Source organism: Astatotilapia calliptera, chromosome 13 (genome assembly GCF_900246225.1).
Source record: "Astatotilapia calliptera chromosome 13, fAstCal1.2, whole genome shotgun sequence".
Lineage (NCBI taxonomy): Eukaryota > Metazoa > Chordata > Actinopteri > Cichliformes > Cichlidae > Astatotilapia > Astatotilapia calliptera.
In genome coordinates, this window is record NC_039314.1 from 23,288,651 (window position 1) to 23,422,670 (window position 134,020).

Genomic DNA, 134,020 nt, shown 5'->3' on the forward strand with positions numbered 1-134,020 from the left:
CTCTGAATTCTGCCCATCAAACGTAAAGTGATTTTTAGGGGATCACACATCACTTTTTATATTACACACTACAGGGTTAGGCTGTGTGTGTGTGTGTGTGTGTGTGTGTGTGTGTGTGTGTGTGTGTGTGTGTGTGTGTGTGTGTGTGTGTGTGTGTGTGTGTGTGTGTGTGTGTGTACTGCTTGACATTTTAATTTTCCAGATTTTTGGGGAACACTTCGTCATCTGTTTTGAGTTGAAAGAGAACATAAGATTGCAATCTACGTAGCATTCAGTCGCTAAGTAATTGCTGCGTTGTAGTTTGCGGGAATAATTAGCCCTCATGCAGTAACAAATTCAATTTACTGCGCAAAAAATCCTTCAGATGATGGTGGATAAAGTTTCAGCCACACAAAACTCAGCTGTATTTTTTTTATTATGTTCCAAAAATTATCTAAACTTCCCGGTATTTGTTGCAAGTGTTGAACTCCATCCATCTGGTTTTGCAAGCTGAGTAAAACAAACATTATTTGGAAATTCTACTCAGACTGTTGGGCTGCAACAGAATCACCTGGAGCTACTGAAAAAGGCAACGAGTTTAAACACGCTGTTAAGCCGTGGCTCAAACGATGCGATGTGGGCTAAAATCAAGAGTAAAATTTCATACATGGACGTACACGTTACTTGTGCAATCATCTCTGCTGCTGCAGACTTACTCTCAGGTCTTCAGGGATACAACCACACTAGAGGTCACTGTTGTAATTCCAAAGGAAAAGAGGATCAATAGCAAAAAATCAAAAGAGAAAAAAAAGAAATGGAATAAAAATGACATTATTCCTAATGAGGTTTTAATTCTTAAGTTGCTTACTTATTTAAATTAGTTGAATGTTACTGAATACACTATATGAGACTATATGAGTCACACTACATGTGACCGCTACTTTTCTTTTGATTTTATGACTATTACTCCCACAAAGAGAATTTTACTGTTGAGTAAACCTGTTAGCAGAACTTGTTTTGTGTGTTCATATTTTTTTAATCTGTTTGAAAAAAATAATATAAATTATTATTAAATTCATTTAAAATAGGTGCCATCTTCACTCTAAAAAACTTGTGCTCTTGTTTTGAGTCATTTGAGTTAGTTTAAGTCCGTCAGAGAGGGGAGAGAAAGCTCTTCAATATTTTAATGAATGTGGGCTAAATGTGATGCCACATGGCCTCATAAATATACAATGCACTTCTAATACACCCTTTTTCATCACACTGTGTGCTGATATGAGAGTGTGCCCATATGTCTGTGTCTGTGGATGTTTTGTGTTTTTATTCAACAGTACTGTTCCACTTTGTTTGGATAGCCATGCTGGCAAAAAAATGACAAGAAGATTTTATATTGTATCTGGATTTGTTTTCTTTAGTGATGCCCTAATTTTGCTTCCAATTTTTTTTACACTTTAAGAAACCACTGACAAGAAGTATTACACATCTTGAAATTGCAATTGGTTGTCTTTGAACTTTGAACACATCAACTGTGACTATTTAAGCACTCATTTAACAGCATATCTAAGACTCATTATAAAATGGAAAACAAGCACTTTGTCTTAAATCCCATATTTCTATACTTAAAGGGGATCATCACTTCACATTGCACAACACTTTGTAGACAGCAGACGTTGTAGACTCCAGTTGTTAATAGTTCGCCAGTAGTGGCCCCCCCACACCCTCTAGCAGATCATTACATGAAGGAACCTTTTAAAAAAACAAGCGCGTCCATGCTCACAGGTGTACACACGGGTGATCACACCCACAAACTACACCCTTTTTGGCTTCTACCTCAAAGCACACTGTGTTCTGTTGATCTTATGTGCTGCACAATAATGTTTAATATTTAGTATTTACTGTCATATTCCCATATATCATTGTGATGTTGTTTATTCTATTACTCTTGTTCTCTTCTGCTTGTTTTCTTTTTTCTTTCTCAGCAGGTGATCCAGGTGATTGATATATGCATTTTTTTTTCTGCTCATTCTGTTGGTTTTTGTCTTTTGCCCTTCTCCCCCGTCACTCTTCTCAGCTGTTTCTCTTTCCCTCTTTCTTTCTCCCCTTCTTTCCCCCAGTCAAGTCTGTCCCGTATTCAGTAAATGAAAATAAAATAAACAATAAAAGGTGAATCAAATGGACCATTACGGCAAGGCTGGGATGGTCAATTTGGTAAAGCAAATCCGTTGGGCATCTTTCTTTGCCTTTAGACAACAATTCTGATGGCAAAAGAGCCAAACGGGACAGGCAAAAAAAAAAAAAAAAAGTTCGCCAGTAGGAATGTCACCAGAATAATAGGTATGGTACGTATGGATTATAAAATTCTGAAAACACTACATTACTCATTCTTCTCAGTACTGTAAGTATTGTAGGCAGTGTATATACCAAGTATGATTGTCAAAAAATGTATACGTGATTACTGATACTAAAAATCACTATAAGACTGGAAACTTATTTGCAATAGTATTGATGCCAACAGTGCCAACCTGGCCTCATCCAGTTCACACAGCAGCACTGCAAACAGGCAAGGACACGTCCCCTCCCCTCACTAGCAGCCGAACACGCAGCAGCCCAACAAACTTAACGAAGAATCTCAAAGACTGACACCCAGGAGGAATTTCGTGAAGTCAGTAAAGCTCCCATTTCAACAACATTTAAGTAGTAGTAACTACTCCCTTGCCACAGAGTTTCCCCACGGGGTAGCATTGCATAATTGATTTGGCTATTATGCTATTTTTTTGCTTCCTGGCACAACCACAAATGGGATTTGTGTCTTCAGCTGGAACTGAACCAGCGATCTTTCCCACTTTGCATCACTACTGGTTCTTTTGTCTGTCGTCACTTGAAGTCACTGAGTGTCATTTGGGGCTGTCTTTTCACCAAGTGTGGATGCCCCTGTACCCTCTATTATGTTAATGACTGTGGGACAGTGTATACTTAATGCCTTATAATCATACCAACGCTATCTAACTACTTAAACCTTATTTTTTAAGCATTTTAGGTAAATCCACACATTTTTTTTTGTTAATATATATGCTAAATTTGGCATGGCTAGTTGAAAATGTCCAGAAAAGACAGAAGCTAGCATGACAACACAGCCAAACACTGAGAAACATCATAAGTGCACAATTCACCATGTGCAAGTTGTGCAGATTGAGACACCACTACACTGTCAAAATTTATGTACTACACAAGTAAGTATGTAGTGTAGGAGTCTACTGCATGAAAGCATACTTAGCCAAGCATCTGAACCAAGGCATGCTGAGGGGCTTAAGTAAGCACAGTATCTTACAGGATGAAATTAGTGCATTTTAGTGGCAAATAAAAAAACAGAAAATGGCACAATTGTGATTCAGTTAATAATCTCACTAAGTGCACCTGATCTTCCCAACTTGCTCTACAGTTGAGCAGCATCCCTTCATACTGAATGCACTACATAAACTTTAAAATATTTTTGAATGTAGAGTGTACTAATGTAGCACAGAGTGATACATTGTGGGTTAACATCACATTAGCAAATGCTATGAGCCCAGTTTTTGAGAAACACAACAGGATGAGGGAAAATGTCCTATTCGCAAGTATATTGTTTAGCTGTGGAACATATGTATGAGGTTGGACTTGTAAAAGCTAAATATTAGACACTTTCTTTCTTCAGTGTTATTTCATTGTCATCAGTACCTGCTGCCATTACTTAAGTTTGTTTGACTGGCAAAGTTCACACAGGGGGCATCTCCAAGTAAACAGTGTCAGGTTACGTTACTGTTACGTCTCGACAGAACTGTCTGCTACCTCTAGCTAGTACTAGGTGTAGTTTGAGCGATGATCTGTTATATTTATGTGTGGTAAAACAGTAATGTGGTAACATGTAGTTAGCCTCGATTAGGGTAAAATATGTTCCATCTACTTTCATTGCAAGAATCTCGGCACATGCATATTGCTATATATTGCTGACCACACTCAGGGTATACACCTTATGAGTGAAAATAAGCAAAGCATTCTCTGAAACACTTTTAAAAATGACTGAAAATTGTGGAATAATGTTAAATGGAAAAGGTGAGGATTTTGTCATGCATTTATCCACAACTACAGGTATAAAAAATATACAGTACAACTACAGCAAAGCGGCTTTCTACTTCCAGTAGGGAGGCCTTTGCGCCAAATGAGTTGCTGCTTCTAGATAAACGACAATTCAGTTATTGTGAAAAAAGAAACGTCAATGGGATCTAATACTTTAGTTTATTGCACTTGATTGGATGTAATGGTTAAGGCGATTTATGTTAATGCTACAAAATTACTCTGTTCTGTTTTTTATACTGTTCAGTACACGTACATTTAAGGCAGACTGTTGTATCTTGTGTCTTTACAGCTTTGGTTTCCTGAGGACAATCCCTCAGTATTGGACCACCAATGCTTCCTAGATATTTTTCATAACAACCATGGTCAGGATTGGTTTTGCTCTTAGTATCATATGCCTCTTATTGTTGTGGTCTGATTTTGGTTTAAGAGGAAATGTTGGCAAACAGCTAAAGAAGAAAAAATGATGTGGTGGTATCCCCGAGGATCATTTTGAAACTTAATAGATAAGAGTAATAATTTTAAGCAATGGAAATCTGTCATTATGTTTTAGCAAAAAAAAGAAAAAAAATCTATTGCTTTTGGCTGCTATGTTCAATTATTTCTTTAACAATGGTGACAATTTCCTTGCTGACCCAAAAATGTTGAATGAAAGAATATGAGAAAAATCAGAGTGCAGATCTCATGGAAACACACATGCCTTCATGCACACATAAAAGTGCACAAAGAAGCATGCACGGGCAAGCTTGCACACATTCAAATGTAGCTGTTGCGTGTGGATGAACACACACACACACACACATGTGCACGCGCACATACACACTGAGCTCAAGTTCTGTGCTTGATTGTCTTACCATCAGTCATTCTACCAAGTGGTAATTGAAAACATCTCCCCCAGCCCCTGGCACCCATTACAAATAAGACACACTGGGGCTTTCTCCACACAACACAAAGCATAATAACAAATAGAGGGAGAGCGACTAACAGAGAAAGAGAAGCATGCTGTAGTTTTTGGCACAACATGAAGAGAACACACTCCCAGTGATTGGTGGAGGGCCAAATCCATTTTTCCAAAAAGGGAAAAGAAGAAATATATGTTTCCCTGACAAACAGACGAAGCACTTGTCCCTGGCCGATTCATAAATCGTTATATTCTGAGCTCAAGTCTTTGGAAAGTCTATTAGTTCCGGGTGTCTTCTTATCCTCCGGTTTCTCTGAAATTTGAACATGAAGCACACAGAAAAGTCAACCAACACAGAGATGGACAAATGAAAAGAAACAGCCATAAAGCAAATAACTGATCTATAAATGCCTTCATAATCAGGCTCCTCGTATGCCCAGTGACCTTGTTGTTATAGTCAGAATTTGGTTTTTTTTAACACATGTAGGATCCAAAAGGAAATTAAGGTGTCCTTACATTATTCTTCATTTGGACCAACAGCTTTTTTGTTTGTTTAGTTTTAGGTTTCAACATGCGGAATTCCTGACCTGCAAAATTCACATTGAATAATAGCTAGGATCATTTTATCCTCAAAAATAAAAGAGCTTTAAATTAACAATTTATATTTTGTACCGTCTTTTGGTAATTTTTTATTCAGGTTTATGTTTTTATAAGCCCGTGAATGCTGTGGTGTCTTCATGCAACATATTTGTTCCTCTACAAATAAACTAAAAAAAAACATATTGTACAGTTCTTATATATGCTTCTATACAAGGCCATTCCAAGCACAGAAAAAAAGCATAGTTTTCTGTCATTTACCTTTAAATATCTTTTTAATCAAGCTCAGTCAGGGCTTTTTTTCATAATGTATCTTGTGAAAAGAGATGATAAGTCAGAGACCCATGATTGACAGTTTTAGATTAAAATCAGTGCAGTAGAACAGACATATCTGATTCTACGGCTTACATCAGCTGTCCTTATTGTGCTGCACACTGCTCTTTCTTGTCAAAACCTGCATCTCGACCGTTTGCAGCACAGTCAGAGAAGAAAAGGAAAAAATAAATTACGGTATTCTTCCATATAAAATAATATCAAATCAAGAATGCATGGTTTACAACATGCATAAATTACGGTATTCTTCCATATAAAATAATATCAAATCAAGAATGCATGGTTTACAACAAATGGCATGTGTATGTGGAAATGTACCTCCTGGAAAGATGTAATAAACACAGAATTATTAAATCACCCCCACGCTAGGAATAAAATTCCTCTTAGGGAATTTAAAGACTGTATCACTCATGTGATTTACAAGTTATCATGTCCCTGTGGCCTACTCTACATTGGGCAAAGCAAGCAGCAAATTAAACAGCAGATATGTGAGTATAAAATAAAATCTGCAAAGACATACCCTCTTCATTATATTTCTGTGGGATTGAAAGCTGGTGGCGTTTGTTAAGTTACAGCAAAGAGAGAAACGCTTTGGATGCACACACTTCACACCACATGGAGACAGTGATGATTTCAGTGGGAAATTCTTTTGGAATTCTTCAATGGATGAATGTGTCTGGAGATCATGTCTGTGATCACTGTACAGTACAGTACAGCTGAGTGCAATCTTAATGGTGCATTGATGGGAACCATTAAAAAAAGTCAAATGTGATTAAGTTTGTAATATGCTACCTTTTTGCAATTTGTTAAAATTAAAATAAAATTGCTTCTGAAGACCAGTTTTCATAACAGACCTCTAATGACTTTCATATTTGCTTGAAATTCTTGCGTTCACAAACACAGTGCAAATGAACTCAACACAGAGGAACAGAAATGCATAGATGCGCGACTCCTACGCATACACGTAAACTTTAATGGACCCACAATGCTAATGTCTATCACATGTCAGACTTATTAAAATGCATGGTGTTTGTCATGACCTGGAGGTACAAAAGTAGACGACACAAGATTTAATTGGCATCTGAGAATAATAACACCTGGAAGCTGCCCACGTCTTGTCCGTGTGGCCAGACTGCATTCCCCACATACACACCAGCACCACCATTCAAAACAAAGGCTGATCAGTGAAGCAGAAAAAAAGTGAGAGGAGGTGGGGGCAGAGCGGGGTGAAGAAAAAAGGCGAGGCTGACAAGCAATGATTGATGTTCGCCCATCACGCGAGGCCTGACACTCATCCCTCTCCCTCCCTCCATCTTGCAACAAAGTCACCAGTATGTGTGTACGTGGATGGATGGATGTTTTCCAGTGTGTGTGTTCCAAACTAAAACCCATTCAATCAATAAAGCAAGGCTCTCTGAGTCGCAGGGCAATAGCCAGATTGCTGACTAGACAGAAGAAGAGGCGTAGGAGAGCACATTTCACATGTAGATTAAAATCCCAGCATGGTAACCTTTAGCGTGGGTTGCATGTGGGCGGTTGAGTGGCTGTGTAGTGGGGGGGTTTGCAGCATGTAAACAGGCCTTATATGTCAAGGTGGCATGTGTGACACAGAACAGGCTTGTTTTGATAGTATTGATGGAGAAAACCACGGTTGAGGTGATTCGTTGGGGGTACTCTGCTTGGTGTAGATGCAAGAAAACTGGCACGTATAACCAAATAAAAACTACACTTAATTTAACTCGAAGAATGAAAAACTACAAATCAGTTATGGCTGCACGAGTGATTCTTATATTTCAGATGATGCAAGCTGTTCTGAGATTTCCCACATCCACCAAAGCAAGTCTTTGTTTGCTTTGACTGCATTTGTTTTCTGCAAACAGAAGCTGAAAATGTGAATCAAAGAGCTGGTTTTGTTATCCATGCACAGCTACAGCACACACAGCACAGAAGATCCAGGTCATGAAAGCCTTTGCGTGTGTTTCACCAAACATTCAGTTTGAGGTCTGTTGTGGAAAAATGTCCCGGGCACACATGGAACGTGGCCTCCTGTAGCGGGAATAGCAGTTTGTTTGGGGTAAACAAAGGTGGAAGGTTGGTATTCACAACAGTTCTCAGTGTTGAATCAGCATTTAATACGCCAGCCAAATGTCCTGGGCAGAAACATCATAGGTCTGATGATTACCAGCAGGGATGCAGCCAAAATAAAAATACACAAAAACCTGATGGATCATTTTGAAAACACACAAAAAAGTGGCATTTCTTTTATGTTTGTAGTCTTTTAGGGCCTCATAATTTTTTTTCTGCACACTTTTTCCATAAATATGACCAAACCATGACTTTTGTTTTTCCAAACGTAACCTACTAATTTTAGTGTCTAAATCTAACAAAGAAATATAAGACTAGTCTAGTGTGGGATTCAAACTCTAGTCTCTCATGTGAACCTCCTGTGATTGCACCTGCATTATCTCTTTCTTCCCAATGGGTATTTTCCAGTTTGTGTCCATGAGCACAAATCAAAAATGTCATGACTATTTCACAGACTGCCATCAGGCTGTAGTGCAGCTGTTTTCTGTGTCCATATTGACTAAAAATGTGGAATTTGTGTCATTGAACAAGATTTAATAGATTATGTTTTGTATTTCAGCAAGTGTAGTGAAACTGAACCTTTACGTAGCCCATCAGAAATGTGAGAACAGACCAAACCTCGAGATCTGTGCCTAATCTATCTTTTATGCATCTCTCTTTGGAAGTGTACAAGACAAGAACACACACAAATACAAATCCCAGTATAGAGCAGAAAGTTGTCCAAATCCAGAGCCTACTGCTTTCTGTTTTCTCTCTCTGATAAAGTATAACACATAGAAGAGGCTCATATGTATCGCAGATCGAGGCTCTCGCCCAGTTATAAGACTTAGGTTATGTTCAGTAATGTACTCACTTTTTCTAGCTCACACTCCCAAACACACTAAAAACCAAACAGCAAGGAAAAGAAAGGAATGCCAACACGCAGCAATGTTTGTAGAACAGACTTCTCCTCAAAGGCAAATTGGGGGTCCCCAGTCAAATTACTCGAGCTGTTTCCAAATGCAAATATGTGTTACCAAATCAACAAAGCAACTAAAGATGCAAATCGAGAGAGTGCTGTGCTGCTCGTTTAGCATCTGTTGGGAGGCAAAAGAAATGAAACATTTCCATCAAGACTTTGCCCTGTGTTTTCTCCGTTGAGAGCAAGACGCAGATTTGTATGTTTTTGTTTGAGGATTCAGTTTTGCATGTCTTCACAAGGAGTCGGGGCCTTGCTTGGCAGCGTGGGAGTACACCAATCGGGTAGTAACTGAAACTACCTTGTTTTTGTAGGGCTAGTTAGCTGCCAAGTCTGCAGTATGTAAAGAGGGTTGGGAAACAGGGGAGACATCTGAGCCGAGATGAGGAGTACACCCCTGCAGCTAATATGCTCTACCCCAGAAGGGAGGTTGGAGTTAAATGTCCAGGGCGAGTAAGCCTGAGACTTGGTGTTTGGCATTTGTTCAAGGAATTTATCATTCCATGTTCTGTGTGTGTGAACTGTTTACTTTTCTACATACAAAAAGAGGTTATCTATTTTGCTATTTTTAATTTGTTTAATTCAAATGAGAAACAAGGGTAAATACAAATGATCAATGTGAGTGATAGTGTTATGTTGGAAGGGTTGAGATTAGAGTTAGTCTCGGGACTGGAGTTGAGTAAAGGCTACTGTTGCAGTACAGACAGCAGCAGTACTTCAGTTTAAAAGTAGTTTTTTAAGGCAAAGAATAAGAAAAATACAGTGAAGACTGCATGTAGGAAGAACAGAATGTTTTTGAATCATTTACATTTGTTTTGGCTTTTTTACAATACAAGAAACACATCCATACTCTGCGTACACTATAATGAACTTCCTTCCCTCCTCTGAAGCAAGTCTTAAATGAGAGCCAGATGATATAGCAGTGCAGAGACGAATATCATTAGCTAGTCACCATCAGCTTGCAGGCACAGGCAGGGCCCAGCATGACCCTGAAAAGGTCACAACAACAGCTCGTGTGCGTGCGTGTGTGCAGTGGGTGGGAGGCTCTGGAGCAGTGGGGAAGCCTGGGACCTCTATCCCACAGGAGAGGTCAGCTGGCAGGTGCTTGTGCACTCCTGTGTGTGTGTGTGTGTGTGTGTGTGTGTGTGTGTGTGTGTGTGTGTGTGTGTGTGTGTGTGTGTGTGTGTGTGTGGTTGATCTGCTTTGCACATTGCATAGGGAACCCCTTGGCCCCAGCAGTCTTGCTTTCCGTTGCATTTTCCATGGTGTGTTTCTGCATTGCATTTGTGTGCGTGTGTGTATTAGTTTGGCAGCTGGAGTTCCACTCAGCTGGCCTCTCTTTATGCAGTCCTGCTTCAAATAATGAACTGTGTCTCTGCACAGTGGGGGCCATTTTTACTCAGGAGCACACAACTCACAGAAGCTAGCGCCACTTAACATTTTAGCACCCAGCTTATATATTGGGTCACTTACTGAACAACAAAGCAAAAACTAAGCCTCCAATTACCTCCAGATCCTTAAGGCCCCAATGTAGAAAGGATCTGCTGCCTCATTCTCTCCAGACTTTTTAATATCAATCTGCTTATAACTAAGTGGTCGAAAGCTAATAGCTAGCTTCAATGCTTCTGCTGCTCTTTTTTTCCTCAGGGGAAGATTTGGCACCTCACTGTAAAGCCCAGCAACAAAATTACCTCAGCCTAAACCTGTCAACAGACCATTACAGCCCACGTTGACTATTATGGGCTGGGGAGAAAAGGGCCAAAGCCATTGTAGCGCAAAGGTGTTGGCAGATATAGGCTTGAGGAATGTGGCAGCGGAGATATTTGTTGGCTGTGTGCAAGAAAGTCTCGCTTCTCAAAACAAAGTAAAGTCTGCAGCCCCTTATCAGCATGCTTAATAGAGCATGAGATCTATTTGGATGAAGATTAAAAAACAAAAAACAAAACAAACAACAACAACAACAACAACAAAAAACCCAGTGATAATCCAGCTTGAAAAGTGTACAAGTTTAGGAATCTAAGAAAGTTGAGTTGACTGCAGAGCTTTCAGTGAGATAATAAATCCTTCACAAATAGTGTTTTTTCTATTCCTCTGTTCCATTCCAAAGCAATGATTTAGATTATAATAACAAGACAGTTCGGTAGACAGCTTCATCCTCCTTATCGCTCTTAAGTCTGAGTGCCATTGACCTTTACATGACTTTTTAGCCAACAAAATATATCATAGTGATTAACTACTTGCAAATTAGTCAGACAGCAGAGTTAAATAAACAACATACTGTATAAGTTCTGCCCGAGGAGGTCAAAAAGTGGTGAACAGTAATATCACTGCAAGGGATGTATGTTTGTCTTCACACCAAAGCTTCCAATATCTTAACAAGACGCAAATACACTGTTAAAATCCTTTTACGCAAATGTGACTCCATCTTTAATGCCGTACAATCCATCTTCTTTCAGTGAATTTCCAAAGAAATCCAGTTACAAGGTAAAATACCGAGCAATGATTAAAATAAGTGTCCCAGCAAAACGGCACAAATAAGTCTAAACAAGTTTTGAAAAACATGACACCTCTTTCTCAAAGCATGTTCGACACTTAAATACTGCCCGATGATGCTCACTGGTTTTCCATCACTGTCCGGTGTGGATGGAGTACTGGAATTTGGCAACTACCCTTTGAATCCCCCTGTGGGGAGGGCAGTCATACCTGGGGGCCCATGAATGGAGCCTTCAGGTAAAGCACTGTTGAAACAAATCTTAAGCTGCCTAATGACACGCACCGTGAAACTCTTCACAGGTCATTTACGCTGCTGACAGGCTGCTGCCAGAGTACTGCACTACACCTCCTCCTCCATCTGTGTGTGTGTGTGTGTGTGTGTGTGATAGAAACAGACATGACACAGATATACAGACTGATAAGAGAGAAACAGCCAGAGATAGAGTGTAAGAAAAGGTGAAAAAAACTGATGTATGTGTGATATGTATTAGTCATACTCTGGGAGGTAATCTGGGAGCTATGAAAACACTGTTTAGCCTTTCTGCAGCATGGCCTCACAGCATGGGAAAACGATTAGAGATGCTATCTCCACTGGCCGCTCAGCACTTGGTTGAGGGAGGCAATAGCTACCTCAGGTCATATTTCTAAAGATGTTTAATTTATGTTTGCTGTTCTTGGAGTCTGTTTTGCGGCACAGTGAATGCACTTAGAAAACCTGGCTTCATATTAATCTGCTGCAAGTGTATTGGTAATCCAGCACACTAGTATGCCCCCAGGTCTCATTACTCACTTCCGCAATATGAACCCCATGCTGGGAGAAGAGCAGCAATAAGAAGAAAAGAAAGGAAGGGATGAAGCTAGTGTTCGAGCTTGAGTTTCCTTAAGCAGTAATAGCAAACCAACTATTTAGACAGAGTCTTCTGTACAAGCCATAAGTGAGAAGAGTGTGTTGCATCAGTCGGTAGTGGAAAACCACCAGTTATCCCAGCTGTGGGTGGGTTTTCTGGGTCATTTTTGCTTGGTTCTAATTAGATAGTCATTAAAATTAATCTAATAACAATAGAATGTTTCTGTTTTGCATTGGGGTCAGCCCACATCAATGCAGTATGAGTCATGTGAGCTAACGCGAGAAGGGCTTTAACAAGGTTAACTAAATAAAATAATAATAATAATGATAAAATAAAAATAATAAAAAAATGCCTTACTAGAAATGTTAAAATGTGAAAGTTACCATAAAAGTTAAAAGTCGTGCTGACAAGAATGATGAAACAAACAGATCAACAAGAACATCTGTGGTCTGAAACATCAGCCTGTCAACTAGTGTCTAAACTTGCAAACATCCCTTAGACAAGTAAAAAGAGAGGAGTGGTCATTCAGATCAAATGGGGCAAAACCCCACCTGTTGAAACATAGTGTGGTTTTGCTTCATGTGAGTGTAGATCTACATTCAAAGTGCTGGAAAACAATAGTACAAATATAGAATATAGAAAATTCAGATAATCAGAGAGAAGCAGAGACACACACACACAAAAACCCTAAGGAAAGACACTTTTGATAATTAGGGTGTACACACAGCAATTGTTGTAGTCTAAATAATTTAAACTGTGGGGTCAACAGAAGACATCTGTATAAGGAAGTGACATCAAACCGAAAAGCTGCAATACTTTCTGTTGCCGACATCATTTATTTTCAAATAAAATGCCTGCAAAGATAAGGAATCTCTGTTTCACAGATCAAAAAGCCAGCACAGACACACAAACACACACAAAAGCTCCTTCACGGCAGTTTTTGAGGGCACAATCGTTGACTTTACCAGCACAGAGGAAATCCGAGAAGATTCCTTTTTTCATATCTTTCATCGGTGCAGAGCTCAGGAGTACTGTGATGAATGACAGTTTTGATCTACTTTATATAAATGCTCACACATCAGTGGCGTATGGTTGGATTGAGCCAAGAATAGCAGCCTTTCAGCTGTCATGCCATGAGCATTGTATTCCTAGTTATCGTTGCTGATTTTTTTATCTTAAGAGTAAAGTAAAAGTATCAAAGCTTAAAGTAGTCCTTTACATTTTGTCTACCACTGTTTTTAGAGTGCTTAAACATGCAGCTGTGAATATCCAAATGATCTCAACTTGCCTTTTCAGTCGTTTTTAAAGTACAGTATATTTATTCTACTTGCTGAATAGACTTCTTTCTTCTTGCTTGTTTAAGAAATGACTGTTTTCCTAATAGATCAGATGACACAACACAAATCTGTCCGTCATGCACTCTCCCTTTCTCCTAAATTGCTACCACACCATCCTGCACCCTTCTCCATCTTCAATTAGCGTCTTCACACATCACTTTCAAGCTGCAAACTCTCCTCTTCCAAAAATGAAAACATTCACATAAGAATAGACAGTTTAAACAGGTGCTATGGTAACATAATCGTCACTGGGGCAATTACTGCCTTATGCCTGACTAACAGCCATAAATCATTCTCCCTCTACAAAGAGAACGTTGTGGCTCTCCACTCCCATCCAATAATCAGAAATTGCTCCATGTATGGCATGACGAGCGGGTGCTGAAACAGCCCATTCTTCTGCTTGGTGGACAATATTTTGCTCTCTATGGCGACATTACTGGGATCCTTCAGCGAGCTTGATATTGTACCTGCTCTACACCTGTTAGCTTTAGCCAAGGGTTTCATCAGATAGTTGAAATAAATACTAGTCATCATCATAACCATAATCATAGTCATAAAAACCAGAGGCCTTTATGCTGTTGCCAAATTGCCCTGCCATCTGATTTACAGTCAAACTGGGCGGGGAGGGGAAAGAGATAGGGCAGGGAGGTGGATGGCGCCTCTGAATGGAATAAATACTCAAATACACACACCTGCAGACCACCCGTCTCTCTCACACACATATAACACACACACACCTGGGAACTCTCACAGGCATGTAATGGGTGGGAATGGTCGTGAAGGAGGAACTCTGAGGAATTCTCTCGGGATTACAAAGGCGAACATTGTACTACCCTCACGCACAATATAGCAGCTGTGTAGAATGATAAGGAGTCAGAAGACGAATTAGCTTTCATATTAAAATAATCCCTCATGTCTAATAACAACAATATTCTTCATAGCGAGGCTACTGCATGCTCACAATGGTTCTTCTTTCTGGGCAGCAACTTGTTGAAAACAAATTTGAGTATTTGTGAAATGGGCCCATCATATCTGCTTGACCTGTCAACAGCCCTGAAATACATAGAGGTTACAGTAATGGACGCCAATAACTCCAGTGAGGAGGCCGTCTGTGTAAACTCAAAATCCTGAGCAGCTGTTCAATACTACAGGGGTGTCGTTGATGTTGCAAAAAAAAAAAAAAAAAAAGCCTGAAAATGTGAACGAAATTAAATGAAACTGCTACAGACCAATAGCAGCCAACTGTATTCTGATTTATCACAAGACATGAACATAATGAAATTACTGGGGGAATGAATACAGCTACGTTTATCATGCTGTTTTTAAGCAACAGGTACTGGAGTCAAAAGTATTAGGATATATTGAAGCAATTAAGTAGAAACAAAGAAGTCTATTTGAAAGTTTTATTTGAATTTGTCACCTGTATGTCCCAGGTCTGCCCTTTACAGCACAAATGATTAAAATATGATAGGAAAATGTAGTGTGAGTTTCTCATCTTTCTCATTTTCATCCTGTCCAGATATAAAAACAATTTCAAGCCTTGTTTTTCTTTTTTTACTCGTTAAACTTTTTTGAAAGGTGCATAGCATAGCTATTACAGTACAGTTTGCCAGCGGAGGCCACAACGCTGTCTTTACAGTACAACTGTTGATGCTGACCTGTGCAAAACTGAAAGGAGAAACACTGACGTGAGCAAAGAAAGCACAGAGGAAACACAAATAAGAATCATCTATTAAATGTTCAGCTTGGCCTCAAAGCAAAGATTTTGTGTTAGGTTGTGTTGATATCCTTTTATTTCTATTTCTAATAAAGTAAGGCTTTTTTCATTACAAAGTTATGAAGACGAATGAATATTTCAAGTATGCTTTAAAAGAACTGTCAGGCACTTAAGCAGTCTTAGCAGACCCATAAAGCAGAGAACACAGCAGTTAATGCTAATGTTCGCTTTAAAGCGAAGGCATCCATTTCTTATGGATAGCTTCAAAAATACACTGCTATGTGTCAGCCTTTGATGCTACAATTTGAAAAGTGACACAGAGATTAAGCTATTTACTTTTTAACAAAAGCAAAAAGCACCAGATAAAAATGTTCTATCCAAAATTGGCTTAAATATCAGAAAGCAACAAACGGAGCATTTGGATTTTTTTTCCATGCTCAGTGGATGTAAACTATATTTCAAAGTAGTGAAGAAGTTTTTCTTTACATTGTCACACATATGAGATTCTGTAACAAACTGTTCCTAAAAAATGCTTACCATGAAACACATTACATTAGCAGCAAAAACAGCCAGTAGTAGGTTCTATATGTGCGGAAAGCTAAGTACATATCCCGGGATCAGGTCATGCACTGAACTATCAACAGTCCTTCATCTTGGATACAATAATCAAAAAACAAGAAATTTCGAAAAAGGGCTGAACCACTTGTATGAAATGTAGAGTGCATTAAGTTGCAAAAAATACTGGCAGGACGAAGTCGCTCTATGGCTTTGTGGCGGTCTGCATTCGCAGTCGCCTCCTGGCCAAAGCTTCCTGTTTTTTCCTCTCAATCTCTGCAGCAGAGCACTTTCCTGTCATCTGGCTTGTGACAAAAACTGGAAAGAGGGAAGAAAAGTGAGAAAACTGAATGAAAAAGAGACAATGTCAGCTTGGTTGTTGCATGACCTCGAGCAAGTTTTCATTTCTAAACATTAAACGTCTGCTCATTTGGAAGAACAAAAGAACCCCAAAACATCCAAGTCCAAAGACAAATAAATAAATAAATAAAATCTGTCCACAAATTCATTGGCAATGATGCTTGCTGAGGTTTGGACCCTTGACAAGATCACAAATTAAAGCCACAGTGCGCAGTTTACTTGCTTGGGGGGAAATGGTTAATGTGCACATGCACCGAACTGTCAGTGATTATAAGAACAACATGTGACATCTGTTTTACTTGTGAATTGTCAGTTAAATATCCATTCTTAAAGCAAATTTGATGGAATAGCCATGGCAGACAAATGCATAGAATTAAACAAAACAACTAATGGGGGTGTATTCAGTTACTGGACATTTGACTGAGTCTATCAAAGCAAAGCCATTCTATCTAGTTTTAGATTTATTTGTGTTGTTTTTAAGAAAAAGTATCCGTACATAACACTCTTGGTGGCTTTTTCATTGACAAACATAAAATCCTGTCTTAAAATATTATTAAATTTTCAACCAATTCAAAATTTTTATTCCTATTATCTTTGAATATACAGTTTAGCACAAAGATTTTACACATTTTAGATGTTTAGATTATTCTCATGAGACAGTACTATCAGAGCCTGACTGGTGAAAAATTAATTCTTAAGCATAACAACAAGTCCAGCCATACAGCCAGAGTCATAAAGAACTGTCTTTTTGGCAGAAAGAAAACACATTTATTTAATATATTTTTCAAGGGAGACCTGGCCAGGACAAGGACTCCAGCAGCAGATGTTATGGCCCCCACACAGCACTGATCTCAGCAATAAAGAAGTCAATGTAGGATTGCTTGAAGAGACATGAGACACTGAGACAACTTAAATCCATAGAGGAATTGTGGCAAGCTCTCCAAGATCTTTGGAACAGCCGATCTGCCAACTACCTTGGAAAAACTGCATGCAAGTGTGAGAACTGGTGCTGTTTTGGTTCAGTTTAAAAAAATAATTATTATTTATGAATTATTTTGGAAAGCACGCCCACTATAAATACCCTAGCCTTTTATAAAGTCGCATACATAATATACTTTGATACAATTCGGTGGTAATTATCAAAACTTAGACATCATACCTTTGGTGCTTATGGCTGCTGAGTCAGATAGATTTCTTTTGAAAGCTGTGTGATGGCTCTTGGCGTTGTGTACCGCTCTGGCCATCACTGGATGTTGCTTCATATCCACATTAGCATTTCCAGCCTGGAAAGTTCCAGATGAATCCCCGCACTGACTTAATGTACCCAAATTTGTGTGGCTTCCTGGGAAGCTTTGAGACATCTGTGATTTTTTGTTGGCACCCTTCATGGGAACGTTCCATCCTTGGAAGTTCACAGTTTCATAACTAGCCCTTGGTAATGAGTTAGAACGAACAAAAGCACAAGGTGATTGTCTGTTAGTGCTGGCACCGACGTTCCCAGACCGAGTCATGTTGATGGGCTGCGGCCCTGTGGTTTTCCGTTGTCTGTCTACATCAATATCTTGTTTTTCTTGGCAGTTACCGGAGCTCACTTGGAGCGACTGACTGTTGGCGATCTTCTCCACACTGTCACATACCTGGTAGAGCAGTGCGTCATCATCCCTATCATCCCACAAGCTGTCTGAAATATCTTTAACAGAGTGTTTTCCTAAAGAAGCCCCTCTGTGATCATTAGTGACCTTGTCAGGTTGAGGTGTAGTGGATGTCTTTGCAGTTGCAGATTTCTGGTCAAACATCTGTGGCTTGGGTTGTATAATGGTGAAGTTGGACTTAGTGGAAACCTCTTTGGCCATCTGTGACCGCAAGTTGGGGTTTGGCTCTAATTTGAAAGTGTTTCGGTTGGTAGTCTTCAGTTTGGGACAGAGTTCCTGGAGTGTCAGTTTTGTTTCAGAACTTTTCACACTGCAGCTAGGCTTGCAGTTTAGGTTTGAAGGCTTGTGTGCAGGGATTGCATTTGCAATGGGTTTACGAACAGGGGTAGAGTGAGTAGTGTTTGTCTTAGTCTCAGACTGAAAGGTGGTGTTAGGATTGGTGTCATGTTGCTCATTGGGCTTATGGGTCATCGCCAGCAAAAAAGGGTCATTAAGTAATTCATCATTCTCCCAGTCATCATCAAAGTCATCACAGTTATTTGCACTACAGCTATTAGTTCCCTTTTCTTCAGCAGGATGTGCAGCTGTGCCAGACTTTTCAGCTGATTTGAGCTCTGATTGTTGGTCTTCGGATAAAGCTGCATTCACAGGTTGGCCTCTTATTTCCTGTGAACAGGTGGATACTGCAGAGCCACGGCTTAGCCATGCACTCTGAGTGGAGCAGTCAAACAGAGCATGCAGCTCTGCCTCTATCTGGTCTGGTGCCGATGGGTACTTTAGGTCCTTCAAGCTATCATGGAGTGACGATGGTTTCAGTTTTGTTTCAGAAGTGTTCAGACATTCATTAAGATTGATCACAAGGCTTTCTGAAGTTTCCTTATCTTGCTGCATGCTCTCATCAAACTGCCTGGCGAGTTTCATGAGGTCCTCCACACTGCTTTGCCTATGTAGACAAAAGGAAAAAGGAAGAAAGACGCTTATGAGCACCCATACAGGCTGCATATGGTGGTACATATTAACAATCTATAGGGACAGTATTTTGGTCAATATATTGATTATTCACCTAGAGGATTTCTTCCTGAGTCTTGGCTTTTGAATCTCTGGTGTGGCGGGCATGGCACTGTCACCGATCCACTGCAGCAAAGAGGAGTCAGTCCTTTCTGGTTTTACATCCTATAAAAGAAACAAGCACAAGGTTGAAGTGTGTTTACAGATATGTGCTAGAAAAGACTGAAAGTCTACCTATAATAAATAATAATTTAAAAAAATACTTTAATCTTAATAACTGTACAGTACTCTGTTTTTGTAACTATTGTCCATGATGTAAATATTTTTTTTCTGTAAAAATTGTGTGTGTTTCTGTTCTGTTTGTATATGTGCTTTTCTTCTGCTGCTGTTACAACCACATTTCCCCTTGTGGGACAATTAAAGGATTATTCTATTTTATTCTAAATGAAAATTATTATTATTTTTTATTTAGTTTGTGATTAATTATATTTACCATGGCATTTAGAAATAACCATTTTTGCCAAATATCAATATGAAAATAATAAAAAGCTGAAAAAACAACAGACCTTTGGAGCAATGCGGTTCACAATATCAGATATTTCCACAGCTCTAGTGTTCCTGAGTCCTGAACCCAAAAAACGTGACAATAACACACATGATAGAAATTAGCAAAGTGGTAGAGTCATGATGACTGAAATGAAAAGCACAAGCTTACAATTGAAATTAATCTACTATAAAAAAAAACCTATTCAGAAATCGTTTATGTTGCCATTCATTTAGAACCTGCTGATGAGATGTGCCAGCAAGTGTGAGCTGAGTGTCGGTGTTGTTTACCAGTATGAGTCTGAGTGGGAGATGTGGAATCCCAGATGATATCTTGTGAAGGTTCCACATCTCCTGGAGAATCTCCATTAGCCAAGCCGGTGTATCTGCTGCAACCTCGATGCTGGGGACTTTGAAAATCTGTGCACAGAGATATCAAGTGCCACATCAAATGAGCTAAAAATAAGTCATATTCAACTTGGTAACGTTAAATTTACTTGCATGTATTTATTTAGCACCGAGTCTTTAGTTACTTTAAACTTTATGTTAGACATATCAGTAAAGACAAACAGGAGAACAATAAAAGATGTATCGTGATGACAGTTCACACATGAACAGATTCTCTTAGTGTAGTCACAGTTAAAGCCATAATAATATTTATATGATAATTTCCTGAAAAAAATACTTGCTGAACACAATATAAAAACTGGGAAAATGTCTGGTCAAAAACTTGTGTTTTGAATCTTTCTATTTTAGCAGCTTGAGGAGGATACATAATGGTCATTTAAAGCCTTGTCTGATTTGAGTCACTGCAATATAGCATTACAAGAGGGCTGGCTGCATTAAAAGGACATATTCCAGAATGCACGCAACATGTGTTTGTCTAATTAAAACAATCCAGCTATGAGCAAACAATTATTTAGATGAGATCATGCATCATATCTTAAAAGATATTCGAACATGTGGCAACACTTTCTGTATATTCGGAATGCAGTTTATCCTTCCTAGACAGTCTCAGTACTTTACAACTGGTTAGAGTGGAATTAGTGGTGTGTCTATGGTGAGATAACACAGCCAGCTGGCATGTTGTCACTGTCAGTCGCTCGTTTTGATCACCTCATGGCCGCCTTTACTCTTCTGTGTATACAAACACTTGTTATGGTCTTTAGTTAAGCTCGCGTTGAGCCGCAGATCGTCGCCTATATTAACAGACACACAGCCTCACCTTTAGAGACGGGCGTCGTTGTCGTGTCAGGCATCTGTTTTGCTGCTTTCGTGTCTTGTGTTTTTTTGTAGCTGAGTTTGGAGACAGTCCTCCACAGTTCAGTGAACTCAGCATGCGTCCTCGCCTCTGACATGGCTGCACAAAACAGCGGCGGCAGCAGCAGCAAAGCCAACTCTGCGTTACATCGTTTCTTCAGCACTTTCCTTTGTGGCTTTCAACATTGCGGCTAACAATTTGCCTTCGAGAGATTCAACGTTTCTTTGCAGTCTTGTTGTGTTCGCTCGCTCACTCAAAGCTAGCCGCCATGTTTGCTTGTGACGTCACCAAACCTACGGCTGCCGGGTAGTTTTTTCGCAGCTCGTTTGACTTCTGGCAAAGCTAAAGCCTGTGACAGGTATGTACGAAATGATTTCTCCGTGTCCTGAAATATTCTTAATAAGTTATATTTCAGCTCTGTAGATATATATTTAAAAATCTACTGTATAAATATGATTAGGTTTACTGGCTAAAGTTCACCACTTCATTCTCCAATTTTAAATTCAAAATCTAGGCGAAGGCCTTCTCTTAATTCCACTATATTTACGTGTCATATTTAGTTTACTATTCTAGCATATAAAATACAATTAAGACTACATTAAAAGAGTATAATTGTGTGTCGCAAAGCGCAGATGGGCAAAATTAGTTCATCTTCTCACAACGAAAAAGATTATTGAAATACACCGAGATACTACAACATTAGAACCGCCGTTGACAGAAAAAACTACCCCTGAAAGCACACTAAACAATTCACAGCAGCCATTTTTATATGAAATTCAAGGCAAACATGAGTGGTACTAATCACATTAATAATTACATTGAAAACGTTGCTGTCTTTTTCACAAAATCAAGTTTAGAAAAAACTTTTGCCCTGTAGCAAAACCTTCTAACCTTCTACCATCTCTACTGTAAAATAATTCATGCCATTTATGTCATAATGTCTCTGTCCAAACTCCCCAGATCATGTTCTACTGAACTCCCTCAGGATGCATGGGAACAAGCCAAATCCACAGAGGCTTCACTCTGCAACCTGCAGGATCGCCAGGATTTGCTTCTCATTTTTCTGGTGCCAGAAACCGCAGGGCACCATCAGAGGTCCATGCCCTGACAGGTCAAAGCTGTTTTGGTGGCAAACACGATACTGGGTAGGTAGGTGGATTAATGTAGTTATTGTTGTTAATTGGTGTATTCCTTGTGGTAATGCACCAGAAATAATAATTCAATACTTTTGCCTCCTTGGGATTTAGTTTTACAAAAATGTAATTTGTACTCTGTCTTCTATACTATAAAATGGTATGCCCCAATGAACAAACAAAAGGGGGAAAAAGTCATGTTTTACTTCCTGGCAACATTATTCAAGGCATTGTGTTCACTTTTAGAGAGTCTTGAATAATGTTGCTCAATGTTACCATTGGTCAAAAACAGATATTACAAACAACTTGTTTATTTCAAAGGTAGTGATAGCCCAGAAAGGGATCCTTAAATCTAAGTTTGGAAAGGCTGGTTTAAAGCAGTACAGTAAATAAATCAGACAGCTGATTAGTTGTATCCAAATGTTTTTTCCAGAAATGTAATTAACCTTTTTTGGCATTTTTGGACCACTTTTACACTTTACACCTGTCTTTAGTCAAAAAAGACCATATTACATGGAGTTTGAATTGAAAATAATACACATAGTTATATTTCTAGACCTTAAGATCGAGAGTCAGGGAAACTATTAAATACAGTTTTTATTCTGGGCACAGGGCCATGCTTCTTTTGAGCCAAGGTGGCTGGTGGGTCAGGGGCTTATCTTTTGTTTTAGTTTGTTAGGGAGTCAAAATCCGCGTCCAAGATTTTTTCTCAGATGAATTTGAACTTCTAATTAAAATACATCAGTCAAATGTGACATAAACACTTGCGCTATCCAAACACGGACACTGCCTTCACACAGCTTTTCTGACCTTTTAGCGTTGTCTCAGGCTGTTTTTAATTCAACTTTGTCTTGATTATCATGTTTTTGCTTTTTGTGAGGGCTTTCTGGACTTGGAGGACTTGTTAAATATTCAAGACTTTCATTCAGGGCTGTTCTACATAGTTTTTACAGTTATTGTTACCTATTACGGTATTCAGTCCGAATGAAATGAGTCAGGTCTTGGAATTTGTTTGGGACTCAGCTAGGCCTTAGTCATATCCTTTCTAACTATATTTGGCTTTTTACTGAGTGAACATCAGAAATGTTGGCTTTTTGCATGCATACGTCATGGTCGAATGAATAATTACTTCAGTGGTAGCAGGTTACTGACGTACAAGTTGATGACTCCTGATTATTCATTATGTTTCTGAAACTGCTCCATGTTTCCACCATCATCATCTTCTTATCTCTGAAAGCTGAGAAAAGGAACTACGTGATGAATGGTGCTGTGTTTATTTAACCATGTCATGCGTGACAGAGTTTCCACTGAAAATGCTGCATGACTCCATTGATGAAAAATTAAATGTGTGGTTTAAAACAAACACACACACAAAAACTGGAAACTCCCCTGTTCTTATTTCTGAAAGGAAATTAAACTTCTGACTATAGACTGGTGGAAATTTTATTTTTTAGTCAATCACAGTTGATGCTTCTTCTTGTGAAAAACATCTATTTCACCAAAGTTGTCAGAGGTTCTGCTAGTGAGGATATGAACTGTCATCAATCAGTTCTCGTGTGTTTAACTCTTTTCTATATACTTGCAGGTTTGCAGAATGTGATTAGTTCAATCTTGATTTGATCTTATTCCTATTCTGTAATCCAAAAGCTGTCTTTCTGCTCCTAATTTTAAAACGTTAATGCAACTGAACAAATATTTTACATAGAAAATAAATGTGGATTTTTTTTTTACACATTTTGTAAAATTCTGCATAGCAATTTCCAAAATAAAGCACTAGATGGTGCTTGTATACCTCCTTGGTATTTCGTGTGTGTGTGTGTGTGTGTGTGTGTGTGTGTGTGTGTGTGTGTGTGTGTGTGTGTGTGTGAGGAGTAGAGGGTTGGGAGGGGATACAGTAACTAAAGTCAATATAAACTGAATGCAGATTTTGTAGAAAATATACACTGAGTTGCTGTGGTGCTGGAATATTATTTAGTTAAAACACACACACGCTGCAGTGAATCACAATGCTTGATTATGCTTGATTCTGCTTTGATTGTTTTCATTTGGAAGCAGTTCATCAGCATAGGGAAGCCAATCAACTGTGTTTCTTTGATTTAAAGCCAGAAACTGTTATGAACAGACGACCTGTAGTCCTGTCTTCGACTTTCCCTGTTAAAACATAATTCTTGTTCCATCAAAACATCAGCAGATATTCAGCCACCACTAACGATAAGATGCATGTTAGATGAGAACAGCTACAGCATATGTCATCTTTGGGGCACGCTCATTTCATTTAGCGATTTTAAAGTGCCAAGTATTTGTTGTCAACAAATGTGAAAGTTTAAAACATTCTTGTGGCCCAGATTGGTCAGCTTTGTAAAAATGGTTGTTTACTCATTAAAAAGGCAAACCCTACAGTATGCTGCACAGGCAGTCAAAACGTGGATTGCAAGTGGATTTCTTCAATGCAGCTGCATTTAAAATATTACACATTGTTAAAGCTGTGTAATAAGTCTGATTTTGTGTGTGTGTGTTTGGTCAAAAAACACCTAAAAGAAATTTGAGAAAACCTTTGATTATAAATTTCTGTTGTGTAAATTGTGAAAAATAGTACTTTCTCAAATCTAGAGAGCAGAATGTAAGTAATATTTGCATTTCCTCAATGAATGTCTGAAATAACATTTTCGTCTGTTACCTAATCCATTTGAGCACCCTTATCTAAAAAGAAAAAAATTGTCTGTTGCGATGCCACACACTGCACACAGCATACAGCACATTTCTGCCTGTAGGCCATTGTCATGTTAGTGGCGTAGCTGCTGTCAGTGTTAAAGAGGTTAACTGGAACCGCCAGTATGGATGTAACAGTGATTTAATCAACAGTTAGCTACGTTTCATGCCTCTCTTTAATGCATTCAGCTAATCTTGGGGGTATCCCCATTGCTCTGTGAAGCGAGCTGTGTCATATCACGCTGCCACGAAAATCCACACCCGGGGGGCGCCGTCTCCTGCCCATCTAAAAGTCACTGTAACACCCTCTGTCACACTGAATACTAGCATTTCTCAGAAGTGATAGTTAGACTGGGGAATAAAGGGCATGGACGTGTCAGCTTGAATTTGAATATGAGGCATCAGCTTGCCTTGTGTTCTTTACCCATTCTGTCATCTCTCCTCCCCCTGCAAGCTTTTTCAAGTCGTGTAACAGCAAGAAAAAAATAATTGCCAAAGCCTGCTAAAGGAGACGAGAGGAAGAACATTTTAGTGTGGATTCTATAAGCCTTGTCTCATTCTTTCCCAGAAGTCTGTCTCCTCAGCTAACTACCTACCGCCTTCTATTTATTGGTTACGCCTGGGTTGTTTAGAAGCAATTAAGGAGCTAATTGTTGAGATTTCTGAGCACTGGGTATTATAGTAAAAAGTAAAGAGCTAATGGCTAATTGCCCAAGCAGCTGCTAGTGTTTATGAAGGAGGAGCAAACATGCCAGGGGATCTACCAGGCGTAGACAGCAATGAGGACAAGGAAGGGCTTGTGTGTGTGTGCGCGTGTGTGTGTGGGGAGGGGGTGATCATCATTGCTGTGGATCCCAGGGATGGCTCACACTGGGCAGCTGCCAGTTGAGTGAGAGACGGAGGAGAATAAAAAGCTCAACTCAGAAAAGTGTCTGCATAAATAATAATCACCTCTTATGGCCTCTGGTTCTGCATCTCCAAGGAGTCCATTGTGGCTTCTGTGTTTGTATGTGAAGGGTATATCACAATGTTTATGCCACCCCCTTCATCCACCCACACCCTCCAACTTTTCTGCCAGACCCCCCCCGTGGGCTAGCAGTGCCTCATGGATGACAGTTAGCATGTGGCAGGGCTCTCTGAAGTGGAAGGGATCCAGGATGCTGGCTTTCTGTGCCAGCTTCACCAAGCTGGGATTTCACCCATTTCACAGTGTCTGCCAATGGCAGGGACTGTGAATGAAAGCATTTGAAACAATGCCTGGTTCTGCAGCGTCAGATCAGTGGGCTTCAGCAATGGTTAGATGCAGCCTAAGGTGGCTTGGCTTCTATCTGAAAGAATCCCAGCAGCCCTTTTGGTCACATGAGGCGAAAAGGAAGTGCTAAAGGGCATCCAACTGCACTCTACTCCAGCGGTAGATTGTTGAGATGAAGAGGAGGAAGAGTCGAAATGATCATCAAAGCGAGGCAGGCATGGTTGCATTTTGATTTGGCTTTCTTGCTCTGTTTATTTCAGAGACTGGTATTATTTCAGGACTCAGAATAAGTTAAACATTTACTTAGCAGGCTTCCAGTTCCTGTCAGGAGCAGTAAAAGCAACAAGGTTAAAAAAAAAAAAGGCTTATTGCTAAAACTATAAAGTGAGGTCTTCAGGATGGCCTGCTCTTTGAAAAACATTTCAACAGTCAGTCCAATGACAAAGACATCATCAGTATCACCCAACTATCTGATTGACAGGCAATCTTTAGAGTGGCATGGAGAAGGCAGGGATTATCTCAGCAATACATTTATTTTAAAATTTATTATTTTTTTCTTCCTTTTTATTAGGCTAACCTCCAAAACTTAATATCTGTAATGAAATAACATAATTTTAGTATATCCAATTAACCTCTGTCTCGACCCCCTTAGGGCTTCACTTAACATAGATTCAGCTAAGGTTGTCTTGACTGCAGCTTTGCTCTAGGTGTTACAGTTTAGGTGCAAGACCTTTCTATCCTGATCTCTGTATTCACCATTTATAGGAAATATATTGCATTGTGGTAAACTTATCCATATGTGCTCGGTCATGTAACATATCAAGGCAACATCAAAGCGGGACCCATTAAGACAGAGCAGCAGTTGTGGAGGAAGGCTAAAGCAAGAGAGTACAGAGGGGCGGTGTGTCTGCGTACAGCACACTGTAGCCTACTTTGACTGCTCATTTATTCTGTTTATAATAGCAAAGGCGATGATAAATGTCCCACAGAGTGCACATGTGCTAAAATATTCATCAATTGGAGCCCCCCTAATTTGTGGAGGAGGAAAACCAATAAATTCAAATGTGAGCGGCAGTCATATTATATTTATATGAATATGCAAGACCACGGGTAGGACATTAAGATTGATCTGATATGTATGTGCTTTTTAACCAATTCTAATATAATGCCTTGTGTGAGATGGACATGTGTGAGAGGAAGGTGGGAAACAAAGTGGGCTATGCTTTCATGAACTGCTGTGATGGAAATTCAACCACATCCTTAATGATGTTTCTGAAATTTCAGGGTTAAATCTTGAACAATTGTCACTGATTAAAGGAAAAGTGGGAGACTGCTCTTTTCTCTTCATTTTTATTTTCAAACATATATAACAGCAGAAAAGCTGCCCCACTGGTTAAACTTAATTTGTCATTATTATGGCATCAGACATTAAACCACATGGCTTTGAAATGCTACTTGATTAGTCACTTTTCTCCAGAGCTGCACAGAATTTTTCTCACCATGCAGCCTGCGTAGGTTTTTGAATTTTCTGTTTCTCCTGCTGTATCTGCTGATATTTTTGTTCTTTGCCTTGTCCTTTGTCTTGTCTGCTCTCTTTTCTTCTCCCTCTGTTTTTCTCCCTGTGTGTGTGTTTTTTTCTCACCCTTTCTGCTCAGGTGTGTGTGGGCCTGGAGGAGGATGAGGGGGAGGAGGGAAGGGGGGGTTCTCTATGCTTGTACCCTGCAGAGCCACTCTCTCCTGGGGTAAGGATGACAGGAAGTCAGCCAGATGGCACGGAGCAGGTCTGCAGCATGTGACCTCCTCTCTGGAGAGGCAGGAAACGAGGAGGAGAATAGGGCGGAGTGAAGAGGAGGTGGAGGAGGCAGCATAAGATTAAGAAAAGGAGGTGAGGAGATGTAACAAAGATGCTGAGCCAAATCATCCTCTTATATATCAGTGTTAGCATTTGAGCATAGTAGCATCAGGAGCTTGTGAGTTGCACAATATATAATATTGTAATATAGAAATCAATAATATTTTAATAGATTTAGGCTGTTTTTTTATTACTGAATGATGCTGCAGTTTTGTTCAGCACAGAGCCAGTTCTCTTAAGCATAAAATAAACAAGTTCATACTAGTTGTAAATGCTTTGTAGCCAAAGCCTTGCATCACCTATTCTTCTGTACACTATGGCAAAATGTGTAAGTTACGTTTGATTCTCCAGAATTAACATTACAAAGTCATTTTTCATTTTGACTTTTATTATTGTTATAAGTATCTATGAGGACATTTTGACAAGTCAAAATTACCGTTAACAATTATATGTAATCCAGTTTTGACCAGTCACAAATATAGCTACAAATATCTCAATCTTCATTCATGAGTAACCAAAATTCTTGCAATGCTTCCCATTGGAAAACGGTGGCAGTTGCTGCTCCGGATAAGATAGCTGTTAATAAGATAGTTAGAAAATGCCATGAGTTAGACAAAGCCTTATCATCTAGGAATTTGTGGGAAGTGAGAACTTCATCCATTAGAGAGTTGTGGTAGAAGTTTGCAGCATAGTGCACATACTTTATCTCCAGAAACACTTGAGAACTTAATATGAAGTCTGGATGATTTCCAAACTGATCACTCATTCTGGAGTAAAAAAACGTGTCAACAGCAACAGAAATGCTCAAACTTGAAAATGTTGAATGTTTAAACAGATTCCCCTCAGTTTGTGTCTCCCATTTCTCATTTTCTGCAGCTTACAATGTTACAATGTTACCCTGAAATGGTCGTTACCATTTTTGAGTGATGTTGCATTGCTGTTGTACGCTTCACAGACCAAATTGTGTGCAAGTTACATAAAGGCTTAAGCTAATTAATTGTAACTAATATTATACCGAGTAGAGACCGTTTGTAAGGTCATGCTATTGTTACTACTAAATTTGTGGTATTTTGAAATCCCTAGTGGTCATTGTCATTTTAAACTGTCATTCTTATCTTCATACCCAAAATTAAAGATATTCAGTTTTAATATTTAACAGCACAGTTTGACTTATAGAACTCTATAAAGGTCCCAGAACTATTTTAAAACAGTTGTTGCAGTAGATTCTATATGTGCTAATAAGTCCCATGAAAATGGGCACTGTAATTATTTTAGTCAGTTGTTCGTCTTTCATCATTATCTTGGTACCATAAACAGTCATTAACGCAGTAAATATTTATTAATATACACAATCAAATGGTCCCAAAATGCACAAGTAAATAACTAAGAATTGATTAAAACTATAGATGTTTGCAGAAAGTATATAAAATATGTGAATCTCTGTGTATGTAAGCTGAAATAGTACTTTTATAAGTACTCTAAACTTTTCATTTGAAAACAGTGTATTGTTGTGATATTTTTTTAAGTGTTGCACAGGAATTTAGAATCTGTGAGCTCAAAATCTATGAATTTGATTGCAAATTATATATGTGACTGCACATACAGATAACAGAAACAATACTGGAACTTTTATTATTGCTTTTTAAAAAAAAACTTACACAGAAATGTAAAAATCCTTGGTGCTGTTCGCACAGGGGAAAAATTTAGGAAACAAATATACTATAACTCAAACATCAAAAGCTAATTTGCATCTGCTGTGCAGTTTTCTAAATTCAATCCTTTCCAGAGTCTGTACGGCAAAAACTGCCAGTTTGGTGACCTGAAAAAGACACAACTTAATTTCACCCAGCTGGAAGTCACATCACAAGTTAACAGCTCCAATTTGGTATTGATCTCCGGAGTGTAAAAGGAAAAATAAATTGACAAATTTCTCCACTTATTATTATTAACATTCCCATGCACTCACAGATTTGCTCATCACATTGCACAAACTTCCATTTCATGCACAACTCCCAGTCTGCCCCAAACCAACCCCGCCCCCCTCCCTGCGTTCCCCTCCTGCTTGGGGTTGCCTTTGATCTAAATTTGGCCTCAGCAGAAGATGTACACAGTCATTTTCATATGGAGGCTTTGAACACACTGATGGAGGGCCCGTTGCCGCTGCGTTCACTTTTATCCTCCGAGCCTTTTTCCCTTGGAACCCTGTGAGCATATGGCGAACATCCCTCACCGGAGTTTCTTACAACAGGAGGGGCCGCCCACTCTTAGCATCTCCTATTCCCCGGGTCCTTCCATCACCCTGGGTTTAGAGATGTTGGGAATTAGTTACACTAGTAGAGCTTTAGCAGACGACGCTTACGAGGCAAAGTTAACAGACACAAGAGGCTTTTAAAAATCCAAATGTCAGTGAACCTGAAAAATGAGCAACATAAAGATAAATGTGGTAAATTGATATCTTGATCTCACCCACCTGCTCCTCTTTCCTCTGAATGAGTTTCTGTGTAGGCGGCCATCCAAGCGAACCAACAGATGATGCATAAGTTACAATATTAAATATCTTCAATATAAGATTGGAAAACTAGATTTGCCTATCACATTTTTCATTTCTGTAAATGTGTTCTGGGACATGAAGATCACCTTTCTCACTCTGTTCTTTCACTTTGCTGAAACAGAAACCTACCCATTGTTTGCTGACACAGAGCTACAGTCTTTTGGTCTACTTGTCTCGAACCGAGTAGCCGTCATCTGCTGCCAAAATGTCCGTCAAGAGACAACGACCAAAGCAGATCTGCTGTATCACAGGCTTGTCGTCAAAAGCTCAGGCTGAATGAATAGCTTTTGAAAAACGATGTTCCCTTGATGCTCTCGGAGAGCTCAGTCAGAGATTTGTTTCTCCGGTGAGGGCATGTGTGGTAGGACAAAGATTTTATTGTCACCACAAAGCACTAATGAAAATTTGGGGTTTAATTGGGAGAAAGAAAGAGAGCAGCGCATTCCTACGAAAATAGTCAGAGAAATTAAATGATTACTTTATAGCTCTTTAAGGGTTTCTTGGTGAGATTTTTATCAGTGCTGCAGGCACTTTATGGTGTTTTTGGACTGAAATTCACAAATATTAACAGATTAAACAATAAAATAGCAATTGCATTTGTAATTACAATTAAAATGTAATTAGCACTGCCTAGACAGTCATTTTATATCCTTGGTTTCTGAGGACAATGATTTTCATCTTTCAATTGTTGCATCCAGTCCTTGTGAGAGCTGTTACACTCAAAGTCTGTGAACAAAAATACATGTGTTCTCCGGAAGGGATACTGCATTTATCTCATTACCATTTCTTAAATGTTTACAGCCATTGTCTTCCTTTACAGTGCAAACACCATGCTGTCGGGGTTGTTTTCCTGCTTTTATCTTAAATACATTCTTTCCAGATTGTTCAGCCCTAGAAACTGGTAATTACCATATATTATCACCTCCACAAGCTCCACCACTAGGGTTGCCATGTTTGAGGTAATTATATCACTCCCAAGTTGTCTGTATAATCACTTAACAGAAGAAGCAGCCCTGTATTTGTGAGAGCTTTGACACAAACATGGAAATGTTTAAAAAATGTTCCTTAAGCCTTAGGAGGTGCACAGAATATCTGAATATTTGAAATTCGTCTGGGCATTATTGCACTGATTCCTGTTCTCAGTTTGTCCTGAGGCATTAACAACGTGCTCAGTGGAGAAAAAAAAAGTCCTTGACCACAACAAAAGAATTATATTGAGGAGATATACAGACACGGGCAATAATATGAGCAACCGAGATTAGCTGGGAGGATAGGTTTATTTACTTTCAACACACGGTTCAATTTAGAACTTAGGCCTATGTTTAGTTACAAATTCTAAATAGAAAATTTTGCCTTATTACAAAATCTTTGGAGCTGTCAAATGTAATGACACTAGAATTGGAAGATAAATTGCTTAATCAACTAAAGAGCAGCTTGGGAGTTTAAAGGTTTAGTTCACCTACATGAATTATGTCTGTTCTTTTGAACAGTTTTTACCCACTGACACCACTGTTTCATTGAGGTGGAAGTAGAATTTTGGGAGGCAGATACTTCACAATGTGACCAAATAAAAAACAAAAGTCTTGTGGGTCAGGACATGTTTTATACTTAGATGGTTCCTAGTTTAAAAGAATGACTTTTAATTTGACCTGAAATTCTGATGCATTTCCTCAACAAGTTTTCTTGGTTATCTTTTTTCATTTGCATCACTGGAAGGCTTCTATACTTTTACAGGCAAGATGTGATGTTCAGCAGCAAATGTTTTTCAAACACAGTTTTGGACTGAAGCTCTAGCGTCTCTCTCTATATATCTATACTTATAACTTAACCTCACTCCTACCCGTGGCCCATTTGAGGGTTGGAGATTGTAAACAGCACACCCATGTTGAGACACATCAGACTTTTTCTGTGCACCACAGACATCATTATCATTCCGGCGCTTATTTCAGCTGACTGTGATATTGTGCTGCGTTTCCGTGTTTGGTGTTGTCTGTTTCCATCGCGCCAGCTGTTGGGTTATTTATAACTGTGGTTGCTGATCTAAATGAGATAGTAATTAGGTAGCAATGCTTTTGAGGAGACATCCATGCCTTCTCATCCATCCCTCCTTCCCTCCCTCCTTTCCTTCCACCCACCCTCCTCTCCATTCCTCTATTTTGCCCTCACTCTTACGCTCTCCCTGCTGTCCCCAAGCATACCAGGAGACAAGCGGGAGATAAAGGGGAGACTTGACTTCACTGAATAATTGAAGGGGTTTTTACAAGTGTAACAGCTCACTGTCTGACCCCATAAAGGCACCGCACAGGGCCTTATCAGAGCTTAACAGAAATGCTCACATGCACATCCACACAAATACACATTTGATGTCACAAGGCCACAGGCAGAGCCAAAAAAAAGAACTGTTTTTGACTGGCTGTAGCAAGCAGCATCATACTGTTAACATGCCACTGACATGCTAAACCATCACCTTATACCTCTCCAAAGAGGAGAATAGACATGAGCTACTCTTGTGATTTCAACAGACATCAGACCATCCCATCCCCCAATCTCCCTGTCATTACAAAAGAAGGCAGAAACATGCCTGTAAGCTGCATTCCCCCTACCCTTCCCAAGTGAGCGCCCCTTTACCTCATGCTAATTTACAACTTTCAAAGCTTGTAAACTTTATCTAATTATACACAAGTCGATAGACTCCCTCACCCAGCTTTTTGGCAGGTTGCAGTGTTAATTTATGAAAAACAAATCTGAAATATGCAGATGTCTTTTGTTTGAAGCAGCTGTTTGGTCCTGTTGCCAGGTTTCAATCAGGTCGTCTCTAGGGATCCCTGCGTGTGCGATCTGTGGCCAAGGCCCCCGTTTGATGTCTGACAGGGACGGAGAGATGAGGCATAAGTGCGTGTGCTCACCCGCATCTACAATAACTGTACATGGTGTCCACACACTTAAACAGCATGCCATAATAAAATATTATAGCATATTTCTGGTCTTTTATCAAATAAATAAAGTGTGGGACTAAATCAAAAATACATCTTTCTTGAAACAGTTTTGTGATGAAAGGAAACTGCTACAAACATCAAGTGGCTGCAATGAAACACGTCTTTGTAAGTGTTTTTTATAATTCACGTTCAAACTGCTATCATGCAAGTTGAGGTGTCTTTTTTGACCTTATCGACTCTTGCCTGTATCTCCAGCGGACCCAGCAAAGTAGAATGGTTTCATTTTTACTTCAAAGTATGAAAAGTCCCATTTGTTTTAAAAACTGAATTAGAGGATATGTTTCAAAGCTGAAGAAACGGAGAGATGCAAAAGATGCTAAATTTTAACCATCGGGATGCCATGGGACATTTACATCGACCGTGTTCTGACAAACGCTGTCAGCCGAATTCATTGCTAATTTATGGCGCTCATTAACACACACAAAAAAAATCGGCGCAATTATCATTTATCTTGATATATTATTTACTAGGGATCATTTTCCTGCTTGGTTGGGGACTGGGGTGAGAGAGATAGAGGGGAGGAGGAATGAGAGGAAGGGGGCGAGGGAGGGAGGACCACAGGGGTTTGGAGACAGCTGGCGTGAGACAGGCAGAGAGAAATATGGAAGACAAGAAAGACAGTGTGATGAGGGTGTTTGATGTGATTAAATGTTATTCAAGGTTTTTTATATAAAAATCTTATAAAAAAAACCTGAATTTGATGTGTGCCTCACTCTCTTACCACTGAGTCCATACGTGCAAATAAAATGCTTTGTTAGCACACAATCTGATGCCTAAATATGGGCTTGTGTTGCATATGATCATCATTCACTTGTTTTAGGTGCATTGTCCAATGCAGCTCATACAGCAGCGATCACACAATGCCACAAAATGTCCTGCTAGGAATATGAATTAGGCCGATATGATTGGTACTATGTTTAATAGTTTAATCTGAATTATTTATTACTGCATTCATTTTGACACAGTTTTAATTACTAGGTACAGCCAGTATTGGCAGCCTAATGGGAGTTTGATGTGGAAGCACATCAGCTGACTTGCTTTACAACTAGCCCTTTCTACTAAACAGAGCTAAAGGTTTTGGTGTCTCATTTAAGTATAATCTGCCAAACAGTTAGAACCACATTTTGGATATCATAGGTAATAACAACTGTGTGGCTTAATGTGTCCCAACATCTTTCTGTAGATGTAGATATTTTCATTTGTAAAGATGCATGCCACAAACAAGTAAAAATTGTGAACTGAGATAAAAACCTAGATTTTTTTTCCATGTCAGCACTCATTCGCAGCAATGCTTTCTGTTAAACTCTTGTCAATTCTTCTTTTACTTTTCCAAAAGACATGCAGATGTCTTTTTCCAAAGACATGCAGTTTGTGGGGATAGGTTAATTGGATAATCCAAATTGCCACTAGGTGTGAATGTGAGTATGAATGGTTGTCTGTCCTTGTGTGTTAGCCCTGCGACAGACTGGCGACCTGTCCATGGTGTACCCCGCCTCTCGCCCTATGACAGCTGGGATTGGCTCCAGCATGGATGGATGGTTTCTCTTAATTTCAGTGAAGATATTTTAAAGACAAAGATAATGTAAAAGATCCCTCACAAATGATAAATGGTCCGCACTCATGTGGCATTTTAAATTAAATTTTGCAGTACTATGAACTGCTTCATGCTGTTGCCATTTACTTATTCACCCAGATTTTAGTAATAGCATACAGTAAACAGTCACAGTAAATGGTAACATGTACATCAGTTAATTGCCTCTGAAAATTACCAGTGCAGATGAGAAAGTGGCTGTCTTTTAAAGTTTAAGTTGTGTTTCACAGGACTGTGAAAACCTAACTACACCCTGTGATTCAACAGGTTTTATAACCACTTGTAGCAGATTAACTGGATTATATGTATGACTATCAGTTTCTGACATTACTTCAGTCCTCTGAGGTTTACGGTTTATATTTTGTTGCTTAGTTGCTGGTGTGCTTGGGAACATTGACGTCTGGCATTACCCAATTTCAGCCACTTTAGCTGTTGGATGAACATCGTCACATTTGCCTGTTGAATATTTGTATACTGTGGAGTTCACGGTTGACTCCGTGACTGCAAGTTGTCCGGGACCCGTGGATGAAAAGCAAGCCCAAATCACCATTGTGCCACCATCGTTTTTCAAATTCAAATTCAAATTTTATTTGTCACGTACACAGTCATACACAGTACGATATGTAGTGAAATGCTTGGACAACTGCTCGTGACCTAAAGAAAACAAAAAAGGAAAAGGCTATGAATAAGATAGGAAATAAATATGAAAAATTAAAAAGGGTAAATTTAACTAAGAAGGAATAAAATATAAATTAAGGTTAAAAATGAAATAACTGTACAACACAAATTAGAATGAAGGGTAAATTTAACTGGGAAGGAATAAGATAAAATATATAAATTAAAGTTGAAAATAAAATAACTGTACAACAAAATACACAATATAGAACTATATGTGCTTGGTATGAGGTGTTTGTGTTAAGATGTGTTTGTTTTTCATGCTCTGCATTATGGCCAAATATCTCCATGTTTCTGGGAGATGTCCACTACTGGGAAGACTGGTATTTTGTTAACACACAACGTTATGCTCCAGACCAGCAAACTGCTAAAACGTATGCTTTTATATAGGTGGGCACCAATGACAGTCATTGGTGGCCACACCTGTTATTGATTAAGTAACCAAGTGAATTTGAGCAGTGTGTAATTTCTGCAGTGTGTAATAGCTGTAGATTGTGATGGGCATCACTGTCATATACTACAATTTAGTGTAATCTGCTATTGGAGTAGCATGTAGTTTCATACTTTAGTGCAAATGAGAATGATCAAATCTTCATACAACAGTTGAGAAATTGTCCCAATTTTTCTTTGATGCCCCGACGTCAGAGCTGGTTGTTAGTCATACAGGGAGTGCAGAATTCTTAGGCAAGTTGTATTTTTGAGGAATAATTTTATTATTGAAAGACAACCATGTTCTCAATGAACCCAAAAAACTCATTAATATCAAAGCTGAATGTTTTTGGAAGTAGTTTTTAGTTTGTTTTTAGTTTTAGCTATTTTAGGGGGATATCTGTGTGTGCAGGTGACTATTACTGTGCATAATTATTAGGCAACTTAACAAAAAACAAATATATACCCATTTCAATTATTTATTTTTACCAGTGACACCAATATAACATCTCCACATTCACAAATATACATTTCTGACATTCAAAAACAAAACAAAAACAAATCAGCGACCAATATAGCCACCTTTCTTTGCAAGGACACTCAAAAGCCTGCCATCCATGGATTCTGTCAGTGTTTTGATCTGTTCACCATCAACATTGCGTGCAGCAGCAACCACAGCCTCCCAGACACTGTTCAGAGAGGTGTACTGTTTTCCCTCCTTGTAAATCTCACATTTGATGATGGACCACAGGTTCTCAATGGGGTTCAGATCAGGTGAACAAGGTGGCCATGTCATTAGTTTTTCTTCTTTTATACCCTTTCTTGCCAGCCACGCTGTGGAGTACTTGGACGCGTGTGATGGAGCATTGTCCCGCATGAAAATCATGTTTTTCTTGAAGGATGCAGACTTCTTCCTGTACCACTGCTTGAAGAAGGTGTCTTCCAGAAACTGGCAGTAGGACTGGGAGTTGAGCTTGACTCAATCCTCAACCCGAAAAGGCCCCACAAGCTCATCTTTGATGATACCAGCCCAAACCAGTACTCCACCTCCACCTTGCTGGCGTCTGAGTCGGACTGGAGCTCTCTGCCCTTTACCAATCCAGCCACGGGCCCATCCATCTGGCCCATCAAGACTCACTCTCATTTCATCAGTCCATAAAACCTTAGAAAAACCAGTCTTGAGATATTTCTTGGCCCAGTCTTGACGTTTCAGCTTGTGTGTCTTGTTCAGTGGTGGTCGTCTTTCAGCCTTTCTTACCTTGGCCATGTCTCTGAGTATTGCACACCTTGTGCTTTTGGGCACTCCAGTGATGTTGCAGCTCTGAAATATGGCCAAACTGGTGGCAAGTGGCATCTTGGCAGCTGCACGCTTGACTTTTCTCAGTTCATGGGCAGTTATTTGGCGCCTTGGTTTTTCCACACGCTTCTTGCGACCCTGTTGACTATTTTGAATGAAACGCTTGATTGTTCGATGATCACGCTTCAGAAGCTTTGCAATTTTGAGACTGCTGCATCCCTCTGCAAGATATCTCACTATTTTTGACTTTTCTGAGCCTGTCAAGTCCTTCTTTTGACCCATTTTGCCAAAGGAAAGGAAGTTGCCTAATAATTATGCACACCTGATATAGGGTGTTGATGTCATTAGACCACACCCCTTCTCATTGCAGAGATGCACATCACCTAATATGCTTAATTGGTAGTAGGCTTTCGAGCCTATACAGCTTGGAGTTAGACAACATGCATGAAGAGGATGATGTGGACAAAATACTCACTTGCCTAATAATTCTGCACTCCCTGTATAAATGCCGCTCAATTCTCACTATAATTAAGTTAATGAATGTTGTGCATCCCCGCCTTGTTTTCTTTCTCTACCATTTTACATTCTTCACTTCCTCTCTAATGCCATGTTTTTTGCCATCTGTGTTTCTCCATATTATCCAGCTTGCCTCCTCTAAGTCAGTCTTGACTGTTGTTCTTTTCCATCCCTTTTTTCTGGAGGTCTGTTCAGTTATTGTCTGCAACTTTTTTCTATACTTCCTTTTGATTTCTGTTCCACCCTTTTCCTCTTTCTGCATCTCCCAAGTTTTTACCCCCTTTGTGTCTTGGTGACAGATGCCTAATTGAATGATGAATGTCCTTTTATTATGCTCTAATTGAACTGCTGTGATTTTTTTTTTTTTTTGTTGTTGTTGTTTTTGGATTGGCTAGTACTCATGCAGCTGGGCTTGTCTGATTGGACAAGCACATCGTTACGAGGGTTCGGGGGCATGATGTTGGTTGGGTTTCCACTACTGCCAGTGAGTGGTGGCTGGTGGGAGGGGCAGTGTTACTCTCCATCTGTCTCCTCACACACACTTACACAAACACACACTAATAATAGTGATGAGCAACCTACACACACCCTCACTTCATCCTGCATTCTCACCTCTCACACAAGGGAATGATGTGGGTGTGACAGACTGCACATGCTCCTTTGAATCTTAATAAATTATGCAAATGCCCACTGTTCAAGGGCCAAATATTAATTATGAGCATTTTTCTGTATTTTACTGTCTCCACTATGCCCTTGTGATCTTGTCTTTGTACTTTTGTTTAGGTTGATGTTACTCAGCACAACCCCCAATTCAAACAGCATCCCCTAATGCTTCACCTATTCTACCCAGGCAATGTCACACATGCACTCAAACACAGACATGTATCTGATGTCACACACCAGCAAGGACACATACGTAGATTTACGCACATGTGACCAATGTCCAAACACGCATAGACATGCATTAAAAAGCACAAACATGCATACACACTGGTGGGTGTCCTGGACTGGCCCTGACCTGACAAGCAGGCGATGAAGATTAATGCGTCCTCTCTGAGTGACAGGCTGGGGAATTGAAGGGCAGAGGGCCTCGTTAATCAAAAGCCTGTCAGGTGCCATTCAGACCCTCTGAACAACCGCAGCTCCTCTAACACACATGCACACACACACCTAAAAGCCCCCACAAACATAAAGCTTCACAGAAGCAAACCTACACACATTCCTTGCCATTACAAACTTAGCTCTCTTACCTCCTTTCCCTACCGCATCCACTTTTCCACTCGAACAAGCCTGCGTTAAGCACAAGCAGACTTAATCATGCATTGCCAGAATTAAAACTCATTCCTCAGAGCCAGGCTGCCAGCATGAAAATAAGAAAATCAATCGGGCGTTTGGCAGGCCTGCCATGCTCAAAGACTACAGGTCTTTTCCGTATTCATTTGCAGAGGCCTCCAAGCTTAAGGGACTTGAGCAAGGCCGGACTTTATGATCATTCATTATAAATTACCAATAACGCCAAGGACCAGAATCATTACTGACCAACCATTAATGATTAATATCCTAATTCTCCCAGAATTTCTTGTATTTAGAGCTGAGAAAAAATTATTGGGAGGGGAGGACGTATCTGTATTATCTTTGGTTAAATGAGCCGACTTAATACAGATATTGTTTAAGCAGAAAATGGGAAACGTTGCAATGGTTTTTCAGTGTGGTTAAAAGCTTACGTCTAAATACTATGGTTTCTCTTACATTTCACCTATTAAATCCAACTCAGTGAATAAGGATAAGCCTCGGGATGGAATTTCACAGTAAATACAAATAGGACAAAAACAATAGAAAATGAGCCTAAAGTTAGACATAGTAACCGATGCATCTCCCTGGGACCATGTTTGCATAGTGAGGATGCTAGCTTAAAAAGTATTCCTCACGAAATCCAGGAGTTCAGAGAGGAAACAGTAGACTGGATGAAGCGAAGGGGAAAATTTATGAAATGGAAGCTGTATTCCAGGTAACATCAGAGATAGTCAAGCGGCTAATGTCTGTGAAGGTTCTCAGTCATCCAGGTCATCGTAGTCCAAGGAGCTTGGACAGAAAAGCATCTGAACTTCTTTAAGTTGCTTGAAGACGTTTCACCTCTCATCCGACAAGCTTCTTCAGTTCTAAGGTCAAAAGGTGGAGAGTCCCAGATTTAAACCCAGTGGGAGTTTCCCCCCAAAGAGGGACAAAGGACCCCCTGATGATCCTCTACCTAATCACACGAGCAAAGGCGTGAAAACGGGTGTGGGTCACAATCAGCCAGGTTTCAGGTAAGCTCATTGTGAAACCTGGCCCCACCCAATCATGTGATTTCCTGAGGTCAGATGGCCCAGGATGTGAGTGGGCGTTAAGGCGTCTGGGAAGGGAACTCAAAACTGGATTATAGATGGCAGACAGTTGGTGTCGTAAACCACTGCCTCTGATCAAAGATGGTCGCTCACAGTGGACATAAATGGCTTCTTTCACTCCTCTTTCAAACCATCTGTCCTCTCTGTCCAAAATGTGAACATTGGCATCCTCGAAAGAGTGACCTTTGTCCTTTAGACCTTTGTCAAGCGGCTAATGCAGCATCAAGCTAATCTGGAGGTCATGCTGACTGATTAAGAAATTTGAGCATAAAGCGATAACTTGAGTCTATGGAATACCCAAATACAGACATTACTTTTACTTTTTTGGGGGTTGAGGGGACACAACTTGTTGAAAAACGCACTTGACCCTTCCCACGATAAAAAAAACCCTGGAATTAAGTGGGCACATTGAGCATTATTAGCCAAGCTTAACATAACACAAGCAAGGCACATTGTGTGAACTTGATGTAAACCTGACCACTTGATTGTGGTCAAGTTCAGGAGCTACCCTTTTCTCTGTTTGAAATCCTTCCATTGAACACTGAAGCTTTTGTGGTAACCAATTTAGGAATCTGTGAACAACAACTTAATACTGATCTACTCTTCCAATTTTCCATTTTATTCTAAGGAAATGATGAAGGCAATATACCTTGATGAATACATGTTTAGTGGCCTTGATATCTGCTTGTAATATCCCACTGATTGGACATGTTGCTTCCTGAACACCGCCACAATTTACGAGTGAATAGATGTAGTAAATAGTATCAATACTATGGAAAGGTTTTGTGGAGATGCGAAGTGAATGACAGTGGGATTTTATTTCTTTCTTTTTACTTTTCCCCTTTCTTCTCTTTTAACACCCACTCATGAACTTATTACCCTTTCTGTACATTTTATCTCTTCCAAAATGTACAAAGTTCCCATGTTTTGAACTGTCTATGGAGGACAGAGAATATGACATTATACTTGGTTCTGTTAATTTTCCTTGTAAACATAAACTGCCGTGTTAAAGTAAAGAACTAAGAAGAAAGTATAATGTGGCAGCAGTATGTAATTATGCTCCAACAAATGTACCTATGCAGTCCTTATGATAAAACATTATATTCCTCAGCATATTTATCTTTTTATAAAAACCAAGGATTAAATTTGTTCGTTCTTAGTCTTGACAAATGTTAAACAGTAATAAAGAAGAGGACTTTTCATAATTTTTCTCCCAGCAGTAAAACTAGGACCTTATACTGCATCTCTTTACCTATTTCTGAATCATTCAGTGAGACTGCATTCGTTTTTGTAGCCTGCTTTTATTAGCTAATGGAACTTAATATTTCATTAGCTATTAATGGAAATCCAGCTTGTAATTAGTACTGTGTCAACGATATATGGGCATTTATTTTCATTAGCCATCAGAGCAAGTCTTTTCATCTTCATTACAACCTCTTTGCATCGTTTTTCACTCTCTTATTATGCCTTTGTGTTTGTTATTCACTTGCTTGTTATGCAGTGTGATGGTGATCCACAGTTTTGGGGCAGACAAACAAGCGTGGCCACCTTCTACAGATCTTGAGTGGTCCTAGAATAACACATTGGATTTATTCTAATCTCTGAAAGCACAGTTTCTAAGGGGCTCCTCCTTTTCAGCTTGTTTGATTCAGGGAAGGCAGTTGGTGGCTTCTCAGATTATTAGTGTTTCATAAAGACTGATGAAACCTATTGCCTTTTCCATTCTCAGAGATGAGCGAGGCGTTAAGCAAATTGTGTTCTGATCCTTCAGCATATAAGCTCTCCATCTAAATGACAGTCGTTAACGACAGACCAAGATCATTGACCTTTGGACACTCTGCTTACTGTAATATTATTCCAAATGTCATGCCCCCTTGTAACATAGTAGTTATGCCTGTAGATGGTGTTTTGACAAGAAAAATTACTAGACTGAATATTGGAAGTTTGAAGGCTTTTATATATGTATTTAAACTGATACATGATAACTGTTCTAATCTTTGTCACAAATATTCCATCAATATAGTAGGTCTGTACAAGGTAAGCTTGTGCTATAACTTGCCCAGACAGTCTTCCATATTTTCAAAATGTCCTTTTTTACTTTCAAACTGTCGTGTGATTGTCAGGAGTTTATTGCCGCTCATATCTGGAGGAACAGCGATGACAGTTTCCAGCCAAAGGCCTCAAGAGCGGGCATCATTGTAAGGCAGCCATTGCTCTTTACCATGGCAATTCATGGGGCCGCTATTTCCAGTTGTATTATCTTAATTGTCCTGGCAAGTATGTTCAGTGGTTATATTATCAATTTATGGCCCCTCTTGCCACCCCATTAATCCAGCCGTTAAAACACTGTAACCAGTGGTTCAAACTCTGTGAGAGGAACATAAACCTGTCCCAGGATTGCCTGTGGCACTGGAGGCAAGATAGTGATCCGACAGGAGGGAGGGGTACGATTTTTCTTAAACATTTTTCTTTAGGTGTCTTGTCATAGCTGGAGAAATTGGTCGGCATTAAATGATTGTATGTTGAAGTAGTGGCAATATAGGGAAGAATAATTTCTACATTTCAGTGTTGTCGTTGCACTGGATAAGTTATCATTATTCATCATTCCTAATTAAGCAATGAGAATATATCTCTATGAGTTGTGAGACAAGGTTATGTAAGCACATTTTCTCTCTGAGCAAGTGATTTGCTCTAAAGCAAGTATGTCACAAACAGATTGTCTTACTTTTGAGTGGCTCAAACAACAAAGCATTTTACCAGACAAAACAAATTATCTCTTGACTTATAACTTTGTATTTTCAGGACAGTAGTTTATTTACTTGCTTTATCAAACATTTAACTGTATATAAAGGAAGTTATTCCCATAAAACACCAGCAGTCATCCATTGAAATAAATAAAGTGTACTGTCTCTTTAGATAGCCACCTGTCTTGTCATGGTGAAAGTAATAGCTAAAGGCAAGGTGCATATTAGGCAACAATTAGAAGCTCCTAAAAAGACTGGTAAATGGACTTTGAGAATTAAGGTTTAACCATTAAGATTTTACTGTTGTGATGGTAGAAGTAGATTCAGTTATATTACATTGACTGAATTTATATTATTTTATTTATTTTATATTCTTTACATATAGTACATCATTTTTTCCCCCATTTTCATACTTATCATATATGCAGGCAATTTTGGGGCTCTTACTAAGAAATTTGACATTCAGCAGCATTGAACCATCGATCATTGATTCGTGGACAACCCACTCTACCTTCTGACCCCAAGAGTCTTGTGTATATTGAGATCATTGCTGATAGAACTCATGGCTGCTGATGGTTAGAACTGTGAAAGAGACATACACTCTGCCTCTTGGTAATGTCATATGCCACGGGTTAAAGGTCCAATGCCTGATCCAATTATAGGCTTGTCATATACTGCACATGATCCAGACAGTTGTTCTCGCTCATACACTGCAAGTGAACTACAAGAAAAAAACGATGCTTTAAAAAACAGCAAGATAAGCGATTGCAGCACTCATTTTAGGCAGGGATATTAATGTTCATATGCATTTATCTATTAGCATACGGGGCACTGTTGTGTTTAAGGTTATTTTTATGCTCTATTTTTAATTTTTTGAAAACTGTCTACCATGTGGTTAAAGAGATTGTTTTAATAAACTTTGGAGATACAAAGTTTTAGTGAAATGCGCAAATTCGGGAACATGTAGCCTTTATGGGAGCTGTTTGTGTGAGGGTGGGGGTGTCTGCATGTACTATCTATTTTGCTTCCATCTCGCTCCAACCTCTTCGCGTCTCCAGGCTGAAAACTGCACCAGCAGTAATTGCCTGACCTTTACGGCAGTGAGATAGTCTCATTAAGCCTGATGGATAATGATGGCGCCTCTCCATGCTACGTGAACTTCTGTGATAATGAAACAACAGAACAGCCCTGCTGCTCCACCCAGGGGGTCACGGGAGAAGGCTGATAACCCAGAGAGAGCAGCCCGTTGCTGGCTAACGACAAGACCCAGAACTCCCTGTAGTGTCACCCTTCTCCCGTGCGTCCACATGGGAGATGGTGGTGTCATGGTAATGTGCTGTTACTGTCTCTATTTTCACATTCCTTCCCTTTGATTTGAGACCTTGATATTCCTTGGCTGGTAAATCTTCCCAATGAGGAAGATAAGTCAGGGGGCAGTTAGGAACTAGGAGTTTATATGCAAATTAAAGAAGAAAACTGACATCACTTTGAACTGTAACATTTACCTGTGTCTAAGTATAGATGCAGTTTTACCAAATGGTGAGGTTAGCTTGTTGCCCTGGCCAGTCAAAATAATCCAAATTAAAAATATAAACTTGTGAAAGTAAGGTTTAAAAGGCCATCAAGGTATTTAGATGGATTGAATAATTACATATAGGATTTAATTCATTGACAGGAAACAAAATATCACAGACATTACTGTGTGATCGCTATGTGATCAAGAAGTAAGTCAGTCAGATGTCAAACACGGTGTGACGGTGTATACAGTGGGACTCCTGAGAAGAGGTTTAGTATCAAGTGTAACTGAAAACATGGTGGTGTAAAAAGCTTTCGCTGTGATAGATGATTATCTGTATTTGAAGTGTGTGAGGCTTGTTTTTCAATATTGGGCCTGTTGTGCTCCACCGTCTGTACAAATCAGGGTTAAACTCTTGTTTGAGAATCATAATAATTTAGATGATAATTGTTTGTTCAAAAAATTATATGTAGTTTATTTTAATCAAGACTAATTTGAGTGATTTAAAGCAACATCGCAGAGTTTTTGACCTTTAGTAAAGGAAATGGAAAAGAAACAGAAAACATGATTTGAAGTGGTTACTGCTGACACTAAATAACTATATCCTAAATGCAACATTTCTCAAAAGCCATAAAGTATGCGTATGTCTTTTTTTTTTTTTTTTTGGTCAGATGTCAGCAGGTGTCTTAGTGGAGACTTGAGTGTATAGTTCACTTTGGGGAAGGTTGATAGACTTTTTCTTTTTTTAGTTTTTGGTTTTGCAGTTGTGTCTGAAATGCATTATTGAAATATCAGAGCAAAACTATAATTGGCTTAATACTGCACATCAATCCTAACATATTTTTATATAAACCCAGCCCGGGGTGGCTGATTTTCATCAAATTAAAAACCGAGTCACAAATAGATCTGAAATAATACAATAACAGTTGTTTAGTATTCCAGTTTCATTCATTACTCTAGGCATAATATTTTTCATAAATTCATTCCTAAACTAACATCTCATTTATGAGAAACTCTAAAATGAAAGCTAGGATATTACACTTTTAGCTTGATAATGGTGTATAAAAACTCCATATCACACCGACCGCTCATTTTTATACTCTTAATTACCTTCACTACATTCTGTCCACCAATACACCAATAGGCACCTCTGTAAATTTAATCTGAAGCTGTATTAATAGATAACTTATCTTAAGCATGACCTTAGCCAACTCATTAACTTGTTTTCTACTGCAAGGTCTAGCATTAGCACTTTTGTTATGGAAGCAGACACACAAGCACTTGTTAAATATAGAGAAGCATAAATATTTCGTAAACTACTGTGCCCTGGTATTGATAAATAAGATTTCGTCATCGAACAGGAGACCTTGGAAATGTAAAGTAAAATAAAATGGCAAAAAGGTGAAATTAAGAGAGAAACATGACTCTGTCATTCTGTTTGTACATAAATGGAGTCTAGTAAAAAGAATAGGCTTTTTTTGGACCACACTGAGTGTTTTCAACAATTAATTTTCCCGGGAAAGTCTTAAGTTGCAATAAGGTGCTGTTGTATCATAGGACAGGTCTTGAGAGATTTGGGTGACTGGGCTGGGGGTCGACCAGAGGGCAGAAGTCCCAGTCATGCAGCTAAAACCAGCAGGGGGTGCTGACACCCTGATAACCATGTGCTAACTCCTCTCCTTCTCTTCTCCTCTGAATGTGGTTGTTGTGCACAGTTTTTATCCAGAATGTGTGGATTTTGAAGCTTGGTGAACTTGGTGAACATAAACTGGCTGCACTGTGTTTAGAAAGGACATGGGGCTCATTAATAAGTAGTGGGGGGGTAACTCAAAACATCAAGATGTGGAAAATATTAAAACAACACTTTACTTTTTTACTTCTAATGATTTGGTTTCTACATGTCATAACTCAAATAGAAATATATTAGGAGGTGCTGAATTTGATCTGGCAGATTCTCATTTTATTAGCTCATTGTGATTTTGATTCTTATTGATTTTCTTTTTCATTTTGTCTTACTGTGCAACAGAAAAGATACGTTTATCTATATCTGCTAAATGTTATGTGATACCCATCTCTCAATAGTTGATTTATGAGATTAAAATAGAAATCAAGATATTCTGTACAAAATAATTATGTTAATAGGTTGAACAACCACATCGCATATCCACTTTTGAAATGTTTAATTACAAAATGATAATTATGAATCTGAAATGCCCTAATTATTAAAACGGTGTTGCCGTTCAACCAATAATCTTTTTAATTAATGTTGGAATTATTATACAGTTGAGGGTTCAGATAAGAAAACATGTCTGCAGTCTAAAGTATTTGAATCAAAGAGTTTTTATAAATTTTAATAATGTATATTTTAATGAGATATATATATATATATATATATATATATATATATATATATATATATATATATATATAATTCAGCTCATCAAATTTATTACAGAAATAACTTGTACTGCTACATTAAAACTCTTGGAAGTTTGTGTTTGCAAATAATAAAGCGAATTTATATTGTGCCATTATTCAAAATCAGACTTCCACGATAGTATAAATAAAAATGTCAAAATTACATTTTCAATCTCACTTTGTAATATTGAGCTTTGTCTAAACTCTTTTGAATTTGTAAAAAATAAATAAATGGTGCAATGTGGCAATATTCCATATGTAAGTAAACCCCTGAGTGAGGGCTCATTTAAACTGGAGATGATTTGTATTTATTATGCTAAATTCAATATTCTTAGTTAAATGTTAAGCTGTATGCATGTATGTAAACTCAACTGAGGCCTGTGAACCATGGCAGCTTCTGCATTAAGAGCTGTATTGAAAGACAAGTTGTGTTCATATTTAGCATAAAAAAACACATGTGCAATACAAATTAAGCTTACTAGCATTAAAATGAATAATAATCTATAGCAGATGAATAAAAAGATAGAGTTATCTTATATTTATTCTGCCAGTACTGCTTGCAAGAGATGCACTTGATTTCATTTTGGAGTTTTGGTCTCTACATTTTGTGATCGAATATATAAAACTATAAATCAAATTGATTGTGATAAACACCTCTGTGTTGAAAGCACTTTCTCTACAATATTATCTAAAAAAACATTGTAGAGTTTGACCTTTTTATTACATCAGATTTTTGTTTATACTACTATATTATATTTTACTTTATTTAATCTGAAAATGAACAAATAATCTCAGTGAGATCCTCTCATGCCATTCACCCTGTTCGGTTCAAAAATATACTTTAAAAAAAATCTTTCATGTACTTACTAATTTTGAGCATCATATTAAATTTTCAGACGGAGATTTTCACAGCGGTGCTTTAACGCTGCATCATAGCATGAGCTCATGTAGTGCTGCTGTGAGGCACTGGGCTGTACAGTGAGTGCTGTGTGTTATGTGCCAGCTGTGGGAGTGGGTGGGCAGGCGGTGCTCGAGCCAAGCCAGGCAGGCTGGAGTGGATCAGCTTTGTGATACTGCAACCCCCCGGGCCTCACGCCCAAGGGAGGGGTCACAAGTTCAACTCCCCCGTCTGCTAGGAACACAGGAACCCTAGCCTCCCATTCATGTGTGTATGTGTTGTTAGTGTGTGTGTGTGTGTGTGTGTGTGACTAGGTAGCAATAAAGCCAAAATTAGTCTGACATATACAGTACCTGTGTATGGTATATTTGAATTCCACAACATTTTTTAACACATGATAAAAGGCAAAGACCTGTGATATACACTACTTTAATTATTTATTAAATACATTTCTGGCCTCGAGTCTCCAAGTCACTCGTCCTGTTTGTGTTTCACATCATCTCCAATCTATTTCAACATGACCAGGGTGTGTACATCATCGCTCTGGTGAAATAGCTGTGTTACAAATGCCCCCTAGTTTCCCTCAGAGGACAGCATGTAAAACATTTCAGGACCTCTGTATATGTGTTCAGTCTCTCCTGAGGTGAAAGAAGTGGTGGAAATACTGTGAGACAGACTCTTTTCAAACTGTTGGATTTGACTCGCCGATGTGCGCTTATGGGTTCAAGGTTGTCATCTGTCACCATCTACGAAATGCCGCCATTTTGACTTTCACATGAGGTGCTAAAAGGAGATTTAGAGTGGGTAAGCCCTCTTTTGGACGCATCCATTTGGGTAATTGTGATATTGTAACTTGAGAGAAACTCAAAGGGGAGTTGCATTACATGAGATACTGTGACATTGGAACAATGAAAGAGGTTAGAAGCTAATCCATGTTGATCAACTGATAATGATTGCCTCCAACTTGTATGACTGCATCTTAGAATAATGGCAAGCCTGTGAAATTCACTGCTGGACAGAGTAGCTCAATGTGTCTCTCATGAAAAATTAGTTGGTTTTGTTTTTTGTTTTTTTTATCAGTGGTCTGGTTCATTTGTTCATCTGTTAGTTGAAGCAAGCTAATATTTGTGGTTTCTGGCTTCATGGTCTGCCTGAGACCCTTTTGATAAACTGCTCAGGTTCTGAACCCACAACCTTTAAGTGAATGTATTTATAAGAAAATCATTATTACGTGTTGCTGTCACATGTGATTGGTAACTTGGTGTGATAAAAATTTTTGTCAATTTAATCATAGTCTAAAAACTTTACTGTTTGACCCACATTCGCCTTATTATAGACATCTAGCATTAGTCAAAGGTTGTTTTTTTTACCCTTGTGTCAGAATATGGATCTGACAGCTTCAACTATCCATTGCACACAACTCCTCCTCCTTTCAAAGGAAGCACCACGCTTACCAGAGGCACCTCTGCAGTGATAGATATCCACAATACTTCACCAACCAGACCTTTGCAAATAGAATACCCTGCTGTGCTAAAGAAAACAATGTGTTTCTGAGGAGTAAAATACTATCCATCACCAAGTCCGTTAGGACTGCGAAAAGGGAGTGAAGGAGGAAAGACAGGAGGCTGGAGAGTGCTGTGGAGGGGTAAAGGGCTACCTGGTTTTCACATCAGAGGAGTTTAGGGGAAGGGGGATTGCGAGGCCTCAAAGGCTCACAAGCCATGAGTCTGGCATTGAAAGGACCTCACCATTCACACTGCTTCTCCTGTTGGTGAAACTCTAGCCTGGTTCAGGCACTGCCACAACAGAGCCAGCTTTAATCAATCATCAGCTGTGGCAGAGGTGACAGGAGGCATTCTAGGAGATTAATTGTAGTCTTTAATTCAAAGCCTGATGTAACCAAGGAATGGCTCTAGCGAGTGTGATTAGTATGTGGCACATGGGGGGTAATAGTTTAAGGGTTAGAGAGCAGATAAGCTAATGGCCTGGAAACTTCTAATAAAATACAATTGCTTATTCAAGGGCTACATCAGTGGGTGATTTTTAAACCACGGCGTGTTTGGAATTAACATCTAGGTGATATCGCTTTAACATCTCACCCTTCTTTATTCATTTGCAATTTATTAGATAAAAAGTTAATATATTAACTTGTTTCTGGATATGTATTCACATTGCAAATGATTGTTCATTTTGGTGCGCAGTGTGTCCAGGCTAAAGGCCAGCATTGGGGCAGAAGCATCTATCTCTAATTCAGCTTAAATTCAGTATTGCCACACTTTGGTAAGCAAAGGGCTAAAGACATAGTAGAATAATTGCCAACTGGTTTGAATATCATGTTTGCTACTATTTTATCATAGCAGGTATGAGGCTGGGCTATTTGTACACTTGGACAAAACTATTGACTGACTTTTTTTTCTTTTTATTAAACTTTCTTTAGCCTACTGTGCAGTCTTCTTCGTTCATTATTACCCACATCTAAAGACCCCTGTATGGATGACAGTACCTAGCCTTGTCTTCCTACGTTTGCCCTTAACGACCTCCCGTCTCATTTCCTGATGGACCGAACCACCCCCAAACCAAAAACATTACACTGAGGTGTTTTTTTACACCGACCTGTGGGGACGGGCAAAGACACCTCAGTCATTACCCATGATAACTAATCTATTAATGTTGAATGATAGCCTCATTAAAAGGTTCAAATATAAGTCTAAGCTTATGTGTTAATGACATGTTAATGCTTCTGTCAATTATAAGCTGGGGTAATGACACCTGCAATGAGAAGATATCAGTGGTTGAAGTCAAACTTGTAATTCTATCCCTCGAGAGGTTAAGTGGAGCGTTGATCCCTTGGTGGCAAATGGAAGATGAATGTTTCACTATGGTTAAGAGTATTACACTCATCTAATAGTTGGGCAAAGTTAGAAGAAAATGAGAGTGAAGTTTCATGTAGTTGTTGGAATAGTTTCAAGAAAGAGAGCAGATTGGAGGTTTATGGAAATTAGGAATATGTCCTGATTTCATTGTTAAAAGATACAAAAGAGGCACTACTGAATTTGTTAAATTAGTTTTATAATGGTTCCTGTGTCGAGGGGAGCTTTGACAAATCACGAACCAGAGATGCTGGTTTAAAAGTTGTGGGCATTTAGCCTTTAAAAAAGGGCGAAAGACTTTCTTGAGTTGCATTAAGGGAGGTGTGGTCTTAGGGTGCAGTTCTTTTAGAGACTGCATACATTTTGTACTTTTTGTAGATGCATATGCATGCCCTGTGTAAAACAGTTGCCTAATTGACTCAGTTAAAGTAGAATAAAAATAGGGTGGCGACCTCCTTGTGAGCAGGCGAAACTGCTGGTTGCTCGGTGATTGCATTGTGATGAGCGTCTAACACCCTGAGCCTCTGGGCAACCACTTTCAAACCTGCAAACCTGTCTCCAAACAATTGAGGGCCAACTTGGACTGACCTCAGTCATTTTCAGTCAGTTTGGTGAAAGTTTGACATCTAATTTAGACAGGCAGACAGACGGCCAACCTGTTTCAGTCAGTCCAGTCTCATGAAGCAACTTTTCTGTAACAAGTCCCTTTGATTCGATTTATCTTGTTGGCAGGTGGTGTATTTTTGTTAAATTCAACCAAATTCAGTTATATTATATTGAATTTCTGTATTTATTGTTGGTAACAAATTTGCAATTTTCACTAGAATATCACAGTTAATTTTCATACTATCATAAAGGGATTGATGCAGTTGCCAGCTGGACCCCTTTCAGCCTCCAAGTGATTCAGAGAGATTTTGTCTTATTGTAGTTTTATCACCATCCTAAGCACCAACTACTTTGAAGATGCCAGCTGACTGTGAGTGGTCGAAGACCTGATCCCGATCTTTGAGACGACCATTTTAAATGCATCAAATTCACTGCACGTGTTTGCAATAATTTTAGTCACACTGCAGTCTTTAACCACTGTTTCCCTAGTTTGACAAACCAGATAACCTTACACTTTTTCTGTGTTTGTGCAGGTACAAAGCCAGTTCTGCCTAGGTGGCTTTTGAGAACCACTTAACATTTTGGCAGGTTAAAGAACTGAATGTTATGTAGTGGTAGTTTACTTATTGCAAGGAAATTATTCCAAACAGAATCTGGAATATGCATCTTTGAAATCATATTTTGGAGACCACATATTTGGTCTCCAATTTTGTGCCTATTTTTCCGGCACAGTGCTGTGGCTAGCTTTTTGGCAACAACATCAGTCTTCTCTCAGTGGAAATTTATTGGACTCATTCTAGATTAAGCAACAGCAAGGTATCAGTAGAACAAAAAAAGATACACGATTCAGCTACAGGTAAACTAGACATCCTAAGGGCAAAGCAAGTGAGTAAAGAAAAACTTTAGTCCACTGAAGTTTAACTTTCTGGGTGATATGCAAATTTTAATCACAAGTAATTGGATTTGGATTCAGATTTATGTAGGATGTTTAATCCTATCTGTAAAGGTATGACACCATCCTGGGCCTCCCTGATGCAGGCCTGTCTCCATGTCATATGGCGTTCATATCATCAGCCTGTGCCAGCTGTGCGATCAGTGGGATTGATCTGCTGGCAGCAGGAGCATATTCATCAGTCTTCTCTCTTTCCTTCACTCTTTCTCTCTGACAGTCTTGCTCTTCTCTTATCCCTGTATCATTTAAGCCCCACCTCTCTGTCTCTATCCCTCTATCTTTCTCTCTACGTCTCTCATTGCTTTCTTTCTGGCCTGCAGACCATTTCAATGTGAAATCATGGTTAATGCTCCATGACAATCTGACACAACGCACAGTCCAGGCCCTACTCCATCTGGTTTCAATTTAATTTGGTCAGAGAAGTGGGGGTGTGTGGTGGTAGCGAAGGGATGGAGGGGTGAGATGAAGGGATGGAGTGCTGGGTACTGGTTGGAAGGGGGGGAGATGAAAGCTTGGCATGTTATTCTCCGCCGAATCGTCTCACCATCCTTCATTCTTCCCAAATTGCCCTCTCCCCTCCTCACATATAGTATTAACTCCCTCCCAAAAAGTTTAAAATGATAGCTGTTCGATCAAAGGTCTCCAAAAATATGTTAAAGATCTGTAAGGGGAAAGGGCCATGAGGTGGCTCATTAAAACCATTAGAAGAAGAGTGTATGTGTGTGTGTGTGAGATGGGGGTGTAGGGGTGGGTGGTGATGGATCAAACAGTGTTGAATGGACACAGAAGGGCTTTAGCCTTGGTGCAAAGAGTTAATGGGGACATCTTCTTGCAGTTTGGAAGATGGAAGAAATGAGACCATTACTAAACAGCGGACCTGTTAAGAGCAATTTTCCTAATTATAGGGAAGGATCCATGTGTCAGTTGCGACGGCAGACATGTCAACCCATCAGGTTGTGGAGACGGAAAGTGTTAACTCTTTAATGTGACTAACTAACAGCCTTTGCTTAGGCCAAGGCTTAATGACTTAATGGAAGTAATGATCTAAGGAAAGCCATATGCGTTAATGCTGAAGGGGCCACAGTAGTGGTGCCAGAGTTCAGTAGAACAGTGGATGATGGGTTCATTGTCTTTACAGAGCATGGCTGTGAAATCTAAATATTTTACCTTACTATAATTTGCTTAAACAGCTTATAGATCCCATGAAATCCTTCAACATAATTCCTGTTCAAGCAGGTTGTTGGCCTGCAACATTAACAATGAAGGATAATAAAGTTTATACCAGTGTCTCAGTTGCACTATAAGGCAGTTTGACTTCACAGGCAGAAAAGCAGAATTGGACCAAAATTGTAACAACTTTCACAGCTGGGGGTTTAAATTTGTACCTACAGAGGTAATGTTGCATAACCTTATGGTTTTCACAGATTTGTTCTGATACTGAATTATTTTACATTTACAATGTGTGTACAATTTGGAGGTTCCATCTGAAGTTATGCTCAATAGTTAGTTTAGGTGATGGGAAACTATTTATTTATGTTTTGATACAAAGGTGTGCTGTTGATTCATTTGTCATTTGGCAAACTCTTATTAATAATTCTCCAAAATAAATTGAATAAATATAAAGTACCTTTCTTTTGCACTTTCATTAATTCAAAGCAGCAGCAGTCGCCAGTATGGTCTAAGCTTAATATCAGAAACACTGCTAACCCCTATTTAATGAAATCTTGCAGTTAAAAACAGTGACAATATCATACAACATTATATAACTTTGCCACAGAGTAGTACATGTGATGATGTTGCATGTAGGCAAACTTCACACTAGACTTGATTTCTTTTTTCAAGATTTTTTGGCTTTTGACTTTCAAGTTGGTTTAAAAAAATCTCTGTTTACATTTTCTTAACTATGATTGTGTAACTGAAACAAGGCTGTTTCAGTATTTAAAAATCTGAAAGTCTTTTGGTCTGTATCCTGTCATCATGTTTGAGTGAACTTCAAACTCCTTTCTTTCTTTTCATTTTCTAATTTGAGTATTGCATGTGCTGAAATATGCCCTGTCCTTCAGTTCTTCATGTATACAGTCCATGAAAGGAAGCTGTTGCTCATTGGATTTGTTGGCCAAGGCACAAACTCCCTAAACCTGCTACAGAGCAATGGCTGCTTCTGAAAGGCAAGCATGCAGCTGTGGCAACAGCACCTTGTTTCCTTATAGAGGTCAAGAATGCATGCATGTCTCTCCTTATCCCAGTGGAAAGAGATGGAATAGACCTCAGAGATCGAGGGTAACAGAGAAAGAAAGGGCAGGATTCCCACCTCATCCATCACTCTTCATGCAGGGTCTGCCTCTTCACCTCAGCCCAGATTTACACACCACCTCTCATATATTGCTTTCTTTATGGACTGCTTTTCACAATAGTGAAGGGATCAGAGAACGCACCAGAAGAAATTAGTTCACGTCATCTCTCGTTTATGATGTGTTTAACTAGTAAGAGCTACTGAAAGGAGTCTAATTTGTGCAGCTCTATATTTCTGCCCTGCCCATTTCTTCCACTTCAAGTCAAATACTCTCTGCCATTTTAATCTTAGGTTATCAGGTCAATAAAACACGGTGACCTCGGCTAATCATAAAGGAGTCGATGCAGGAGAGTAAGGATTGATTAAGTTTATAACTCGATTTGAACTGCATAGAGTCTCGACGATAAAAATTGGAATGAACACAAATCTAAAGCAAGGACTTAATCCAAAGAAAATCAAAATGTAAAGTAGACATTTTTAATAGCATCTGTTTTCATCATGAGAATGTGGTCTTTTGACTGGATGACTATTGATGTCTTTGATCCACAGCCTTGCATTTTCATGAGTTGTATGGTTGAAAGCACAAGTTGAAACTGGTGTTCAGCATCCTGTTAGGGCACATGACATTACCTCATCTTCTCCCCAGTTCTTATCAGATCCTTTTGGTATTGCTCTCCACTACAGTTAAATTAAACAAAGTTATCAGCTAGCTGATGTTCAGATAGAGTCCACCAAATTGAAGCCATACCTTGGCAGTGGATCCCCACTGTTAAAAGTAGTATTGTGTTCCCTTTAAATTCAGAATTTCCAAGTTATCAGTAGTAATTTTCAACTGGAAAGCCGCTACAGGTCAGACATTCACCTCAGAAAGTTAGAGCACCACCATGAACCCTGACTTTACAATCCAAGATGGCGGCAGTGCATGCAAATAGTAGCAAAACTGTAACACTTGTAATCTGCGCAGCCACTGTTGTGTATTTGTGCAGTCTAAATAACCATACAGAGAACAAGCAGCAGTGTTGTTTTTAAGCATATGAAAGCAAGGATTGTGCTGTATTGCTGGTGACACATGAATAGCTCTGCCTTGCTGTTACGTTTCGGTGTGTCAGTGTTTTGTTTTTGCATGACTTATGTATTTCCTGCTTTACTTTGAAAGTCTGTGTTATCTTAGTGTGTTTAGTTTACATTTTCCCTGTCTCGTCAGTTCTAATTTGCCCCAGCTGTGTTTCCCTCTTGTTGTCCATTTTCCTGATTGCTCCTTCTATGTATTTAAGCCCTGTGTGTCAGTTGGTCATGGTCGCGATCTCCCCCGTTGTAAATAGTTTGGCGCCTTGTGTTTGGTGATGTAAATAAATGTCGTATCTTGCTTTAAATGTCGTTTTGGGATTACTTTTGTGGAAGCCCGTATTAGTTTTTTCTCGTGTGTTTTTGCCTTATTTTTATTTTTCCTGCGTTGCACACCGGTTGCCTAGGCCGGGGTGTAACATATGGGGGCTCGTCCGGGATTGCCTTCGCTGGGGGGTCCGGGGACCGCCCCAGCCTTTGTCGTCGCTGGAGGGTCCGTGGGACCGCTCCAGCCTTCATCCGCCTTCGCTGGAGGGTCCGAGGGACCGCTCCAGCCTTCGTCGTCTGCTGGAGGGTCAGTGGGACCGCTCCAGCCTTCATCATCTTCGTCTGCCTTCGCTTCAGCTGTCCGTCTCCGCTGGAGGGTCCGAGGGACCGCTCCAGCCTTCATCCGCCTTCGCTGAAGGGTCCGAGGGACCGCTCCAGCCTTCGTCGTCTGCTGGAGGGTCAGTGGGACCGCTCCAGCCTTCATCAGCTTCGTCCGTCTTCGCTGGAGGGTCCGTTGGAGGGACCGCTTCAGCCTTCGTTTGTCTTCGCTGGAGGGTCCGAGGCACCGCTCCAGCCTTCGTCTGCCTTCGCTGGAGGGTCCGAGGGACCGCTCCAGCCTTCATTCGCCTTCGCTGGAGGGTCCGAGGGACCGCTCCAGTCTTCATCTGCCTTCGCTGGAGGGTCCGAGGGACCGCTCCAGCCTTCGTCGTCTGCTGGAGGGTCAGTGGGACCGCTCCAGCCTTCATCAGCTTCGTCCGTCTTCGCTGGAGGGTCCGAGGCACCGCTCCAGCCTTCGTCTGCCTTCGCTGGAGGGTCCGTGGGACCGCTCCAGACTTCATCCGTCTTCGCTGGAGGGTCCGTGGGACCGCTCCAGCCTCCACCAGCCTTCATCCGGTTTTGATCAAACATTTCACTTGGGGTTACATGTTTGATTTTTGGGTAGGGGGAAATGTTACGTTTCGGTGTGTCAGTGTTTTGTTTTTGCGTGACTGTTATGTATTTCCTGCTTTACTTTGAAAGTCTGTGTTATTTTAGTGTGTTCAGTTTACGTTTTCCCTGTCTCGTCAGTTCTAATTTGCCCCAGCTGTGTTTCCCTCCTGTGGTCCATTCCCTGATTGCTCCTCCTATGTATTTAAACCCTGTGTTTCAGTATGTCATGGTCGCGATCTCCCCCGTGTTGTAAATAGTTTGGTGTGTTTGTTGTAAATAAATAGTCTGTTGTAAATAGTTGTGAATGGGTTTGTTAATATTTTCGTTTGAGACACCTTCGTTTTGGGATTTTGGTGGAGGGCCTTCGTGGTTTTATTTTCCTTATCTTTGTTTTTCTACGTTGCACCCCGGTTGCCTAGGCCGGGGTGTAACACTTGCTAAGAAGCAAAACAAATCCTGTTTTTCCTTGTTTTTCCGACTTTAGCACTGGAATGCGCTCAACTTGGAGGTGACATCACTCCCTGCTCTGACATCCAGCTTCTGAAGTAAGCTGCTTACAGATACTTGTGAAAAAATACACTGGTTAACATTAAAGTAGTGTTTCAACTTCACTAAAGTCAAAGTGAAATGTATAAGCTCTAAAATGCTCTCAACATATTAAAAATAAAGTAGCTCTTTGGAGGACGTTTCTATTAACCATTTTTGTGCAAAGCTAACTGGACTTCATGTTATATTAATATGATTTAATACCAGGGTCCTGTTCTCTCTTTCTTACTTCTTCCTTCATCTCTGAGGATAAACTTGGTGCACTTTAACTTTCTTTTCTCTCACTAAGAACTGTATCTTCATCTTGCAGACACATTTTGTGTGTTTTCTGAAATTTGCTCACTTATTGTTTTGTCTCTTTCTTAACTACATAAGTCATCACCAATGATGAATGCACCAGTGGGTTGGCTTTTATATGTTATCATCATCCCAATTTAGGTTCAATTGGGATTGATATTGGCAAGGCACACACAGTAACAAAAATAATAAATGATTTCCCTCAATTGCGTTAAACAAGCCTGTTGAAAATGTAAAAAGCAAAAGGTAGAGATATTTGAGGTAAAATGTAGGGACTAAAAGTGAAATATTCTCAGAAAAATAAATACTCAAGTAAAAGACAGATGCATAAATATTCAACTTAAGTACAATAACAAAGTATTTGTACTTAATTAGAACTTTTTTACTTTTCATCTCTCCTTTTTAATCATTATGAAGCCCCAAAGAGCCTGCCAGCCACTTACTCTATTCTGTGTTCAAAGATTCACTTTGTTTGATAAGCAACAGTACATTCAGATCAGTAATCACATTTACTCAATAAATAGACTATTTTAGTCTCTTTACAATCTTCCACTTTACTTTCTTCCTCACTTCTTCTCTTTTCCAAAACAAAAAAATAAAAATAAAATAAGCTTTTTTTTCGTTGTTTTTAACAAATTATTTGCAAAAATGCAGGACACTGAAGCTAAATCCAGCTGACCTTATTATAGCACATTTGATGGTGCACCATGGTGGCCTTGTACCCATATACCCACACTGATGCTGCCCATCATCCAACCTGGCAGATGGCTGGTAGCTTGAACAGCTTTCTGGTGTTTAATTATGATCGTAATCAAGGGAAATAAAGATCAATTAAAGCACAAGTGAAACTAATGAAACGCGAGCGCCATGAGCGGGCGGACAGTTGTCCAAAATGTTTCTCATAATAAATGCCAACTGAGTCCTAAGAAAGGATTAGTGTGAAGTGCTGCCTCAAACATAAAACACTGGTGATGATGGCCTATGTAGAGGAGTCCTGTTTGATATAAATGCCATTGTGTTCATATTATAGTCATAATCTCAAACATTTGCCCATAAGTAATGTCCATTTTAGTCCTCTCCAAAGCTGATATAATCCAGCATTACTTTCATAAATGACTTTAGAGCTCAAGCAGTTACTTGTAGAATGAGACAGAACTGTGAAGGATGAACAGTAATGGTACTGGAGAGAAAAAAATTACTGTCTTGTGTTTAAAAAGTGCAAAAAAAATGCCGATGAGTTTTAAGATTCTCATTTGCCCTGACTTTGAAGGAAGTTAGCACATATTTTGCAATTTCAGTTCATTTACTTTTCAAAGATGGAAATAGCCAGAACAGCATGGGGCTTCTGGCAACGGTTCAACTGCTTTTCACCAAGCTGTGCGTCATACTACGAGGCTGCACAGTCCATCTGAGCAAGATGGAGAGGGAGGAAAAGAAAGGACAGGAGTGGGGGATGAGACGAGAGGGAGAGGTAGAGGAAAGGGGGAGGCCTAAGTCGGCAGATGCCACCACTGTGGTCGTGGCATTGTGTGATATTAATAGTCCAGAGCCACATTGTGCCAACTTTATTGGAAATGTGAGGGATGCCTTGCTGTGCCACCATCACACGCTAGCATCAAAATGAAATGAGAGGGGTGTGAAAAATCTCCCAGAAACAGTGGAGATTTCAGGGAGAGTAAATGCTGCAAGGTACTGCAATAATTTAAAGCCATTTTAAAAACCAATACGAAAAAAAAGTACTTAATGTATTATTTAAGTGTGTCTCCCCTGTCAAACTGACTTTCCTTTGTTGTCAGATGTTGTCTGGAATTTATATTTTGCAACTCCATTTTAAAAGAATAGTTATCTTAGGTCTGCCAAGAAAATGTTATGCTGAAAGTAGGTTGAAATAGTTGGCTCCATGTTTAAACAGCCGACAGTACATTTTCTGATATATTGATATGCTCTTCTTTTTTTTTTTTTCAGGATTGTTGTGTTTTATACTACTGATTGTTGAATAAAGCGTCAGTGTAAGGAATATGACAGGAGCCAAAATATCATGTATATAAATTATATTGCCAGGAGGCAAAAGACATGCCTATTCATAATTCTTCAGCTGGAGCAGAACCCCTTGCAATGATGAATGACTTAACAATATTATCCTAAACAAAAGCGGGGTAATTAGTGACATTTCCTTTAAAGCTCAGTGTAGCTCTACAGTTTTTCAAGAGCACAGTGCTGCAGTTCAGAACAGTAATGGCATAATTTATCTTTTCAGAGACGGCAGACATGTTGCAGCTGATTGAATCATGCTGGAGTGAAACCAAGTCTTCTGTGATACAAGATCAGAGGAGGTATGTATAATTGTTATAGCCATTAAGCTCTAAGGCTGTATGGGCTGAGCATACAAAATGCGCTCACATATGGCAGACACTGTAGGTTTTGTACCATGACCAAAGCCATATGCTGCCACCCCAGCTAACCTACCTCAAAGTACCTTTTGTCTCCTAGTCATAACAAAGAGCTAACAAAGGTTAGCTTAAACAATAACACAATAATAATAATAAGAAAAACTAATTATATCTAGTCATAAAATATGCCAAGAAACTAGTTTGCAGGTGATATTTTTGTCACTTAGCAAGCAGATTCATCAGGGCAAGCATTTGTTTTTGGATTTTAACTTTCCCAAGAGAATTTATGTGATTAATAGCATGCATGACTATTATGTTATGAGAAAACTTGTGTAGAAAAGTTACACTTTGGCTTGAAGATAAAGAGAGAGGCAACTGTTTGAAATGTATTGGTTTTGTCCTCATGAGAGCACAAATGCACACACTAAACTTTATGACTCTTTGGCTATTTAAATAGTTCTGTGTGTACGTGTGGAAATGTATGTCATTTGAGAACCTTGAAGCTTCATTTGCAATTACGCCAATAAATATTTAACCCCGCTGTCTAAGGATTCAGCAAATTGTGAAAAAGTATCAGCAATCGTGTTACCTTTTGAACATTCATTAACCTCTTATATATTTCAAAAACTTAACCTGGTTCAGTTAGGAATAAAGAAGTCCAGTTCCAGCTTTTGGGTAAATAGAGACGTAGTTAGCCATGGAGTCCAGCTCAGCTGCATTTGCCAGCTGATGCCCTACTATGCATTTCATATAGTAATAATTATTTAAGCTGCTTTAAGTTGCTTACAGCTCCTGAAAGCCACTTTGAGACTCCCTTTTATCCATCTTTTCTGGTGTCTAACTTTATCAGTCGCTGAACTGATGTGTTCCTGCTGTTGTTCCCACTTTATTCATTCTGTGTATGCCTGTAGAAGAACAGGGAGTTCCCAGAACAGAGCCGTAGCATCGAATATAAATTACTGCACACGGAGATAACAATTTTCTTTGGACTAGATTAGTCGCCACTAAAGTCATATTCATTAAAGATCAGTTACTAGAAGCTAAGTCTCCCAAACAAGCTTAATCCTGCAATGAAAACTTTTTGGTTTGTTTGTTTTTTTTCAGTGAAGATAAAGTCCTTTAGTTTTGTTCTGACAAAATCAGTTTACATGAACGACAGTCCTCTGATGTCTCTCACAGGACCCCCTTACAGCTGTGCAGTATAAGACATCAGCCCTACAACCATTATCCCTGAATACTATCCCTGAGTAATTCAGCCATGCATTACTGCCCCTTGCACTCTGTTTGGAAAACGCAGTAATGAGAAAAGCTATATAATGCCTCGGTGATCTTTGGTGCTGAAAAAAAGGATCTATTCTTAAGTAAGAGACACCATAGACGATAGCTTACTGGGTGTGTTTTCCCACACATTTGATGTTAATAGCCGAGAGCCCTAAAACCAAAAAAAATGGGGTAAAAAAACCTTCAAAAGAATTACTTACATATTTTTAGCCAATTAGATATTTCTAATGTTACTTTTGACGTACAATTCTCAGCCGAGCGTCCTCTGTCAGAACAAAGGAAGGGAATGCATCGGAGTCTCTTCCCTCTTGATCATGCAGCGATTTTCAAGGTGTAAACACGAAGCTGCTCTGGGAGAACATTTCTAGACGGGGGAAACGTTGGCAGGAGTTCAGAGGAGGCTTTGTAAAGTAAACCAGATTTGTTCAGGGGTCTGTGATCAGTTTATTTTCCCAGTCCCCCAGCCTTTATGCTAGGCCTTCTTGTAATTGTCCTCATGTTTCAGCTAATTTCACATTTCCAGAGAGAATAAGGGAGGGATAATGGGAAAGAGGAAAGAAATCTGGCAGCTTGAAGGAGTAACACCCTTAGATTTTTTTGTTGATGTCACTTGAAATGGATTTGGGAGTGTTTAGAGACCATTGCACCACAAAACCTCTGGAGCTTTAAATACTTTCTAGCATTTCTTTCTGTTATTGTGGAAATTACTCTCATATCTACATCCAGAAATGTAAAACAGTCATCATTTTTAAGGAAATTTTCTCAGATATGAAATGCTTCTCATTGCTAGCCCATACAGCTCCTCTGAAAAAAAAAAAAAAAACAACCAACAACAACCACCAAGCAGCAAAGTTATCAACACCTTCTCTCAGAAATGTGTCTGCCTGCACTCTGAAACCATTTCAAAAAAGTCACAAAACTTTTCAAGGTCTTCCGTCTAAGGTTTCCTTTGTAGTTCTCTGGACAGATTAGAGTACATAATGTGAAATTCAATGAGGCATGCATACACATCCCATGCACATACAGGCCAGCCTAAAACAGCCACTTAGTCCACAAAGATGATGTCACCCCTGTTTATGCTTAACTCTTCCTGAGTGTAGATGACGTGTAGTCTTTCATGTTTAAAAATCATTGCTATCTGTTTGTTTTTTACTTTTATTTATTAGGCTTCTAATAACTTTACAGTATAGTCATTATAAAAATGTATATGTATTATTTTGCTGCCTGCCAGAAAACATATATGCCCACAGCACAAACATAAGAAAAAGTCAGGATCAAGGTGTAGATAGGATGTTCTTATCCAGGTAGAAATAAAGTATTTTTATTTTTAATAAATGGAAATCCATATTGTTAAGGCATGGTTATAATGCTGAAACACATGGTTAAGGTTTGGGAAGAGTTTTAATTACAGTTTATGGAAACCCAAATGTTAACTGCCTGTTTGTGACTGAATGGTAACTCATTTTTCAGGAGAAAATTGTGAGGTTGGGTAATTGTCAAATGTGTTTGTAATTTGTAGGACACTGGGCTGTTTCACGAGGGCTGGTACTGAATAATATGACGGGGGGTTATCTTGAAACAGTGATCCTCATCTTGATCCTGACAGTTCTAACAGTGGGTGTTTTTTTTTATAAACATCACAAACTGCTGGTGGGTGTTGCCCTTGAGATGCTTATAAACAGAAACCTTTGTCTTCTTTGAGATACGGTACTGTACAAAATTCTTGAGCTATCTCATGTCTTTATATTTTTCTAAGAAAATGACAAGTAGGTGCAGTAATTTATCAAAATGTGCATGCATAAATAGAAGTGCAGGGTATAAGTCAAAAACTGAATTTGTACTTTTTTAACAAGCTGGTATTGCACAGTGGATCAAAATATGACGGCCCTTTTCTGTGTTCATAAGTCTGTTAATTTTCAAAAGATCTCCAACACCACTGGCTAACATGCAGCACCGTGACAGAGCCCCCACTGTGTGTTACAGATGGCTGTAGACACTAGCTTTTGTACCTTTCTCCTTTCCTGCTCTGCATGTATTGATGACCATTCAAACTAACTAACTGACTTTCAGTCAGTTTTGTCTGTTTCTCTTCCTAGCCAGTCAGTTTTGGCACTATAACCTATAAACACAGAGTTAATGAAACAGAAGCTGGTCTGTGGCCTAAAACAAAATGCAAAGCTCCTAGACAGAACACCAACCGTAGTCCTGAGAATTGAATCTTGTGTGTATTTTGTGACAGCAGTGGCTCAAAGAAAGCAGTCTTTAAATTATTTTATTGTTAAATCATCATCTAATAAACTGGCAAATTGATACAGTTAGTTGATCAGGGCTATAAATCAACAACCTTGTCAGTCCCATAAAAACTATATTGTGCTGCAGGGTTTTTCAATGCTAGCATTTCACCCATGTGTAATAAAGATATTTCACAGACTTTTCCATATATAGGTTTACCAAATAGGAATCATATTTAGGTCCTACTAAGGTAATGTCTACATTACCTGCTTAATTTAATTAGAAGCATTTAATTGACTATATTTTTCACAAATCAAAGCACTTCCTTTAGGGCTTGGATCAATATGAATAAATGCCATATAAATGCCAACGCTCGTCCATATCAGTTAAATCGTCGACGGTGGTGATCTCAGCTCATACACCATGGTTGTAGGGGAAGGAGGCAGGAGGGAGAATGCCTTGAAACAGAGGGGAGCTTCTCTGAACCATTACCCATCAGCCCCTCCTCTCTCACAGGGCAAATCCCACGGGGAGAGAGGGTGTCCACGGAGGATACGTTGTCTTGTGTGAGTTAATAGGGGATTACACATGTTAACATCTATCTCACAGTACACTTGGCCAAAGGGGTTCTGCTATAGGGGTTAGCATATGAATAAGGAATAAGGGGTTGATTGAATAGCGGCTAGGGTGAGTGAGAGCTGCCACTCGAGGTGGAGCGATGGGGTAGATTGACTAGGATGAGACACAAAGACCTAAATCACTTTTAGAGATGGAAGAGGAAATATCACACTCCACTGAAGGATTTGTCTCTGCCGCCATTACAGGATTTGAAGTGGGGAAAGTGGATTTATAAATTATTCATTAAAAGGTGAATTTTAAACTAGACCATTTGGTATTTTGGTCCATGTTCATTGTCAGGATGTTCTCTTTAACTTCTTGGTTTGAATTAAAACGACAAAAAAGGTCATTTTTGACTGGGAGACCGTTTTTGTTTCCAGTTTGCTTCTCATCAGTTCAGGTCAGAAGTGCTCCTATATTTCTAAAAATGATTTGTAGTGGTTTGTAATAGAAGGTGCTTGTAAATCATGTCAACAAGAATATTATTGTGGGATTTAAATTGGAGGACTTGGTGGTGAAAATATTACACTAAACCTTGTCAAAACAGTCCACGGGTTTAACATGTGCTCTCTAAAGCATTGGAATAGTTGTAGTTCTCACAGAGTAGTTTAGATGGAAGAGTTTGTTTTCCCCAAATTGTATTCATCTTAGTGTTGTCCTGAGACCTAGTGATGAAATTGACATGCAGCACAGACATCAGCAGAGCTCTCTGGGGGAGCAAGGTGTTTATTTCCTGAAGGTCAGGCCTTTTGTGTGGAGAAACTTCTTGCCAGATGAGATAGGGAGTAAATTGCAGATCTATCATTCACTCCCTCCCTCCTTCTCTCCCTCCTCTTCCTTGTATTCTCTACCTTCCACCCAGTTTCTCATTCTTGGCATTCTCTTCTCATTTTGCTTTCTAATGTGCTCTCTCTCTACTGTTCCTCATATTTTCATCTTCATCCTTGGCCATCTATCACCAAAGATTATTTGGAATCACCTTCTCCATACTCTTTGTACTTGATTCTTCTCTTTTCTTTGCCTCTCACACATTCTGTCTCTGCTTCTGTGAAATCAGTGGAGGAACCCTTGGCACGATCTGTGATTTATAGCTCACTCTGAGCACACCCTTATCAGGTGCAGGCAAGGCTCGCTGTGCTGCCGCCTGCATCTGAATGACAGCGGAGAACCAGTCGCATTATGCTTTGCAGCCTCGCCTCCTGCATTCTGGACACTGCAGATTACATCTAGCCCCTTGATTTATGGACGCCATTTTGGCTCCTGAGAGGGACATGAAGGGGAGTTTAGAGGTTGGGGGGTATAGGATGGTGGATGTGGTTTCCAAGGCCAGCGTCTTGGCCAAAGATAATTTTGAAGGGAACCTCCTGGAGGTGTATTTCATATGCATATGTGTGGATAAAAAAACACGATGTGTGTTTGTGCATTGTATTCATGTGCATGAATCTGTAGGAAGGTGTGATTTATCATTTTGTCAGGAGGTTTTCTGCTCAGGTATTGACAGTGCCTATTGTTAGAAGCAGAATGGAGGCACACTGACATTAAAAGTTCAGCATAATATCAAATAAATATACCTTTTATTGACCGTTGATGGTATAAAAGGTTTTTGCAGATACTAAATCCTTTTTTTTTTCATCTTTCTGTGTAATTGAATCATTGCCATGTGCATCTCTGGAGATAAGATGTTATTTGAGAGAATTATTTAAATAAAAAAAAGTGTTAGCTAATGTAATTAACAAGGAATTATCACAGCTGCAGTTCTTTGTAGGAAAGAAGTAATTATGTAATCTAACACATTAAATGAGGAAAATGAGCATCACATCTAAGACTTAAACACAGCAGGCATTTTGCATTGACTCTACTTAGTGATCTGTTTTCTTTTCCTTTTTTTGGTTACTGTTGTATGTTAAGAAAATTCAGTGAAATGACACTTTAGAGCAGAAGCTTCAGTGATTAAAAAAACAACCCACAAAATAAAACCAACCTCTCTGTCCATCTGAGGCTGCTTCATCCCATCATTTCTTTATTTATGTCCTATATGAAATGACACATTAAAGTTAAGTGAAATAATTACTTGGGTCATAAAAATGATAGTTTTGGTTTAGTTGTCCAGACAGTTAGATTTCAGAACTGGTTATGTCTCTTTTCCTCTTATTGTGGCAAAGCACCACTTTATTGTTTGCTTTGAAAAACATTGTGCAGATGACCAAATTCCTCAGCCTATGACTAAGTTTAGAATTCAGAAAATGAGACTCGCCAAGCAATTCCACTCAAATAACTTACTTGTCTTTGCTACCGCCATTATCTTTATAATATACACAAATAAATATAATTCAATTATGTGAAAGATTACATTAGAAGATGCCAAATATAAAAGATAAAATATTTGTGAATTGTAGGCGATGGTAATGCGTAGAACTAATAAAGGCTTAATGCATACACCAGGCTGTGACCTTTCTAGTCTTCCCGCTCTCTCGCTTGGGGCTGCTTCCATTCTGCAACAGCTGTGAATAAATGTAAATATACATGTAAATGTCATTCTCTTGCAGTGAAGTTCCCCTTTCCTGTGTTCCCTGACCAGACCTGTAAAATGGCCGCCAATGCAGTCTCCAGTGGCACGCAGCTTACTGATAAATGTCTCTCTGAATACATTTCTACAGCAATGAAAACCGAAGGCTTTTAGAGGAGGATGTCTTGGTACAACCAAAATAGAAGGAAGGTCTAGAAACCCATAGGAATGTTGCCTCGTGTTCCAAAGGCAGAAAAAAAGCTCTGGCTTAAAGTGGGTTTCATAAGGACTTGTTGTTATGGTTCTTGCAATTGCCAAGCGGCGAGAGCTAAGTGGAGATAATGTCCTTGTAGCTCATCAGACTGTAGAAAAGCAATGTGGGCAGCAATCTTAGTGGACAGATGGCTAAGATGACTAAAAGTCACGCCGCAAAGCACAGATCCACGTCCTTGTGTTTTTATGAACATATTGCCTCATGTAAATAGAGATGTAGATAATAATAATATATATATGTGTATGTACAAACGGATACCTGGCCAATAGGACAATAGAAATTACAAAGTATAACAAATAATAATATATCAAGTAAAGAAAATGACAGAGTTTCTGCTCTAAATTGTCATTTATAAGATCACATTGTGTTGACACTCTACAGTCTGTTTATATCTCTCTCCGTGTATGAAAGAAACATACAAAAACTAAAAAAAAAGGTCGTGGAAAACAGCCCACTAAGTGTATTGTATCATATTCACAATCATTCAAATTCACGAGTGTCAAATGTGAAGTATCAGACCTGAAAATAATGATTGTTTTAAACTTTTGATTAAATGTGCTGTGGAAATGTCAGTGTGTGCCAAAACCTCAAACCCCTGGTAGCTAACCATAGTTAATTCTTTTTTTCATATACATGAAAAAAAAAATTACTAGGCCTGCATTTACCACTGATACTTGCCCCATGTGGCATATTCTGTACTTTGCTTCCAAATACACATAGCCACACACATCTTGATAATACGTAGACACAAGACACCTTGAAATAGATAGACAGCATGAGACCAGTCACAAACTATACTACTCACCTATCTCTCTCTCTCTTACACATTCACATGCACAAACACACACAAAGTGGTACCAGGCAAGACTTGGAAGGGGTCCTGGACACTGTCATGGGTCCACACGTCAAATGAGCCAGGGAGCTGAACAACAACAATAACAACAGGAGTTAGAGCATATGGGGCTTGGTACCAGCTGAGAAAGGCCACAGAGGTCTGCTGTGTGTGTGTATATATATGTGGGTGTGTGTAAGAGAGAGGAACAAAGAGTGAATTAGCGATAATAACTGAATTCAAGTGCCTAGAAAGTAGTATAAAGTATATTTGGGAGAGTGGGGGCAAATAAGACAAGACTACTTGTTTTTTCTAAGGTGTTCGCCGAGGAGGCAATATAAATAATATAAATGTGTGTATTTGTGTCAGTATAAAAGCAGCTAAGAATAGGAAATGTTTGGGTTCCCTGAATCATTTGCTAACATTTTCACACAATTCATTTTATGTGAAAAGGTTAGTTAAATAATCAATTGGTGGACTGACAAGTAGCATTTTTATAAACTGACTTGATCAAAGATGTAAATTGGCACATTATCATGGTGGAGGGTTACATGGCTTACATAGCTCCTGAGTGATCCCAGGAGCTATGTCATTTGGGGTAATGAGCCCCTGGTGGAGTCCTAAAAAATACTGGCTTAAGGGGCCAGAGCGAGTGCAATTCAAAGCACTCTGAAGAAAACATCTAGACAGCCACCAGCCTCACCTGAAACAGTATTCCCAGGGCCCCGCCCTGAAGCAAGGCTTGCAGGAGAGCCTTGCTGGGAAATGCCTGTGGCCAGGCGCTACTTCATGGGCAGCAAACAAGCCACATGGGTCAACCCATCACCTGCAGATTCAGAGCTTTGTGGATTAGGTCTCAGAGGCTTTGGCGGTCCGGTCCCAGGGTGCCTGAACTGGCCCTAGGAGAACATGAATCCTCAGTTGTGAGGAAACCTACTTTAAATCTTAGAGATTTAAAGGAGGTATAGTCAAGCTTCCCTGAATGTACAGGATGGGTCTCAAACAAATCTGCTGTGTAGGGGCTGGACTTTAATCCACGCTGAAGTTGTCCGCATCAGAGGTTGTAAGCTGTGGGTGGATATACTCCTGGAGAGGAGGTCTATAGAGGAGGAGAGGAGAAGGTTGTGTCTTTAGAGTGGAGAACAGCCTCTGCCATTATCATACCTAAGTTCCCAGCCTTCCACAGGACTGGTGCTGGAAGGTCCCCCATCTGATGACTGCATTTTCCTACTAGGGATTTCAACATATAATGTTCTTGGACTTGCGATCTACTTACACTTTGTTTAAACACCACGTTCCAGCATAAGGATGTAAAAAAAAAAAAAAAAAAAAAGACTCAATTGAGCCCAGATACACCTTGGGGCATAGTTCCAATGCTGAGCACGCACAGCTTCAGGCCTAAGTTTATTGCACCTATCTGGGAACCCCTGAACCAGATGGTGGACACCAGAAGTAAAAAGAGCCATCAAGCTGAAATCTAATGTGGTTAAGTTCAGAGACTTTGGAAACAGTCCCAGTAACTGCTTTGGCAGTAGCTGAAGCAACAGTTTGTGTTTGCAGGAGTTTGCAAGGGTAACAGGAGGACAACTTGCCCATCAGCAGAACGAAGGTTACTGGGTTAATCAATACAGTCGTTGATGGCTGTGCCCTAGGATTGGATGAGTTTCACTCCAAGTTCTGCAAGCCGGTCTTGTTGACAGAACACGCTGGATAGAACTGACATTCACTGGCATCAGTGTCTCTTGAGCTAGTTTGAAGATCTAATGCATTTTTATCATGTACATCTTCAAATTGAAGCTTTAATTTTTCAAAATGGTGGATCATATAATTTAATAGTTAATCAGAATACCCAATCAAGAAATCAACCTCTAAAAATAAGTTCTTGATCTCAAATAGTAGCTTGGTGATTTTTGCAATGAAAGTGCAGATCTCGATTCATTATTTAGACCAGAATGCATATTTTTAATGAAACAATTTCTGTGATTTTTTTTTTTTTTTTTTTTTTTTACTTTCTCCCTTGAAGAACTTTGAAATAATGTGTATTAGTCTATGTATATATCATTTTAAACATGCAGTACAGTTACCAATGGCATATACCACCACAGAATGACCAAATGAGAGCAATGGGTATATTCTGAGTGTTTTAATATAAGTCTCATAAGAAGGAACTGACTTTCATCAGTCATAAAGATTTTGTTCCATGACATTCTGCCTACAAGCAGAAATACATTTCAGCTACAAGCCATCAGATATTTGTTAGACTGGAGAGTAGAAATCAAAACTGGACTTCAAGTACATAGCCTGAGCAATAAAGTAAAAGTCAGAGAAATTGTGAACTGCAGAGGGCAAACACTTTAAGGCAGCAGATTAAGGAGCTGCAGAGCAGGGATTACCCACCATGAATAAAATAGCACCTGCTGGGCTGGTGTTTATCTGCCTCCTTGCTCTGTATACACACTCTACCACACAGCACTCACAATAAATACATGTCTATGGCAAAGTCAGGCAGACTGAAGCAGCGTACATGTACACAAAGAATTACACCGAGAGTGGAAACACGTATTCAGATAGACTAAGTTCAGGTGGACATTGAGTACTTTGTTCTGTAATTTTGTGCTGTAATTATGATTGCATGCACACTGTTCTCCTTTCTTGTAATTTGAATCTTTTGGATGGTTTCCAAACGATTTGTGAGATTCTCTTTATGTTTTCTATAAAACGTGATATCATTGCAGGTGGATCCGTTGTCACTAAGTGAAAGGTTTTCTATTTCTTTCATTCTGTCATCATGTCATTAATGCACATTTATAAAAATATTGCTTTAATTAATATATTTTCAACACTACACCTGCAGAAAGTAGTAGTGCTTAAAGTGGGCATACATTCACCCAGAGTTAAGTAGGGTTAACCAAACATGAGCCAAAACACTAGTATACTGTACACACTTGGCCTGTGATTTCATCTGAAAGGCCCACTTGTAATGCTATCACTCTCAAAGTCAATTTTTGCACTTTTGCTCTTATAATCCCAATTACAGAGCTCATTCAAAGTGATGGATAATGCTTCTCGTAGTGCCTAGCGAAAACAATTTGGCCGCTGTACTTGGGGAAACCTAAGAGGCGAGTCACGCCACACACATCATTTTTCAGCTTACATTTACAGGGCTCGTAAGAGCACGGGTTGTAAAGTGACTTCTCAGTGAGTTGATTTTGGCCAAAATGGGCACTATGGTCAACACATACACACATACACAAGCAGAGAGTGAAAAGAAAAAAGTGGAGAGAGAAGGGAAATAAATAAAATATGAAGAGAGAATACAAGACACTCAGAACATTTAGGGGTGAAAAAAAAGGCAAGATCATGAAACGTTGAGTAAGGATACAGACAATAAGAAAGGAAAACCAAACAACAGACCAATGAGAGAAAGTAAAGGTTGATGTACCACAATTGCAGGCTCCAGGCATCGTAGCTTAGATTGAACCTTTCAGCAAGAGGCTGGTGTGGTATAAGGTAAAAAATGGGCTAGTTACACCAGGTTCCTGATGACATGAGTCCTGGGAGTGTGTGAAGTAATTCCTGCAGCTATGGTTAGCTACCAGGGGTTTGAGGTTTGGCACACATTGACGTTTCCACAGCACAAGCATGTTTTCATGTGATATACTTCTGCTCACTATGTGAGTTTGTCCGACATCTAAAGTTTCCCATCTAATTGTCAAATTAATATTTTCTAACTTTTCAAATCGTTCAGTTTACAAAATTCTGTCAGCTGAGTTGGAATAAATACATTTAATTAAATTAGACTGCACCCAGAGGAAAGAGATGATTATAAAAAACAAAATTAAATCAAATTAGACAGAAACACATCAACAAGAAAAGTGGGAAAAAAATGTCTAAATGTTGCTTATTACTGAAAAGAATGTTACTGGTCATTTAGGTAGTGGACACATTTGCACTGAGACAGAGGAAAAGTGGTTCCATAAGAGTAGGGCACAACATGCATGACATAAATTATAAGTATGATTGATTTAATTAAACTACTAACAAATGACCCCTCTGGATCAAAAAAGATCTGTGATTCTGAGAATTAAAGGAATTTTCTTGATTGAACAGTTTTGTATCGATCACTGCAAAAATCCTACATTTCAGGCCACTATGATGCTGAAAGGATAATGCAGCACTTCAGTAATAAGATACCACAGCATGTGGATGGTCCAGGTTCAGCGTTCATTGCCAAAGTAGTTTTTGCCTAACCACAACTTACCACAACCTCCCACAGATTATGCAGATCTTGTTAATAGTCTCACTCGGGTGGTGGTGTTGAAACTACAGAATATCTATTGTTATTGACAACGCAATTAGCTGATAATGTGGTTATCAGGCGTTAATAGCAAGAGTTAATGTGCTACACCTAGCCTAATGGTGTGAAATATTATAATTTTTTTTTCTTTTATTTCTTCTATCGATAATCTTTTTTTTTTTTAAATCAGTTTCTTACTTCTGCCATCATCTACAGATTCTTGCTCTCTCATGTAATTGAATCTTTTTCTTTCCCCTTACATCTCATTGTGTATCATTGTGGCAGTTCTCTCGAGCCTTGTGTTCCGTTTTTTTTCCACCGCTGCCTTTCTTTAAGCCTCTCTTCCTATTGTCTTCAATTGACTTGAGTTGTTTGTCCCCCTATCTGTCCCATTTTTAGCCCTTCGCCAAATCACCCTCCGCTCCATATCTCGTCTCCTAATTTCCCTTCACCTATAATTTTATGTTTTAACACTCTCTACTTGTTTCCTCTTCCTCCATGTTCCGTCCCCTTTAAAATCGCCATGACCTTATTTTGACTGATATGAGTCTTTTATTAAGCCCCTTATCGTTCCCCTTTTATTGTCACTGTTATTTTTAATTATAATGATTACTTAACCAGGTAGGCCTGATTGAGATCAGAATTTTCGTCTTTTGCAGTGACCTGAACAAGAGAGCAGCAAAACATACTCCCACAAACTGTACTCCCTTATCTCCTCTTGGTTCTTCATCTTACTGTATTTCCCACATCCCTTCTACTCGTCTTTTTACTCTTTCCTTCCAACTCTCCCAGATTTCAAACCCCTCCTCCTCTCCACGTCCCTGTGGCCGTTCCCCAGGCTGTTGGGTGTGGAGGGCGCTGGCTGGCGGCGTGATGGATGACCATTAAGGCAGCTTATTGGAAACAGTCTGATTTATGGGCAAGTGCTGCCTCGGCCTAATGGCTTCATTTCTTTCTGCCGCCACATGATGTCACAGCCAAGGTCACCGCGGCAACGGCCCCCCTTTGTTGTGGCTTCGCTCGCTGATGACCTGAGAGGGATAGAGGGATGGAGAGGAGAGAGAGCGAGAGATGAAGGAGGAGAGAGAAAAGGGGGTTTGAGGTTTGTTTGCGAAAGGAGGGAGGTGATGTATGAGTGTGTGTAGGTGAAACGGGTTGCGTTTGCAGAAATGCTTTAGAATGAATTCTGTTTGGTATGGAAAATGAGTTTTTACTGCTTATCCTTCACCCTCTTCTCTAAATTGTCCCTTTTTCTTACTCTACCTTGGTTGCACTTCCTCTCCATTTTCCTCATGCTCTCTTGTGCTCAGTAAATTGAAAACTCTTTCTCCCCCCTCTCCTCCTTCGTCGCTTTCTCTTTCTTCTTTTCCCTTTCTTCCATACCCCAATGACAGAATGCGATAAAACACAGACACACACACACACACACACACTCTCACACAGCTTTACGGCCTTCCCTCAGACAGCTATTACTCACTTCTACTTTAAATGAGTGCCGTCAAATATATGGGCCCGCCATTAAGAAGCCGATCAATAAAAATGCCATTAGGGGTGGAGTAAAAATGCTGATATTAGTGAAGCTCAAAACAAAATATTTGATTTTCTGTCTGATAGTTAGTGAGATGGGGCTCTTTGAAGAAGCTTTGAGCAGAGATTGGGTCAAGGGGATGTGGGTTTGCATGGTTTTTGAGGTGTACCGTGTCTTGCAGTCAGTTCTTTACCTAGGGATGTTTACTTGAATGTCTATACCATATTCCCATCTTCTAGCCAAAATTTCTCACCAGGTTAGTCTGAGCAGGTGGCACTCTCCACTCTGCTTGAACGTTGTGGACCATTTTACCAGCCCATTATGTTTTTATTGATAGATCTAATTAGCTTATACAGTACAAGTCTAAGATATAACTTATTGGATATAACTTAAATGTATCAAAAATACTTTAAGAAATGATCTTTGGTTATGTTTAAGTTTATACTCTATGTAATTGCATATTTACCAGTGATCTGTAGTCTAGTAGTCTAATAGCTGTTTTATCTTAGAACGCAGATATTTTATATTTAGATGTTAAAGTTGTAACAAACCCGATGTTTTCTTCACTATAACTGTGACGAAAAAGGAAATTTGTAGTTTTTAAAGGGTCCTATTTGATTAGTTTCTTTCTGTGAGTGTTTATACTCTGTGGCTTGCTCTAAATGCCTGTGCATGTGTGTTTTCTAAAATTAGATCAGCGTTTGTCATGTGTAGCATATAAGAACATATATGTGTGTAGGTGTGTGTGTGTGGGGACGACTTTTTACTCATTTGTTTTGTTTAGGTTCGTTTTATGCGCTCTGGCTCGTGAGTTTTAATCACTGTGTAAATACAGAAGTCTGACTTCATTGGTGATTTATTTATTGACTACAGACGTGGAGGGTAGACCACTGAGTTCTGGGAACCAGAGATTCTCGACCTCTACAGGGCTCATGCACAATGTGTGTCACTGTGTTTTACTTTAAATGGCTGTTGAGACACAGATCACAAACTATTTTGTGTTGCTTATTAATTGCAGAAGAGTTCAACAGTGTGCAAAACTTCAGTATGTACGTTTTGTGTGGTCATAATGGTCGGAACATTGTAATTCTGTATTTATATCGTTAATTTTTTTTGTTTCAAAACATTTTGTTAACCTGGTCAACATGCACATATGCACTAAACTACGTAAGATGTTAATCATTTAAATATTTAACGCCACACCTTGACAGAGATATTTTCTTTGATTTTATATTCCAATCTTTCCCACGACAGTTGCAGAGAGCACACAGAGAGTCTTAAACAGCCTGAAATGCTCATTTTAGCCCAGTATTCACCTGATTTTACATGTGGGCAACACACACATATTACATCACATTAGTAATCCCCGTTTTTGCCCATGTGCTGTTAATTTAACCTGCTGCTGTTTGTTTAGCTGTCATGACTGATGTGGTCTTCCTCTCCTGATGTTTATGGTCACTTGTCTGTTAGCTTTACTTTTTTTATTTGGAAAGGTGTGTCTGGTCTACAAAACAGCTTCTAGACATGAAAAACTGTCCAGAATTGATCCAGTATGGCAAAAAACCCCACAAGTATGTAACACAGATGTGAAAAGGATATGACTGTATTTGAATTTGAACACGATTCTGTGGCGTACGCTCAAATATGGTTTCTTAGGTAATGTTTTATATAAATGCTATTATTACATTTGTACCAAACTTAGAGCTGATATAGAACTTGTTGTGTGGACAGTTATAACAACATGAAATAGTATTTAAGTTGGCATTTGGTGAATCAGACACGCACATACTCACACAGAAATATAAGAAAACGGTTCATGCTCATGTTTAAAATTTATCTACCATTCTGTCTGACACATCAGCAAATTTTTCTCAGAGATGACAAATTATTAAAATAATATTTTCAAGGATATGTATGTAAACCGCTGTGTTTAGAAAAGAGCACCACGGAAAACAAAGATAAGAATAAAGAGTTTAAGTTGCAGGCTAGTATATGTTGAAAATAACATGTGAGTAGGTGGTAAAGGTGTGACTGCAGACGGGAGCAACAACACTCCTAAATCTCAGGCTGCTGCCCACCACGCAATTCTCTTGATAGGCAGCACAGTATTCTTGTGATTTATGATGAAACCTTCTCTCAATTTATCACGGGTGGCAGGAATGTATAATTCAAAACATTTTCTGTTTTGCTGCATGTGTTGGTTCCCTCCATCTCACCACACCTAACACCTTTCCATCATCACTACACACCAAACGTGCTCTTCCCTTTTTTTTTTCTTTTCTTTTCTTTTTAAATTTGCTGAATGCACACACAGGTATTTTAAATCATGTGTGGCACGTGAGTCATTGTATGTTTCCCACTGAAGACACCTGGTGCGGGAAGATGGCACTAAAACACGATCAAATGTTACAAAAACATGACAGCACTTCCCTCCCTCTGTGTTTGATGTTCATTTGACTGTTGCTCTAATGTTCCTGTGTAGGTGAGTATGTGTGAATGATCCGCGTGGATGAGCATCTGTGTTTTTCTTGTTTCATACATTCACTTCATGTTTTTCCATCAATCGCTACCCTTTTGTGGTAGAGATGTTTGTGTGCTTCAGTGGTTCCAGGAGCTATTTTATCAAGGGCAAAATAATGCAGTGCAAAATAATCCTGGTTGAAAAGAACAGACAAAGTGCAATTAAAACACTCCTGTGAAGACAGCATCCAGGCACCCAGCAACCTCACCTGCACAATACTTGGAGCCCACCTTAAAGCTGGGTTTTGTGGATGACCGAACAGAACACACCCCCAGCTGGCTTTTAGGGGTGTTGATGTCATTTATCTGGTGAAGAAGGTGACTGAATTTGTGTTTGCTTTATATCAACCCCTCCAATACCAAAGTCTGCTGATAGCAGCAGCCAGGCCTTATCTCAGTGGCAAAGTACAGATTGATGCTGCTCATCTGTGGGAATGGGGCTTTAAAAGAAATCTACCCTCCGCTCCTTCCTTACTCTTTCACTGCTGATTCCTTCTGCCTTCTTCAACCATGATATTCACACAGATCCAGCCAGCGAGCCACTTCAATAGCTCTAAAAGCTCTAGTAAAACAGGACTCAATACCTGACTTACATTAGACAGCTCATGAAGATAATTCCCTATAAATAGCTTTGCATACCTTGAGACTTAAAAGGAAAATCTTTACTGTAAATTTCAAATTTTGTGTTGTTACATTAATAACAGATAATAACTTAAATGTTTAATTATCTGGAATGTCCTCTGAAAATCAATGATATAAACTATATGAACAGCTTTCTTTTCTGTTCTGTCTGGTTTTATGAACATTTAACCAAGTATTTTGGTGATAAACACTTCTGAGCTGACCTGGACTCACCCTCAAGAACTTGAATATCTCTTGCAGTATTCGGTCACATTCTTCCTGCGAGGATTTTCTTTGGAATTCATAACTGCCATTCCAAGAATATCTGGAATTTTATACAAGAAAGTATTCCTGTAGCTGCTAATTTAGAGAGGGAAACAATTATGGAAGCATGGCTGATCAGAACAAATGCTGACTCAAGATGCTTGTGTATGCCCAGCAGATATTTGCTGACTTTATACTTCAGAAATGTGTCACAGTGTGGTCATCAGTGCTTATTGAATTGCTAATTAGTGCCTAATTCCAAATCCCTGTGTAGATTATTAGTTCAACACACTGAAAGAATGGCCATTTATTGTAAAATACAAACCCAAACCCAAAGTTTGATGAGATTGTTGAATGTAAATGATTGCCATTAAACATATTCAATATAGCCAACATCCCCTCTGGTTGTATGGCAGCACCATGTGGATAGCTTACGGTCTACTATGAAAACTATGTTGTGGAGCACGTGATGGATATCCAGTGATATGTGTTTCAATTGCATGCCCCATCCACTTATTTCCCATGGTGCCCTTGGAAGGTCAGTCAGCAATGGTGCTCCAAGCACATTCACACTCACAGACTAATTTTGCATCCTTTAATATTGCATGGAGCTCATTTAGAGGATGTGGGGATGGGGTACAATACACACGCAGACATGTATGCTAGCATGCAAACACATCTATTGCTTTGTAATTTTCTTTCTCAGCAGCTCTCGGGGGTACATTTTAGGATGCTGCAAAGGGTTTTGGATTTATCTGGTTACACATGGTTGGTGTCTTTGGATTTATTTGTGTGTGTTTATAAATAATTGTTTTTGTGTCATCTCCATGTATATACATGTGCAAATTATGTATGTATGTTTGTGTATATGCATATCCCCTTGTTCTGCAAAAAAGTAATGCAAAAACCTCTTCTGCTGTTCTCTTAGTCATCAATCAACCTGCCACTTTAATTTATGTGGCACTTCTGGCTGCATCGTCGTTTATTTTGGGGGAGAAGAATATCACTGTTGCGCAGCTCTGGGGAGAAGTGGCTTTGGTTAGGCAGCATACATATTGCTTTTTAACCCTTTATGGGCTCAAAGAGTTTTCCTGTATTTTCTCAAAAGTAAAGCCACATTATTCTGTGGATATGCTTATGAAAGAGTTCACACTTATTTTTGATAAATGTCAAAAGTTAGTGCCTAAAGCTAGGCGCCTTCTCAGAAAAAGTTTCAAAAAAGTAAATAAATAAAAATAAAGATTTCCTGCTGGCTCAAGTATAGATCTGGTATAAAGTAAAATATCTAGTGTAGAATCAAGTAATTTGATTGTATGTGATACCTAAGGTTAGCAACTTAGCAGCTTAACATGAAAAATTAGATCCGGCCAACCTGAAGATAAATACAGCAAGAATATTTGACCCACTTCTGTTTATGTATTGTGGAATCAGTCAACAAAGGTCACGGGTTATAAGTTGAGGGGTCAAGGAAGTCATGGCTAGATGAGGTCAGCATGAGGTTACTTCCGTTTGGGGATTCCAGACTATTCCTGTCCATCATATAAGGCAATCCAGAAGACCTCTTCCACCCGGAGCCTCTGCTCAAGTCCCTCCTGTCAGAGTGATGTACAGCAGAAGGCAATAGATGCTGAGAGTGCAAGAGATTGAAGGCAGTCTGTTGGGAGAAAATGTGCACACACACAAAAACGCACATACTCAGTCTCTCACTTGCACACAGACACACACAGAGACACACATACCAGACATTGAGTGCGAGGTTATTTTCAAAATGTATGTCCGTAGCTGCAAAATTATATTATTCATATGTGATAAAACACTAGAAAGGTTGATTCAAGCAATTTTCCTCAAAAAGCATTTTTTATTTATCCGCTCATGATAATGTAGCTGGTATTTAAAAGTTAGTAATAGACTGTTGCAAAATTTGGAAGCACTTTATAATAATGTCACACTATTAACAATTATTAATGTATAAGTAATTCATTATTAATATAGGATTATTCCTCCTTTGTATGCCATTTATAAATACAAATATATTATTATGGCTATGATTATGATTATTACTAGCAGTGATGTAGTGGTAGTGATAGCTATACGCACTTACACGTACATGGTGTTATAGTAACAGATGGATAAATATATCTGTATATATAAATGACATATCAAGGAGCGGTAATGATATATAAATGATGAATTAAGCACTCGCTAATACCTTAATAATACCTGCCTGATGCCTAATAAAGTGACATTATTATAAAGTGCTACCCAAAATGTAAAATTATTGGTAGTTATTAAAAAAAATGATGCTAGGGACCTTCAGCTTTACTACTTTTTCTATCAGCCAATTGTTTTTTTTTTTTTGTTTTTTTTTATCCTTGGGGGCTTTTTTGTTGTTGTTGTTCTTTGAAATATTCAAATAATATAAATCTGTCAGATTTCATCACACATGCACTTAGCTGTTATAGCCTGGAAGGCAATCTTCACTTGTGTTATGCTGTAACAGCTTAATGAATGTGAAGAAGGTGATGCAGTGAGCCTCCCCTGTTTTATTGACTGCGTGAATCACAGTGTTCACTGTTGCTACCAGCTAAATGCTACATGCTACGTGCTAATCTCCAGAGTATAACTTGATACAGGCAGAGCAGATCTCTCCACCCTGCTCCAGGGATCTTTATCTTTGCAACGGGATTGAATTATTTCTTCTTGCTTAGCTGGAGGAATCGAGTTACAGTGACCATAATGCACAACAACATACTGCTATTGTCATAGACGTGTTAGATTAGCAGGGTACACAGCAAGATGCTAATTTAGCAACAAGTCACATGCTACACTTACTATTGGAACTATTAGAGGGAAATCACAGTGGCACAGAAAACCAAGCTCAGAAGAAGAAAAATATTTCCCATATTCTTTCGACAAAGACATTTTCACAATGGCTTCTAAACTTAAGAGTACTGTGTGCAGCTTTATTGATTTTTTTTTTTTCCTTTTTTTTTTTTAGCAGTGTCCGGGAGATGGCGCCGAGAAAATGAGGTCTGGCTTGAAGGTTTATGTCCTGCCACAGTTAGAAGGAAATGTGAGCTGAGGATTCAGCTGGCCTTTTATTGTAAATGCGCTCCCTCTAGATGGGCTTAAAGTGTCTGTTTTCCTGGCTATAGGAGGGAAATTAAATATGAAGGGTATCAGTAAATGAGCAGGAAGACTCCAAACGAGTGCTTAGGGACAGTTTTCCATTATTGTCATCTATTATCCCGGACAGATAGCGATATCGGCCTTTGAGTCGTCGATTTGCAATCCACTGCACGTTGGTGGCAGGCTGACACGTTATGGGTTATGTGAAAACAAAATAGCACAGTTAACTCTAGGGATAATTTGGGCTATTTTAATCCAGTCAAATACAGAGCATTTACAACTGATGCACATCGTAAAACAGTACTCCAAAGCGGCGCAACAAGGCTTCCAGTTCATGATTAAATAACCATCTGGTGTTGAACTGTTGAATGTGTACTGCTATACAGTTCTCCATATTCTCAGCTATTCTAATCTCTCTCTATGGCAGAACATGCTGGGCATATTTGGTAATATTCAAGCAAGTCGAAAACATAAAATGGTGTGAAATCTGATAGATTAACCTATGTCTGATGGCATTAGATTAGATATTCGTAAGATTAAGTAAAGCTTTGACCAGATAATCTTGCCAAGCATTCACCACCTTAACGTCACGTTACTCTAAGTATTCTCACTTTCCTGTGTCAGATACTAGCTTCGTTTTGAGCTCACCGCTGCGTGGCCGCTGTAAAGCATTGGTCTGTACACAGACAGTCACTCTGAATAATAGGCCTGCAAGCCATAAATGTCAGCCCTTTAAATCACACATGGGCCAGCACTGTGTCTCAGAGAGAGAATCCTTCATCACTGCTTAAACTACAGCCGCCCATTTATTTATTATGTGTATGTTTATAAATCACTAAGGAGACCCCGCATTCCTGAAGCCTGTAAAAGTGAGTGAAAGAAAGAATAAGGTGTACATTGGAAAGAGAGGTTTAAAAAATAAGCAGGGTAACATGAAAATGTGTGAAGAGTGGTACAAATCAACATAATATTTTATTGTTTATATTTTCAGAAATGACAAGAAATATTTTCTAAAAACTTGTTGTTTCTTTACACGTCGCATGGAATTCTTATTTTAATGTTTTTGATTTTTATTTAATACATTTTAATTCAGTTCATAAGAATCTGCTGTCTACCTGAGGAGTTTGTTGATGAGGAAAATGTTTTCACTTTCCAACCAAAGGGATTTCTTTTTCTAGATGTTTTTTGTAACAACCTGAGAATTCTACTTTAAACTTTTCAGTCTATTTTCAGTGTTGTTTAGACATCTGGAAGGGAGATCAGTTTCTTACTCAGGTATATTAACAGGAAGTTTTTATAGTAAAACTATGTTGGATACTATTAAGATGTAAGAGGATAATTAAAAATGTTTTTAAAAATGATATTTTCCATACATTTGCTGTATGTGTTTAAGGTAAATTCTAATCTCAAATTGTTTTTTTGTATGATTTTAATTTCTCTTCATCTGCCCAGATGTTTCAGTTAGGTAAAGCCAAGAAAATAAACTGACCAGTGCTGTGAAACCATTATTCCACTGTTTCATTAACATCTTAGTAAATACATGCCATTTGCAGTTACTCTTACCTATTCACTATGCTTTTTGAGCAACATAATCTGTAGTATAGAGAACTAAAAATCACTTAGTTTCTAGTGGTTGCAGTCAGGTATTTATCTAAAGCATTATGGTCCACTGATCATTGAGGGGGCTTGATGGTCCTCGTTTACAGTGTTCCATGAAGGGCCTTTAATCATAGTAGTACAATAGAAAAATGTTGAAGTGCACAGTATTATGAAGTTTGATTTTGCACAGATGTGTCTGTGCCAAAAATCCATTCAATCCATTTATGATATGGATATGGAAAAGTTATGTACATAACCTACATAGTCTAAGTGAAAGACATAACACATATTTTACTGTGAAAGCTATAACCATAGACTCCATACACTGCTTCACCAGTGATATCATACCAGTGTCTATGAAGTGTTTAGCTACACCACCATTCTCCTGAGAGTAGCACACTTTTTATGGACAATTAATATTAACACAGAAATGACAGTGAATTCCCCGGCTTCACCCAGGAGTGTCTCTCCACAGGCAAAAAAAAAAAAAACTCCACTAAGACTACTCGTCTGCAGATCAGTCAAAATAAGCCAAATGGGTCTTTCATCCTTTGCTTTTACAGTCTTGGAGATTTATGATGTACAGCAGTGAGATGTACAATTGCCCAGTATATGTATATGCATGCTTTTAGTCTTTCATTCCCCCTCATAAAAGACGACACATTCCAAGATTTTACTCAACCGTTGGTTCCTTTACGTTTTCCTTGAGGGTTTGAGACGGCATTTCTTTGTTCCTTTTAATCAAATACTTACTTCTGTCTCTAAGTAAGACACAAAAAATCACAGCCATTTAAGATGCAGGGATTTGCGATGTTTTGACCAAATGTTTGAACTACATAAAGGAAATGATCCTTGTGTTACAGGGAACAAATATGGCAATGCATTTAGAAACAAAGACAAAAAAAATCTTTAAAACATATCTGTACACTTTCTTTCTTTCTCTCTCTCTCACTCTCACACACACACACACACACACACACACACACACACACACACACACACACACACACACACACACACACACACACACACACACACACACACACACAGAACAGCATTCATTCTCACTGGGAAGTGTATACTTCCATTAAATACACAGTCCCTAGTCCACTTTCTCTTTTCCCAGGCTGCTTTATTTTCCCTCAGGTCCTGTAGGGAGTTTGATTTTAGACTCAAGAAACCACATCTCATCAGCTCCTTAGAACCTGTGAGCTTTTAGTTGTGAACCCCCTCAAATTTCAGATTTGGCATTAGTGTATTTTTGTCTGGAAGTTGTGGCCTTAACCCTTGAACTCTTTACCACTGGGTGCTTGTCAGATTGCCAATCTTAGACTGTTCCCTCAAGCGCAAATAGAAAGTAAAGTAGAAATAGTATTAAAATTTTGTTTGGTTATAGCCACAAATCCTCAACTTCAGTTTAGCTTGGATCCATAAGTTTTGAGCACATGTGTTTCTATCATAGTTGTTGATGCTGATAAAGCAATGCATCAGTCACTTTGATTAGAAGTCATTTAGAGTTGGAGCACAACTGTAATTCATTGGCCTAGTCACACTAGAGTAAAAGATCAGGTTATCACCCTCCTTGTTCCTTGGTAGCCATCAAAAACATTGGTGGCTTCCAAGTGATTGCATTGACTTTTCTTTTTGTTTTTGTTTTTTTGCATTCGGTAAAACCCTTAAATCTGGTCAACCACTAATAGCAAGGCGATTACGCAGGTCATCTTGGTGTGAGTCGACCTGTCTGCAAACAATCAGTCTCAGAGAGATTGGTGGTTTGAAAACAATTGTCATCTAATTTATTAACGCTGACTGATTGATTGTGACGTGTTGACATCCTGAGTCAGTCTGCAGTGTGTCTTTTTGCAATAGGTGATTTGATTCAGCTGGTTGCCAACTGGTTGTATTCTGGCTATATTCCTATATAAAAGCAAGGTTGCTGTTCTACAGTAAATCACCATCCTGCAACAACTATGTCACTATTTGTGGATGAATTTCTGAATTTCTCTTTTAAATCTATGTTGGGACTCTGAATGTAAGTAGTTAACGTAAATCACTGAGTTTAGATATAACAGATTTGCACAGCAAAGCAAAGTTGCTTTGAAGATGGCAAATCACAGCAAGTGGTCGCAGACTTGGTCCCGTCTTTGAAGCAACTATTTCAAGAGCAGTTCATTGCACACAGACAGTTTTTTCTAGTATGACTATTGCATGAACTTGCAAAGCATTCAAGTGTAAGGAATTCAGCATATGTAGAAATCTGCCTTCTGCATTAAAACTTCATTCTTGAACTACTTAGTACTTGAACTGTTTTCCTCAAGGCTACTTGACCAGTACATATGTATGTCAATACATACCCTGGCCTTTTCTTAATTGAGACATATCTGTATTGAGCAGACAAATCTACAAGTCACTCACTGAATATGAAAAATGGAGCATGGGAAGGAGAGGAGAGGGTGGGAAGAGAGATCAATGATATGGATCTGCATGTACAGACTAAACCCAAGCCTCCATCCTGTGTGTGTATGTGCTTGTGTCTGCATGTGTGTATGTTGCAGGTTCTGCAGCCTTATTGGACATCTGAATGAGTAATGGTGTCGTCTCAGACTGGGTAATTACCACCAGTGCTCGTTTATTAAAAAGGGGTTGGAGAGATGGAGAAAGGAGGATGGTGCTCTGGTGCTGAGGGAATGTGGGCTGAATAGATAAAAAAAAAACTGGAAATTTTAAAATTATTTTATATATAATTCATTTTAATGTCCATCAAATCTACATTTTAGCCCTTTCAGTACAAAGATTTAATGCTTTATTTAGGTCCCCTGTTTGGGGCTTTAGTGGTTATGCATAACTAAAGATTACCTTTCTATATTGCCCTTGTTAAAGAACAGTTTATCTTAACTACCACCACCTTACATGTTATTGATTTTAAGTTCATATTATTTCATCTTGCTAAAGAAAAACTATCCATCACTAGGGTTGGGACTTGATACGAATTTAGAAATACCAATTCCATTATTGATATCATTTATTGATTCAATTCCTTATCCATTTTCTTGTCTATTGTCATTGGGTTCTCGTTGGCTCCGTTTTGAGAGTGACCACCATTGCTAAGCACCAATAAAGAAATGACATTTATGCTAATAAATTGCATACCGTGGTTCAAATGTTTGTGCATGTTTGTTAAGGTTTTTCACCTCTTTGTTGTGGTCAGTGTTGGAGTTGTTACTCAAAAAGGTCATTATTACACAGATCACACAAACCACTTCTCTTAAAAAATAATGCAGTATGTCATTTAATTATTCCAGGGAAAAAGTTGTTCGTTATACTAGTTACATTTCTACTAGTACTGTAACTACTCGTTACATTACTTTTATGTTACTCTGTGAAACAGCTTAAACAAACTGTCTCATAATCACAATTTAACAATATAAACCTAAGGCTACAACCCCTCCAAACAATACAAATCCCTAATGAGGACACATCTCGCTAAGGTCGCCACAGTGATTCTGTTTTAGAAATGTGAACAGGTAAAAGTAGAGACTGCAGCCTGACTGCTCGTCTGCTTGTTACCTGTTGAAGTTCAGGGTCTGCCTAGTGGTGTCAGCATTCACTCAGCTTTCATTTTGGGTTCATCTTGGCTAGCTTAGCGTTAGCATGCTGTCTTGGCAGATGCTTGCAAAGAACCAAAGTTGTTCAGCAGCATAATGCAGTTGTTTCTCTCCTGAATGCAATTTTCCACTTTACCATTTATCTTGTTGTTTTATGTGATAGAAATAAATATCCATATCCGTGCCATGTTTTTTACAAGAACCAGTTCTCGATTCTCATCCCTATCCACCGCTTCCTCACTGACAGCTGATTTGCACAGAAGCTAACAGTGCTCACCAAACTAATTTTAAGATTTTAGGAGTCTCATTATCAACAAAGTTATTTAAATTAAGCTCCCAGCTTGTTAACCAGAAAGTGGAGTTAACTAGCTGGAGTTTGAAAATAACAGTTTTCAAGAGAATTTTTAGTTTGGAAGACTTCCATGTTCTTAAAGAGTATCGTTTTTATGTACTGTGCTTCTATGGGCTGTTTAGTACTGAGACCGAATGTGAAAGCTTACAACATGGACTAGCAACAAACTGAATGTAAAACTGCGCCAAAGAGAGACACAATCAAAGCTCAGCACTGAGTAATGTGAAAATTTACATTTAAAGATTCTGAGTGTTGAGTGTGATGCCACTTTCCATAATTTCCAATTCTATTTCTGAAGTTGTGAACTCTGGATCAAGTATCGAATCATAAAACTCTATCTAGCTTAATTCTGAATTCAACCAACTACAGAAACAAATAATATTCCTCCTGCACACTATTTCTCTGCTTTTTCCTTTTCATTTTGCATTCTTCTTCCCATTTCTCCCTTCCTCTCTTTTCTCACCCTGTCTGTCTGCATGTCTGAAATGCTAAGAAAACATTGTGGCTATGTAGGCTATGCTGAGAATCAGTCAGCAGCTGCTTGGTGATCAATGGGAAAGAAAACAAGTCCTAGCCAAAGGAATTTGAGTTTTGAACTCTGTTCATAACTTAGAAACCATGCCAGGGAGGAAAACCATCTGACCAATGATAGATGATTGAGATGGCTATGCTCCTATCTATGCATCCATCAGTCCAACTATATAGTACTATATGTAAAAATGCAGATTTCTATTCATATATTTAGAGAGTGTTTATATTAGAGAAAGAAATGGTAAAGAAGGCCTCGTTTGCCCTTGTCTATTTCAACATCTTGCCTCAAAATAACCCCCTACCCCACACTTCCATCACATGAGTAATCATACAGTAGCACATCCCTTCTCTTATGTATACACACATTCATAGTTTGGCAAGGCATGCTTGACTCATGACTCAACCCCAGACGCCTGCCAATGCCACTGTGTTGGTCTAGTGGTGCCACAGCACTCAGAGAGTCCTCACTCTGTCCCTGCCGTGTCACGAATCCACACAAAAGGCATATTGTTAATCATGCTTGGGAAAGACCAGAGTTCAAGGACATTAATAGCTACGATGTGTAATTTCCCTCCCCTCCACATCCTACTCATTCAGCTTTTTGGGTTTAAGAAACAAGGATAATTCATCTGGGAAAGTACCATTGACAAAACTTGACTGTACTACTGGAAAGCAATTGTTAACTAGTGAATTATTAGAATGCCGTTGGTTTGTTTCTTTTTAACATCACCAGTTTAAAACCCATTACTAAAATGTGAAATGAATTGGGCCAAAAGACTTAAAGAGAACACTTAGGATGAGTCTGAGGTGGGCGCCTTAAAATAGTGCATGTTTAAGTTTAGAGTAACAGATTAAACCTGTAAATAAGCCAGACTGGCGTGAAGCTAGCGTGGAATCAGATGTTTATCCTTTTTTTTTTTATTTGCTGAAATGTTCCCTTCCAAATTTCATAGACACTGGGAAAGTCAAATTTCCTATTTTGTTTGTCAAAAAGAAGAACTAGTTTGCTTGATTTTGCAGAGACATATACATTTCATGTGAAGTAAACTCTTAAAGAATTAAGAGAATAGGTTCTTGCCCACAAAGAAGCAAACCTACACTAACATACATACTGCTATAAATATAAACACTCCATCGTCTCTGGTCTCTGATCACCTCACAACTGTTTAACCCTCCTTTTCCTTCAACACAAAGGGTACGCCACTGTGTGTCAGCATCTCATCTTACGTGCCACAGAGGAGCTTGAGACTATTAGCCTGAGCTTGTCTCTTTTGTGCTAATTGGCAAATCCAGCATCAACTTCGCTATTGTTTAATTAGTCTTAACAAGATAACTGAACACCATTAAACAACATTCAAGTGACCCCATCAAGGATTTAATAATTAAAGCAAAAAAAAAAAAATCTTGTTCAAGACTTTTTTAAAGACTTTTCTCTAGTAGGAAAATGAGGTAACTTTTTAATGTTACCGCCAATGTTATCGCCTGTGCACAGATCTCTATTTTCAACTGTTGCAAAGTAACATAAAAGCAGAATTATGATAATTGCTTTGTTGTAAAAAAGTATGTTAGCTTAATGTCGATAATACTTAAAATCATATAGTGGGTGTAGACTAGTGCAAAGAATAGAAAATATTAAACAGTCAGTAAAAAATATACTGTTTAGCATCAGCTTTTATATGGTACACAATACATAATGTAATGTTATCACTAAGTTTTATCTTCTAAAATGTACATTTGCCTTTATTTTCGCTTTGTATTTAAACAGTTCATCTTAAAATTGCAACACTATTGTCAAACACATCTTTTTATTTAATTTATAAGAGAGCAAGTTATTCACAGATACCAACTCAAGATAAGGGGAGAAATGCACCTATCTACATGCATAAAAGTGCTTAACTCTCACATATAAAGACATATAAAGACAAGGCCATTGTTTCATTAGAGGTGTCACACATCTGAATTGAAATCAGCATCCTTCTCCATTTCAGTCTTCAGGCCTTTACCGCCCCCTTCTTCTTTTATTTTTATGTAAAACACATTGTGAAAGGTCAGTGAAGAGAAGCAGCAGAGAAGAAACGAGAGCATGAGAGAGTCGAGTGTGCGTGCATGTGTGCATGCATGTATGTATATATATTTGTGCATGTGATTATGAGTGTAATTCCTTGCTGTGTGTGTGTGTGTGTGTGTGTGTGTGCATGTGTGTTTTCAGAGGGGGTAAAACTCTGTCTCCTATGCATGCTGTGCTCATTGAGAAGTGGTGTCTTGTGCCTAGGGGGGCTGCCAGGGAGAGGGCAGGCGGGCGGCCAGGCGCCAAAGAAAGAGGTCACATCCATATTCATCGCATTGGACATGCACATGTAAACCACTTTTAATATGCCGTGACAGGGCAAAGTTGTGTTGAGGCGGAAGGACAGAGAGAAAGAGGGTGAGGGAAAAGCAGAAATGATGACAAATACGGAAGGAATAATTGTGAGAAAAGTCCACATGTGCATCTTCATCGCGGTCTAAGTGACTTCCTGGTGAATCTCAGTGACCTGCAAAATCCAATTATAGGCAGGCAGTGTAAAATAAGTCTTATTAGAAAGGAGAACTGTACGCTTGCGCACACACAGTATAAGATATATGTAGCATTATAAATTTTTAACACATTTAAATTGGCTTATGTACATAAATCTGATGGAAAGAATGGAAAAACTCTTTACTGGCTTTAAACACATATAACGATTGCTAAAGTGCTACACTGCAGATATTTCCAACTCATTAAAAAAACTCAATCTGTATCAAAAGACCGGAAAACACAAAAGGAATGCCTGTTTTGATAGGGCACTTTGAGGTCAGTGGGGGCATATCATCTTCACATCATAACAGGAGGCCCAGGTAGGCAGTTATGACAATGTGGCATTATATGGTAGCTTTTGAAGTCTACCAGTGACAGCCCCTCAATGTAACCGTCTGTCACAAGTCACTGCTTTGAAGTTGGCAATGATGAAAAAGAACAAAAACCAGGCAAAAAAACAACAAAAAACAATCCATTAAGATTATGGAGTCATGTCAAAGCAGCATTTCAGAGATTTGGACAAGGAGTGTAGATGCTGTGTGTGGTATATACAGTGGTATTTGGACTGTGAGACAGTATATTGTAGTGTTCTATATATAGACAGAAAGGAGCTGAGGATCTCTTTTGCGTTGGGAAGGCAGTTTAGATAGAAGTGGAATAATAGGACCTTTCTCCAGGACACTTAACCCCTGATATCCTGCTGGATTGCCCTTTTGATAATGGCACCACTTACTGTCTCTCTGTCATGAAGCACTCTCTTCAATCCTTACCTGTAGGGCCTACATTGGACCATCCCTGGGGTGGAAAATAGTCACAGTGGGGGTTTTACTCTAGGGATGGGGTTTTCTAGTAACCCTACTCTTAACTTTTCAGACAACGCCAGGGTCCCCTGGGCATCCCCCACCCTCTATGGGCTTTAATTCCAACAAAAGTTAAAGTTGCGACAGGAGCTTCCCTAAGCGGACAAATTATGCTATCAGTTTCCCTGCTGTTGTTGGTGTATAAAAGCACCTTGCTTCTGTTAAAAAAAGAAAAAAAAAGAAGTGAAGTTCTCCATCTGGAAATCTGTTTGAAGTCAGTTAAAACAAAGCTGACCTAAATTTGTCTGCACATTTGTTCTGTCAAGAGTTAAATTAGCATTGTTTAATGGAAGATAGTGAGTTTAATCCCGGTGCATAACGCAGCACTGCCATTGTTAATGGGGCAATCAAGGTGACAGGTTTATCCTGTCCAGCAGAGCACTGGGTAGTGAATCTTTCTGGGCCCTAACCTCCAGCTTGCCTCAAACAGTGGGGAATCCTACTCAATCACTATGAGAGGGTCTTCTCAGCTTCACTCATATTTTAACCACCAGCCCCACACCATGGGGTGCTGTGTAACGGCCCGTCAGTGGCTGTAACCTAAGCACCAAAATGGCTTTTTGACAATGTATCTTGTGTTGTTTTAAGAACCCCCGTCTGTCTTGACCAGACCCCACCTCCACAAAATATGATTTAATCATTTCTCTCACTTACTTTTCTCAGCATGAGAGCAAAAAGGAAGACAGAAAAAGAAACTGAGAGGGGCTGGGGGGAGGCATTCCAAAGTGGTGAAGAAGGAGAGACATTACAGCAGTTATTTCCGCAGCAAAGAGAAGAAAACCTCTTACAAGGCACTTCTTAATAGGAGCTGGTTGCCAAGGCTAAAGCCAAGCTACTTCTCTTAAGAAATCCTCTGGGTGAAAATATGAACAGGCTTTTAATCAAGAGGCAGTGGACGTTATACAAACAACAGTCTATGCTGATGTCATTCTGAAAAATCTCCCCTTTTAAAACTCAGACCTCTAGTCCATTATTTACATTCTTTTTTTTTTCTTTTTTAAGTGTGTTTTGGGGGAAAAAATTAAGATTGTATCTCATACAGATTGTAGCTTACAAAACTGTTGTGTCACTTGGTATTTTTCAAAAGCATCCACATAACAACTAAAAAAAAACCCAACTTTAATGTCAGTCTTCTAAAATGCATTGAAATTGCCAACGTTGCACAAGAGATGATCTCATGTTTCTAGTCACATCTTGCTTGTTGCAAATTTCTGGGAGCAGGCCCTGATTCCTGTCTCTGCTCATCTCTTCTGACCCCACTTTTCTCCTCAGGAGTATATCGTTCCCCACCCTGCCTGCATCAGTGGTTGACACCCACTTATGAGCTCTGAAGCACAGTGTACACATTACCACAAGTGTTGTTACTGTTACCAGGGACTGTCTTACCCTCTGTAATGAGTTGCAAATCTGACAGGAGCCCAGTTTGTAATAATGTGTGGATGCTGTGGTACATCATCCTTATGACTGTCTGCCGATGTTGATATAAACTACTGTGTTGAAGGCGTGAACCCCTGATTTCTTTCTATTTTGTTTCCCAAGTAAGACTTTATCTTTTTAAAGTGGCTGTGAGCAACAATTCTCCAGGCTTTCTAAAGGTCTTCCAAAGATTTTCTTTCAACATTGGCTGCTTTTTCCATCATTAGTCCAGTCCATGACCATTTTCAGACGAATGCTTTGATTTGTTTGTTTTTTTGGTTAAGCCACTAAACACTGAGTGGTAGATCACCTACCAATCGGAAGGTTGGTGGTTCGATTCCTGTCCGCTCCAGTCTGCATGCCAAATATCCTTGGGCAAGATATTAACCCCAAGATGCTCTCTGATGGATCCATCGGAGTATGAATGTGTATGAATGTATGATAGCAAGAACTTACATAGGAAGAGCCTAGAAAAAAGTGCTTATGTTAATGACTGAATGAGGCAAGTTGTGTAAAGTGCTTTGACTGCTCAGATAAAGTAGAAACGTTCTATATAAAGAACCAGTCCATTTACCATGGGCAGGCTGCTAGCAACAAAGTATTGTTGGTAGCAGCGTGTCGCAAAAACACATAATTTGTTTCCATCTGTTCTTTAGTTAAATGTATGAATGTGGAGTCCCAAAGATGACCCACTGAGAAGCATAGAATAGTGTTTTTGCACCAAGCAAAGTGATTCCCTGTTAGTTGACAACGTGCCCAACAAGTGTGCAGTGTGTCTTTTAAAAAACTGAGGAAACTGGACAAATAGAAGATGAAAGAAAAAGTGATAGTCCTCATAACTATCTAGAACATATGAACGGCATCTGAAGGTTACGTCCTCAAGATCCCACTTATCCAGTAAATCACACAGAACCCGAGAGATGTATTTGGTCATAGTTGATCTATCTACAGTACTGTTCAATATAGCCTGATCACAAATGGTCCCACTGGAAGGGCGACTGTCAAAAAGAAGAAAAGGAAATGGGGAGAAAACCTTTCCTCCGTTCCACCAATACTGTTTCTCTGTCCGGGCAGTCCGATTTGGATAGCACTAAGTAGCACAGACACTGAAACCTAGCATCAGTATAGCTTACTGTGGCTTGAGCGACTTCCTGCTGCTCTCTATGCAATGTTCGTATCTGTTTAATACTGTTTGCATGTACTTAAAATGCATGTATTGTGAGGTCCCCCACAAGTGGTTCAATCTAAACTCATTTACCAGAAGAGTGTATAAGCAGGGCTCGTAAAATTGCTAGCCCGACGTCCCGGGGCTAACGATTTTTCCAGTCGGTCTACCAAAATCTAACTCAGTCCTGCCCATTGGGCTATCATAGGAAGGAAAAATATGTGTCAGTGCTTCTGCATTCCTTTGCAAATGTCGCAAAGGGTAATTTTGTCATTGGCATCGATGAGCCACTGTCAATATGTGACATATTGAAATCGCGTTTGAATTTGCATTTGTTTTTTGCTTTCACTTTCACTTTGCAATCGCGTGAACTGTGTATAGAGAGCCGCTGTACTGATTGGTGAGTGACAGATTAATTGCGCACCAATTCCTCTGACATCGTCTTATCACTCATTAGCTTACTATTCAAATGTGACAAGTGAACTCTCCCGCAGCAAGTTTAAACATGTGATAGTGGTTGATTGCGCAGAGAATCGCTGACCGTTATGTGTGTGAAATCCATCTGTGTAAAAACAGATGGATTTACGCAGGTATTTTAGTTCTGCAGAGCCAAATAAGACAGGTCAGGGTGAAGAAGGGACAGCAAAGAAAAGCCTACCACAAAATGGTTATGACAAATCAGACTATGAGGCAAAAAAAGAGTAGCTGTTTTGGTTTCATGGACAAAAGAATTTCTGTGGCTGGAATATGACAAGCTAAATAACAATGTTCTGACGAGTGTGTCGTGAGTTTCCCTTGATTTCTGAGTTGGCAAGCGCCTTTGTTACTGGGACCAGTCTTTTTAAGAAAGACCCCATCAGAATGCATGAGAAATGCAAGAAGTGCATTATTGCTCAATCTGCAGTATCTTTCCCAGGACAAACACCAATTGCACAAAACATACTAAAAATAAACCAAGCACAACAAGAAGTCTTGAAAAATCTGTTTAGAACAGCGTAATATGTTGCAAAGAGTGAACTACCACTGGCAAAATTTAGCAGTCTTTGCAAACTTCAAAAAGCAAATGGCCTAGATCTTGGTTCCACTTACCTCTTGCCTGTAACTTCAGTGGAAATTTCAGATTCAGGATCTGACACAGACTGATTCATGTTCTACACAGTTCTGACAAGGTCATAGAAATTTTTGTTCAATTAGAACCAAGTATTTGAGTTGATGATTGTAATTTGATGTTTTGTTTCCTTCACAGTATTATACTTTAATGTATAATATTGTAAAGGAAAAAAACATAAATCAAAAAATCCTTCTCTTTTTTATTCGGGCTACTTAAATTTATTTTGGGCTACCAAAAACTGAAGCGTGCCTGCCCGAAGGGCTACCAGGGATTTTGAAATTTTGCGAGCACTGATAAGATACAGTGTTGGGATCGTTACTCAAGAAAAGTGATGTATTACACATTACTCGTTATGGTTCTTCACGTGCCAATAACTGAAGGAACTATGTAACGTATGTAAAGACATAATTGTGACTGCAATGTAATGATTGAATTTAGTAATTGGTTACATTACTAAATTACTGAAAAATGTAACGTGAGTACAGTAACACATGTTTCTGCCCACTTGATGAATGTAAGTTCACAACTCTCACTTTAGTACTGTATTGGACTTTGCCAAAAAATACTGAGCCACTCTTTTCCAATGCTTTAGTGATGCCAAGCTTTTTTCCAACAGTGCAGCTTTGTCTGTCTGTGTATTCCCCCCACACTCATTCCCCACTGGAACTGCTTCCTGCAGGATTAATAGATGAGGTTAAAACACACAGTAAAATTGCAGACTGTAACACTAAATTAATAAGCTAAAAGAGTCTAAAAGTCTTTGTAGAGTTGCAGAGATGTGTGGTATTTCCTGCTAATTTGGCATGCAATCAAGCTTTTCATATCGGAGTTAAAAAGGCACAGGTTAATGCTGCTTCAGATTTTGCAGCATTAACTCTTTGAGAAACAGTGTGTAGCGTCTCTCAAGCCACCCAGTCTTTTGCTATGATTAATGAACAGCTAGTAAAGGTCAACACATAATAAACTGAACTGCCTTTACATTAGATTTTCCTGACATCAAATTTAGATAAATTTATTTTTCATTGATCTTAAACAATAGGTCACAGAGAGACAGTTTGCCTCAGCAGGTTCAGCTTTGTCCGAGGAACACAGTTTCACCATATTGTTTGGTTGTTCAAGGGCTGACACTTGATAATGCCAGTGCTCACTTCTTGGAAACCTACCACTCTAATTCTCATGGCACAGAAGAGACTTGTATCCTAAGCACTTTTGTGGGTCATCACAAGAAAAAACTGTCATCGATGCCAGTTTCCTTTCAGTGCGTCCTTGCCCCTTCACACTGCACAGCTCCTTTTTTCACCCCTCTAGTGCCTAACCAACCTGCGGTAATAATGACGAACATCATTTATGCAAATGTAATTAGTGCGAGAAACATGAGAGTGAAGCACAGGGCGCCAATGGAAATTTATCACTGAACACCCAGGCTCTAAACATTCAATTAAAATATTGAATTTCAGTGGATTTAATCTAAACGTAATAAATTAAGAAGTGGAAGAAGAGTTTGCAGCAGAGCAGGCTGACATTTGGCTGTCACTATCACACTTGGAGATGGTCACTGATTCCACGTCCTTACCTTAACCCTTCAAAATGCAGATGGTGGGCAGAAAGACAAGGAGAGAAGGTGATGTCTGGCTCTTATCTCTGTATCTGGGTCAGTGTTTTGTCGAAGCATGGAAGGGTGAGATTGGGCTACAGTGCTGAGACAAACTAGTGCTGCACACCACAGGCTTTAATGTTTGATAATTTGATATCAACCATGTATATGACGTGTTTAACTGCTGTTAAACATATTGTTGTAAGCCTTCGTGGCTTTGAAACTACAGTCTTTACCAGGGAGCACAACAGGAGATTGGTAAAACAGGAAAGAGGGGAAGACACAGACACCGTCGTTGGAAGAGAAAGTCTGGATTTCAGGAAAGCATCCATCACAAGTCAGGAGCAGCGTCAGCTTGGATGACACAAAATCACATATGGAGTCCTTCTTCAGGGACAGACAAAAGTAATTAGCTGGGCTCAGATACTGACATTTTCTGTCCTCTAGAGCTGTTTTTCATATTCTTTATATTCTCAGCTCTATTAGATTTACACCGATGATCTGCAGATACAGTAAGTTCATCAGAACAAAGTGTTGTCAAACCAATGAGTTAAAAGGCCAGTTAGTTGGTAACATTTTATGCAATCAGAGAGTTTGTTGAGGTTAGAATTATTTCATCCACAGTCCGTGTAACACATATAACAGCGTTTCTCTTCCATTTCTACTGATCTTTTTTCTCATCATCTCAGAGGAAACCGTTCTAACACTGACAAATACATCTGGTGTTCGGTAGTGTCACCACACCTAACAATTTTGTGGAGTTCTTCTAAACATTTGACCATCGCTTAAATTAGGATAATGATTAGCTGTACTTCAATAAATATCACAATGATAATAGATGTTTGGTGAATTAAGTGCTTGCCCTATAAGAGCTTGATAAAGTGGATATATTGAAAGTTGTGTGACCCTATAATGCAAAACTGTATTTCTTTTTATCCTATTCGACTTTTTTAAGAGTTGAGACACAGGCTAGGTGATAGACATGTTACTTGTAGATGTGTTTTGAGGTAAAAGTAGTTATGCAAATGTCTTTGGAATTTTAATGCATAATTAGACACAAAATTTTAAATTAGCCCTAAATGAGAATTTTTTGAAAAATCTTTTATCCTGCTAGACTAAATGCTAGTTGAATAGTTTCAGGTGTATAAAAACAAAAATAGTCTATGTGCAGTTTTTATTTCTAGAGCTGACATTATACATGTTAACCAGATGGATGCCCTTGCCTCACTCTCTTTGCTTAATGTACCATGAGGCCTTCTTGAGAGTTGATTCTCACTCAAGACTAAAGCTGCAATTACAACCCCCGTTTGTACACACTTGCAAGCTGTGTCAATACTGATCCAAAACACTGCTGCACTCCTGAGAGCTGTACTCTCAGCACTTGCTGTGACAAAGTCCAACTTAATGTTTTCTCCTCTGTTCATGTTTACATACAGAGGACACGGCAGCCTGCCTCCTTCAGCTTCATGGTAATAAGCTGCTATCGCCCTAGTTTTCTTAATATCACATTAGAATTTCATCTCAAGGGGAGGAAGCACTGAGAGTGTCAGAACGTTGTATGTTTAATGAATAAGACTAGGGAAAAGTGTCTTAATGGTTGCATTAATGCTCTCTTTTTTGTCACCGTCCCTCTGTACATATTGTGCATAATATCAAACACGACCTGATTCTTGCTCTATTTCCATAACGCCCCTCTGGATCTTGGTGGTATTTTGTCTCATTTTGTGCTGCATCTGAAAGTAGAGGGCAAAATGAGGCCTGTCTATGAATCAGTGCTACAGATAACTGGTGATATTATACACTGACATCCTTTAAAGAAGACTTTAATGCAAGCACTCAATGCATGCCAATTTAAAAGGCATAAATAATGTAAATACATTTTAGATCTTTTGAAAATCTAAAGCTTCCATCCAAAAGCAATTTGCTATATTAACCCAGTCTAAATGATCTTTTTTTTCCTATCTTGAGCTATTTAAAATAATGTTAATAACAGTGGCAATATTCATGTTATCTATGCCAGCTTTTATAGTGTCTAACTTTAAATAGGCTACATGGCCAAACGTTAATGGCACCCACTGTTAGAATTTGCCTGCAGTGATTTTCTTCCATTTAGCCATTATAGCACTACTGAGGTCATTGCTGTTGGATGATGAGGCCTGGCTCACATGGCATATCAGTCACTCCCAGAGCTGTCATATGGCACCGATATCATGCCATCGAGTTTTTTGCACACCCTAATCAAGATATTTCTTTTTGTATCTTTGTTTACTTTGGTTTTTGGATTTTGAAACCACAGAGAGTAGTGCACAAACAAAGTGTCACATAATTGCATTGCATTCAGTTTCACCTAACTGGAAGTAATGGGCCTTACTATAATCATGATCAAGTCAGTGTCAGCAAACTTCTTTTATTTAAACAGTCTGAACAGGGTACATGTAACTTTGACATGCTAACAAGCATTAACAAAGGCTAGACATGTAGCAGGATATCTATGACCACTAGAAGCAATGCTTTTAAAGTTTAATCCATTATTTACTTCAATCTGGACCTTACTGTGTCTTTGATCTACCATTCGACACCAAACACGAGCTCTACAGCCACAGATAGCTTGCCATGTTTTATTTATCTCTAATTAGCTGCTCATTCAACATCATGAAACAATAGACAAGAATAGACATAACTGACTCCTGCATCTAGGCCAATGTTTAGTCTGGGATACCAAGGTTGATCTACCTCTCTGTATTTGATAGTGCCACGATCCATTATTCACTAAAGATCAAATTTTAAAGCAGGGATGCTGTTCAGTATTAGAGAACTAGGGAAGAAAAGATATCTTTCTTAGTTCTCACATTCTTTTTGTCAGTGCTTTTTAATGCTCTTTCAGTTTCAGTCCAGGCTGAGAAAGGATTTAAGGGAGTTTGGCATTTACATCTGTGAATGAACTTTTTTTTTTAATTTGTTTGATAATTTTCCCCCAACATTATGCCAATAATCTTAGGTGTAACATGTCCTCATATAGTCTTTGTAATGTGCTTTATCCACTGCCTCCAGTGCACAGTATTGCTTATTCTCTATTATCTGCTCAGGTGACATCAAATCACTTACTTAAATAAAAATGACTTAAAGAAACACAAATGATGTGTTGGGAAAAATTGTTTGTAATTATTATTTACACTGTTCATGCTAAAAACATACAGGTACAAATGTACAAAAATAGTATAATAATAATAGACAGTATAGTTTAGATGTTGAGTTAAGCCCTTTTTTTTAAAAATAGTTATAATAGCATATCCTGCAACAGCAGTATTTTAATTGCCAAAATTTTAGTGTCTAATACCCATACAGCTGTTTTCCAGAACTAGACTTTATGAGTCACTATATAAATATTTTATCTGCACCATAAATATCGCCCTAGTCTATGATGTTAGCTTTGGTCAAGTGCTTATTTTGGACCATCAAGAGAGAGCTACAGAGACTGAATTGAGTTTTGGCTCATCTATCTTTTTCACTTTTCACTTCTCAGTCTGTGCTACTTTTCCTCAGCTAAATGAGACTGATGATACAACTGAAAGGAAAAGGAAGCACTAACAGCAATGAGCAAAATTGTGAAACATATTATTAAATGCATTAAGATGTGTCCACAGCGCAAGAAATCATTAAATGTGTAATTCTGGGCAAGTCCTCGCTGTCTAGATTTGCTCTTTTTACCGCTAAAGTCAAATTAAATTGTGCAAACCTTGGACCCGTACTAACTTCTCTGACCCTGATGAATGATTTGTAAAATTCTAGATTCTCCACAGTGTTTACTTTGGATGACTGCAACTTACAGAGGTTTGATAGATGATAGTTAATTTTCCTTTTTTTTCCCACATTTTTGCTATTTTGGATCCCTCTCTGTGACTGAACTCAGACCTTCCTCCATTGTGCACTTCTCTTTACAGTAATGCTTTGCAGCTATTTTTACTGTGCATTCCTGTACAGACATGCACTAATTACAGTGGTATCTCATAATGGATGTCCTAATGTTTTATTTACCTTATGAGACTTTAATCAGCTCCCTGATTTCCTCTGTTGTTACACACCTTACCTTGAAACATAGCCTGTCTATATCCTCTTATCTGGCAGTGCCCACTGTGCTCACCAGCCTGCTGCCAACAGGAGAGCTGGAGGTGGCAGACAGTGTTTGAGAGGATGTGTTACGTGTGTGTCTGTTTGTGTGTGTGTTTTGAATGTTGCCTTTGTACATTTACACATGCATGTCTTTGTGTGTTTGTACTGCATGTGTGAGTGTCAATGTGTGTGACAGGTGCCAACTCCTATGTCAGGGGTGAGGTCGCACCCTCCCTTCTCAGCCTAGGTGTCTGCAGAGGTTCGTATCCACTCAGCAAATAAAGGGTGAACACCTTTTACCCCTCCACACACACTGATATCTAGAGGCGAACACACCCAACCTGCTAGATGTCATTAGCCTTTACACTAACAGCGATCCCCAAGACAACTTGGGAAAAAAGGCAGGCACATATTTTTAGCAGTGAATGCCAAAGTAAGTGCTGTGCATTTGCTGCTGGGATAGCTGTAGATGCCAACTGAGACGGCACCTATTGGCAAAGATTTTTTTACCGAGTGATATATTTAGGTGATGCGTATCAGCTGTTTAGGAAGAAATTTGTTGACACTTTAATTAATCTGCTCTGATAGCATCCAGAGGTGACATCGCAACTTAAGTGTGTTTTTTGGGGTCTACTTGAGTGTTTGTGTAGTGTAGTGTAGTAGAAAACTTTTGTTTTTTCACTCTTGCCTGTTTTAGAAATGCACTCCTTTCCATTCATCTGATGACATTTGAACATATCCTAGCACAAGTCTGAATGCATTTATTAACAGATAAGCACAAAATCATCACTGTACTTTTTAAACTGTTTTGCAGAGAAGTTAACTTGTACTGTTCCAGATTACAAAAGGCTTGTATTTTACTTTGTGCCTTTTTAGGGAATCATTATCTTACATCCTTTGTCTTTTTCTTTTTTTTAAATCAAACAATTCCTGAGTTTTTTCAGCCTCCTCAAACATGCAAGAGAATGGCCAAAAAAGGAAACTTCCCAAGCACATTTCATTCATGGCTCAGCTCTTAACATATTTAAGATCTAACCCAAAAATCTAAAGTATTTTCTTGTCAATAATATATCACCGTATTGCCTAGAGAACAAAAAAAACTAAAGTAGCAACCAAAGATTTATTTCTCTCAGATCAAGCAAACAGTATGTTTATGTTTGTCATTTGTTATTCTTTCCCTTTAATTTACATTTGCTTGATTGTATTTCTTTGTACATCCACTCATTCTTAATTTTTCTACCACTTATCCTATCTTGGGTTGTGGGGGCTGGTCGTTGACAGAGATGCCTAGACCTTTCTTTCGCTTGCCTCTCTTGAGTTCTGGGCATTCACCATGTCCAAAATAACAGCAAACTCCACAACTGACCAATACAGCATTTTCACACTTTTATACTTTATACTTTTTATACTGTCATTGTGGAAATACAGACCCATGCCGTGTCGTATTTACTTGTGTAAACTTATACAGGGTTCCTTTTATCACTTTTAGCAGATTAAGCTGTAAACAATTTTCCTGAATGTCATTAAGTGTTCAAAGAAAACATGCAAAAATAATAATTCAGGCTGAAGAGCTTGTTGTTTGCTATGTATTCCAGTTATTTCCGGAAATGCACTGAATCAGGAACCTGGAAAAAAGTTGCTAATTTGGAAATGTGTGTTCTTTTTTGCATGCTGAGACTGTCTTCAAAACTATTTTATAAAAACATCATGCATATATGTGCAGATTTCTAGCATATTTAACATTTAACTGCATGTAAAATTGTGTGATCAATTGATGTGTTGACCTGATATAACTTGACAGTATGTGTTAATGAATGGCAGGAGTAGATTGAATTTGTTTCAAATATTTATATCTGGCACAAATTACGGGTAAAATCCATCATACAAATGTAACAGGTGTCTAAAATCATCAGCTCTCTATCCAGCTGCCAAGATATATTCTTTTTATTCTCTTTATAACACCAGGGTCTCCTCTGAGAGTGGTGTCACTGTTAGACCCCATATATTTACACTATATTTCTCTCACACATTCCTTTTCAGTGAGCCAGGCCTTGAGCTGCCAATGGAGGATGTGAAGTCAAGCCAGGGAGCCAAGGCCACTGTCAGCTCTCTCAGTGGTTAGAATAACCCAATAAATTCTGCAGGGAACTGGGCTGGGACTGGACCAGTGCTGGCAAAGAGTATCAGTGAGAGGTAAGATGATAGATAAGGGAGTTTTGTTTTTTTTCAAGTGAAGTTAAATATATCAAGAAAAGCAGATAAAATGAAACCAGAGATGTTTTAATATTTTGATATGTAGTTAAAAAAGGTCATTGGTTTGTAGATAACCTACTTTATTACCTGTGTGCAAAACTGTTACCTAAGAATTAACTTTTTAACTTTATTATGAGTCTGTAATATGTAAGAAATAGTCAATCAGCATTTTACTCAGCGCTTTTCTTCTTTTGACAGTGTCCTTAAGGTTCATGCTTTATTTTTAGGCTCTCAGGGTTTAGGCAACTTCTGAAAATAGAAACTGCAGCATTTCAAATTATATTGCATCCACAAGGCCACCACTGTTGCTGATGAAAACATTAGTTCCATGATTCTAAGCCCTTGTGTTTGTATATATGTACAAACACACACACTTATACTGGAAGTGGCTCATTCATCCCTTTTAAATTTTACAGGCACATTTTACAGATAAGAATTAAAACCTTTTCATTTAGTTTTGTTCCAAAGCACCAGTCTTTTTTTAAATTATATTGTGTGTAGTCATACATATCGGTTGGTTCTGCAGGACCGATCATAATTGACACCAATATGCCTTGCAGTGTTGGCTGGATCCAAGGTATTGCCATCTAAAGTAAATATTTTGTTAGACACCATATTGGTAAGATTTCTAGGACCAAGTACAGCTTTTGTCTGAATTTAGAAATTGGAAGTTAGAGGTCATCCAGGCCTTTAAGTCTTTAGACATGCCTGTAGTTTAACTAGATGATTTGTATCGTCTGGCTCAATGGACAAATGCAGCTGGATGTTTTTTGGATACTGATGAAAATATATACAGTTTTTCAACTAGTATTACCCAAGGGAAGCATGTATACTGTAAAAACTATTGGTCCCAGCACAGAACCCTGTGGAACTCCATGACTAACATAAGTGTGTGAGGAAGACGCCCTATTTACACGCACAGATTGGAATCTATGAGATAGATGTGATTCAAACCACTGAAGCACATTTCCTTGAATATCAACATGGTATTCTAAATACTGTAGTAAATATTGTGGTCAGTCGTACTGATAACGATACGTCCTGTTAAAATTCAATTGCACAGAGGTCTAACAGGACAAGCACAGCGATGGGTCTACTGCCAGAGGCTATGAGACAGTGTACTTCCACTGAAACAGAAAAAAACACTGAACAGAAGCTACATTTTAAAAGGAATAAGCTGGCTACCTCTACACTTCATTTTAAAATCTATCCATTTCTATTCATTATTCTTAGTCGCGCGTCCTCAGTGTGTGCCTTTGACACGTGTGGAAGAAGGACACAATATCAGCTTTTCTAATTACTTATTGGTCATGATCAATTAGTAACATTTGAAGGCACTAAGGTACCCTTGTGTAAATACACTGGTGAAGTTCAACAGCCATCACGGTTGACAGTTAAATTGGCCTGTCACTGCCAGGCCCTTCATTAATCTCAACTTGTCATTCTTGTTTATGCTGGTTATAATGGCTTTGTTGGTGTGTGATAAAGTCTGCGTGTGTGTGTGTGTGTGTGTGTGTGTGTGTGTGTGTGTGTGTGTGTGTGTGTGTGTGTGTGTGTGTGTATGCAGCCACAGGGCAGCCAAATCAGATGTGTGAGAAGTTCGAAGATGTGTGTATATACATATGTGTCATATGCACATGTGTGTTTATTTGCATGAATTCATATATGTACATGTGCAGGAAGTGTATATTTTCTGAGTGCATAAGTGTGTTGTGTGGAAATCTTTTTAATCGCAACTGTCATGTTGAAGCCAGTTGGCACCCTCCAATGATTACCTCATGTGTCCTTGAGTATTTTCTAAATTGTTCCGAGTTGTTTAGAGCCGCTCCAAATGACTTTCATAATCATGTGGTAACGTGGCCATTTACACCATGTGAGAAAATTCCTACTCACTTAAACCTACCTTTACACTGATTGACTTAGACAGAAAGGCTATTGTATGTACATTTAGTCTGTAATCTGCAATCCTCTAGCCATTTCCCCTTAGATTTCCTTAAGTGTTTGCCTCAGTAAAACTTTAAGTTGGGGAATAACTATTTAATTTGCTTTTGATTATTAGTGATTTTATTGGTTAACTAAGCACAAATGGGATCACTTAGTGAGTGATGTTAAGCCCTAGGAAATAAAACGCACACACATATACACACACAATGAACAATAGTTAGAACGACGTACGCACAAACACGCTCTTGTACTGCTGACCTTTCACCTTCTTCACTGTCTTCTGACCACCGCCTACTGCGACCCCCTCCACCTTCTCTTGGCAAAAGGGTACTTTGGCACTGCCCCCTTTTCTCTTTCCCCTCGGCCTCTTTGTTTTTCAAAGGGTGTATCTGACTGCAGATGAACAAAGGATCATGTGGGTGCTTGCAGGCACAGGCTTGCCCTGGTTTGTATTTACATATAAATGTCAGCACCTATTTTGTAACTTGTCTCCTATACGGAACTTTCATCACTGATATGATGAGTGTGTAGATTTATAAATGTCTGTGCAGTTATAGTGTGTGTGTGTGTGTGTGTGTGTGTGTGTGTGTGTGTGTGTGTGTGTGTGTGTGTGTGTGTGTGTGTGTGTGTGTGTGTGTGTGTGTGTGTGTGTTGCATGCTGATAAGTGCATAATGAACATTTGTGAGCTTTCTGTTATCATAAATATGCAGGGAAGTTATTATTTTTTTCTTTTTCAGCCAGTAGCGCTGATTAATATGTTATTGTAAAAAATTTTGGATTCAGTAAATGCAAATTATTGGTGATTAAGAAGCTCATTTTTCCTCATTTACTGTGTTTTCTTCCTGTCATCTGGACACTCTGATGCCTTTAAAAGAGAATAGATGTGACTATTGAGGTAATCAAGATGATAAGTTTATGATATCTTTGGTGTAGAGATCTGATAGATTTCTCCAGGTTATTGCAGCAATCAGTAGTATTTACTAATCAAATATTGTTTTCATTTTGATTCTTCATTTGGAGCGCAGCAGGAGAGATTCAAAGAAATTCACTAAAATGTCTCTGAATGCATGTTTTAAAGTTTGACATATACAATTAATTGAATCAACTAATACAAACATTAGGCCCAAACACAATTCCATGTATAATACATTTCAATTCAGTCACCACATGATCATTGAGTTGCACATGCAATAATGGATGCATACCTAAATAGAGGCAACTGTTTGATAAAATGTAAAAAACATATTCACTTAAATGAATATGTAACATAATAGACAGTAGAGTCTTTTTGATCCTGTTGTTCTTTGTTCAGAAAAGGATAATCAACTGAGAATATTTGCACATGGCCGTATTTTTTTACTGTACTTGGCAGACTGTTGGTGTTAGCTATTAGGTCATTTACCTTGATTGGCGTGCACTCACACACAAGCACACATGCACATTAATCCATCATTAGTAAGATGTCCATGCTTGAGTGATCGTTTGTTGAGCAGTTGAGTGGACAGTTAGGAGGAGGGCCATGTTAATGCAGACAGACTTGTCACAACTATGGGTGACTGCAATGGGGACTTCTTACCAATTAAGAATCCCTAATATCAAGTGCTATATCTGAGTTTATACTTATGTCTGCGTCTGTGCTCTCTGTCTGTGAAATATATCTGTCATTGGTGCATTCTGAAATGATCTGTTATTTGTTTTTGTTTTGTTTTTCATTCTTAATAATGGCACAAGATTATGAAAATATAAAAATATCAGACATATCTGACAACACGCAGGGACATCAGAGTCTGTTGATGGAAAGGTGATGTTCCTGACAATATTAACAGAAGAGTTTCTTTTTTATTCAGTCAATGAAAAAATTTGTGTTAGTGGAAGTCTGTTTTTATTCCTTCATTTATTTATTTATTTTTGACTGGATGCATTTATCCTGCTATAGCGTTGATGCTGGAAATGTAATACTTTTCTTCCAAGTTTTTGTTAATTGTAAGAGGCTAACAGCAAAAGCCAATGCTTGACACATTTGACAATCTACTCTTTTGTAGCTTCCGAAAATATTTCAACAGTGTATAAAATGTGTGAATTTAGTGAGCTATCCAAAAGGGTACAGAAAATACCCTCAAATACCAAATTCAATAAATATTTTAATTTTGACTGAATTAAAATTCCTATTACTGAGAATATCATCAAAAAATGTGCACTTCACTGCAAATCACTGTCCTCAAATACAGAAACTATGTTACAGTTGCATTTTTGGAAAAAATACATATACGTGTGTGTGTTTTAATTCAGGAAAATTCTCTTCAGGTTCACTGACTGGTAACTAGAAAGAGGTGTTTGTAATTAAAATCTACATTTAGCAACCCCCCACCCCCAACCCATCACGTAGCCCCATAACAGGCCAGCCACTCTCTGTGCGTCTGGGAACGAGCTGGTGGTGTCCTGCATTCATGAATGGTACTCACACATCAGTATGAACGCACCGTAACATGTGCATATATACACACTAACCTTGCATATATCTTCACCCTGTGTCTTACTCCTCTCTCTTGTTCCAGCTGAGTAAGAGCAGGCCCGTGTCATTTCACCTCAAGGTGCCTGCTGGGGTCAGGGGTCACGTGTAATGGCCCAGTGCATCTCCTAGCACAGTAAGCCTACACCAGCAGCCGACACACTCCGCTATTCCCTTCTCCACCTCCCGGGCCTTTTATCAAAGCCAATACGAAAACAAGGAGTTTGTGTGTGTATGAGAGAGAGAGTGGGTTTGTCAAAGATCACATTCAGAGTTTCTCAAGTTGCTGAACCATAAAGTGAGAAAGAGCTAACTTTCAGCCTACAGCAGTATCTGCACTGTGATGGAAAACAGCCAACATTCAATTAGTCCTAATCGTTTAAAGTTTGCCTCAATGCACTTCTTAAAGTAATAACATAGAAATGAACTTACACGGTATGGCAAAAATAATTTTATTTCAGAAATCTACTTTTTGCCCATTTGAGTCTGTTGCATTGGGTCGAGAAGTCTTTTTAGTAGAATATTTCTCTGTAAAAATAACATCAATAATAACAAGAGAGTACTGATTTCTGAGTTTAATCTTTTAGCTTTAGATCATGACTGAAATAAACAAAAGTTTTAAAGCTTTTCAGTCTTTATGACTTCAAAAAACATTGTAAAAAGTGAGGTCATATAGGTCTGTCATAAAGTTAAAGTTGTTTGTCAAAAAAAAAAAAAAAATTCTGGGCTGCTATATGTTTTTGTTTTTTAAGGCAGTTCATGCTGGTTTCTATCCACCGGGCAGACCGTGAGATTTAAATGGTTTGTATATTCTCTGTAGAATCTCTGCTTCTCCAGCAGTGACAAGACACATTTTCAGTGATAGTGGTGTAAAGTTCCCTGCTGCATAGTTTGATGGGATATTTGCATGTGCTTAGTAATTTATTACACTGTGTGCTTTTTATGAATGTGCATGTTATTACACTGTGGTTGATGGTGGCAGTTAAAGAGTAGGGAAAGTGTCAGTGTTAAGATGGAGAGGGGATGAATAATGACCTCTGTAAAAATTTGAATTATGGTTTGATACAACATTGGTTTAACTTCCTCTTTATTTTTACACAAGGTCATGTCAGTATTATTTTAAATATATTGCAGTCCTAGAAATGTAACACTGTGGTCCTGATGGAGATTAAAAAAATATATATATATACATGCTGCATTTATTACGATCATGTTAACAAGTGTCCAGGGTCCATATTATCTTGCTTCTGCATCACACATTGTGCATCAAATTTTATTATTTTTATACTTATTATTATTAGCAATCGTAGTTTTTCAGTTATTACCATGGTACAAGTCTGTTGCAAAGAAAAAGAGTACACGAGCAAAATAGCATTTAACTGTTTCAACAAATGAACACTAATTATTCATTTAATTAAGTATTGTCAGCTCATTTCAAATAACACAGCAGTCATTAATCTTTTACACTTACTGTCAGGTTTGTTCCTGATAGAATGACTTAACTTGAACTCCCTGCCTCATTCTGCCTCCTCTCCTGTTCTCACCTGTCCTCACTTTATGAAAAGATGTTTTGCTAATTGCATCAGTAGTGTGGAAACTTATGAATGTACCTGGTACTTTTAACCAATAGGTGAAAGAATACTGAACTCCTGCTTTGTGATTATCACAAAGCCATTGTTATTTTATTAAATTATCTGTACATTTTTTAAATTATTTATTTATGTATGGGGTCGGCAGAGTGAAAGAAATGTTAGAAACAATAATGTCTTTTGTCTGGGGCAGAAGGGGTTATACGCTGTTACTTTCACTTCACTTGCTGTATAGCTTTTTGATATGTAATGTGTAGCTGCTCTGTGTAGCTTTGGTTTTGATTGAAAATTAAATTCTTTTGAGATTTAGGATAATTAAGGCAGGATAAAGCTTAAAATTGTTATATGGAGCATTTTTTGAGTATTTGAATTCTTTCTACTTAAAATCAGTTAATAGTTGACAAAAAAGCTGGTTTAATAAGCCCAGTTTTAGTGATGCCAACAAAAATGTTATAGTTGTACAAAGTTTGTCTTTGTTGGGACAATACAAAAATACATTTTCAAAGTAATAAACATGTATTCACGTACCAAAGAATAAAACTTTAACTTTCTTAATCTAATATGTTACTGTGAGTATTTTACTACTTACTACTTACTGTACTTTTCTTAAAAGATGCTTTTAACAGCTGCTTTCTCTTTGTCTCAGCTGGCAAGTTTTTTTTAAACTATGAGTATGCAAATGTCACATTCCAGCTAAAATCAGCAGTTATCTACCCTCTTTTATATAGTTTACCACAAGTCAATCGAGGGATTTTATAGAGTATATACAGACTTTCCATACATGAAATGTCTTTTTGATCTAATAGATTTTGGCATATTGCGTATTATATTGTTTTTTTTATTTTTTTTATTTTTTATGAAATTCGCTCAGAGAAAAGAAAGTTTACCTCTGGTTTCTTTAATGAATATCAAATGTTTTCCTCTTAAAAACCTCCAAAATAGTTTAAAGACATGTTCAGATTGCCATAACACCAATATGGTGACAAGGGCATTCCCTTTACCATACTTCCCTTGCTTTGTTCAATAATGGAAGTCAGTGGAGAAACAGTCAGCCATATGGTCTTTGTAGGTCAAATGCTTAAGACTAGGGATTAGTGTGTGCATGTGAGTTGTGTGTGTGTGAGGTAGCTATAGCTAACTAAGTGACTCAGTGATGTCATGTACTTGTGTTTTCACATGGGAACCTGATAGCTCTGAACAATCCAAGGCAAGCAATTTTTGGCTCAAGCATACTTGACATAACAGAGAGATAATTGTAGACTTTGTGTCCACGGACCCTCCAGAGATCCGGAGGATCAAACCCCCTAGGATTTCAGACACTTTGATGATGTGTTAATGCCTGGACAAACATTTACCGCCTCAGAGATCACAGACAGAATGATGTAAATGTAGCACAGTTCAAGCTAACTGCCCCCTGATATCATGCGATGATGTAAAGTTGAGATTTTTGACATATTTTGTCCTAACTGTTGCCAGGGTGTTGAACAAAAAATGCGTTCATTTCATACTCTACTTTTACACCTTTGACCTACAGCATCACTATTATAGATGACATAATGAATGATTTTATTTTGTTTAATATAGTAATGGGAACTCCATGTAGTGACTGATCCTGATGAGGTCAAGTAGAACTCACTCGTTATCATTAACGTCTGGATGACTGAGTCGATGATTTTCTGGATAGGAGTTGACACTAATTTAACTGTAATAGCAGATAATACCGGCTATGCTAGAGCCTTAGATTTACTTAACTTTTATTTATTGGTTTAAAACGAAGTGGGAGAACACATGCTATTTTTCTGTAGTTGCATATATTGCTGGCTGGTTTCATTGAGGGATGAAAAGTTCTGCTCTGCTAAAACCAGCTACATTCAAATTTGTACCTTCAGATTAACTAGGAATTTAAAACCCAAGTCTTTTCCAAATTTAGTCAGTAATAGTAGATCACAGTGAACAACGGTAGTTGTATTTATGGGGAAATATATCTTTAAAGTATTTGTTTCTTTTTTTATAAAGCATTCACTTTTTTTCATGCTTCCTGTGCAGAGAAGAAACCTCAGTAGCTTCATATTGTTTTGCACACTGTGAATGTTCTGCTCTTAATTACAATGAAAACCACCAAACAGGTTTTAGAGTCTATTCAGTAAACTTTTATTGTCGATAATTATGACAAAGAATGCCTACCGTCTTAATGTTTCTAGCCTTTGAGAGAGGAAAAGGTGTTGGCTCAGTTTTTTACAAGAAGTATGTTTTAAGAGGCCAGTTGCCTCGAAGCGAAGCTTGAATACCTTCTTGGTCATAAAACCTCTCTGAAATTTGGTAGACTGAAAGAAGTGCAATTTTAAAGCTCTGTTTAAAACTTAACAGTTATCTCACTTGACACCTGGCATTAATGACAAGCTTTGGCAAGTAACTTTTGCTTTACGACTTTGCATACACACAATCATCAGTATTCAGTTACTGTGGCTACCGTGCGTATTATCGTCATTGTAGACACCGAGTGTGTTTCGTATCTTCTGGGGTGAATATCCTCTCAATTTATTTGACCCCCTTTAATGACCAGGAAACTATATTGACTCCAGGTCCAATATACAGGCAGTCTATCTTGGCACCAGTAAAGGCAGTTTTACTTTATTCTAACGACTTCAAAATACTCTCAACATACGTCTTGATGCATTCTCAATCATCCAGGAAAGGAAATCTCCAAAAGTTGATCCTGTTCATCTGGATGTAGTGTTTTGTGGGAGAAACTTGTGTTTTGAACTTGTCAAGGCTCTAACAATGAATTAAAATAATTTCCAGACTAAGCTGCTTGATCTACAGTGCATCACTATAGATCATGCAGCTCAGCAGTCACACATGCCAAAACTCATTAGCACAGTGGAACGATGGAGGAAATAAGTTGAATCTTTTTATAAAGTTACTTTTCATGCAGAAAGACAGCTCTGTGACTGAACTTGCTCATTTTAATTACTGCTTTGTTTATAATTATCATTACCCATAGGCTAATGCATATTGACTTATGCTATGGCAATGTATGTTGAGAGTCTCCAAAAGTTGATTCTGTTCATCTGGACGTAGCGTTTTGTGGGAGAAACGTTTCGTTACTCATTCAAGTGACTTCTTCAGTCTCAGCTGACTGCAAGTTTCCCCAATCTTATAAACAGTACATTTGCATAATGACTGAAACCAGCCTGCTGAAGGAACAATGGGCTGGGAGGTCAGTTCTTTAGTCTTAATTATGCAAATTCTCATGACCATTGATCATCAACCACTGACCAAAACCCACTGATCAATGGCCATGAGTACCATTCACAGAGAGTTGGGGAATGCCTGCAAACACAGCATTGTAAGATGGCGAAAGATGTACCACAGGCTGTACCCAGGGGAGTCTACACCAAGTCTGTATGGTTTACCGAAAATACATAAACAGGGTGCACGTTTAGGACCGATTGTCTACATCTCCAAGTTTCTGGCTTTGATCCTCAACCTGCTAGTGGGTAGCTCTGAACACCACATCCACAACACCCTGGATTTTGTTGAGAAGAGACAAGATAAGATAAGATAAGACTTTATTGATCCCACAGCGGGGAAATTTTTGCGTCACCTCAGCTCAGGTACAGATATATGAAGGAAATACAAAAATACAATTAAGTACAATCAATGAAAAAAAGTAAGATAATACACTATATACAATGGTAGCATACACAGTATGTGATTATGGATATAGTTGTAAATATGGAAGAAGGTGAGAGATATCATTATGGAGGCAGATGAAACCATGGTCTCGTACGACGTTACATCTCTCTTCACTTGCAATCCAGTCACAGAAGCGTTGGAGGTAGTCCGTAAGAGATTACAGGATGACACCAACCTCAGCAACAGGACCACTCTCAGCATCGACCAAGTGTGTTTGCTTTTGGAACTGTCTTCATTCCACCTACTTCACATACAAGGGTCAGTTCTACAGGCAGAAACATGGGTGTGCCATGGGCTCACCAGTTTCACCCATCGTGGCCAATTTGTACATGGAAAGAAGTGGAAAAGAGGGCTTTGCTATCCTACCCTGGAACACCACCAAGCCATTGGTTCAGATATGTGGATGACACCTGGGTGAAAATCAAATCTCAGGATGTACCACAATTCACGGATCACATTAATTTGGTGGACCAACACATCAAATTCACCAGGGAGGATATGAAAGTGGCAGGTTAGCCTTCTTGGACTGACAGGCTGGTTTCAGTCATTATGCAAATGTACTGTTTATAAGATTGGGGAAACTTGCAGTCAGCTGAGACTGAAGAAGTCACTTGGATGAGTAACGAAACGTTTCTCCCACAAAACGCTACGTCCAGATGAACAGAATCAACTTTTGGAGACTCTCAACATACATTGCCATAGCATAAGTCAATATGCATTAGCCTATGGGTAATGATAATTATAAACAAAGCAGTAATTAAAATGAGCAAGTTCAGTCACAGAGCTGTCTTTCTGCATGAAAAGTAACTTTATAAAAAGATTCAACTTATTTCCTCCATCGTTCCACTGTGCTAATGAGTTTTGGCATGTGTGACTGCTATGCTGCATGATCTATAGTGATGCACTGTAGACAAGTTCAAAACACAAGCAACAATGCCACTAATAGTGTTATAAATAGAAGACACAATATCATTTTAATTAATAGACTCTGTAGCACAGTAGTGCAGGTGGTGCAGGTGATGTACAAGCATTGGCACCAGTAAAACCTCTACCTTCATAGATTTTCCAATTTTGAATTTAGGAATATTTGTTTTATGGTTTTGTTCTCATGTCTACAAAGCAGTCCATGGGTTGGTGTATTGTCCTGCATGTCCTTTTTCACCTGCAAGTATCCTTAAAAATCTGTCATCTTATCACTTTACAATATTCCAGATCATCACTCCACCAAATTCTTGTTGTTGTTGAAATCTGGTTGAAAATAGTGACCATGTAAGTCACTAAAACTCCATCCATTCGGACACATCCAGCGTAGGAGTGTATATCCATATGTGTCAAAAACACTTATATGGATGCAGTCCTTGGGATTACAGTGATATTAACAGTTCCACATTTTCGTTCTTTATCTGTTTTGTGGACTTAAATGTGTATCTAGAATCCAGTTTAAGTCCAATTAATTTATAAAAAAACATATTTTTATAAAAACAAGCAAATTGTAGTTAATTAAATATATAAAAGTTTGCTTAATCACTATATAAATGGTATAGTTTGTAGCATTTACTGTATGGTAATATATAGTAATATTAGGTTTTAAAGATGGTGAATAGTTGCAGTTAAAATAGTAGTATTGTACATTATATTACACTGTGTGATGATGTGTGTGGGTGTGATAGTAGTCAGTTTAATTGATATACTCTTTACTCCTATCTTACTGTAAGATGTGAATATGTGCTATTATTATTTATTAAAGCAGGCAGATCACGTCTGGCTCATGTTATCTGTCCGTGTAGGAGTTCAGGCTGTTCACTCTGATTTATGGCTGTGGGGTCTAACTATGTATATTTACAGTCTCATGACCTGAAAATGACACCCGCTGGGCTGAACAAGTAGGGGAGGAAAGGGCTTTGGAGGGTCACAGACCGTAGTGCACACAAATATATACAGACACACATTATGTGTTTTTATCCAATATGGTCACATAGGGGCATGCCTGCACTTTTTGGATCCCGTGTCTGCAGCACAGATTATTTATTTTAAAGTGTAGTTAACCTTTTGTTGCATTCTGACTAAAATCAAATGTTAATAATTCTATATGCTTTGACATGCATGTAAAGTGAATGTATTTAGTGGTCAAGTTAGACAAAAAATTCAGTGCAATGGCTGTTGCTAATTAAAGCAACAAATAGGAGTGATCCTGGGAAAAGTGGCAACTAAGAAATGCAAATTACCGCACGTCAACACATCAACAGAATGACTCCTGGAGTCAGACTAGTGCAGATTGAGTGAAGTGGAGGGTAAGAAATTGCAGAGCGTTAAATAAGGTGACAGCTGCATGTTTACAGAACCCAAAGCCCAGGGGTGTGGGTGGTGAGGATTGACACTTCAGCTTCAGATTGTCACGGGCCCATTTCCAAAGAGGCAAATGGTCCTTGGCAATAAGTGAAGTTCACATGGGTTGGATTAAACTGCTGATGATAGTTTGTACCTTTGCAGTGTGGTGATAAAAAGGTTGTGGCCATGTGTTTGTGTGATTTGCATGTCTTTGTCAAGCTCTACTTGACAAAATAAATGCCTTCAATTTCTTTCTTTTTTACATTTCATTTCTGCATTGTCAGAGCATTCTGTTGATAAATGTCTTTCTTTTACCTATAAATTTGCTCTTTCTGCTTCTTTCTCAACTACCTTTCCTGTGCCTCTCATCTGAGTCCATGTTTTTTTTGGAAAGTGCTGGTCTTTAAGCATTCTCCCTCAGAGTAATATTAGAAGAATGCTGTCAATCTCCTGCATATGGTTTAGTTATGCAGCTCCAGCTCCATATAACAATCACAAAGTAATGAAGACTTAAAGTACACCGAACCAACTAGCCTGACTCTGTTCTAGTTGTTCAAAAGCATGGCAGTCCAACACCTCTGAAGTTCACTAATTTAAGCCTCATACCTTATTTGTTTAGCCACAACACAGTCTTTAATTTACTGTCCAAGCACCAACTCTAACATTACGCTCTTTGACTATTTTTGGCAACCCACCCTGTATCCCGATTTGCAGTCTCAAAATGTGTTTTGTTCTCTTCGGTAAATGTACAGGACATGTGAGATTTGTCTTAATTAGTCATGACTCTCGCTCCAAGAATTTAAACTGAAGTATCAGAACTATTTATTTAACTCTACTCTTGTTTTCCTCTCTCGCCCTTTTTTGTGTTTGGAGATTCACAGATTCTGATTGGTTGTTCCAGGAGGAATAAACGATGTGAAGCTGGGCTCAGAGAAGGGGTCGCTGTGTTTTATGAGCCATTAAAGTTTTATTCATCCCTGTACCGAGGCAGCCTTCGGCCATGGGGTCACCATGCTTTAAATAAACTCCCATCATTCCTCTCCCCCCACCTCCCCAATATCTGCCTTCCCACCCCCTGCTCCCCCAACCCTTTCACCCACAGACTTAATGGACTGTTTATTGTTTGATGTTCAAGTCCGACTTCATCATTTTTTCCCTCTCTCGCGCTCTTTCTCTGTTTTCCGCTCTCCACTAGTGTTTAGCGGTATGGAGGTTTGACTGATGCGGTTTGTCCGTGTATTTGTGTTATATGTGTGGTTCATTTTGCGTGTGAGTGCGAGTCCTTGCATGCATGGGCTCTGCATACATGCAGAATGTCTATAAATTCCTTTGGTGTGCCATGGTTTCCTCTTCATAACATCTTCCCTCCACTCGTCTGTTTCATGAGTGGATGCAAGCTTTTACGGCGTATGACTGAATGTTTAGTTTTTAAAAACAAGGAAAGGAAAGCACATCAGTGAACCACACTGTTGCACTAGTGATGTGCAATGTCTTCATTACTTGATCGTGAGCATGGCTACCAATAACCATTTTGAAGCAAAGGTAAATTAATCCATGCTTTACATTTTTAACATATATAATACTTGAGAAAAAGTTTGCTAGAAATCTGTATACATTCTGAAGTTGCACCCTCATAAATGTGGTTGGAGCTTACATGGATAGGAAAGGAAAAAAGTACTGAAACAATAAGTAGATGTACTCAGAAGTACACATTGTTTAAACTTGTGTGACCACTCTATTGATGCATTTTTGGTGTCAAAGCCCAGGTGTCTTGGGGTGGGGGGGATGCATAGTTGTCTGGTGAGGAAATTAATCTCAAGTAGCACACATTCCTGCAAGATTCCTATTTAATATGTGCACTGGATTTCTGCTTACCTCACGCTCATTTAAAAAATTGTCACTGCTATAATTTCCTACAGTTGTAAAATCTGTCCTCGTGGAGTTATAAACCAGAGTGCAGTGTTTTGGCATCCAATAAGCAACTTCTCTATTAGTCAAAGTGGACATCTTGGATCTCACCTGCAGTGATATACCCCACTCCTCCAGCTCCTTCCTGTTGTTTAGTCTTTTAAAAAAAAGGAACAAATCTAAATGCTCATCTTTTCATGGGCTTTCTTCACCATATGCTTATCATTTTTACTTTAAAGATGCAGTAGTTCATCAACCTGGAGCTTGCAAAGCACTTTTTGGCCGAGGGGGACAGAGTGATAGAAGAGATATTTGTGAGGGGGGAGAGATGAAGAGTTTGCAGAGTTCCCTTACAAGCTGTGTTACAACTGACCCTATCCTCAACTTTGGCCCATGACCCTACCAGAGATCTGTCATGAGAGAGGGAGCTGCTTAACACAAAATGGAGCCTGGTGCAAGAGTCAGAAAGAGAGAGAGAAACACAGAGAGAGTGGGGAACAGAGAGAGAGAGACAGAGAGAGAGAGGGGGTGAGAGAGCATTAGTGCACACAGAGGACTCATTTATCCGCTCTCTCACTTGACTTCAGTTTTTTCTTCCTCTCCTTTGCTTTCTCTTTTGTTTTCACTCCACAGACACTGTTGCCCTTTCTCCCAATACATCCCGTCTTTTTTCCCTCTGCCCCCCTCCCCTTCCCTCCCAATCTTCTCACCCTCATCTGGTTGATTTTGGACAACAGCATGCCATCATCAGCAGCCACCACCACCACAGGTACGGATTCATGGCGGCAAGGACCAGCAGGATTCTGGGAGGGAATTTGTGAGATGAAGCTTTAATGAGAGCGAGGCCTCGTCAGCCTGGAAGAAATGTATGCTAATGATATGCACACACCAAAAGGACCCTGGGTAGGCAAGGCAAGTGCTGGCCGAGCTCCCGCTGAGCTCTGAGGAAGATGAGCAGCTCAGGTCAGAAGAATAGCAACAAAAACGCCTCCTCCTCCTTTTCTTCTTCCCTTTTCTTCAATCCGCATCCAAAAGGGCAGAGAAAAACTGGTTAACTTAAACCCTTAGAAATGAGGTTGTGTTGCCACATGATGCTGCTGTTGATGTATTTTAGTTTCTGGATTTCTCATTTTTTCCTTTTCTTCATCTTTGCAAGCACATTGACATTGTGGGTTGAATTAGCTGGAGATTAAACACATCTGTGGTTTACATCCAGACTTTCCAGAATTTTAACTGTCATAAATAATGACAGTTAAAAATGAAATTGTGCTCCAGAGAGATGCAATGTGTGTCCTCTAATTGTGCTCAAAGTTGTCTTTAATAATAGAAAAATTGATATTAATTTGTTTTGATACTTCATTTAGAAATTTAAACTCACCACACCCCTAGTTAATAATGGTGTATGGGCAGTATTTAAATGAAATGACCTGTTTTCATTCAGGAATAAAGTGTATTTGTTATTAATTAAGGAAAGATGCTTGTTACTGGAAATAATGTTGCTAAATGCAATTTATATTTATTTCAGTGTTATCAAGTATGTTTCAGTTACTGATTCACATGCATTTTGTTTTTATTATATATTTTAGTGCCAAACTTTTAATTTATCCTGAAATTATGCTTGAATTAATAAATAAGCCATGTATTTTGTAGTAGCCTTTATTAAATAAATGAATATTTTGGAATGCAAGTAAATAATGTCTGATATTTCTGTTTATTTAATGATCAGATCTGTTTTCTGGGGAGACTTTTCAGTAACGTTATTTCCTTTTATCATAGATTTTATTTACAATTGTGCATTAATTTTTTTAAATTATTATTATGTTAACGGGAAAGTAAATAAAAAAAATCACTTCGTTTAAAGCGTCTTTTAGCGCTATATAAAATTATCTAATTCACTTGTTACCAAATGAACATTTAAGTGTTGATTTAAAAAAAAAAACTATGCAGAATTCACATAAGCATTAACGTTACGGTGCAGTCCCTGCTCCCCTCTCCTCTTCTCTGTTTCTTTGCTCGGAGTATCGCTCCTGCAGGAATTACTGGCCTGTCTGATCTGATTGCCGCTTGAAAAAAAAAGGAAGGAAGAAAAGAAAAACGAATAAAGGACGAAGCGAGACATCAGCGCGACGATCTCGACGGCGTTAACTAGTGATCGTAAAAAGCGCCAGAGTCCAGCCGCATCAGAAATGGAAACCTCTTTTTCCACCGTCGCCTTCGGGGGTGAATAAACAAGAGGAAACGGGATGAGAAGTGGGGAAAAATCCATTGAGTCTTGGGAAGAAAATGAGAGTGGCACCTGATGATGTCGACTTTGACACGTGTTAATTGCTGCTCAGCTCTCCTCATCAGGGAGTCTCAAATTATTTTAGCGCTCCGGGCCACAGCGCCTTGTTTGCTTTGCTGAGGAAAGGAAGCAAGCTGGCCCAAACTTCAAATGGTAAGGCTCGAATCGCTTGGGTAGAATAATCTGATGCTATATATATATATATATATATATATATATATATATATATATATATATATATATATAGAAAACAAGAGAGCATGCATAGAGGGAAAAGGATATCTTAAAAAAAAATTAATAAAAATTTTAAAGAGAATTTGCAACTGTATTAAATAAAGCTGGAAATATACTTTATTGGTAGAAGTATACATTTTAAATTATCGAAACACAGTGATGTTTCACTTAATTTCACATCACTTATTTCTTAAATCAAATTGAGTTCATTAAAAATAAAATATAATGCCTCTGTTTGGGATTTGTTTGCTTGGTTGTCAATATGTAAGACGGGAAGATATTTTATTTGATGAATTAGATTTTCTTCTTTTCTCTCTGATAATCCAAGATTTACAGTGAAATATTGCCTCTATCGCTAAATCAATAATAAAGTCAATGCTATTCTCAGATAAAATGGCTTCATCGATAGGAAAATCAGACAAAACTGCTTCACTGCACTTCTGGCTACATTTAAACATGTAAGTAAATAAATAAATCTGACTTGCACCTAATAAAATGTATTCAAAATCTCAAATCCATTTTCCTCATGTGATTATATTTACATCTGTCTGCAGCTTTGATTTCAGTTTCCTGCTGTATCCTCAGCTTTTACCAACAACGCTCCTCTCAACCAGCATACTCAAATACACAGTTTTACTTCAGTGCCTGAGAGCACCAATACTCATTTTCTCTACTTCACACTTCTTACCTGTTGACATGTATTTATAAGGCCTTGCATGGTGAATTATAAAGCCTTTGTTATTGCCTGGCTTGGGGTTGGCCACTTGTTTATGACACCAGTAATGGTGGTAATTGTTATTGTTGAGATTACCTGTCAAGAGGACCTGGACAGTGAGCTTGGAGAAAGCGTTGCTCTCTTGACAAGGGGTGACAGGGGTGTGGGGAAGAGGATGTGGGGGGATTGGGGGTTGGAGGCGAGGCTGGGATGCCCTGATGACTTCTCCGCTGATAATCAGCCACCGTGGCCTGTGGGATAATTCAGCTGTCAGTGCCACCTAACAGGGCCCAGCATCAGCCGGCCGACCCCAGCTGGCGTCATTCATTTGGACTGAAGATGGGGATGAAGGCCTGAGGAGGGGTGAAGGGATGCAGGAGCAGAGAAATAAGGACAGCGTCTACATATCTGATTGCCAGAGTTGGCCTTTGAATGCAGTAATTTAATTATCATCAAACATTTTTTATAGTTTTTGAAAAAAATGTCTTTTAAATTTTGCTCCTAAAAGTGCCTTTTTCAAATTAACAGCTGATTGAATGTTTAAACCTCGCTTTGGTGAAAAACTGAGGTATTAAATATGTTTTAAATTGTATTTTACATAAGGTCTTATTTTCTTTGTATAAAAAAACGGTTTCAGTTTTTTCGCAAAGGCACATTGTAAGTCCTCACAACACTGCACCCCGATTGGCTAACAACATAGAGCAGGTCCTTTATGCCATATCATCTAAAAGCTTTGTGAAGAATTTCTGCAACCAGGACTGAACAGGCGAATGCAGTAATTCTTGAGATGCTCACGTGCATCTTAAATCAACATGACGCTACAATAAGTGTATTTTGCTGAAAATGAAATTACTTTTAAATTGAGCCACTACAACAAATTCAAAGCTTAATAATATAAAGGTTAATTGCATGCAATATGTCATGTATAGAAATTGTTGAAAATGTGACTACCTATTTGCAACCTTTTAAGCTCCTTCCTAATTCCTTCTGTAAAAGCAGACTCGTTGTCTTCCTGGACACGTGTGCATCATAAAGAGGGCAGCAGCAGCTAAAATGGCAGGCAAATCACTTTTCGAATGGTTTTGGAGCAGCTATCAGTGTCATCCCTGAAAGGCTGTCTTTATCAATGATACTGGCTGATATGGTGGGGGTGTGGAGGTTGGTGGAGGGCGTGGGGCGGGGGTTCTATCTGTCTTTGGAATCTTTCACAGTTTAGGGCCGAGAGCTGCTAAGAAACTGTCAAAGATTTGGACAGCTAAAATCCCCCGGTAGCAAACGCTGAGCTGTTCTCTATCTGTATTCCACTGTGGCAGCACGCGGGGTTGTAACACTACGCCACTGCTATTCCAGTGGGATAATGTCACTGAGGAAATAGTGCCAGAAAAACGTCTGCACAGTATTTTTGCTATAATACAGTATTCTTTTATTTTTTAATTTTATCGTGCAAACATTTATGAAAATGAACACATTTTGTGAATTTGTGTCACTTTTTCAAATTTATTTTTTTGTGTGTGAACATTGTACTGTTTCTGATTCAGTTACAGTATATAACTACTGTCTGCACCTAATTTAATCTCTATTCATGGATGTAATTTTAATAAATGATACAGTATATTATATGATTTTGTCAAACTCTTTGCAGCGTGACTTTTGTGGTGATTTAAATGAGTTTGGATTGAGTGATGCTGAACTTTTGCCGTCCATTTACCCATCAGCACGTGTGATATTTCATCCAAACCGTTATCGTCATAACACCTCGTATGTAATTTTGATGACGTTTGAGGTAGGTTTGCTTTCCTTCGACCACTTTACAAGTGTGAAATCCACAGTTTATCCAAAGTTATGCAATTTTGCTATGTGTCAGAGTGAAAAAATAAACACAACAAAAACTTTTGCACAAACATTAGTGCCCATGTGATGGAAGATTTTTTTTAGTGGATTTACAGAATCCTGTTTTTCCACTTTGAGTAATGCTCATAGAGCATTTTACATGTTCATTTTTTTTGTAAATGTCTGGCTATTTTTCACTTCAGTGGATTTTTTTTCTCTGCTTCTAACCCTTCCTGTTTATCTATCCTGTTGTCACAGGCCATAAATCAAAAGCAATTGCTTCATATCTTCATTTTGGATCTTTGCAGTTTTATTGCCATAGCTTAATCCTTTGGCTGGTTGACAATGGAACATCATGATCAACACCATCATCACAACTTTACCAAGAAATTTATATTAACGCAATCTCTTCTCGATATTGAAATAAAGCACAATCTCATTTCTTATTCAAATGATAGCATTAGGCGTGTATGCATTTATCACCAGATACAGGAGTGAGGTTATAAACAATGCCATTCATTATCTGGCCCAGATGCAGCGATTGTTGATTAAAGGGCTTTGAATATAACACGCACACACTTGTTCACTTACACACTTAGGCACAGGCACACACACACAGATGGGTGGACATTAGGAAAAGAGAGAGGCCATCTGAATAGGCTGGAGGGACATTAACGGCAACAATGATTGATATTTGCCGCACAGGCTTTTTAATGGTATTGTTATTCCTCAGAGTTATACCCCGTCCTCCCCACGTCTCGTCTCGCAGATAAATGGAGGTGTAATAATGAATAGAAATTATCCTGATTATTTTGGTGGAGGTGGTTTGAGAGCAAGTGGGGTGGGGGTGTGTTGGGGGGTGAGTCATAATCTAACATGAAGCTTAAAGCTTAGTCAAGAGTGTCTAGTGGATTTCCTTTAATGTTTGCTGAGTTACTTGTAGAGGAAAACAAGGTGCTGTGTAAAAAAGCTAAAAAGCATGATATCTGTCATACTGAGATTGTGTAATTAAAGGTAAATAAAGACTGATAATACCCTAAAATAAAGAAATTATTAAGATGTGTGGTATAAACATTCATAATATAATTAATGAGAAAACTTCATGTACCCTCAACCTGGAACCTACTGTCTTTACAGACGTGTGGATATTAGTGGATACTTCCTAAAAATGTATAAACATACAATATATCCAGTATTTGTGTAATTTTCTTAAGTCTAAACAATATTGAATTACAGAATTGACACGTTAGTTAGCAGGCGCTTTACTTTCCAGAACCCCAGATTCATAAATGAGCCATAACTTAACCAATACTAGTCCTTTATGCTTGGGTGAAAAACTGTAATATTAATTACTTGTGTTGTCTTAAGAGCCTGCTGAGTGTTGATTGTGTGAACAGCTGAGGTGGACATCGCCAAAACACATTATTTGATGTGAGAGGCCAGCTTGTCCAAAGCAGTTGTGTTTATTACACACTCCTCTGGCACCTGCTGCATTGAGTCAGCCTGCCAGGACACACACACACACACAGTCTTCCAAAATCTCCTCTCCATTTAGCCTCTTTCCAACCAAATGATGGTCATTATCACTTTTCAATTACATTTGCAGGACTCAACTGCTCTATCAGTGGTGTTCTCTGCTATTTTAGGAAACTTAAAAATATTCAACCTGCCACTGTGAACACAATATTTAAACTCAAAGGATCACAAGTTCAATCTAAATGCATTTTACTATATAGCACTCTTTGTGTGTTTTTAACAGTCTTTGATGTGAGATTTTACAACTTTAGGTTTAAAGCATTCATGCAGGTAAAGCACCAAATTTCAACACAGTATAATATTCTTTATTGTATCGCCTCGGGGCTTTATGTTGTGTATTCAATATTTCCAATGAACACTTAGGGTGTTTGTTCTGCTTGGAGATTTAACTAAATTTTTCCTGACACTTGTTGACTGTGACTCTTACCTGTTGTTCTTTGTTCTCTGCAGTTTTCTCTTAATCTTTATTTCCATTACTTTGATTTGTGCATCTCCTTCTCACATTCATTTAAATGTGTCTTTTGACTTTGCTGATTTCTTTCTAGCTTTATAGTAACACTAAGAGCATGACATTATTTTGCATGCATTGTTACTCCCTTAACAGCTTCCCTACCCCACAGTGTCACATTTTGTTATTTGGAGAGTGGGTATTTTTCCCCTCCCTCTTTAAATTTAGCTGCTTGCAACACAATGCTACAACATCTCATCTTTTGCACTTGATTTTTCTTGAACCTGAAAAATATATATTTTTAAAAAAAATTTTAAATCAACAATAAAATGTAATCATTCCTTCGGAAATTCTCTATTGCTCTTTTCCGTTTTCCTTTTCATCTACACACTACAAAGACCTCTCGTGTCATTCTCGTTTTCCTCCTTCATACCAACGTGTTGTGCATCATCCACTCACAACATACCTCCTTCCTCTCTTTCTTTCCTCATCCTAGGGTGCAATGTTGTGATGCCTTCCTCCAGTCTCTCCCCCACTCCGCCTCGCCACCATTCCACTCTTTCGGTAATCAGGGCCAGATGGAGGCAGAGATGGAGTGATGCAGGGAGGGAGGATTGGGTTTGGTCCTAGCAGTGTCTTAGAACGTGGGGAGCTGTCAGCCCTGCAGGGAGAGAGGAATTCTCGAGCAATAAAATAGGGATTTATCACCACTCTACCACAGAGAGAGAGGAGAGATGTGGAGGGAAAGGGTGTGAGGCAGAGAAAGGGACGAAGAGATCAAGAAAGTCAGATAGAGAAGGGTGACGTGGGAGACAAATGAATAGACAGAGGGATGGAAGACTCTTCATCATTGTAAAGCTTCAGATGGATGAAGGAACAAGCATGTAGAATGATAGACTGTGTTTGCCACTGGAAAAGATCTGTAAGAAGGACGAAGCCAGAAGACGAGGGAAAAAGAAATTGAGAAAGACAGTTGTGTGATAACACCCGCAGCTCATCTGCTCACTTACTTGCATCCTGACTTCTTCTCTGTTGCCATGTGTAGCAGTTAGACAGAGGCGTGTCTGTGCAGAAAGTAATGCCCAGTTGTGTTCAGCGGATGGTGCGTTAAGCAAAAAGAGTCGACCTCCCCTACTGGGCCAAATGAACCTGCTAAAATAACCTCTCTCCACAATCGGCTGTGTAATTGAAACCAGAATGTGCAGCATTTGATAAATTGCTTGACCCTGCAGGAATGTTAAGGTCATAAATTTTTAGTGCATTTTGGCGGTGCTGAGATGTGCAGAGGTGTATGTAGCATGTCCATTGGTGTGCCTGTGTGCCAGAGAAAGGATCTGTGTGTGTTATTATTTCAAAGCATAATGGTCTTCCAGAGGTTTTCTCAAGGAGGCAAGACACAAATACTAGTGTACTTACATATATATATGCATTCCCCCACAGCTGCACACATGTAGACAGGTGTACACAGACAAATGTACATCAGCTTTCAAGGACATTATGCTACATATTTTCTCCTCAACTACCAGACAGCCTATAAAGTCTGCTTCTCTGCGATATCTTTAATGCTTTACATCAAAAGAGCAGAACTAAAGACAAATGCTGAGCTGCTCAGTGAAAATCTAAAACTGGAGTACGTGCATACCTTTCATGAATTAAATATTCTGTTTAAAATGTCCAATTTCAAATGTGAAGACACTCAAGACACATATCAGAACCCAGTGTCCACATGTGCCATCCTGTTCACAGTTGAGAATTAATTCAATGATGCAGTATTTTTTATAGAAGCTATATCATTTTCCTAGTGAGCTGTCTGCTATATGTAAATCAGGTATTTGTTTATGGAAATACTGGGTTCTTAACGACTATAGAGTGAAAGAGACAGAAGATTTTTTTTCTTTCACTGGGGCAAGAAGTAGCCCATTACCACAGTGCTGCACAATAAAATGGTTCCTAGTTTCAGTTCAAAACATTGTCCTTGTGTCTCAAGCAAATGGTATTGAGCTTCTTTCACATGATTCTGTCTTTATGGTTGCTTACATGTAACGCCAACACATCTAAATGTGGTTGGCAGAAGTTTTTATACACTCAGTGTTCTTCTGTTCTCAAAGCTGTTTGGAATTACTTCTCAGAATGTATGTCAGACTGTAGGTAACTAACCCTGAAACACTGAAAATAATGACGTAACAGTCTGTAACTGTTCCTCAGATTTAGTTCTTGAACATCTGGCATAGGTGTAAATGAGGTAAAATTTAAAGGCCCATGTTGTGCTTTTTGGGTTTTGCCTTTTTGTAAGTATGTTGTACTTACAAAACCCACAACAAAGAGTTTTTGTCTCCCACAACAAATGCTGCTCCTAAACTGTCTGCTTCTTTTGTCCTGGCCATTCAGACTTTTCTACATTACTATCAGCATTATCAGATTTAAAATAATAACTGTACATAAGTCATAACTAAAAGACAAATAGTAATAACTATGTAATTTTTAAACACAACTTTGTGACACAAATCTGAAAGAGTGGAGCAGCCACCGATGCCCACTCCTAATTTACAGCAAGATTTTTAGGAGCTAGTGCAGGTTGTTATTTTAGGATTTGATGTAATACCTTTATTATCACAACAAGCTATACAGCTTGAAAGACATGTGGAACGGGGTGCATAAACCCATACTTAGTAAAATATTATAATATAATATAATATAATATAATATAATATATCTTAAAATGAGTTGGCCTGGATAAGTACAACTCCAATTGGCCAGTGGGCCAAAATAGTATACTGACTACAACGGTGTATCACAAAATTTTCAATTTATTGTTCATTATAGCAGTTTTAGCTTTATTTGTTGTACATCGTAGAGGGGAAGATTGTTATACAAATACAATAATAACCACAGACTTTGCAACCTTGGTTACAATGTAAAGGATCTGCAATTACATGGCAGTCTCGGCAGTCTGTCATTGTAAAATGAATGGCTTCATCACATTTTCAATTAAAAAGAAACTTATAAGTATTGCCTGATGCTGTTTAACAATCCAACAATATTTTATCAAGTATCTTTGAGTTATACAAGCTATTCAGTCTTCCTTCTCTGATCTCTTGAATTAATGGGGAAAGGCAATCTGATCCTAAGACAATAATCGCCACACCCGACCAATTCCATCATCATCACCATATCAAAACATGCAACATTAAACTCAAGAGATACTTAAACTCCTCCACTTGGGGCAGTAACTCGTCCATGAACTAGAGTGGGCACTCCACCCTTTTCCCACTGAGGACCATGGCCTCATTCCCGCCACTTCACACTCAGCTGCAAACCTGCTCTAGTGTGAGCTGGAGGCCATCGCCTGATGAAGCCAACAGAACCAAATCATCTGTGAAAAACAGAGATGAGATTCTGAGACCAACTAAGTGGAAGCCTTCCACCACTTGGTTAGAAATTCTGTCCTAGGCTAACAAAGCCTGATAGGACTCCTTTTTCAGCATGATGGTTCCCTTCACCTCTGATGTCCATCATCTGGTTCGGGAGTTACCACTACAACAGGCACCAACCACCTTGCAGCAGCAGCTCAGTGTTCAGCAGGTGCTGAACATGTCCAAATGGACGTTGAAGGTCCTGCAGACAGGGGCCTCTGCCAGGCATTCCCAGCACACCCTCATTATACGTTTACGCGTCCTAGGTCTGCCCAGCATCATCCCCTACCACCTGATCTAATTCAACACCAGGTGGTGATCAGTTGACAGCTTGGCACCTCTCTTCACAGGAGTGTCCAGAACATACGGCTGCAGATCTGATGATACAATTACAAAATCGATCATCAACCTGCAGCCCAGGGTGTCCTGGTGTCATGTGGTACTTATGGACACCCTTATGTCTGAACATAGTGTTTGTTATGAAGAAACTGTGGTTTCTTCATTAAGTCCAGTAACAGAACACTAATCGGGTTCAGATTGGCAGGCCACTCCTCCCATTCATACTTCGACAAGTCTCACTGTCATTGCCCACATGAGCATTGAAGTCTCCAGAAATACGACAGAGTCTGGAGGTGGTGCACCTACAAGCACTCCACCCAGGGACTTCAGGAAGGCCAGGTACTCTAAACTGTCATTCGGCCCATAAGCAGAGATGACAGTCAGGACCTGTTCCCTGATCTGAAGGTGCATGGAACAAACCCTTTTGTCCACTGGGAACAATGCCAAAATACAGCCAGCAAATCAAGACGATACTAAATGTTTGGTTATTGACCGAGAACAAGATAGAGATCACGGATACAGAAATGAGATTTCTGGCAGAAATGAAATTTCTCCAAAGGGTGGCTGGCCTGTCCCTTAGAGATAGGGTGAGGAGTTTGGCCATTCGTGAGGGACTCAGAGTAGAGCCACTACTCCTCCACATCGAAAGGAGCCAATTGGGGTGGTTTGGGCAACTGACAATGATGCCTCCTGGGGCAGGCCCAGGACACTCTGGAAAGAATATATCCCTCGGCTGGCCTGGGAACCCTTTGGTGTTCCCCTGGATAAGCTGGAGGAAGTGGCTGGGGAGAGGGATGTCTGGGATGTCTTCTCTGCTTAGGCTGCTGCCCCTTTAACCCGGCCCCGGATAAGTGGAAGAACTTGGATGGATAGATGGCAACATTAAAAGAAACAGAAATGTCCAATGTCCTCAGATCTAGGAAAGTACCCTGTGCAGTCTAGAGCAGATCAAAACAAGACCACAAATGTAAAGAGGCCTCTATAGCTCTTATCACCATTAGTTAAGTTACTCAGTGCTGCAAGTGGGGCTAAATTTTGTACTAAACACAAGAATATCCCCACGTTTCTACTTTACTTATAACATTTTAATGACAAACCTCATGCATACACGTGTGTATACAGAGGGCGAGAACAAGAGACTGGTTGATTTATGTTTATTTTTTTCTTGTTGCACAAACCATACTGATATAACAGACTGTAGACCTTTGATTAGCATACAAGGCAGAAGCCAACAGCCAGCTAAACATCTGAATGTCATAACATCATAACATTTATATTCAATGCATTTCACAGAAACATGTCGTAAAAGTCAGCATTGAGTAAGATTTCCTTCCCAGCGTCTTCCTTAGTTGGGCTCAAATACTATATATACTGTAGATATATGTATATATATATATATATATATATATATATATATATATATATATATATATATATATATACATATTCCCTTGGTCAAAGTCTACAATTATTATTCATCTCTACCTTTCTTCCACATCTTGTTTTTTTTTTTCTTTTAAACCTGTTTCCCTCCCCTCACCCCAAACTTATCATGGCATGTCTGCCCCTCTGAGCCTGGTTCTGCTGAAGGCTTCTTCCTGTTAAAAGGGAGTTTTTCCTTCCCACAGTCCCCAAATATGCCGTATGAGTAACGACACGGTCTGACTATTGGGATTTATTCCATTTTATTGTATGGCGTTTACCTTAAATTATAAAGCTCTATGAGTTGGGTGTTTTGATTTTGCGCTATATAAATTCAATTTAATCGATTTTAATTGAAAATGCAGTAATAATAATAATAATAATAATAATAATAATAATAGTAATAATAATGATAATGATAATAATAATAATAAAATTCTTTTGATTTGCTCTTAAAAGTTTATCCTGGAAAAATATTTCATAAAAGGTCATTTGGAAACAAAAAAAATGAAGAGATTAATGTGAACTAGTATTTTTATATTTTTTTGCTTCTCTTAACTTAATTCAAAATTTCCTGATCTATTTTATTTGAATCTGTGTCAACTGAAGTTGCACAACATTTGAATAACCCATATGCAGACAGGTCATGAAAATAATAATAATTAAAAAAAAAAACCTTACATTTGCTGTATAAACTGTATGAACTAGGCACCATGTGTATGTATGTCAACAGAGTTGAGGACACGGAGAGCCCAGCCAGAACCAGAGGGCATGGAGAGGTCAGCACAATGTAAACAGAGGCCGCCACACGATTTACGATGTTTGCTGGCTGCTAAGATGAGGGGTCTGCACATTCTCACAATCATAATTGCTTTTTGCAGCTTTTCAATCAACCTGACTTGGTGGACATTGTTTTTGTATTTTTTTCACCTCTCATTTTCTCCTCTTGTCATCAGGGAGACTGCTCTGTGTGTCAGTAGCTTCCCCTGCATAGCTGTGACACAAGCTTAAACATAAGCAAAAGTCTAAAACTTCAAGATTCTTTTGTTTTTTCTTCTTCTTTTATAATTAGGAGCAGACTTTGTTTTTTTCTCTCCCTCCATTTTTCTTGCTCCCTTGAAATCCTGACACTGGCCACTCTGGCCCACTGAAAAGGGGAAGCCCAGTCACACATGTGGACATCTGGTTGGACATGGAAAGCATGCAGCCCCACTGAATTTTGACCCTCCTTCCCTCCCATGCCTGTTGACAGTCGTTACCTGTGCCCCGGCAGGCCCTCGCTGCCCCATGATAAAACGACTGCAGTCCAGAGCCAAGCGCATAAATATTTCTTTTTCTATTTTCCAAAATAGCTTTTAATTTTACAAGTTTTACGACCTTAATATTAAGTGCATATGTTTTACAAGACATCATGTCCTCTCCCTCACCCCTCGGGTTCACAATTGAAAGGTTTTTTTCTTTTGTAGTCTTTTAAAAGAAGAAAGGAAGAAAAGTAAAAAGTATAAATGAGGGAAAAAGGTAAGCCAGGGAAGGCTTTCCTCCAAGGATCCACTTATTTCATCTGAATCCTATATAAATTATGTGTTTAAGTACCATATCATTTCTCATATCATCATGTCCAGATGCAGACATATTAGTAGGTGACATGCTCTTTTTTTATGACAATGAAGTGTAAAAAAATAAGTTAAAATATACATTTATATTTATCTATTATCAAAAAAAATGCAATCTGTTGGATCATAATTTGTGGCTGTTATTATTATGAGCTTGCTCAATAACATTTTGCGTGTGTGTGTGTGTGTCTACTCTTAGCCTCCACATGACCTTTTTCTCTCTTTCTTCCTTTCCCCTCCTTCTCCTCAACATCATCCACATGTGCTTCACTGACCACTTACAGCATAAAACTCTGATTCATCTTTCATGGAAGAGATTTTTAGATTTCATCAGCATATGTGGCCAAACGGCACACACTCGAGCGTGCTTTACTTGAAAAGAGATCTGAGAAAATAACAAAATCAAAATGCACTGTTTAATGAAAGGCTTATTTATTGGTGTTACTGTATATAATGTAACCAAAACCTCCAAGTATAACATAAAGAAAACAGTTTTCTGTCTCATAGAAACAGTTGCAGAGAGCAAGTTATATGGAAGATAATCTCCAAAACATGTATCATTACAGCGGGTATCCACTCAATTTAAAAAATAAACAACTGTTTCAGTTCATTTTGTTTTCATTTAACACTGTTTTTCATCTTTTATTCTTCTCTTATAAAATGTCCTCATGAAGTATTCTCATCCCAAACTATCATATCCACTGTTCTTACCTACTGCCTAAAAAAATCTAGACAAACCTCCCTGGAATAATGGAGGAATTTCGGTTTTTAAGGAAGCTTGGAGACTGGAGTTCAAGTAAGTTTTGCTTTCAACCCCTGGCCCCAAAAATATTTGGTCACGTCACTTCACAATAATGACAGTTTGGCACAGTTTGTCTATAGTTAGCCATGGAAACTGCTTGGTTGAGGTTATAAAACGGTCCTGGTCAGATCAAAGATTAGAATTCATTTTCAATATATTAAACCAAAGTTTAGAGTGTGTCCGAGTCTATCTTGTGGTGGATAAACTAGTTCATCTTTTACATGCATATAATAGAGGCTGTTATATCTCATCTTATCTTATCTGTTATATGTTATCTTCTTTATAATATACTGTATGTTATTGGTGTTTTTCAAAAGGCCCCTAATCTGTTTAACCTTTTTCAATCAGCGATCTTCTATTTCACTTTTTCTTTTCAATGATTGTTGCATAGTCATATAACCTGATACACATATCTCATTGTGATATACCTAAAGTTCATAGCGCTCCATCCATTTCTATTTATTCTGCTCATCCTAGTCAGCGTTGTAGTTTGACTGGAGCCTATCCCATCTGTCATGAGGCAAAAAGTGAGTTATGTCCTGGACATGTCTTCAGAGCTAAAAGACAGACAACCATTCACACCTACAGCCATTTTACAATCACCAGTTAATGTAATATGCTTGTCTTTGCACCATAGGAGGAAACAAGAGAACCTGGAAAGAGGCCACACAGGGACAGGTAGAACATGCAAATTCCACAGGACCCTCAAATTTCACTTCAATTTTGTTTATATGGTGTGAATTTGCCAATGCCTCAAGTGTAAATACCCTTCAACATTAGAAAGCAAACCTCAACAATTAGACTGTTCTAAATCACCAAGCACTTGGTGATGGTGGGAAGGAAGAACTCCCTTTTAACAGGAAGACACCTCTGGAGGGACAGGCTTGGGGACTGCCATTTGCCATGACCAGTTTGGTGGTGAGGGGAAATTGAGTGACAATATGACTGCAAGTTCATTAAGTATAATCCAGAAATGTAGTCTTTTACTATCCCTTGCTCTTACTGATTGTGATTGCAAGGCGCTATCCTCGACAGTGCTGTACACATGCCCCCCCCCCCCCCCCCCTCCCTGCAAGACATCCCAGTTCAACAGGGCTTGCATTGCCTCAGATGAAATATATCACAATAAATCCCTTTGAGTACATCTCCAGCATGCTTGCATCCTGCTGTCCCCTGTGCTCAGATTTAGCTCCTGTGGTGACATGAGTTATAGCGTTCTGTCTAAAAGCACCTTGTGAGAATTTATTACTTTGGCATACAAGTATGAATGGAAGAATATTTGGATGGAAGGAGAGAATTGAGGAGAAAAGGGGAAAGCAGGAAAACTGATCCAATTTGGTTTGGGTTAAGATGGAAGCATTTCAGTGAAGGACAGAGACGCGATTGTGGTGAAGAAATTGAAACATCCACAATTTGATGAAGCTGACACATATTACCAAATGATTGATACAAAAATGAAAACAAATCAATGGTATTATCTCACAAGATGAAAAATAACTGACTCACTCTGAGTGACAAAATGATGAAACTTTAAACAGCATCAAACCCCCATCTTTCTGAATTATATTGACCGATGAACTTTGGGATTTTTTCCGAAACAGATGTCTTTAAATGTTTTTTATAAATGGGAGCGTTTTAGGAGGGAAAAATGGAAAACCCATTGCTTTTATCATTTCCATTTTATAGATAGTGGAGACAAAGAATGATAAAAGAAATGAGTCAGACAGAAAAAGTCCCATCATCCTTTATATCTGTCTACTTTGCTACTTTCTACCACCAGCTAATACAAAACAACAGCGATTCAGCCAAATGGTTCATGTGGTTTTCTACATCTGTTGCTCCAACCACCAGATTCTTGGTATTTCTTTTCCAGGAAAGCATTTCTGGCAAACAGGAAGTGGAGCAATTTATATTTCTACAACCTTAAATTATTTGGAATAAAATAAAAGAAGGCTGTGTATTTAGTTAGACCCACTAAGGCAAAAAAAAAAAAAAAAAACCCAAAACAAAATAAACACTACCTGAAGATAAATCATCAACTCAAAACTTTTGTGATGTTTCCAAAAGGCTTGATGCTCTGATTGTCAATTATGGGACAGGATTCTCCTACATGGTGTGTACAGAATTCATCCCCAGCAAGTTAGTTTCACCTAATCTTCACTGATGACAAAATAAAACACAAGAGCAACACAATAAATTCAAGAGCATAGACTGCATGTTTGCTGTATGGAAAATAGCTGTTGCTTCTTATTCTTTACCTAAGAAATCCTGATGTAATTCAAGAGTTTGACTCTTAGCAATATTAAAGCAACGATAGATACTTTTGCTATCCCCCCCAACAGCAAAGGTTTGATTTATAAAGTCTCAATCCTGTGACTTTTCATATTATGTTTATTTGATTTGTGCTTCACTGTAATACCATAAGGTAGTTAAAACCTTATGAGGGACACTATTCATATAAACCAAGCTTAAAGTTTGGCTTTCTGTTTTTTCCACCCATATGGTAGTTTTTAAGATGATGTTCACCTCTGGATATATTTGCAACTACCGTCACTGGACATACATGGTTATAGGCTATTTTTTAAATGTAAAATGTGTTGTGTGCATTAAGTAAGCACAGTTGATGTCCAGACTACCTACAGCTGTGAGGTTCTCCTTCTTATTCAAATGTTTTGTCATTAATGAACTTCTTTATAACTGTATCTATTATCTCCTACTATGGCTGTCTCCAGACTAGACAATTAAAAGAAAAAACAACAGTCTCATTTACAGCCACAGTGTGACAGATATGTTCCCAGAGGAGAGGGATACTGGCTCATTCAAAGCTGCTAAGTATAACCGAAGTCTTCTTCTTAGCACTCACAAGCAATTTGGGTTGTTAAGTAGTTCTGAAAGAAGAGAAAAAAGTGCAATTTTGGGCCTTCCATCCAGATGTTCTAGGGGGGGAATCAAGGGTAGAAGGACGTTTTGGCCAAGAGGCAGAGAGACATGAGGATTGGGAAACTTGGCCTGGGGCATCTCCCCTACAGGGACAAATTGATGTCAAGTCTCTGTATCCAGGAGGATTAAGTGTGTGTTTACTCTGCGTACACACGAGGTGCTTAGGCCAAAACAGCTTGAAGATTTCCTTGGGAGGAAATGGCAAATCATTTCAGCTAATCTGCACACACACACACAGTGTTCTTAAAGATATAAATAAACTAACGCCAGAGCTGCTGTTTACTACAATGCTGAGATCTGATAATCACTAGAGTCAAACTGGAAAAGATGAAGAATTGTAGAGTTATTTTTTCTCTCAGAGAGATGAGTTTCAAGGTTTCTGCTTTGTGTTTTTCTTGTTTGGAGTTTATAAATTGTAGTAGAAATGAAATAAAAGTTCCAACTCGTTCTTCATCATTAGTGGAAAATGTGGGTAATTCAAGGGCTTTTCCTAGGTTTGAGCTTATTTCACAGAAAAAAGATCCTGACTCAACAGTCATTTGGTAAAAATAATTTAGGACAGCTGAGATATACACAATGAGCAGTATGGGTTCTCATATTTCCCTTTATTTTCACCAGTTTTTGCTTCTTTTTGTCCAGCTTTAAATTTTGTCCACATTGTAAATTTAAATACAAAATCAAGCCAGATTTTCTGTTCGATTTTTATCCTTCAACTGATGCTTCATTTTTCTCTGATGCTTAATGGACCATAAACCCCGTGTCCTGGGCAGAACTCCTTCTTTTCTGTTTTAGAGAGTCTCCTTGTCCATAATGCCATATAACATAAACACATTGCATTTGATTGGTAGACATAAACATTGACTGTGGCTGGAGCGCAGTTTAACGCCAAGCCACAACTCACGGACGCTGTTAACGGCCTTGTTGCCACAACCGAGGCAAGCCAAGGCCGGCTACTGCCCTGCACAATCAAGGGCACAGAGGAAGACAAAAAAAGAGGAGAATGGTGGGAAAGGTATGCAGAAAAAAATGCACATCCTTTCTTGAGGTGGAGTAACAGATTAATTGATTGATAGATTAGGAAAAAGATAAAGGAAAAATAAGCATAGAGGGCTTTCAGCTCAGGTCTCCTATTATTGCCTTGCCTGTGAATTTTGTGTTTATTTTGCAAATTAAACCAACTAAGAACTAAAGGGCAGGTCAGGGCTTTCACCTAATAGTGACACTATAACATTTTTCTCGAGTATGATTTGGTGCAACATTCTGGAAACCATAGGGAGTTCATTTCTGCTATAATCTT

General features: G+C 38.8%; 1 protein-coding gene and 2 long non-coding RNA genes across 6 annotated transcripts; 2 read left to right on the top strand and 1 right to left on the bottom strand.

Annotated features, from left to right (window-relative positions):
* Positions 1–15,030: 15,030 nt before the first annotated feature.
* Positions 15,031–21,025, bottom strand: etaa1b (ETAA1 activator of ATR kinase b). The gene is made up of 6 exons (XM_026189898.1): positions 20,702–21,025; positions 19,768–19,896; positions 19,500–19,558; positions 18,989–19,098; positions 17,433–18,868; positions 15,031–16,231 (listed from the first exon to the last, which is right to left on the bottom strand). The coding sequence occupies exons 1-6, from the start codon at positions 20,832–20,834 to the stop codon at positions 16,119–16,121; spliced, it is 1,980 nt and encodes a 659-aa protein (XP_026045683.1). The 5' UTR covers positions 20,835–21,025; the 3' UTR covers positions 15,031–16,118.
* A 10-nt stretch (positions 21,026–21,035) lies between these two features.
* On the top strand, positions 21,036–116,793 carry LOC113034829 (uncharacterized). Of its 4 annotated transcripts, none has more exons than XR_003274240.1 (5): positions 21,036–21,095; positions 21,698–21,886; positions 59,782–59,857; positions 100,957–101,109; positions 115,387–116,793. It is a non-coding gene; the product is annotated as an uncharacterized LOC113034829 (long non-coding RNA). The 4 variants fall into 4 exon arrangements; XR_003274239.1 differs by having other exon boundaries at positions 21,698–21,882; XR_003274241.1 differs by having other exon boundaries at positions 21,698–21,882; positions 115,781–116,793.
* Positions 116,794–117,123: 330 nt separating this feature from the next.
* Positions 117,124–118,526, top strand: LOC113034830 (uncharacterized). The gene is made up of 3 exons (XR_003274243.1): positions 117,124–117,584; positions 118,054–118,123; positions 118,220–118,526. It is a non-coding gene; the product is annotated as an uncharacterized LOC113034830 (long non-coding RNA).
* The last annotated feature ends 15,494 nt before the right edge of the window (positions 118,527–134,020 follow it).

Bases quoted from the DNA above. Each gene is read 5' to 3' on its own strand.
- etaa1b (XM_026189898.1), bottom strand. From the start codon at position 20,834: ATGTCAGAGGCGAGGACGCATGCTGAGTTCACTGAACTGTGGAGGACT. The intron at 19,897-20,701 runs GTGAGGCTGTGT...CTCTGTGCACAG, and splicing joins AACGACGCCCGTCTCTAAAG to ATTTTCAAAGTCCCCAGCAT. The intron at 16,232-17,432 runs GTATGATGTCTA...CCCTCTTTCCAG, and splicing joins AGCAGCCATAAGCACCAAAG to TTTTTGTCACAAGCCAGATG.